The sequence below is a fragment of the Beta vulgaris genome, chromosome 6, assembly GCF_026745355.1.
Source record: "Beta vulgaris subsp. vulgaris cultivar EL10 chromosome 6, EL10.2, whole genome shotgun sequence".
In the NCBI taxonomy this organism is placed as follows: domain Eukaryota; kingdom Viridiplantae; phylum Streptophyta; class Magnoliopsida; order Caryophyllales; family Amaranthaceae; genus Beta; species Beta vulgaris.
This window is the reverse complement of record NC_079207.1, coordinates 1,064,182-1,208,360: the sequence shown is the minus strand read 5'-3', so window position 1 is coordinate 1,208,360 and position 144,179 is coordinate 1,064,182. Positions and strand designations below refer to the sequence as shown.

The window sequence follows — 144,179 nt, the reverse complement described above, 5'->3', positions numbered from 1 at the left end:
CTTAAAGTCACGAGGTGAGTTCCCCACCACCTCCACGATTCAAGCTTGGTTTTTTGACATGTCTATTCTTTTAGATATTTTTTTATAAGGTAAGATGAAGTCTCATCCGAATAAGGGGAGAAATTGGGTTTTCCTTCTTGCCGGGGCGATACTCGATCCCTGTATCACTGGGATTAGAGATGATGCCAACATTACTAGGTTATCACCTGCTACTCTTTTGACATGTCTAATTACATTTAGGTTGCGTTTGGATACCCATATTTCATTTCAAATAGTACAATTCAATTTCGAAATTCCAATTTTTGGAATTCAATTCCAAGTCTAGTGTTTGGGAAACTTAAGAATTTCAAATTTGGAATTTCAAATTCCAATAAGTTGTTTGGGAATTCATAAAATTTCAAATGTTGAATTTCAAATTCAAATACTGTTTGGCAAAATAGGTTAAAGTTTGGAATTGTAATTCGATCCTACAACCAACAAAATAGAACTACTAATCACTTATACATAACAAAATCCAGTCTAATTTTTGCTCCTCCGGTAGATGTTTTAATATATCGAACTCATTCAACTGCCCAATATTTTACCACAAGATAGTTTATATTAAAGCAACAAGTTGTAAAGTTGTTTGGATTGTTTCCACATGCTATTACAAATTAAACTTTCTCTCTCCAAAAATCATGATTATTAACTCCTAATTTTCCTCCAATTATTCTCAATCAAATCGAAAATCAACCTCCAATTTCAACCTCAAAAAGTGCAAAAAAATAGAAAAAAACGAGTTTCATCTTCAATAGTCAGTAAATTTCTGCTGATTTTTTGTTAATTTGAAACTGTTTTGTGACAGATTCGATTCTACTGTTTACAAAACCGAGGAAGTGGAGCTTCACTAATGGCGAAAGCCGCCATTAATTCACACGCACAAGCTCTATACTCATTAGCAGTGATTCAATTCAACGGAAGTGGAGGAACAAAGAGCGACAAAAACCTACGCGCAGGAGTTGCTCTATGAGGGAGACAATGAAAACGAGAAACCGAAGAACCGTGAAACCATATAACTGAGCTCGAAAAATCTCCAATGGAAGAGAGAGAAAATGAGAAAAGAGTTTTGTCGTGATGTTTTGAGGATGAAGAGATGAGGTTTGGATTTCAAATGACAGTAATTTACTATGGATTTCAAATGATATGGGTTGAGGTATATTTAATATGTGTAGGGAATTGGGCCCAAATCCAATTTCAAATACTTTAAATTGCCAAACATGTGAATTGGCCCAATTACAGCATTTCAAATGAAATGTTTGTATCCAAACAGGCCATTAAGATTTTGTGAATGTTACATTATGCACCAAAGTAAATTATATTACAATTTAATTTTTTTTCCTTAAATATCTGAGATCATTTTTCATCCATATGAGCCACTAAGTCGGTCTAAAGTACAAAAAAATAGGAGGAGAACTCAAACCTATAACCTACCGTTCACAAATTACAGCACCTTAATCTTAACTAATAGATCAAAACATTCTTTAAATATTTGAGATCATAACATGCCGATCGTTAATGGGGCTCTTAGAACTTTATTTAAAAAGAGGGTAGGAGCTGAAAATGGGAGAGTGATTTCAACCGTAAAAAATTTACAAATAAGAATTGTACTGTGCAATCTGCAGTCTGCAACCCAACCTGTTTGGGACTTGGGTTGGGGGCTCGCTTTTCCCTGGTGCAACACACCACCTTTCCCTGTTCCCCACTTGCAATCTTTTGGTTACATTTCCAATTTCGCGTGCACAACCAGTCAATCATACCCACTCAATATATTTTTGCACCAAAATTTACGAAATTTATACCAAAGTTTAAAGTTTTAACCACTAGGCTAAGTTGTATTTAGTGTTATCATCATAAAGTATTATATTAATAAATGAAATTTTTCTTACCCGAGATATAGCCCAGGCCTAATAACTAGTTAAAATAATAAAACTTGATGAGTTTCATTGAAGCCTTCTAAAATCCCTCTAATCGTGCATGGATGTTCTGCTTTTGTTTATATAAAACGAGTTACAAACTGAAATGTTCAGCCTTGTTGAGATGATTTTATCTTTAAAGGACAAAGATGTACCTTATCATGAGAAAGGCCTAATGAATAATGACTTATCATTACTCTTAAACGACAATATTCGATATTATATTAGTTTTAGTTTGAATTGAGAATATGTCCCAATAATATTTCTAATAGTTTTTTTTTTTTAAAAAAATGGTCTAATATGGAGCTCGAATTTTGACCTAGAACACAATGAATATATAGCTAAGGGTGTCTTTATCGCTGGTCTTGAGCAAGAGTCTGAGGTACAGACTTTGCCAAGACTCAGAGAGTCTCACGGATAATCTTCAACAAAATCAATGTGAGTCTTGAGATGGGTTTGGATAATCAAGACTCCACCCAAGACTATTGATATGGGACCCATACTTTCTAGGCCACCAAAAATCTGCCATGTGTCTTTTATTTTTTTCTTTGTAAAAATCTGTCATATGTTAAATTTTTGGTAGATAGTATGGATGGAGTCTGAGGGATAATGTATAGAACTGGAATGAGTCTGGAGTAGTCTAAAAAGTAAAAAGTAGGTAAAAATTAGTGGAAAGTTGATGTGGCACAGTCTGAAGTTTGGATTTAAATCTGAGGGATAAACACACCCTAAGGTTTATGTTGACGAATCTCTGGTTACAATAATCCCGATGATATCCTACCTGATTGACCTAGATACCCATCCTACTCAATAATCTAGCGTGAAATCTTCATGAGAGGTGAGAGTTCTACCATTAAATCCTTAAGGCTATAAAATTATCCAATTTTCCAATTAAAAAAAAAAAGTAATACATTAGTATTTTCTCGGATCTTTAATTTATTAGTTTACCTATATTCCTTTTCGGAATGTCCCTTATTTGTTTATCTATTTCTTTTGCTTCTATTTTTAGAATGAGATCGGTAACATATATTTAATTTTAACATAAAATAATAGTTTTTCTTTCTTTCGATGTCTCACAACATTATTTCTCCTAAAATCATGGGAAAAAAAAAACGAGTAAATTAATAAAGACGGAAGGGAGAATATAATAATTTTGGAATCGTAAGGCCATGTTCTTTTGGACTTATTTTCAGCTCAGTTTAATAGTTTTCTCTTATAATTTTCAATCAATTCAGTTTAGTTCAGTTCAATCAGTTTGGTAAAAAAAACAGGGCTAAGTGTATAATTCAAAAATATCTTATCTACTTGCAAATTTATTGATTCTTTGATGAAGGGACATATGAATTAGTATCTGATCATTTCACCTATCATTGTTGATGGGCGGCCAATATCTCATTTTTTTATATGATAAAGTTTGGCGTTAACAAAAGTAACTGATTTTTTGTTATAACAATACACACACAGACACACTACTATATGGTAGTAATATCAAATAGACAAATACGGTAGTTTCCTACATAAGAAAACAAGAAGGATCAGGTCCAAGAAGCATGTAAGTGTCAGAATGAGGTTCGTTCCAAAAGGAAAAGAAAACACAAATCTACCATGCCCAACTCACTAGCTGATATCGATCTAATTTATATCAACTGATATCCCCATGTTCATGGAAATTGGAATCCTGTCCATAATTGCAATTGGATGAATTTGATTCTGGAATCCATCACGTACCTCTCGGCTCTCACTATCTACTCAATCTTTCCAAAGGGTGGCTATGTACAGACTACAGAGTAAACCGTGATCCATGTTCGGACTCGGATATTTTACAAATTTGGTTCGACACTCCGACTTAGGAGCGTTCATAAAAATCCGATCTGGTAGATCCAATCCGATAATTCGAATATTTTATCCGGTTTTTTTTAGTTTCTCGATATTTCAGATCTAATTTTCGAAAACTTTCGGATATCCGATTTGATATATCAAGAATGTTCCATTTTCAAGAATGAATATACGAAATATTCGATACTCCGGTCCGATCCGAACTTATTTTACGAACTTTTCCTTTGAAAAAGTTGATTTGTTATTTTTTGGATATTCCCGGGTCAGAATATTCAAAATAAACACTCCTACTTCGATTTGATTTGATAGGTAAAGGTGTCACATTGAAACCGAATACTTATAGTTGGGATTAACAATACTTGAGCCGAGCTCGATAATTAAATGAGCTTATGGGTTTGAGAACTTAGGAACATTAATTTGATTATTTCAAATAACAAAAGAGTTTCTCAATATAATTAAAATTTTCATTACAATATATTACCTCGATTTTTAAAAAATTGTTGCACTTTTTTTTCGTCGTTTTTATTTAATTGTTAACTCTTTCATTTTTTTTCTTTATATGGTAACCTATAACATCAACTTTTTACACTTTTCTACCTACATAAATCACCTATACCTTACCGCCTAGTCGCCTACCCTATTTTTCTCTTTACTACAATATTTTAATGTTCACAATTTCGAAAATCAAATATTCTTTGGTAGTACTTCATCCTTGCTTTTTGTAAATTTTCATTGCTTCTCCTCCAAAATGAAGTGTAATAATTAAAAAAGGATGGAGTGCATAATACTCCTTCTGTCCCATAACATAGTGCTTGTTTATTTCTTTTAAGGTCAAACATTAAAATCTTTAACCAAATATTCTATATATAAAAAATATACACATGTAGGATCTTGTTAGGTTCACATCGATATGTACTTTCATAATATTAACTTTTTATAACTTTTATTAATACGGAATCGAAAATATTGAAGGTCGGAGGTATACATCGTGGAGATCGTGCAAAAAGGAAACAAGTAGTATACTTCACCCGTTCCATAATTAGTGAAACACTTTTCTAAAAAAGTTCTCACATAAAAGAGAGAAGTGTTTCACTTATTATGGAACGGAAGAAGTACGAACAATGAAACGAAAGAATTAGTTTTTTAATGCCCATCCCCTATCTACAAGTTTCTTTATGTGGAGATGAGTTTGACTTTGAAAAAGTTTGTTTTAAAAATTGTGAAAAACTTACTAAATATCATATATACATTTATTATTTCTGGATAGTGAGTGAAATATATTATTTTAATTAATAATTTTTGGTATATGTTTTATGTATGTACAACTATTATTTTTGGAATAATATAGTTGGACAATATTGTCTTTGAGTACATATGTTATTTAAATCTCTTATGTGGTTGGAAGTTTCACACAGAATAGAAAAATGAAGATTTTAAGGGTGCTTCCCTTGTAACATGACACTTCAAATTCATTTTCACGACCACTATTTATTAACAACTACCAAAACGGTTGTTGACGTATTTCGAGTTCATGATGCACGTGCACATATCATTCTGCACATATCTGATCCCTTTAGTTCCCTCACCTGCATGGCTACATGTAAGATTGTTTTTTTAATAAAGTAAGAAACCTTGATAATTAAGTTTGGAGAGTAAAAGAGATCCCAACTTGTTAAGGGTGAAAATCGATCTCAAAATCCTAACCATTCGAATATCCTTCACTCTTAGGACTAGTGGACTACATGTACAATGCATGCGCCGATAAGCACTATCATTCTCATTTCTCCACAGTCCATATTCATGGGTGCACTTCCTTCTAACAGTTGGTTATATATAGAAACTAAAATCTAGAAATTACTTTAGCGTCCAACCTCCACATGCAAGTATGCAACTAGAGTAGTTATTTCATCATTTGAGGATGCACAAACAAGTTGGCGGTGTATTTGAGTATGACAGTACCCTAGCAAATAGCAACATGACTTGTAATGCTTATTATAAGATTTCAGACTTAAGTTAGGTAGTCGATGATGGAAAATGTTTGAGTAACCCTTAGGGTTGCCAATCCTCTTAGACACATTAGAATAAAATATTGATATATATGTAATAAATGAGGAGAGAAGATATATAAAAATAATGTTTTAATGTATTCCTAACCAATGAAAATTCAATAATAAGAGGGTTGACAACCCTTAGGGTCACTCAATCAATGTCCGTCGATGGCTCGGTGCACCATAATTTTCTCTGCAAAGCAACCCAATTACCCAACCCAAGCTGCAATCTTTTGCAGAGTGTGTGGCAACCGTTTTGGGCAGTTACTAAAAAAATCTATGCTCGTTATAATAATTTTAAATCTTCTGCTGTCTTTTTGGACTAATTTATTTATGTTGGACGATATTCAAGACAATCTACTACGCAAGCCATTTGTGCTATGTGGGCGGTTGCTGCAAAGGTTGTCTGTCTTTACCAGGAATTGACTACATTTCATGTTCACTCCTAAACACTGACTTCAATAAAAGAGGACCAATGAATTTTCTAGATTATCTTCATCACAATGGTTATGATATTCTACAAGATCTGTGTATTAAAAGAATCTAATAAAAGTAGCCAAAGATCCCATCTGTTGCGGTTGCCCTATGGAGGTTTTCAGTGCATAAAACTAAATATGTGATGTTTTGGTCTTCAATTTACTCGGCAACTTCTGTTAAAGGACGTCACTCATTGAGTTATCTTCGTGAGTGAGATGATCTCACTTGAATTTTCTTAAGTTTTTTCCTGATCGGTTTCGTTTTAATTTACTCACTTTACTTTAAGGAAGAAATAAGAAAGAAATACAAAAATATAAGTGAGAAATTGAATTCTTTTTTCAGTCTAGCGTATCGATTCCCTTTGTATACCTGCCTCTCCGTTCAGGCCGGTGTCTACTTTATCACTCACCTCCAGTCTTTGGAGTGAAAGACAAAAATTAGAAGTAGATTAAAATATTAAAATGTGGATAACATGGGTGGAAAAAAAAAGGAAAAAGTAGATTTTGCTAATTGGTCGAGCCGAGTCTGAATGTTGAAACCCATTAAATGCCCACTTGTGAGTGTCCGACATTAATTGGAGAAAGATGAGAGAATAAACCACTTTATAAAATTAGGAGTTACTCCTCCTATCACTAATTGGTTTTAGAATGGAACCTCCTAGCTTGTAAGTGGGCTAAACTCTCATCTTCCTTATTGGGTTACCCAGGCCCATTTTCATATAATTCGAAATTTAACACTAAACTCTAGCTCAACCGAGCTTGTTAAGGTCTTGAGTCGAACTATGACTGAACTTTAATCGAGTCGACCTCGAACGTTCACAAATAGGTTAGACTCATTATCACCCCTAGATGCGACATGTTGTCAATAATAGAAAAGGCAACAATGTGTGGATTAAAAGTAAAAAGACCAAAAAAGAAATTATGTAGATTAAGAAAAAAGGGAAGGAATATAAAATCAGGAGGTATTAATTCTTTTTTATAGTATGGCACACCATAATATACTTCCTCCGTGTTTTTTTTACTTGCAACACATTTTTCTTTCATCAACTCCAATGCAAAATTTGGGTAGGAGAGAGGTAGAGAGAAAAAAAAAAAGAGAGAGAGAAGATAAAAGAAAAGCAAAAGTAGAAAGTGTTGCAAGTAATTAATTATTTCCCTTTTAGGAAAGTATTGCAAGTAAAAAAAAACGAAGGAAGTATAAGAATTATACCATGAAATGTATGTTTAAAAGAACTCTGGTAGAAGTCCCCTCAAAAAAAAAAAAAAAAAAAGAACTCTGGTAGAAGTATTATAATTTGCTTACAGTTTTTTTCAAAATACTCCCTCTGTTTTTTTTTTATCTTTCTCACTTAGAATCTTGACACTATTCATGCATAGAGAGAATCTTCTCAAATGTTCTCAATTTATAAGAAAAAACATAGTCATGTGGGGTCTTGTTTGATTCGTCTCAATTAGTACATTATTAATATTCAATCGTTATAATTTTTACTAATATATAATGAAAGATATTTAAGTTTTAAAACGTGCATTGGCAAACGTGCAAAGTCAAAGTAGGAATGATAAAAAAAAACAGAGGGAGTACATTTAAAGTAATTAACATTCAAAGGAAAAACATTAAATAGTATACTCTTGTAGTTTTAGACAAAGAACGAAGAAAGTATTATACTTTTTTCATTTTGCTTTAATAAAACGGAAGTTACTGGCACGGGGAAGAGAGATATAGAAAAAGATGGACACATTTAATGAGGAGAGTGATAGAGATAAGTGAATACCGAATAATGTAACGTTCCGTTTATTTTTAAAACAACCTAAGATTATAAGTGTTTCTCTATATCTCCTTCTTTGCCATACAAGTAGTGCAAATTATACAAGATTATACTTCTTTCGTAACAGAAAAACTGTTATACTTCGACTTTCACGCTTTTCGATGCAATACTTTGACTATTAATAATTTTGATTGATTATATTTTAGTACAAATTATAAGAAGTTAATATTATGACAGTATATATTACGACGAATTCAACAATATATCATATAGTAATAGTTGATTTTATCTAAAAATTAAAAAATAAATGGTCAAAGTATAATGTTTATTTTGTTATAGGGGAATTATTTAAATAGTTTCTACATATACATAAGAAGCTAATCAAATTGTAAATTGCTTTCAACCATGGGATATTGGGCCATCACATCTCTGGGCTCTGGCATTAGAGCGTCACACTAATGATCGAATTATTTCTCATCCCTCTTTTCGTCTTTCTCATGTTTTTCCGACTTCTCAACATCATTTTGATGATTAGACATATTGGCCTTCTTTGGTAAAAAGAAGTTTGGGTAAAATTAGAGATTTCGACTTATATTATAGGATTTGACTAGTCAATACTCTAATTTTAGTATTTGGTAAAAAGTGGTTTCAATTAGCTTGTTGACCCAAAAAGCTTTTTTTGAAAAAGTTGAGGGGAGGAGCGTTTTGACTTTAGAGATATGGAAATTAATGGACCAATTATATTTATGTCTTAAAGTTGTTAAAAATTACATTAATAAATAATAAAAGGTACAACAATAGATTATGAACATGTCCTAATTGATCATTTTACATAATGATGTAGCAATTAGCTATCAGCTACTTACAAAATACTTTTATACAAACAACTAATAAGATCAACTAGTCAAATTAGCTAATACAATCAACTATCAGCTAACAAATATCCGCTAATTGGCAAACAGAGCCATAATCTTATTAACAAAATTTACTTCATACTCAAAGACGTTGATCATCCCTGTTTACTCTCTTACTTTCCACCATATCTCATCATATTTTGGTTCTATTGTTTTCAACTTATATATGCTTATCCTGAACTTCTCAAAACCCATCTGAACTTAGTAGATCTTATTAGTACTTATTATACCTCATCTTCTGAACTTCTTTATAATGAGTGAAAATAAGTTGAACATGTTCTCTGTCCTATTATTAGTAACATAATATTATATGTATAAGATTTTATAAATTAGGCATGAAAAATCAACAATAATAATGATAGAAGTGATAAATTTCATTACATATGAATATACCTTGTGACTAGTATTAATTATCGAATTTTCCAAGAACAAAATTGAAATTTGATCATCTCACAACCAATTTTCCCGTCCTTAATGGGATTTGTTTTTTTTCTTGCATCATGACTAGGGGTGCTTATCGATCGAACCAAGTCCAAACTCTTGTTAACTTGGCTCGTATTCGTTTAAGTTTATTCGAACTCAAGTCCAACTCGAAACTTGACAAATTGAGCTGTGACCGAGCCAAGGTTTGACCAAGCCTTGATCCAGCTGTCCACAAACAAGTTTAACCTATTATCTTTATCTTACTTCTCTTCTTTATAATTATTTTTTGGATATTTTTGTTTTTTGAGTTTATTTTTTGACAATAAAACTATTAAATTATTATTGTGTTATATATAAAATATAAGTATTTAAATATACCTATATAATACATTATTTTCATGTATAAAAAAGTAATCGAGTCTGCTCACAAGCTTTTCAAGCCGAGCTTATCATAACTCAGCTCGGCTCATTAAGGTCTCGAGCCGAGCCACAACGAGCCAATCTTTGAACAAATTTGACCAAGCCAAGCTCAAACTGTTCACGAGCTGTTCATGCTCATTATCACCTCTAGTGTTGATGACCAAATTGACTGAAATTATTTTTCCCTATAAAACGTTGAGGTGTTATCTAAGCATATATGCATACAAACTCATTGCAACGGAAACTCGTAAACAAAGAGTTTTGGGTACATATATGTGCAGCTCCATAAGTAACAAGTAGACAATCACCAATTCAAACATTGAAAGCCCAACGATTTAGGAAGAACTGCACTCAATCTATAAACTCTGTATTACCAAAGATGGTGTGTATAGAATTGGAGGATGTATGAATACAAATGGTTTACCTAGGGCAAGAAGGTAGATTAACTTGTCAACAATTTTCAAAAAGATGAAAAGAAGATGAAAGGTTGAAAATTTAAAAAATAATAAGAAGAAAGAATTAACCAAATGAGGGATGAAAGCTAAATACACACAACTATGAACCAACCAAATTATAGCAAATCCTCATCTTGAACTTCTGCTTATGTACTAGGGTATATGTTTGGACTGCCTTCCGCTGGATGTCTTTCTCCATGTACTAGGGGGCGGCATATCCCATTAACAAGAATAGGTAATCAATAGAAATTTAACCTTGAAGAAGAAGGTTGTTACTTCTCTCCTTGATTTCTTGAATTATATTGGGTGTCTGCAACTTTCACTTCACGTTTTTTCTTACCGCGCGAACTTCTTTTTTTGGATCGAGTTTTTGGAGGCCGTTTCACAGTATGCTCTTCGACAACATGCTGATCAGAAGCTATCACCTTCTCATTGGATGGGAGTTCCGGAGGAATGTCTGGCCATGGTGTATGCTTGGCAGGAACAGTTATCTCTAAAGGAGTGTCAATTACCCATCTGCATGAGAAAAAGAAAGAACATCATCCATCCAATGTCCCATGAAAATTTCTCGATCCAATCTCGCATAATAGACAATTGACTCTTCACGAGTAGGCTGTTGTTATGCTGCTTGAAAGCTTTATGGACCCCAATGGAAAGTGGAGAGCACAATAAAATCTTGTTTTTTGGGTAATTTTGGCAAAAGTTGGGAGAGGGGAGGGGGGGGGGGGTTCAGCAGAATCCTTAGAACGTCTTGTCATTTTTCTAAAATTACGAAAATATGCCAAAGGAATTTCACATTCTCTTTATGTCACAGTTATAAATCAGGAAGTCCTATAATGTCTGAGTCTATCTTAATATCTGATTGAAACAGCAATGCATGCAGAAAATTCTCTTTGTAATGCAGACACAGATTTCTCAAATAACTATCGTATGGTGCCAAGAGAAGTTTCAACAATTCATTGTGAATACAGGTCAATACAATATCTGAACATAATTAACTTAGATATGCGATTTTTTCAGGAATAACAAAGGAGTTAAAGAAAATTATGTGTTGCCCTCATGCCTGTATGCAGTATACTCTGCCAAAGCTCTAGAACTCTTAATACACACAAGAAAAAGAGATATCAATGTTTAGCTTCTCAGACAGCAAATATTAAGTGATCAGCAGTGATGTAATTGTAGACTAACTAGGGAGTATTAAAAAATTTATGTCTTTGATTTTTACAATACATGGTCAAGATTAAGAATTAATACACAAACTTCCTCTTCAACAGCTTGATATTAGAAAAAATCCCTCATCTGGCCCAATCTGCACCCCTCTAAACCCCAAAGGTATAAAAGACAGAAAATAGGGTCCATGAGTTGCTAAAGGAGGCATTAATGAGCAGCCTAACCGGTTCTATGAGCAGAAGACAACTGCAGAATCCTATGGAGGTGTACAAATCACATGGGGGGTACCTCAAATATTAAAAAGAGCTAGGCATGAAAAAGTCTGATACATATATTTCACTACTCGAGAGATCAGAAAACTAAGTTGCTATCTATCCACAAGGCAAAATTATCTTAGAAGGGTAAAAAATAAACCACTCCTCTTCTCCAAGGCTTAAGGCACCCTTGCACACTTGACAAGATATTATCTGTCAGCCGTAATGAGAGGATGAGAGCCAGCAGACAGCTTCACTCAAACCAAACTAAATTATCAAGCTCAAAAGATAGATTCATAGAGCGACAGAGTAAAGAGTAAAGAAAAAAAGACAAGCCATTGTACTGAAGGTAGCTTTCAGAATAACAATATCACGGTGATAGATACTCATACCACAAAGTGAACATCAAAATTACAATGTAGAATAATGGTATAAAAGCAAGATACTCCCCAAGGGTATGATAATTGATTATGTATCAATTTTAAGGCATCAAGCTATTCTTGGGAAACACATGGCAAATTGAGACAATATGGTAAGGATGGGTTTTTTTTGTTTCAGAGTTTAAAGGCCATCGACAGAGATTTAAGAGAGCATATCAAAACCACAGTATCCAAACGCTACCCATCTAAAGTCCTGAACACTCAAGGCAAGAAACCCTGATCAAGCTAAAATAATACAGGCAGAGAATCTGTGCGGCCAATTCCTTAAAAATGATCTTCAAGGGACCAATTGGCATAAGGATAAAGAATAGTAATCAAAAGTTGAATGCATTAAATTTGGGTAAAGAGAGCAATCAAAGAGTAGGTGTCAGGAAAGAGAAAAATAATGAAATGGGAAGAGTATGAAACAAGTATAGAGTTCTTTTCAGAATATCCCATAATGAAAAGTGTAGCTCATTTTGGGACAGAGAGAGAATTCATGAAGTTCATTCACAAACTCTATAAAATGAACCACAAAAATTCTCAGCAGAAAAGGGAAGGGGCATTAACCTAGTAATCACTGCACACTTTCATAAAGAGTCCGATTCCATGATATGAGAACAATTATCTATTATGTATCAGTATCAAGATCAATTACATCTAGTGAATCTAACCAGTCGAAACACCTTCTCAGTAAAGGAGCGAAAGGTTAGACTGCGTAACACACCTTTTCAGTAAGGTGAGGCACACTGCCGTCTAGCCTCACGAGTATGAATTACCATATGCTAGGTCCAAGTTAAGTCCTTCAACAAATTCTCCGGCGAGAGAGAGAAGAGTGTCCAAGCCCATCCACAAATTTATAATGTTTGAGCTGAATTACTACATATAAGTTGAATCAGATTTGGCATCATCAGGGAGATAATCTTATGGTGCTGTTAAATCTATTATCATATTCTGTCACTAAATTACATATCTTCGCCAAGAGGTGTAGTTGATCCCAATGGAGTTAGAAAGATAGCATTAAAGCACCACAAGGAATTCATGGAGAAAAGCATTTGCACATTTCCTAAATGTGAAAGATTACCAGATTTTAAGTAACTATAGGTGATAGGTCCTTATATATTATTTGATCTACAAAAGAAGTTGTAAGTAGGAAAGTCATTAGAAAAGATCGTAGGTGTCGTGCCTGGATTATGCCGGACTTCGTCACTATGATACGTGTTAGGATAAATTTAGGAGTATTTCTTAAATTTATCTATCTAGAAGTGTTTAACTAGACATATCTATCTACAAGTGTTCAGTTAGAGATAATATTTATTGGTATTATATTTAGTTTAGGATATGTTTTCCTAGTTCTACCTAAGTTAGGTTTTATATGATTTTACTATAAATATTTCCTTTGAGTTAATAATAATTGGAACATTTTCCCTTTCAATCTATTTTATCATGGTATCAAGAGCAAGATCATCTTGGGTGAACTATAAAACCTAACTGAGGTAGAACTAGCAAAACATATCCTAAACTAAATATAATACTAATAGATATTATCTCTAAATAAACACTTGTAGATAGATATGTCTAGGTAAACACTTCTAGATAGATAGATTTAGGAAATACTCCTAAATCTATCCTAACAATACGACTATAACTGACATTATCCCATAAACCTTCAATAAGACCAAACTCATAGGGTTCTGAAGAATCTTCTTTCAATGATCCAAGCCCACGCTTATCTCTCACCATCAACAAATGAGTAAGACCAGCACTCGGTGTTCCATATTTGACATTATTCCTTTCCTCACCCTGCCAGAAGTCATGGATAAACAGGCTCTAGGATGCTTCCTTTAAATAATCTACCTATGACCAGGATTACTTAGCAAAACATGCTCAGGATGTCAATTGTCTTACAAACTATTTGTAACCTATGAACATAATATATGATTAAATACGCACAAATCCTCTTGTTCATTCTCCCAGTGTTTGGGATTTGGACCCATGCTAGATGATAGTATTCTCATCTTTTCAATGGTCAAGAACCAAAATGTTCAAACTTCGTTGGCAGTTCATCCTGCACCCTAGACAACTAAACCCAGAAACTACTCCATAAGACTCCCTCTATTTCTGAAAATTAGTTACACTTCTCTTCTCACAAGAACCAAGGAAATAGGGGAAAACTTAGTGGGAGAAACAGAAAAGGTAGGGTTAAGGAGAGAAACAATTAAAAAGTAAGGAGATATGAGTGATAAAGTAAAAAGTTGTGGTATGGCTCGTGCAAAATAGGAAAAAAAAAAGGAATTGAGTAATTTTTTGTGAAACATACTAAAAAGGAAAGAGTAAATCTTTGTGAAAATTCGGGGAGTACAACATAACATTTATGAAGGTGACGTCTTACCATCAAAGGAACAACTAAGACCACTTCCTCTTGCAACTTTTATATTCCGTTAATGCTTCCCCATAACAAGGTCATACACACAGGTTAGAGTGTTTTGAGCATAAATAGATAAATGAGATATATCTCAAAAAATAATTATACTGGTTTTTCAATAAACTAGGCATTTCATGAGGACTTGTACCAAATGGTGAATCAAAATTTGCTCTTTAATTCCAGCTAGTTCAATGTGTCTAATAAATGGCTACATCTTCAGGAATGATCCATTTTACTACATAGACCTATAGAACGACGGAACTAACTATTCAATTTTCAACCAATCACCTACTTAGGTTATTTAAGTACAGATATACATCCATTGCCAAAGATGCCCCTAACAATCATAGCTACCCAAGAAAATGCATGTATCTCGATGTTTGTCTCTTTCTCTCTATAATTATCAATTACTCCAATTTTTTTATAATTATTCCCGTCTAATTTTCATATTTGTCAATGCGCAACTTTAACCATTAAACTATTTGTATATTAGTAATAAACTATAAAAGTTAGATAAACTATAAAAGTTAGATATTTTTAATTATTCCCCTCTAATTTTCATATTTGTTGATGCGCAACTTTAACCATTAAACTATTTATATATTAGTAATAAACTATAAAAGTTAGATATTTTGAAGATATGCATTAAGACATATCCAATGATATTTCACAAAATAACATTATTTTCAACATCGTATCAGTCTAAAAACAAATTGTCAATGTGAGGGGTGTGAGTAGTGCAAAATCTAAGTGTAACAACTATATAGATAGAGGGAGTATGTGGGAGTGGATATGTGTACTTCGAATAATCCTTGTTTAGCGTCACGTTTCATTAGCAACTGAAGCCCTGTTCTTTTGGGCTAAACTGAAATTGAATTGAACTGAAACAAGTTGAACTGAAATGAATTAAAATTGTGAGAAGAAAGTAACTGAAATGAACTAAAATTGTGTCCAAAAGAAAACGCCTTAAAAGGGTCTTTTCATTATTGATGTTTTGCATCTAACTAATGCTAGTCTAAAACAATCTAATTCTAGACTTTGCCTTAGATTAAAGTTGCCAAGCTTTATTACGACTGCAGAAAACCAAGTAAATCCACATGTCTTACATCCTTAAAAATCACACTTTTTTTCTAAAAGAGAAAATCACAAAAAATGCCTAATTTTTTTCATAGTAATAACTAACTTCTTAGAAGAACTATTGTAACGAAATGGTGTTTTAATTGACCAAGTTGTTTGAACTCTTAAGTCTTAAGTATCTAGGTAACTAATCTAACAACCTTGCTTTCAAAGACATTGTAGAAGAGTGGGTAAGAAGATGAACTTGTCATTTTAAAAGCTTAAATCACCTCCTGATGAAAGATTCCATAAAAAATGAAATTAGATATCAGAGTTCCCTAAGAAAGTATATACAGAAAACTCCCTAGAATGGGGTGAACAACATTCCTACCTTTTATTCCATAAAATATCCACCGTGACCTTTCATCATCGCAAATGCTAAACTTTGAACATCAATATTTAATATTATAATGATATAACATGACCATCTATTTTAGTCATACCTTTTGAAAAATAAATTTTATATAGGTAGGTTTAAATTACTGAGTACACATCAAAATATCTTTAAAAAAATTAATGGCCAAGGTATAACAAACTTTGAACCAGATTATCAAAGTGAAAGCTTTATGGGGAAGATAGAGTTTAAATTTATAGTATAATGCCATTGTTCTATTCAACTCATTTTTGCTTATAAGAACTTATCTGACCTTATTTGAACTTATCTTAACTTACTAGACCTTTATTTTGTGAGAGCGTCAGAGCTTATTTTTGCTGAACTTATCGAAACTTATTAGGCCTTCTTAGACTTTATCTGAACTTATGTTTTCTAGACAAGGATTAAAAACAAGGTGAACAAAGGCCCGATATCATCTAATTGCATGGCAAATAAAACATGGAATCGACAAATTTGGCCACAAATACAACATTTCTAGAGAATTACACCTCAGGTTAAGAAACTTGGATTATCCCAGCAAGAAACCTTAAAATTCAAACTAAAAAGGAAACGCTTCTAAATGACAGAAGAGCAATGAGCAACAATGAAAACTCGGTCTAATTTCAGATAGATAAAAAAACAAAAAGAGGAAAGGATTCGAGTTAATCCATATTACTATATGAAAATTTTAGTGAATTATATAAGCTTATTAATTAAAGGTTAATAATAGAATCTTGTACTTCCTCCATCCCTCTTTTGTTGTTCCTAACTTCCTACAGAGAATGTGGGGCAAAACCATGGAAAACTGGGCTAAAAGAAAGGGCGTGGGTGGATTTCACGGGGCTAGGACCTTATATGCGAGGCATTGAGGGGTAAATGATAAACTGAAAAAAATAAAAAAGGGAAATGAAGATGTAGGCAATTGAAGAAAAGTTTCCCAACAGAAACAACAACAAAGAAAGGAAGAAGAAGAAAAGGGAGCGTAGAGAGTATTATGGAAGTGACATGTTAGTTACTCTAAGACAATTGTGACTTCTTTGTGCTACAAGATGACATAGTACGGCAAACTATATAACATCTTACAATAGCATAGAAGATATCACCGAAGACTTGTTCTAAATACATTAAAAAGTAAAATGAGGGTATCTAACTTTTTCTCTATGAGCTATGATGCAAAAGCAAATTACTTCCTCCATCCCGAATTAAATGCAACAAATTCACTTTTACGCATGCCGAGGCATTATTTTGACCACAAATATCTATAATTACATAAAAATAAAAATTATAAAAATTAAATTTTATGAAAGTACGTCACGAGACGAATCTAACAAGAACCCACTTCACTATGTTTTTCATTATGTACAAGTCACAAATCTTAGTCAAAGTGAAAATTGTGAATAGTGAAAAAAAAAAAGAATTGTTACATTTAATTCGAAATGGAGGAAGTATTGAAGATGACGCGCAAGCGTCAAGTACAAATCAATTATGTGATAGCAGGCAACACTTTTCATTCAATGCTGATATGGTCACAAGTCAATCTATTGTTAACATATACAAGCAAATATGAAGTTAGCTTAATGGCATCATTGGGGACCTGCCAAGCGCCGACCTTTTAAATACTTCCTCCATTTCAACTTAGTTGTGACGCTTTTAAAATCACAGACTCCTAGGTAATTTTTGGAGAGGAGAGAGATAGAGAAAGAAAACAAAATGATCTCATGTGATAGAAGAGAGATAGAGAGAAGTTATCACCTAAAATGAAAGTGTAACATCTAATTTGAAAATTCCTAAAATAGAATGTGTCACTATTAAATTGAAACGGAGGAAGTAATTAAAATGACCACAATATTGCTAGCTGTTCTCCAATTTCTGCTTACCGACATCATTACCTTCTAGGGGTGGTTGAATCTAGAAGTTATACGTCTGAATTATGAATCAAACATCTATAAAGCTTAACAACGTTATTTATACTCATAGTAGCAATATCCATGTAGACCAAAATATCTTTTCGCACCTTCATATGAGTATATGACCCAATCAAATAAACCAGAAAAGAACTTCTCACGGCCAAAAATAATCATTATTTGTCAAAATTTACTCCTACACTGATTTTATCTTTTTAGTACAATGACACTATGCCTCGGCCTTATCTGTAAAATATAAATATCAATTTATAATCTCAACAACATTATCCTAACTCATTGTAGCGACGTCCATGTAGACCAGACCATAAAATCTTTCTAAGACCAAGACCAACAATACTAGAAGAAAGACTCAGAACACATAAAAAGAATCCTCTTCAGTCAGATATCAGTCCTCCACTGTCAGTTTCTGTTACTTTTACATAAGAATATGCCTCAGCACTAAATAAACTGTTCCTTGAATTAGAAAGTGAAGCATGAAAAGAGATTTTAAACTTCCGCTTTTCCCAAAATACACCCCAAGGCTACAGATTAAAACTGATATTATGATAACTGAATCTAAACTCTGTTTCCTCATTGACAATTCTACAGGACAAGCATCAATTTTAGAACGCTTCTGGTCTCTAGATAGGCAAATGACAGAAGCTTCTCCAGATAGGCAAATGACAGAAGTGTCTCCAAATAGGCAAATGGCAGAAGTTTGATTCACGACACATGCGAGGAAAATAAGGTTCGAATTTCCAACCCAGCAAGACTATGAAGAGGTGAGGTCACCCAATCTTTGGCATTGAATGGAAAAATGGTTCTTTGAAGCAAAATAAAATCCAAAACTCAAGCCACCAATACAGAGTGTCATATACTTCCTCCGCTTATAAATAGTTGCACCATTTCTAACTTTTACGCATATCGATGTATGATTTCAACCATTAATATCTTTAATTATCAATAAGTAAAAATTATAAAAAAAATTATATTAAAAAAATTTACATCGAGACAAATTTAACAAGATCCCACATGACTATGTTTTTCCTAAAATATAAATCACCAAAGACAATCTAAATATAAAATGTGAATAGTGCACAAAATGGAAATGGTGCAACTATTTCTAAATGGAGGAAGTACATTCCTGTCCAAAGAGGCTGCTCTAGACCTCCAAGAAATAGGGGAAGTTGAAGGGGATACATCCTTTACTAACAAAAAAGCACAGCAGTTCATGATTGACTCTCTAAAGTCCCATAGAATAAGATGCGTGCAAATGGGCAATTACTATGCCAATATATGGAAAACGGAACAATCAAGAATTGCAAGCTGATCTTAATTATTTTATCGAATCTCTATAGGGTGTCTCCAATATATAAGGCAATAAAACAATTTCAGCTTTTATAATGGTACAACAAACTTTTCTAGATTCTATATTAGCAAACTAGCACAGACTACAGGTAAATAGAGGTGGATGGGAATTCAGATAAAGTCATAATATAAGCAACATCAACTTCAGACATATAATCAAATGATAGCAAGAAATAATAGCGAAGTAGGCAACTAACCCAGAAGGAAATTTGCTGTCTGCGCGAGCTTCTACACGGAGCCACCATAGCAACACCTTGCGTCCACAGCTTCCAAGGGGTTCTACTGCAGAAAAATCATTCAGCAGCGATAGGGGGCTTTCTACGCTCTCATCGACCAAAGTATCCAAATCTTTCATCCATTCTGGCTTATCAACACTATCCTGCCAGAACAACCTTGAATTCAACACAAACCCAGCCCACTCAATCTTCCTTGGTAAAACAGTCCCTATATCTCCAATGTAAATCGCGCTCTTTTCAACATAAGGCCTTGCGTCAAAAGTGTGCCAACCTATCAAGTTCTCCGATGAATTGCACGCTGGACCCTGAATGGGCAACGTACTCTCCTCATTCTCCACCTTCTCTGTTTGCAAAGGCTCGTTAGGATCGCCTGAATGCACAAGAATCCCAACAGAAAGAGCCCCAACTCTGTTCACTTTCTGTACCTCATCAAAGAACTCCATACTGTGCATATTACTATCATCTGCAAAAACCACTATACCATCCAATTTCCGGTCTCTCACCAATCTGCCCCCATAACCAAATTAAGCCAACATCAAAATTCAATCTAGAAATTCTAACATACCTACATAAGCAATGCTCTAACATTCTAGTATTATACCTTTCCATTTCTTCCTTTCCCATAGATACCAATGCAAGATAACACTTAAATTTCCACAAAACATAAACAGATACCACAATCAAAATCTACAGCAACTAAAATTCACACTATATCCATAAATGAATCCTACATTGCAATTCAGATTCATACACATATCAATCAATAACTTCTTTCAAGCAACCAAATTTAAAGTATATTCTACAATATCCCTCAACTTCAACCAAAGTTACATACAAAACATCAAAATTAAACAACTAACCTCAATGCCTGGACCCTCATAAGATCCTCCACCCGGTGCCTCTCCGCCCAAGTAACCGGCATCGACCGACCAAACCCAATGTGGATAGTCCTCAACCTCGATTTCGCAATCAACGTAGCGGTTTCATTCGTCGGTCCACCCGCCTCAACGACGATCCAAACAACCTCATAAGGAACATTCATAAGTGAATGCATAACACCAGTCAAATGAAGAGCCTGAAAAGTTCGAACATAAGTAGGAGTGATCACAATAACAGTACTAGGTTCTTTCACACCATATTGCATTCTCTGCTCCTTTTGAACTCTCTCCAGAATCCGGTGGGCCCGCATCACTTCCTCCGGGTTCGGGTGGGGCCACGGTCGGATCAAGATCCCATGACGACCGACAACAACTTTACTCGCAACCGTCCGATTCTCCGGTACCGGAGGTTGCAAGATCGCCGGAGATGGATTCTCTAGGGTTCGGAAAAACGGCACAGTAATCGAGGAAGAGTTTGAAGGTGTGGAATTTGGGGAAAATAGAAGAAAAAACACTAAACGAGAAAATCGGAAACCTAAAACGAGGCTAATTAAGCAGCATAATCCATGAAGAACTAACCAGAATAATGTTACCGGAGATTTGATTGCGCCGTCAACAGTGGCGTCAACTGACCGGAAACTGTTGCTTCGACGACCAGTAGCTTGTTGTTGAAGCAACGAGAGCTGCTTCATTGTTTTATTGTTTGTTTATGGTGTGAAAGTGTGAGAGATTGAGCTTGAATGCTTGAATTGTTCAACAATGGCGTCTGGTTTTTGAAGTTAAAGATGTAGGGAAAAAAGTTGGTGGGTGGTAAGAATCAATGAAGAAAATTGAGGAAACTTGAGATTTAAGAATGGATTTGAAGGGGAGTTTGATTAATGGTCACTTTCTAATACCTACTGGGTACTGGTTAATTTCTGTTTGATAATTGCTAGTATTGTTGTTGATTGTCTGTGTTGTGTTGGAGAGAGAATTTGGAAAAGGTGAAGTTTTTTCGGACATGGAAATGGAAATCGGACAAAAATGGGATTTTCCGGATTTTATTTAGGGATTAGCCACGTAATACGTTATTTGTAATACTTCAATGAGAAGAGACATAATAATGGGGTATTATTTTAAAGATTTTGCTAATTTCAAAGTTTTTTATGCGAGGGAATTATTTTACTTCCTCTAAGACATAATGTGTATTATTTGTGAGCTATGATAAGGGTGACAATGAGATGAGACAACTCGCAAACTACTCAAGATCGACTCAGTCAAAACTCGACTCGAGATGTTGGTGAGTCGAGTTGAGCAACTCGATACTCGACTCCAAAACTCGTGAGAAGCTCGAATACCTAATTATCAATAGCAAAAAAACTAAATTTAACATTTTTCTACCTTATTGTTGCTTGTAACATGAGACACTTGCAAGCTACTCAAAATCTACTCGGTCAAAACTCGACTCGAGTGAGCTCGACTCAACTCAAACTCGACTTGAAATGCTAACGAGTCGAGTCGAGCTAGCTCAAACTCGAACTCGACTCGCATCATTGCCACCCCTAGCTATGATATTGATATATATGAAGTATATATATATGAAGGTGATATGGAACGAGACGGGTTCGGCTCGGGCCATCCCTAGAAAAAGTCCATTGGTTTGGTCGGGCCGAGCCAAATCATTGAACCAAAGTCTCGTTATTTCAGGCAGAAAAAAAAAATGAGCTTTTCGGACAAAACTCGGATTGTGCCGAAATTTAGAGTAACAAAACATTTCCGTCTTATCCAAAACCCAAAAAAATCAGGTCAAACCAGGCTTGAAACAAGGCCAAAAAAATTTGGGGCAAGGGGAGCTAATTTGATCAGCTTTAGATATTCCTTTGCTGCAGTTATTACGTTACGCAGGAAGTATGTTTTAGATGGACGTTAGTGCCATTTATTAATCATGAGAAAGATTTCATAAGTACATATGATGGGATCTTCAATGGGCAATGACATTTCCCACGTTGCTCAATTCTGAAAGGCACTAACCTAGTTTGGTAATGGGTTATATAATTACCATCCCTACACACATGAGAACAAACAACATAATCGAAATCTTTGCTATGAGTAAGAGCGTCCTCTAAAATGCAATTGAGATCACCTAAGTAGCATCCACCGTTAAAGAGACGAAAAATAAGAATCGAACACTCTGATTAAAGAAAAAATTGGGAGAAACCATGTGTAACACCCGACAAATCTCTATTTTTCAAAATACCTTTTCAATATAAATGAATTATCAAACCATTATCACTCGTGTGATAACGTATCGGCTTATTCATAATTTTGCAGCGGAAATAATAATAAATAAACTTTAGAAATAAAACTTTGTCAACGAAAAAGTCAACTCTAAAAGTCAAAGCAACGTAAAGTTAAAGTCAACCTCAAAAGTAAAAGTCAACCACAATAGTCAAAGTTGACTGTGAGAATTATAAAGCCAATGCAAAAATATAAAGTCAACACAAGCTGATCTCCAAAATCCGAACCCGTAATGAATCATCTTCGAACCTGTAATGGACTATTGATTCCGAAAGACTTCTCACCAAATGGGTCATCACATGATCAATAAGGCATAGCTATGATCAACACACACACAAAGCACGTAATCAACAAAATTGAGTACTACATAGCAAATAAATAAAAAAAAAACTTAACATAATACTAATAAATATTAAACAGGGATAACTAATAGTATAATAACATCGCATACTACTTTTATTGAACTAAACTCCATAACTACTAGATTAATTATTTTAGATGGAATAGTCAATGGAACGAGTTGTCTAAACCAAATCAGTCTCCAATCTCGAAGACGAAGTACGTGCGCGACTTCGTACTCCCCTGACCTACGATATCAAGGAACTTTTAAAATAATAATAGGGCACGGTGATCAATCCGGTCCTAATAAAAGTCATGTGCTACCAATATGTACTACAACTCATATTTGTCCAACACTTCAGAAGTGCACAAGCCTTAAACTATTGCTATCCATGTTTCACTTTACATGATTATAATTTATTCACTTGTTATAACTCACAAGTAGGACAACTAATACAATCATCAAACAATCGTAAACTTTCACTTTTATCTTAGGGTTTGATAAGGTGATCATCAACTTAACAACTCAAGATTAATTCCAACTTTTAAACCATAACTTTTCTTTATTTGTTGAACCAAGTAAATAACCAACCAACCTTTCATGGGTATAATAATCTACTTACAAAATAAGTCCGTCGATCCTCATAAAGTTTATATAATACAAAGGGGAAAACATGATTCAATCATGATTCAAGACAAACATAAATATTAATCCCTCATGTAAATTAATAAATTAAAGTTTCCAAATCACATATGCTTGCATTTCTTCCATACAAACATAATACCAACACCATAGCCAACATGCTTTATACAATGGTATAAAACATGCAAATCCAATTGAATATAAATCACATATGAACTAAAAATATATTACTATATACTAAAAGTGAAAACACTATTCAACTTTTTCCAAAAAAAACATCCTACGTGGCCCTTTCTCCTTCTTCCTTTTCTCGCTTAAATGCACAAACTACGTACACCAATTAACTTGATGTTTTAGCTTTGCTGCTAGAAAATAAGAGATTATAATTTTGAGACAAAACTTTTGTTATTCCCCTTAAAGTATACTTCTATTAGACAAAGGAGTTATTGGCACATCATAAAAAAAATTATTAAGTATTTCCTTAATTCTCAAAAACTATATAATCAAGTTTCAATTTCTTTCATGGTTCAACTTCTATTTTGGTTGCAGAAACATGGGGTGTTAGAGAAGGTATTATAGCATCGGTTTTGTTGGGCATCAATGACATTCATGTTGAAGGAGACAAACTAGTAGCGATTATAGAGAAATTTGGAAAATCGACTCTTTGATTCGTGATGCAGAGGCAGGTTTGAAGCGGTTCTTGAAGGTGCAAATCTCTCATTGCTTTAGGGAGGCTACTCAAGCGGCAGATTTCTTGGTTCATAAGGGTCATTTACGGTCTTCTCTTCACTATTGGTTTGAGGTTTTTGATAGGCGAGCTTCTCACAATCACTAGCAAGGATGTTTTAGGCTGTTCTTATCCTAAAGGCTAGCCTAACTTTTTCTTTCCTTACCAAAAAAATATCATTAATTGATTTATTTGATGTCACCAAAATTATTACTCTTCATTTCACCAAGATTTGACCCACACCACAATACCAACCTTTATCGTCGATAACAATGGCCTCCTCACACACTCTCTTACTACTTGCAGCTTTAATCTCTTGATTCGCCACCCATTCACCTTCATTGATGAAATTAAACCCCATCATCAATTTAGTAGCAGAAGATCTACATAATAATCAATTTTTATTATCTCTATCCTCGACAATATACGCTATGCTTACTCTTTTCCTCGATTCACCCACAAGTTCTTTTGCTCTATCTTCTTCATCAGTTCCTCACATATCTCCTCCCTTTTTAAACACTTGAAGAACCCTAAAAACATCAAAGATTTGAATTCTTTCTACATGTCCGCACCTCCATGGCCCATGATCCTACGATTCAAATAATTCACAATGTAGAGTATACTCTCGAATTCGACTTCTCTCTAATCTGATCTTTGATTAACGGTTTTCCCTTTATCCATCAAAACTGAGCTTCTCGACGACCTTTTGTTGTAAATTGACAAACAATATGAGAACACGCGCCTAATTTCGTCGAGGTGTTGATGAACAACATCGATTTCGAGATGAACAGGAAATATGGAGTTGAATTGGTGAAATTCGCGGAGTTGTTACACCATCACTTATGGTGTTACAGTTACACCCAAGAATTTATGTATCAATATATATTGTTAGAATATGTGTGTGAGAATTATAGCCCGTCACATATTGTTCTTCCTCTCAATACTAGGATGGTGCCATGCATGTCAATATGTCACAAATGATATGACATTTCTTAAAATACTCGTTTGTTATTTATACAATTGTAAAAAATAATGTTTATAAGAGGTCTTGAACCCTTTGACCTTTCACTTTGTAATCCAAAAAATACATTCATTTATGTTTATTGAATTCCCTATGCACCATTCGAGCCCAACAACTAATTTCTTTTTTTAATCAGAACTTAAAAAAATGCAAATGCATTAAACACAGAGAGAACTACTTCATTGGATTATATTTGAATTTTGATTCCAAAATGCTTTCCCAAATTCTCTATATCCTTCTACTAAGTTGCCTGTTGAAACACTACTTAAAACTGAGTTACCAGCTTGAAGCCTTGTATTATTGTAGGAGTGCCATTTAAGTGGCAGTGGCACCAAATAAAAACAACACAAACCTGCAATATGCAGGTTTTATTTGGTTCATAGTATAAGCATCCTAATTTGTACAATTTGTTTGGGCCCCTAGTCTGACCCAATAAACATCAGGAGGCACTTCCTTCAAGGCCTAGGTCTTATATGTCAAAGGAGATTCATCAGCTTTTAGGAAATAAAGCAACTTTACCTTAAAAAGATGGTGGCTCCCCTAGGTATTGGCATGCTCCCCAAAAGGGTTTCATGTTTGTGAAATCCTCAGCACTATAAATATCAACCATCTCATCAATGATCAGGTATTCAATTCTCACCTAACAAAATCAGAGCATCTCTCTCTAAACTTGCTTACTTTCTCTCTCTACCTCTCTACTCCGGACCAGTTTTTCCTTGTTTTGCAGGATTGACAGTTATGAGACTTGGGATTATAACCTAACTCGGGATTTGACTCTCACCATGAACACACTACTCTTTTGACTAGTTTCTAGGCAGAAACACAATTTTTTTTTTTGCTATAAATTTATTCATCCGTCATTTTATTTTTGACGTGATTTGATTTGTACATATTAATATTAATTTTAACGTTGATAAATGATGATTGACTCTCCTAAAAATAAATGGTTCATTGACGATGAGTTGCCTGCTAAAAGAATAAACATTTTCGTACAGAATGCCACACCCCTTCCTTCATAATACACAGGGGGAAACACATAAAGGCTGATACCATATCATGGCCCAGGGGATAGATAACGTGGCCCATTGGCCTGGTAGTTCAAAGAAGTATAGGGTTGTTGAAAGCAATAGCAACTCAACTAATACATAATTAGCATAATACACACTATGCATGTGTGTAATATTAATTTTTTTTCTCAATTAGTTATTCATTAGTAGTACAAAAAAATTGATTCGAAAAAACATTTATAAATTGTAATTTTTCAATATGGTTTTATTAAATCGATGTTTCGTTGATTTTAAAGTGGTTTGTTCAGGAAGTAACATGAGAGGTCAGGATAGGGATGACACTAGAATGAAGAATCCTACTGTAGTCCGTTCCTATCTGAAGGAAAAAATAGTCGAATATGACAAAAAGATATTCCGAATCCGACTCCGTTTAAAAAGTTCAATTCATCCCATAAAAGTGCGATATCCGAATTCAATACCAACTTTAAGACAATTAATTCTTTTTTATTTAGATTAATGTATTATGTATGTATAATCTGACTATCGATTAAAGAAATGATTGTTAAAAATAATAGAAATGTTTAAATTATTTGTACTATATAAATTTCCCTATGATTATTAAAAAAAACTGATAATTAGATTATTAATATTATAGAACATTTTTCTGTTAAAAAAAGTGGGTTGAAAAAAAGTCCAAATGAAAATTGGAAACAGACATTCGAATTTTAAGTCGGATCGGACTTGAATTTTCGAAATCGAATGTCGAAGTCGGACTCCGATATAAAATCCGACGTGTAAAGTCGGAGTCGGTCAAACCCATTCTCATCCCTGGGACAGGGTAAGCTAACTCCATCACGTATTCTTTGTGTGATTTTCTAACCTCGGCGGCATTATAAATAGTTAAATACGACTTGTTTTCATTTGCCTCGTACAGATATTATCCAAAAAAAATGCACGCACTTTGTTTTGAAATTCCCCAAAGCCTTGCTTGTAATTGCTTTGCCGTCGTCGTCTTTGACTTTGGTGTACGTGTCTCATGTCTGATGAGTGATGACCAAAAACAATGAAGGCTAAGCTTTTTGTCATGTTCCTCTAGCATGGATCACGTGGACATAAGTCATATACTCGTACAAATATAGGCTATAGGTCATAGAGAAACTATTGGCACATACCCGATATGGGTTAATAGTATCCATATCGGGGTATATTAGTAATTTTGTCAGAAAAAGACAAAAAAAGTTGACTTAATGACAATTTAGACAACTCTGATCATGTAGGAGAGAAATCAGATCAACTATTATATGAATCAGATCAACTACAATGTGAATCAGATCAACTATAATGTGAACTAGATCATGAATATATGTAAGTAAAACACCAAAAGAAAAATATATTGTTTGTGTTGTACAAATATTCTTTGTGTATATTAAAAATATTGTTCGTGTATATACATATATTGTTTGTGTAGTTTTCCTCTTATTTGTTATATGAAAAATAAATATTTTTATACATACACAAACAATATTTGTTACACGAAAACTTGTGTTAGATATATCTAACTGTTAGAGATTCATCAAAATCTCCATTTCTTGAAGGTTGAGCTAACAATTTTTGCACTTCTTTCTCACATTTGGAGTATTTAATCAGGGACCACCCATCAAGGAAAAATATTAAATCAGGAACTCGAGAGGAAATTTCTTTTAAGGATGAAATTAGGACCTAAGACTTTGTTCTCGTGATTTTATTTTCACTCAATTTAATTAAGTTAAGTTTAAATTAAGTTAAAGATTCGAGCTAATAAATATTATAGGAAAATACATTTCCTTTAGCTGTAATGTTGACTTGTTGTCAAGAAGAATATATATAGACAATCTCAATTCAAAACAAAGACAAAAAAAAGAGCATGTATAAACCCATTTTTACCCAAATGATATTGCACAAGCTAGAGTTAATCAATTGCTGATCGATAATTATGGATCAAAGAGTTAATAAATACGATTTTTTCATTAAATTTCCCCAATCATTCATCAAATTAACCAAATACCTTCAAACATTTGAAAATTCACCAAATACCTTCAATTTCTACACAAATAACACAATATGCTCTATTGAATAACGGAAAGCTAACACTGTTAGTCATTATCCTTTAATTAACTTTTACATTAAATTAAACCTAATTAACTCAAGAATAGTAACTAATTAACCCAAATTCACCTTTCCTCTAGAACCCAAATTCACCTTTACATGTTCTTCCACCAAATTATATCACCACCCCTCCTCCTCCAACTGTTTTCACCAAAACCATCCAAAAACCACCTCATCATCCAACCCAAAATCACTCCATTTTGGTTGGCAAGTGGGGTGGTTATGGAGGAAAAGATAATTAGGGTTATTTAGTTAAACTTTTTGGTTAATTAGGTTTAACTAAAGTTCAAGAGATAATTAAGGGATCAGAAAAATTTGGGAGAATTTGGTGAAAAATCAGTAATAAATACATACCCAATAAAAGTCATAATCAGCCGAGATTTATAAAATATAGAATGACAATATTTTTATTAGTTTGTCTTTTGTGCGACGCGTCACACGATTAAATGGTGTGGATCACGAGTAACCTTGTATATTTCTTCCGTTTGTTCTTGTAAATATTCAATTATGGCACCAGGATATGATTTAGAAGATGATTGAGAGATGAAAAACAATAAACAAGACTCCATGTGATGGTGAAAGAGAAAGATAATATATTGTCAAAATTGTCAATATTGCAAGTAATATGCAACTTTTTAAAATAGAACATCTTACAAGTAAAAAAAATAAAAATGGAGGAAGTTGCGTATTATCACTAACCCCACTTGTGCTTACTGATCTCCCATATATGAATCAACGATAACCATAATACTCCTATTTGTACTGATTGATAAACCAAACCACATCATCAATAATGGTGATCCTCATTGGAATAGTTAATATTTTTTTAAGGATTATACTATATGTAGTCTTAATAAGGGTTGTATATAAGACACAAAACACTACTTTAAATTGAAATAAGTTATGAATTTATGTAATATTTATGCATCAACCTATGTAATAATGATCAATTAATACATTTTTTTTCATTTTTAGCTTCTTATATGCAGCCTTTAGGATCGCATATAGCTTTTTTATATTATTAAATAAATATAATGGAGAAAAATAGTTGAAATCTTGATTAAAAAATTTCAAATTAATGATAATAGAGTTCTCATAGACTTTAGGATATTTAAGATCTTTAATGTTTATGGAAGTTAAAATCAAACGCCTGCTCTCCTTTCTTTTCTCTATTTTCTCTCCTATCTCACAAAATCTTAATTTTCAACCTATGGGCTATCTCCATCCTTTTGGCCGGTGGTAAGCCCCTTTTTCTCCTTTTGTTACCATTTTTTTATGTTTATGTTCCTAATAGTCTCTCTCTAATGGGGAGTTTTTCTAACCATATATTAGATTATATCTACCCATATATTGGGTTTTATCTCTCACTATATGAGAGTTTGTAAACTTTATTTTAGGGTTTTTGTGTAATTCAAGAGGTTGATTTGTTGATCGAAAATTGTGCAGAGATGCAACAGATGTCAAGACTTCGTTTACAATCACTTAAATTGAATCCAGTTCTACTTCAAAACTACAAAAGATCGACATACCCCCTTGTAGAAGGCTACACCAGACAACGATGTGACAGACGAGAGTTTTCATAAGTGTTATATCTACTCAACGATCGTAGTTTTGTCATATTAGAATTGTATTTATTTCATTTTGATATGCATTTGTTTAGTTTTGACTTCTATTGTCGATCTCAGGTCCTCCTAAAATGGGAGGAAAACTCTAACCACCAGGCTAGAGATAACCGGATATGGACACCGGATGTGGCGGAAGCAGGGGCTGCACGCTTTGGGTTGGAAGTGGTGAGGTCCTTGGGTTATGCAAAGGTTGTGCTGGAGTGTGATGCGATAGGTGTGGTTCGAGCTATTATGCATCGCAAGACAGGGGCAGCCCCAATTTTCCTCCTCTTTGATGACATTCTTGATATTAGTTCCTCGTTTTTGAATTTTAAATGTGTCCATGTTAAGCGTTCAGGTAACACCATTGCTCATTCTGTTGCTAGATGAGAAGCTGTAGTTGGTTCTACTTATGTTTGTACGGATTTGTTCCCCCAAAGTATTCAAACTTTGGCTGAGTTGGATCTAATATAATATACCTGAATCGTTTCCCCTCAAAAAAAAAAAAAGGCTAGAGATGACCACTGGTGCGGGCTGGGTGGGTTGGGTTGTGGGCCCTAGTGGATCGGGCTAAGATTTCACGGCTTAGGACCGGACCGTGAAATTCATGGTTTAGGCGGGGTGGTCCATGAGCTGAAATCTTGGCTCACACCGATCTGTTACTGGTTTACATGGTTCGGAAAGCGGTTCTGGCGGTTCGTGGGCCTAGCGAGCTGACAAGTGAATTTATTTTTTCGAAATTATTTAATCATTGAAATAATTTATTATTGTTACATAAAACCTTCAAAATTTATACAATTATTAATATCAATGAATAAATTTATTATTTTTGAATTTAATTGAATTATGATATATGCAATTTGATTAAAATAGATACAATTTAATTAAATATACACAATTTAGTTGAATAATTACTTGGTTTGGGTTGTTCCTGTTCATGGACCGAGCTGGGCAGTTTTAGAAGCGTGCATTGGGCTCAAAACTTATAGCCCATGACCCGTCTACCAATTTCACGGTTCGAGATGGGCTGAACTGATCTTTTTACGGGCTCAGCCTACACGACCCAAAAGATGAACTAGACTAAATAGGCTGAATTGACCCATACTATTAACCATCTCTACACTAAACTATCCCTAATTCTCACTTCCATAATTATATATGAAAAAAGTTGTATGGCCATTTGCCAGTCACCCAAATACTATTTCAAAGAAACCCTCCTGGCCCAGCTAGCTGCCTAGACACCACTGTTTCCCCTCTGGGCACGGGAAAAGCAAAAGTCAACTATGTCATACTACAAGTCTACAATTACTAAAGCCAAATGATTTATGCTCTTATAATTTCCAGTTTTCTATTTTCATCTTTCATAAATTGACGAATTACGTATGAGGTGGGTCTGAGTCCAAGGAGTTGTACAAGAAAAAAACTTCGGCTCAATAAAAATCATTTCCTATACGACTTTACAAATTACAAGTGCCGGGTACGTTCAAGTTTCAACTATTAAACATTTTTTTATATTTACATGTAAACATTAGATAATACTTCCTCCGTTTCTTAATAAGTGCAACATAGAGAAAGTGGGGGAATACCAACAAATGTAGAGAGAGAAAGTTGGGACCACAATAAAGTAGAGTAATTCAAGATTTCAAGTGATGAAACAAAAAAGTTGTGGTCACCTCTTGCTTTTTGGTGGCATATTTGTAATAATATTGAACTTATTTTACCATTTTGAGTTTGGTTGCACTTATTGTGACTATTCCAAATAAGGGAAATGTTGCCCTTATTAAAAAACGGAGGTAGTATTTGTTTTTAACCCTTAGGTTTTTTGAGAACGTAAACCAAAAAAAAAAAAAAAAACAAATACAACGGTTGATTTATTTTCATTATAAATTATATGTGGAATAAAGACTCATTGGCTCATATTAAATGAATAGAGAGAATAACTAAAAAATGGGTTATTTCACCTATTACCAAATAATTTTAGAATAGATTAGTCTTTGTGCTTGTAAATTGTCCAAACTATCTTCCATAAACGATATGGGAACTTATTTTCAAACTGCACCACATTTACTGGTATAACTTGCTATATTTTGTCTACCAAACATTTAATATCCCATTATTAGCTTTTAAAAATTTGATGGTAATATTCATACTAACAATACACATCAATTTCCTAAGGAGTTCATATACTAAGATATTGCACAGTTAAGCGTGTTTTGTTGGGAATTGGAGTAAGTTTGGGATGTGCAATCTCTTAAAAGCTATCGATTCACACATGATTGAGAACAAAATATGTAGGAAAGACTTAATTGATTTATGGGTTTGTTGTCGTCCCTATATATATATTTGGTGACTTCTTGCAGCGCGTTAGAGATCAGGGTATTACAAAACAACTCAAATACTTTTAATTTCTTATATATTTTGCTGGTGCTTGCAATTGGCTATTTGTTGGTTGTTTACTTGGCTAGAGTGGATTGGAAAACAATTTTATTGAATAGTTAACAAAAAAAAGCTACAAAATCTAGTTTTTAGATAAAAAAAAGCCATTTATCAAATCTTTTTTTTTTGACCTTTTGACCACATAAGAAGCCAAAAGTCAATTAAAAACCACAAAAAGTCATTTAACCCTTCAATCATATAAAATACACTCCAACAATTAGAATGAAGCCAATGGTTGAAATTTTGGGAATTTATGAGGAAATAGAGGGAAAAAGATAATAAAAATAAGAGAGAGAGTATAAAGAGGAGGGAGAGACATATGAACAATCCATTCCAAAAAATTGTCAGCCAAACCTATCTTGCAAAACATTATGGTGGACATGTGCAAGAGCAGATTGGGCTAGCTAATTTAGTTTTAACTTTTTGGGGTATGGTATATAGTAGGATAGAGAATTTAATGACCCTGAAAATCAGTCTAACTATCGGAGTAAAAAAAAAGGACTTTCAATAGTTGGACATACGTGAGATGGAAGAAAAAAGAAGTAATAAAATAATTGATGACCCTATGTAGTTACTAGCTTGCTGCCTTGCTTCTTCAACAATCGGTAGAATTTCGGAAACATAAAAATTTAAACACGAGACTATTTCAAATCTTTCTTCCACCAAATTCACCCAACTCAAACATCAACTCACCCAGTTACGAGAGCTTCCACATTCAATTAAACCCGACCCAAGTCCACCCAGGCCCACCTAATTCTGATTTATGGCACCCTCTCACCTAGATAATTCCGTTCCAAATGATTCCGATCCAGCTCGAGTCAACCCAAACCTATCTAGTGATCCAGTTTAACACTTGATAGAGGTCGGAAAAGCGTTTATAATAAAATTATACTCCCTCCGTCCCATAATATAGTGCTTGTTTCTATTTTACACGGTCTTCAAGACGTAACTTTGACCTTTAATATCTTCAATTTCGTATTAATAAAAAATATAAAAAGTTGATATTATGAAACTACACATTGAGACGAATCTAACAAGATCCCACATGAATATTTTTTTTATATATACAAATGAGAATATTCGGTCAAAAATTTTAAAGTTTGACCCACCAAAAATGAAATAGGCACTATATTATGGGACGGAGGGAGTAATAAAATCACTCCACATCCTGATCTATATGAAGCATTCACATTTAACTTGAATAAGATAACTTTTACTATACTAACATCTTAGATGAGATTACTTTTGTGGTCACATAATGACCTAGCAGATTAGGAAAGAAATTAAAACTTAATTTAAGAAGGAATTTCTGGATAATTCATGAAAACATGAAAACGAAAACGATTAATGTTAGTCAACATGCAGTCTCTCATCCCCCACATTTTCATTTGGCACAATGCTTTGTCGTTTGTCTCTACTTTCTTCCTTATTTATTACATCCAATTTAAAATATTCAACTTTAGTGGGTCCCATTGCTGAAAACATTAGTCAAAGATCCGACAAATCGTGTCAGCTGCCAGATTAATTAACAAAACCAACATCAAAACTTCCAGCAATTAACAATTAGCCCACATAAACAAAATTACAGAATAAATTAGTAGGAGTATTAGTGAAAAGTTGACGTAATGCTTTATTTATACGTTGAAGTATTCGATTTTCACACTCTATAATCTAGATACGCTCATACCAGTACCATATAACTCCACCGCAGATAAAAAGAAAAAGTAGAAATTACTTTCTCTTTGTTTCAAATCCAAGCTCTACATCATGAGGAATGATAAACCTCTTTTTGCTAGATGTTTGCAAACATCTAGCAGATAAAGAGGAATAAAACACTATTTATATTTCATGAACACAATTTGTACGTTGCATGAACACTATTTTTAGTCACACGAACACTAGATAGTTTTAGTAGCATGAACACTATTTTTTAGCATCGGAATTTTCGCGACTACTTTTTGGTTTGACTGACACTCTGCAATTTTCGAGATAACTTTTTGGTGATATGGGTCCCATGAAATAGAAGATGAATAAAACACTATTTTATATTTCATGAACACTATTTGTTAGTTGCACGAACACTATTTTTAGTTACACGAACACTAGTTTTAGTAGCATGAACACTATTTTTCAGCATCGGAATCTTCGGGACTACTTTTTGGTTTGACTGACACTTTGCAATTTTCGAGATAACTTTTTTGTTTGACTGACAACTATTTCCTATATATATTGACAGTTTTACCCCTCCTAGATGTTTGCAAACATCTAGCAAAAAGAGGTTTATCAATAGTTATTTAATTACTCCGTTTCTTTTTTATTTACTCACTTTACCCGTAGGATGAACAACAGATTGCGTATAAATATACTCCCATTGTCCTATAATATAGTGCCTACTTCATTTTTGGTGGGTCAAACTTTAAAATCTTTGACCGAATATTCTCATTTGCATATATATAAAAAATATTTATGTGGATCTTGTTAGATTCGTCTCAATGTATAGTTTCATGATATCAACTTTTTATATTTTTTATTAATACGGAATTGAAGATATTAAAGGTCAAAGTTACGTCTTGGAGACCGTGTAAAAAAGAAACAAGCACTATATTATGGAACGGAGGGAGAATGAAAGAGAAAAAGTTAAAAAGAAAAGTACAAAGTGGTTAAAATGTTAAAAAGTGAATGATATGGGTGGAAACAGAGGAGAAAGTAGATAAGATATGTTACAAAAATTGAAAAAACAACGGAGATAAAAAAATGTGCAAATTAAAAAAAAATGGAGAAGTATATATCTATTTCAAGTAAAGAACAATTTCATCTGAATGTAAAACGAGAAGATTTCACTCCATTTACCAACAAAACTTATTTAAGTTGTAAAGGATTGTATCTTATAATAGGGCTACCTTTATTTTAGGAAAAATTGTTAGAAACTACCTATTAAAGACTCTTTTTTTAAAAAAACTACCTTATATCATGTTTATTTTACAAAACTACCTTATAAGTGGAAAAACTTTAAAAAGCACTACCAAATCCAGACTTTACTAACTATGGTTAACTACTCTATCCAATTATCCCTCTAATATAAGATTATGAAAATACCCCCTAAATTCAGTACGTTACAATATGATATCATTACTTTCTTGATCACTTGATGCTCTATCTCTCAAATATACATGTGGCAAGTACAAGCACACCTTCTCTTCCTCAAAAGTCAATCCCAAAAACAAACCAGCAGTAAAAATGTCTAGTAAAGTAAGCTTTGCATCATCATCAACGACATCAATTCATGACCAAAAACCCAATTTGTATCTGCTTTTGTTACTTATGAAATTAATTGGTGAAGCCAAAGGTTAGGAGAAGAAATTACACAAACAATTTAAGGGGTATTCAATAGTTAAACGCTGCTGTGAGGGAGATTAACAAAGAGGGGTTGGGGTAAATTAAGGGGGTATTTTAGTAATCTTATATTAGAGTGATAATTGGAGGAAATAGTTAACCATGGTTAGTAAATTCTGAATTTGGTAGTGCTTTTTAAAGTTTTTTCACTTATAAGGTAGTTTTGTAAAATAAACATGATATAAGGTAGTTTTTTTTTAAAAAGTGTCTTTAATAGGTAGTTTCTAACAATTTTTACTTTATTTTAAGCAAAAGTCCAGCTCAACAGATGATCACTTGACACTTGGTTCTTCGAGAGTTGAGATCGATCATATCTTATTTTGCAACAATTATTACAGAGCATTTTTTAGTCTCCCATTTTCAATTTATACACTTTGACTTGTGTATAGATCAAGTTAGAAGTTTGATGAACAATTCAAAGTAAATTTTTTTCTAAAATATCATGCATTGTGATTACTGAGTTTCTGTTACATTTTTTTTTAAAGAGAAATTTCATTAATTGAAGGCCAAACGGCATCTACAATAGATATTAAAGAAAAACAAGATACAATTAAACAAGATTAAATCAAATTCATCTTCGAAGAAACTATAATGAACCAAATCGAGCAATACAGCGCAGCCCCCTTGTATTTGCTGAATCAAACAGCTATTGATGAGGAAGTCTATCATTCTGACATAGTTTGGGAAGAGCATTCTTGATCGAACCATATTAACCGCATCCGAGATTCCAATACCTTCATGTTGAGTCTCGAACTTCAACCAATAAGAACAATTTCTCATACCTAAAACCAAAAAAACTACACTCACAACTCCCATAGGGGAGAAGGAGATCTCCACAACGGAGACTAAAAACCCCATAACAAGGTTTGAAGAAATCTCATGAAGAGGTACTAATTTATTCAACAAAACAAGAAAATGAAATAAAAACTGAAAATAAAAGCGGAAAAGGGGCTTACCATGGATGAAATCATCCATGGCAGCCCCTAACTGATGAAGAAGGGGTAGAGGAGGCTAGGGTTTTAGAGAGAAAAAAGAGATATGGCTAAGTTTCTGTTACATTTATGTCAATATTTCTTTTCAGATATGAATACTGAAAATTGTAAAATTCAACATGGTTAATAAAAGCAAAATATATCTAACCACAATTTACTCATCCGTATAAAAAAAGTACAAAAGTCAATTTGTCATTTCAAAATGCCTCAAAACATTTGAATCACAACTATAACAATTAATCTATGGGAAAAGCTATATGCAGCCCTAAGGGTTGTATATAAAAAGTTAAAAATGGAAATAAGTTGCATTAATTGATCATTTATTACATCGGTTGATGTAAAATTTTTCCATAAATTCACAACTTATTTCCATTTTAAGTAGTGTATTTATGTCTTATATGCAACCCTAAGGGCTGCATATATCATAACCCTTAATCTATACCTAATTTTTAATCCATATTAGATATATCTATATTTTCATTATATTCTAAATTAATAAATATACTAGCTATAGTACTTCCTCCATTTTAAAATATTTACACACTTAAACTTCACTTTTAGGCATTATTCACATTGCTACTTTGACCATTACTTATGCTTTATACGTAAGAGAAATGTAGTCATGTGAGATCTTATTTGATCCAACTCGATACATTTTTTATATATAATTATCACAAATACATATTTGAGAAGGTATTGTGTCAGACTCGTCTGACACAATAAACTGGTCGGACCACATCAGGTAGTCTTAATTTTTTTTTCCAGTTATTCTTCATTCTTTTTTTCAGTTAGTATTCATTTTTTTCAGTTAGTCCTAAATTTTTTTCAGTTAGTCTTCATTTTTTTCATCAATTAGTCTAAATGAAAGTGAGTTACCTCTAAATGAAAGTAACTTAGGTCTAAATGAAAGTAACTTACCTCCAAATGAAAGTAAGTTACCTCCAAATGAAAGTAAGGTACCTCCAAATGAAAGTAAGTTACCTCCAAATGAAAGTAACTTACCTCCAAATAAAAGTAACTTACCTCTTTCAGTTGGCTCATTATTTGTTTCAGTTGGTCTATTATTTGTTTCAGTTGGTTTATTATTTCTTTCATTTCGTACACATATTACGAAACAAAGTCCAACTGAAACAAAACAATAACTAACTGAAACAAAACAATAACCAACTGAAACAAAAAAAATAACCATCTGAAAATGGAAAATAGGAAAAGAATGAAGATTGAAATTAAGAATTTCATGAAGAAAACTTCGAACCTCATTTTGTTGTGAATGGTGGAAATCTCAAGTAATTTCATGCGATCTTCCCCTTCCTCCTCACAAAGGGGATTTTCATTATTTCTCTCTCCTATGCTTCTGCGGGTCTTCCCACCATTCACATGAAATTAACACATTAATTCTTAATTACTTGAAATCTCAAGAAAGAATTTCCCCTTGTGAAGATGTTCCCCTTCCTCAAGAATTTCTGCTGCTACGCTCTTCCCACCATTCACATGAAATCTCAAGAATTTCTTTCTCTCTCCTGCAGCAAGAATTGAATGAAATACTTAAAAAAAATGTTGGAGTGTTTGTAAGCTATACGCGGGACAATATAAGAACTACAGTGGAGGAAGCGTGATTTTTTTTCATTTGGGTCAGCCCGTCTGACAGTAAGTATTTGGTCAGATAGTCTGACCCAATACTTTCACTACATATTTAGTATTAATATCCAAAATTTTACATCAATTGACAATTGTAAAAAGTCAAGATGTAACTATATTGGATAAGAACATATGACATACATAACTATAGTCATAGACTCATATGACATCTCTTTTGACTGGATCAATGAATATTAAGTACAATTTAGTTCAAACAATTTCAATCCAGTTTATTCAATTCAGATTAAAAGGACATGACCTAAATACTTAAGTGTATGAGAATTCACCTCAATACATTTACAACTTTACCTTATTTACCACTTTATGAGATTACAAATTAGCAAACTAAAATTAAGTGTCAAACAAACAAAACAGTATTGTGTTATAAATATATACTACCTCTATTTTTTTAGTTGACCTGTTTTCCTTTAGCACACATACCAATGCAGTATTTTAAATCTTTATATCTCTAATTATCAACAAGCAAATTTTACAAGAAATTGATATTATGAAAATATATATTGAGACGAATCTAACAAGATCTCACATAATTATATTTTTTTTAAAGTACAAATTATAAAAAATAGTTAAAATTACACATGTAAATAGTGTTAAAAGTCAAAACGTGTAATCTGAAAAAAGAAAAGAAGTACTCCCTCCGTCTTTTTTATTTGCTACAAGCACTTTTTCACAAAGACCAAGGAGGGAGTGGGGACCATTGACATAAATGGAATTAACAAAAAAGCAAATAGGTAAATTGTGGGACCTATGGAAACATTTACAAAATCAAGAAGGGAGTGATGTCAAATTTGTAAATAAAGTGTGGGACCGATGTACTATATATGAAAATATTTGCAAATATAGCAAATAAATTGAAACACCCCTAAATAACAAAATGTAGCAAATAAAAAAAGACGGAGGAAGTATAAAGAATGAATCATAGTGAGTGGTTATTCACTTATTCTTATTTCTTACCTAAGTTTGACAAAACCAAATCAAATTTGGTCTTAAAGTATGAGGTCAGTCATCCAACAGTAGACCCCTCACCCCTCTTTCTCTTTCTTTTTTTTCTTTAGCATAGCCGATGGCATCTAATTTGACCAAAACTCAAGACTAAAATTAGAAATAAATAAATAAAAAAGAAGAGAAGTGAGACAGAGAAAAAAAGAAAAGAAAAAGAGAGAACATTTATACAAGTAGTGAACATTCTCCTCTTCTTTTACCAATCAACAAAGTGAAATAAGTAGTCCAGATTTTTTTTTTAAAAAGAACGTTACTCTTCTCTTCTTTTTTTGTGAATACTATACTACTTACAAAAATTTACACAAAACACTTTTCTTTTTTTTAGCCTAGAAGTTGAACTTAAACTTAAACTTAAACTTAAACTTAAACCACCCCTTTTTTAATGGTCTTCCAAACATGGCAGTAGATCTCATGCTTGGCACTTCTTCTTCTTCTTCTTCTAAACTCTCTCTTTCTCTCTCCTCTTCTCACATGGAGGAAGCCATTGCTCATGAAACTGCTGCTGGTCTTCAAAGTGTTCATAATTTCCTTCAACTTCTCTCTCTTAAACAACAACAACCTCAAAATCATCAAACCTCCGCCACGTCAGCATCTCTTACTACTATTAACAACAATAATAATAGTAATAATATGGAGATTGATTTGAACTGTCAAGTGGTTGCAGACGACGCCGTTTCTCGGTTCAAGAAAGTAATCTCTCTCTTGGGCCGGGCTAGAACGGGCCATGCCAGGTTCCGTCGGGGGCCCGTACTTGAGATTAACCCGCAGCAGAACGGTGTCGTTTTATGTCCTAAGCCTCTTCAACAAGTGCCGCCTATGATGAGAAGAGTAATACTCAATAATAATACTAATCATAATAATAACAACGGCTATGATTATACTGTAGTACCACCGACGGCTACGATCAATTTCTCGTACTCATCTCCCGTTATATCGGCGGGTAATTCCGTGAAGTCAACGTTGACCGGCGAGATGGAGATGAAGCAGGAGAATTTCACGAATCATAATAATAATAATATTAATAATAATAATACAGTAACTCCTAGTCCAGCTACTACAACAACAACTACTACTACAACGACGTCGTTTCAGATGACGAATTATTCCGGGGTTGTTTCGTCGGTGGGTAGACCGCCTCTTTCTCATACGTCGTCGTTTAAGATTAGGAAGTGTTATTCCGAAAATGGCAAGTGTGGTGGGCCATCTGGTCGTTGTCACTGTTCTAAGAAGAGGTACTTTTATATTCCTTGTGTTATTATTTTTATAATCTTAATTTTCTCTAAAATTATATTAATTTAGATTTATTTTTTTTATAATGGAAGTAGAAAAATGAGGGTAAAGAGAATAGTGAGAGTACCAGCAATAAGTTCAAAGATGGCAGATATACCACCAGATGATTACTCCTGGAGAAAGTATGGTCAAAAACCTATTAAAGGTTCTCCACATCCAAGGTATTACTAAATCTCCCATTTCTATTTTTTTTAATAATCAAGTTTATATCTGATTAAAATATGTGTAAAGATGAATCGGTGTTTCCTAATTATCTTACGAAACCGCGACCCAGAAAAGCGAATTGTAGTCGATATTTGCTTATTATTTGCCGATTTTGGGTGAATTGTCAACTAGGGCCTAAGGGTCTGTTCTCCCCATCTTATTTTCAGTTCAGTTCAGCTCTTGACAATACTTTTACTCTCATATATCACTATTCATTTCAGTTTAGTTCAGTTCAGTTCAGTTCAACTATTTTATGACGAAGAGAACAGACCCTAAAAACCAAATTATATTGCCAATTATATTATAGTAAGATAAATATATGATTAAAATATACGTAATTATGAAAAATACTTTGTTTATTATTGTTTTAAGGAGAAACTCTATTTGTCTACATATTATACTTAGATGAAAATGAGTAATGACTTTTATATTGTGTAGTGTATATGTACCTCATTTTGACTTAAAGTTTATGTCAATTTGTTCAATATATATATATCTTAAACAAACAATTCATATTTACATTTATTAGTCCATACTAGAATTTTTTGCACGCGATGCGTGCTTGAATTTTTTTCAAAACAGAAACTCGATTTTCTTCGGCATAAGAGTCAAAATTTGAACATTAGACATATGAAGTATAATTAGTTGCAAAATTTGATTGGTTTAGTTTCTGTCACTTAAGTCTCTCACCATTATTTTTGTCTTTTTTTTTACTTTTCAAAGTTAAATTCTATGAACAAAATAGAAATTTTATTGAATTTATTTATGATTTCTAATATTATAATTTTTTAGTTGATTTTGAATTAAGTACAGTACTAACTTCTAGATTCTAAATACTATAAAAATGTAAATAATTTTTTTCCTTGTCTAACTTCTAAATTCTGATTTCACTACAAATACACCTCTATTTTTACCATGACCCATCATTAATTGTGAATGGTTCTTGAGAATAGTGATTTGTAAGTATATTTTTGTAAATATTTTTGTATGTATTGACGTTCTAGCTTATTAGTTTTAGTTTGTATGTTAATTTTAAGTTTTAATAAAGTTTTTCGATTATTTGAGTGATTTGCGTGATTTTTGTAACGTGATTTTCTCAATTGTATGAGTGATTTGTAAAGTTTCTTCTTTTAAGTGATTTGTGAGTGAGTGTTGTAAATTAATTTTCGGTAGTTTTCTTTGAGTGCGATTTTGATTTGACATTCCTTTTGTAATTTAGAAAGGGAAGGGGGGTAAAATAGACATTTCAAAAGAGGACAACATTGCTCCCCCTTCCCTTATATAATAGAGATAGATTGTAGAGATGAATATGCTCAAAGTTTTATAAAACTTGAAGATTTAAATGGAGGGGTAATAGTCAAATTCATTCTTGGAAGTAAAGTCTTTTAGTCAAACTTAATTATAAACAAAAGTTAGATGGAAGGAGTTAGCTAAAGACATTTTATTACCTTGTGATTGGTATCCAATGTAACTTTTACCTAAAAAGACGTACTTCTTATACTACAATCATATTTCAACCATTTCCTTTTGGCGAATCAAACATGTAAGGTGTAAGTGTAAGACATTATTAAAGGAGGTATACTACTTTTTTTTTTCTCATCGTATTATACGATTTCGGATCCAAAGCAAATAATAGTAATAGATGATCTGCTTTTTTCTTTAACTACAAACGTTAGAAATGCATGTAGCATGTAGGGCAAAAATAAGGATTTTAGAGATTTATTTTTTCTTGTTTAAGTGCCATTATATGACAATAAAAGTTGAAGGAGCAGAAATCAAGAAATGTCCTTTATTCAAATATGGGAAAATTATATTGTTGACACTTTTTGATGCAATATATCTAATAACCCATATCAAATTATACATTTATTAATTGTAGCTCTTTTCATTTTGTTGTAAAATGACACTCATATAGTGCTCTCATATATTGCCAGCATACAACGAAGTTTGTTTCGTGTTACTTGTCACCTCAAAGTCACAAGTTCGAACCCTACTACCTACTTGTGCTTGGAGAGTAGGGATTCTTTTATATCCCACTATTCTCAAGCGTTGACCTGTTTAGTTGGATTGACTAACCAACAAGAGATATTGATCTAATAGGGTCATTCTTCTTATAAAGGAGTTTCCAGCCCCCCCCCCCCCCCCCCCAAAAAAAAAAAAATTGCCAGCATACTCTATTTAACAAGCAATTTGACCTCCGGATTCTGAAGGGATTGACATTTTGAGATTTCTGGGGGGTGTTCAGTTGCAATTAGTTCAGTCCAATTCATTTCAGTCCATTTGTTTTATGCCGAAAAAACAAGCCTTAAAATAACTGAATTGATTGCAACCGAACTGATTGAAATTGAAATGAACAGAACTAAATTAGAACTATTAGCAATGGTAATAAATAAATTAGAAACAGAACCGAACATATTGGAACTAAACTGATTGTAACTAAACCGATTGTAACTGAACTGATTGCAACTGAACTGTAAATAAGTTGAGTTGCATAGATGACATGCGCGAGGTTCTAATCCACTAGATAATACTCTAATACTCTTTGTCTTTTACTAAAACACAAAAATTCAATTATATTGAAAATATTATTAAGTCTAATTTTAATGTGAAATATTATTGAGAAAGTAGGAACATGTGCTTTTATAGTGGTCCATGTATGCTTGTCATTAACGGGAAAAAAGGGATCCCCTTTTACATGGTCCTCCTTTCATCAAACTATGTATGTTAACACATTGTTAAACACAATTTCGAGGTTACATATTACTCCTAGAAGAAAAATATATCTACTTATATTTTTTTTTTATGGAAGAGAGACAAATTTCGATTAAGGTTGCTAAATACAACCTTACTTTATTAGGTATAATTTTACTTTACTAAATACTACCCCTCTAAATATCTAAAATATCCTTATTTTTTCATAAATCCCTTTCTTCCTCTTCATCCTCCATTTTTGGTGCATCTTCATATCCAAAGTAAATCTTTTTACTCGATATTTTCCCATATTCTCTTCAATCTGTATGTAATTGTTGTCAAATTGGTAAATCATTAGATATTTATAGAGTAAATTTCAATTCCATTTTCGAGTGGGAAATCATTAGAATTTTTATGCCTTTTATTCCATGAATAACTTTGCAGATTTTTTTTTATTATTTCGTTCAATTTGCACGAAACAGTATGTATTGTTTCTTAAGTATTGCACGAAAAAGTGTCAACGATTTCATTAATATTGCACGAATTAGTATCTTCTCAAAAAAAAAAAAATTCAAATAACTTGCATTCATATCAATTTCATGTGGGTCAAAACCATTGTCCATTAAAAATGAAATTCAATTAGTCAAATCAATCTCTTAGAATTTATGTTTATTTAAATAAGGTAGGAGGAAAATGTATCTTTTTTAGAGAGAAGTTTTTGTAGAAAACATGAAAATAAAAGTTTAAAGGGTTAAGTTTAGTAAAGTGGGGCTTCATTTAATAACCATTTTCGATAACAAGCAAAACAAGAAAAATACACAAATTGTGAATCTATAGCTAAAACTAGCCAACAAGGCGCAAACTTTTTCTACATATCCCAAATTTTGATAAGTACACTATACTCTACAAAATTGAATAATTTCAAAACTCTTGTTTTTTTTGGTCCTACTACGAGGAGTTTCCCACCGTCTTTGGCGAGTGGACTAATCTCCTGCGGGAGTTTGCATGGGTACCTCAAAGGGCAGCATCCCTCTCAGCTGGGATTTTTTCCATACCCAAGGCTCGAACTCGAGACCTTGGTTAAGGAGCGAGAGGCCCTTAACCACTCACGCCAACCCCAGTTGGTCAAAAACTCAGAGAAATTTATGTCAGCAATTAATGTATTTATACGACAAAGAACATGGACAAGTTTGACTCTTATGAACCCAGAGAAATTGAACGAAGAAACAAGAATATAGAGAGAGAAAGAGATTGATAAACTTTCTAACATTAAAATTTTATAATCAATCTATTTGAACAATCTAGCAAGGACCATCTTCTAGGATACCCTTTTTTCGTTTGTATTAGAAGTCCAATTTGGCTGCGAACGTAATGCTTGGAGAGTTGGGAGTACACACTAAAGTCTGACCAACCACATATACTTTCTCATCTGTAAAATGACAGGTTTGACCCTTTTATTTTCTCAGAAACCCATTGATTTTTTTAACGTTACTGGATTGACTTGTTCACCATGCATGAATCATAATTCAACTCATCTACTAAGTAATGTAACTGGTTAACTGCACTTGAATTAATGAATTATAGTAATTTCTTAACAAGGTTAGTCAAAAAAGTCTGAAACGTTTTAGGCCCCACCTAGTGCAACATGGAATTATAAACCGTCAAACACACATATACTTATCAATTTTTGTCGGATACTTCTAGGGGTGGTTCTTGGTCCATATGATTACGATCATGAAATAGAACACTCAAAATATATTTATTTTTAATTATTTAAAGATTAAATAAAAGAAAACATTTGGATCAGTAGTAAAAGTGTAAGGGAAGGAACAATGAGAACATGAAATTAATCAAAGTTTTGTTGTTTAAACTTCTGAAGATAGTCGTCATTAGTCCGCTGTAAACACGAAACCTATACTTTTATTTTTTTCGAACTACAAATGAAGAGCCTTATTGAGGAAATTGCATATGAACCCTATTATTTTTGTCCATATTTGGCCCGCCCCTGAGTACTTCATCCTTAATAGTTAATACTATGAACGTTCATAAAATGCTGCCAACTAATTATTATATTAACAATTAATATAATGTATTTTAAACCAAGGATGTCTTGACCTAGTAGTTAAGATTGAGGTGTTGTGAACGATAGGTCACATGTTCGAAACCCCCTCCCCTTCTTGACCTAGTAGTTAAGATTGAGGTGTTGTGAACGATAGGTCACAGGTTCGAAACCCCCTCCCCTTCTTGACCTAGTAGTTAAGATTGAGGTGTTGTGAACGATAGATCACAGGTTCGAAACCCCCTCCACTTCTTTGTATTGTACCGCCTTCGTGGCTCATATGGATAAAAAAAAAAATATATAATATATTTTAAAGTGTCGAGAGAAGTGTGTGAAGTATTTTAAAGCCGAAGAAATAATAACCATGTGACTTTTGTGAATTACAGAGGATACTACAAATGCAGTACAGTAAGAGGATGCCCAGCAAGGAAACATGTAGAGAGGGCATTGGATGATCCAAATATGCTAATAGTCACCTATGAAGGCGAGCACAACCACACTCTCTCCGTCGTCGAAACATCCAGTCTCATCCTTGAGTCTTCTTGATTGTATGATTATATCTTGATTAATTAGTTTAGTTTATCATGGAGTTATCATCAATATGCATGGGTACAAAAGGAGAAAAGTTTAAGTACTCACATATACTGCTAATTAACATCTCGAAGGAGGGTTTTTTAGTGGGTTAGGTTAGTGTATTAAGCATGTAATACTCTACTTAATTGATTGATTACTTTTTGTCTTTGTACACATTTGCATGCTCTAGAAAACTTAAGAAAGTATAATATAGAAAATTAAGATGGTGGATTTGGTAGGATATTGTTAATTTGTTATTAAAAAGGTAAACAGATAGGTCTTGGTTTCTTTTGATTTTTCTTACCTTATTTTTTGGATCAGAAACTGTATTTGTTTATGTCTTGACTAAGTGAAAACTTGTAGTCTCTTTTATTTGATTATATTATATTATAAGGGGAAGGTAAAAGTTTGAAAAAGAAACCAACAATGTACTTTCTCCGTTTCATATTAATCTATACACTTTGACATTTTACACTATTCACAAATTACACTTTGACTCTCGTTTGTGATTTATACGTGAATAAAAACATAGTCATGTGGGATCTTGTTAGATTCGTCTTAGTATGTATTTTATTAATACGTACTTTTTATAATTTTTACAAATACAAAACTAAAGATATACTCCCTCTGTTTTTTTTTATCTTTCTCACTTGGAATCTTGACACTATTCATGCATAGAGAGAATCTTCTCAAATGTTCTCAATTTATAAGAAAAAACATAGTCATGTGGGGTCTTGTTTGATTCGTCTCAATTAGTACTTTATTAATACTCAATCGTTATAATTTTTACTAATATATAATAAAAGATATTTAAGTTTTAAAACGTGCATTGGAAGACGCGCACAGAAAAGTGAGAATGATAAAAAAAACAGAGGGAGTATGTCTTCAAAATTTTACATTGACATGCGTGAAAAGTGTAAGTGTGTAGATTAAAATGAAACGGAGGGAGTATTTGACAAGAGACTTTCTTCGTCGGTGTAAATCTTGTATGATGACTAATTTATGCGTGTGTATGAGTAAACATTACTCTAGCTAAGAAAATTTTAGAAAGTCCAATCTGTTTTAGGTAGGATAGCATTGTAAAAGGAATTGAAACATGCTATTTAAATAATCTTTTTGCTTGTTTTATGGATCTTAATTTGAGTTTTCGACATATCATCTGATTAACATGTAAAATATTGAGAAATTTAACGGTAAATTATTAGCAATATAAATTTGCAAATATTGTTAGATGGATTTTATAAAATTCATTTCAATATTAAAATCTAAAATGTCAAATTTTTATAATGTTTACATATATATATATATCAGTACAAATAAATTAAGTTTATAACGAAAAACAATATCAACAATCAAAATAAAAGGAGAATATTGACAGTTTTATATAAGACGTACACACTTTAAGACCATCTTATTAATTGTCTTAAAGGAGCAATAGTATTTTGATTATGCTATTTTTCAAACGAATGCAATAACTTAAACGATAAGGTAAGGCAATATTTTTGTAGACGAACGAAAGGTTTTTCAATTTGTTTTTTAATAATTGAGCGTGGGAGTACTATTACAATTGATGTTTTAGGTTGTACTATCAGTTAACCACGAGTAAAGCAACCAAAACATCTAACACTTCGACTTATTTTTTAAAATCTTAGAATTACATATAATACAGTGATCGATTAGTATTAGCTATCTTGAAAAAATTATATTTGAGAATCATTACAAGAGAAGCAAATTTTAGCCTTTTGAGTTCACAATTTAGAATATTGAACTAGCCAGATGAGTCTCGTTTGATTTTCCTTCCTTTAACTACTCAAATGTTTCAGTTTGATAAGTTTGAAAAGTCCAAATAGTGCAGACTACGGACTACCCACGGAGCTTGGATACGGGTTTTTCGATCGGCGATACATGGATCACATACATACAATATCTCCCTATGAGCCTTTCACCTCTGAAAGTGTCCTTTCTTCTCAATGCCCGGGCATATGCATCCATTCAATGCATTCTTTTTGATATTGTACGAAAATATATGAAGACTAACCCAATCTCGACAAAAAAAGAAAAGCGTTATCGAATTTGAAGCGATGATTTAAGCGTACTTTCTTCTCTTATGATTTTTCAAACGTTCTTTGGTTTAGTGATTGATATCAAAAAGTCTCATAAATCTCCAAATTCTTCGAAACTCTCCCCTATGTTCTTTGCCACCCTCTAGCCGCTACTTACCATCTCAAAAACGAAAAACATTTTTCGCTCCTCTCACACTCGTTTGAGCTCTTTCAATACTCGAGACAGGCGCAAGAAATGGGAGAAATGAAAACGAAAAGGTATCAGATTTCGAGAGGACAACTTACAATGTGAACAATTGTACGCATGTTAAGGGAATTTTTTTTTTTTTTGTTTATTTAGAAAAAAACACATTTTATAATTTTAAGATAATGGTCAAAAGTCATTCATTGATACTAGAATTTGTTAGAAATACACCCCATGAGATATATTTCAACCTCTTTCGTCGCCTCTCGTCTAGTCCAATAAATATTTAAAAAGTACTTAATCACTTCATAAGTAAACATTTTGAGTTACACGAAATAACATCCTTATAGTCACTTTATCTTTTTTCATGAGCTATTTGATTTGTCTCTTTTTATATGTGATCATCAATATCCTTTCCCTTACTTTTACTTTATCCCATTATAAAAAAAGGTATCTAAATATAAAATACAATCTTTTTTTTTTTACACCAACTAAAAAAGCTAGTTTCACCTTTGAAACGTTACAATTTGTTCCATAGATGGTAAAGATGATTATTATATAAGTAAATTTGTGAAGAAAGTATAATTTGCTTGTTCATCCTGCTTCCATTATAATTTATTATCACTTTAGGAGCGATATACTAATATTGATGAATAATGAAAACTTTCTGTAAAAACACACACATTTAGAAATGAAATTTAACTATGACGCGAAATTTTCCTTACAAACATACTATCTATATTTTTTTTATATTCATTAGTACTATTTTATTATATGCTATTAAAAAGCCAAAAAGAAAAAAAAAGATAAAAATGAAGTTGACACCGCACTCAGTACGATAAGGGCCAAAAAACTATTAGATTTCACACAAGGTTACCAATTTGCTATGACTTTAGAACATATCTAGACATAAGTTGTAAGAGTTAAGTTCCCGTTCTTTTGGAATGTGAGAAATTAAAATGAACTGAAATGAGAAAAATTGAATTGTATATTAACTGAATTGAAAATAAGTCCAAAAGAAGATCGCTTAAGACGTGTGAAAAAGTAAGGTGCTACGGTCGTAATCAACAAGCTACTAGCTAGTACTACGGCAAGAATCAAACGGTAAAACAAACCACTATATGAAGAAGTCTGAAATGAGGTAAAGGGTCGATCAAGTCAAAAAAGGAAAGGCTACTGGCTATACATAGTCTTGGGGCCTGATGCTTTTGAAGATTGTGTGTGATCTATCATGTCTTTTTGCTTTTGCTTTAGATAACGTCAAACATGTTGTCAAATGATTGATTACACTTAAACTTCCATTAGCTTCACTTCACTACTTTACTTGAGCTCCGCTTCGTCCAACCATTTAAGTCTTCACAACACTCAACGTATTCACCTCTCTTTAGATACGTAACCATGTCACTTCAAATAAAAAATAACAAATTTCCTATTCATGTCACTTCAATGTGTACCAAATAATATTTAATTTAGTAGTTTGGTTTGTATCTCACAACTTTAAGGTTGTAGTATCAAACCCTATTAAAGACATTGGGGAGGATTTACTCTTACGGTCTTACCATTTCCCTACTCCCAAGGGCTTTGCCTGTAAACCCAGGACGAATTGACCTGTGCGAGATTGCGGTCCGATTAGAACGCATTCTCCTTATCTTTTTTTTATAAAATGTCACTTCAATAGATACCGAAAAAATTAATTTGGTAGTTTGTAGCAATAATTTTAATATCAATTGAAAAGTATAAATTCTCCTTTGCTGTATTCTTTAGTCTAAAATTGCCAAGAATTCAAAAAAAAAAATATATAACACGGTTCAAGCCTACAGTCCCGAGACAGACACAAAATTTGGAAATTTAAGGCCCGTCACTCACGAAATCCGGGCTCAAACCGACCCGCCATTGCCTTAATTCCTTTGTGAACAGGCCCAACCCAACCGATGTCCAGGTCTACATAAAAGTACTATTTTTCAACATTAAATTTTATTGTCATTGTGAATCAATTTTCTCATACTCAAGAGCCTAAAAGTTTGTAAGCTTCTTAGTCTGACTTCAAGTATGTTATTTTCAACATGTATCCAATCCTTATTTCAAAAAATAAAGCTTAGAATAGAATTGATAAAATCTAATACGTCTAAATAAATAAAAATAAGTTTTGACACGATCATAAATAATTATGCAACATCGACATTAACTTAAATAAGTTAAAAGCAAGCAATTTTTTTTTTTATAAGACCTGACCTTTTCATATGGGAAAACTAGTTTTTATAGGCACGCGATGCGTGCGAAAATACATAGAAAATTAATTTTTTTAGGGGATGTAGAAATTTTTTTTTTTTTTAATTATATCTAATAAATTAGGGATATTTGAATTGTTGATGGTTTTCGTTTTGTAATGTTTTTTTATTTTTTAAATTAATTAGGTAGTTTTTTTTTTATTTTTTATTATTTATTAAAGTGGGTAGTTAGAATAGAGATGTAATAAGGATAAAATGGGATTTCGAATATTTTGGTGTACTACCCCTCTTCCCATATAGAATAGAGATGATCAGGGAACTTCGTCCTTATGATTGGGCTTAGTAGTAATTTATAATTATTGGGCTTCCTCTCGAAAAGATGGGCTAATACCACATACTAGTATAGGTCCATTAAAAAAAAGAAAAAGGGAAAAAATAAACAGTTCCGCCTCAAATAAACCAACCGCAGCATATGAGATTCTCTCTCCTCCGCCGCCTCCACCACCACCAACCTCCAAAACTCTCAACCATGGCTACAATCACCACCCAAGTTGCGGCCCCACCACCACCACTAACAACGGCGGTAGAAGAAGAAAACTTCGACGACATACTTTGCTCTTCCGGGCCCACACAATTAGAGGAGAGAGATGAAAAGGTGGAGGATAAGGGGTGCTTATTGGGCCAGCCCAGTGGGTACTTGAGCGGGGAGGCCCGGATAGAGAGGGCTTGGGCTCACTGGAAAAACTTGGGTCGGCCCAAATTGATAGTTGCTCCAATGGTGGATTGTTCTGAGCTTCCATTTAGGATGCTTTGTCGCAAGTATGGAGCACAAGCTGCTTATACTCCAATGTTGCATTCTAGAATCTTCACTGAGACTGAGAAGTATCGCTCTATGGAGTTCACCACATGCCAGGTTTTTTTTCTCTCTCCTAATTTTTGTAGGGTTTTAGGGAATGGTCGAATGTTCCAATTAATTTTAGAAATTGTGAGTATTTTAGTACGATTTCTATTATGCATATATGGTAATCAATGTTATTAATTCTGTTTTGAGTAGAAAATATGAAGAATTGAGGTTTGAAATTAGACGAAACAAATCGGACGATGTTTTGGTTTACACATTAGTAGAAAATTTTGGGTCTGGAATTGTGAAGTTTGACCAATATAATGGAAATGGTGCATTTATTTGTGAACAGAGAAAGTAGGATGTTATACTAATGGAAATGATCTAGTGAAGTGGCTTGCCTATTGTGAAAGCTGATTGAATTTTACTATTGTTGTCCAGATTTATTTGTCTCATTACTAGTTTAAATTACACGTTTAGGCTCTGTTTGGTTGGGTCATCGAAAACAATTTATAATGGAAAACACAATTCTAAAATTAGTTTTTCGTTGTTTGGTTTCATGTAAGAAAAATGATGAAATGAAAGGAAATAAAAGGGAAAGTAAGGAGGTAGTGAGAGCAGTGTGCAAGAGGGATAAGGAAAATGGTTTTTCATTATCGGGAGAGCAATTTTACCACTAGGGAAAATGGTTTTACACTCCTTTGCAGATTAAACAATGTAAATTGAAAATAGATGAAAACAGTTTTCTTGGAAAATGTTTTACGCCCTACCAAACGGAGTCTTAATGTGACAGTTGAGAAGTCAGCGCTCCTGCACTGTTTATTTTGTTAAATTGGCAGCTGATATTTGGGTTCATATGTTGCTGATCTAGGGATATTAGCAGGCAAGATGTAACAAGTAACATATTTTAGATGAAAACAGTTTTCTAGGAAAATGTTTTACACCTTACCAAACGGAGCCTTAATGTGACAGTTGAGAAGTCAGCGCTCCTGCGCTGTGTATTTTGTTAAATTACCAGCTGATATTTGGGTTCATATATTGCTGACTAGGGATATTAGCAGGCAAGATGTAACAAGTAACATATTTTAGGTAAGTGACACATTTAAGTGATCTCCCCTCACCAGCAAGCGAAGTTGGAGCTGCATTGAGTGTCGTAGCTTTATACTTTATATAATTAGGCACTGCTACCATTGTCCATTTCGCATTTGAGGAATTAATATCGTTTCCCCAGTTTGAATCTAATCTCTCACGTGTAAATTTTTGGATCTCATTTAGGGGATGAACACATTCCAATTTTAGCATAGTATGCATGAACTTCTCTGTAGCTGGTGATGTTGCTGTTGGAGGCAGACAAGCTGCTGTTACATTACAATATGTGGAATTTTCGAATTATGTTGTGGTTTATGTAGATCATCCGTTAACCTCTATATATGCAAAACAACTGCGGAATCATAGACATCCTGTAATTCATGATCCAGATTGAGCTGGTATCTTTTCAAAGATCATCTCGATTTCTATGATGAAGTATCTTAGGGAATATAATTGATTAATTGGTATCAAGTTTCAGTTTCTTACTATTCATGATCTACATTTGATACACGCAGGAGGATCGACCATTGTTTGTCCAGTTCTGTGCAAATGATCCAGATGTTTTACTTGAGGCAGCTCGGAGGGTGGAACCATTTTGTGACTATGTTGATATCAATTTGGGGTAAGAGTTGTTGATTGACTGCTGCTTGGATTATGCTATAAAAATGAATGAACGATTATTTGGTATCTTGTACGCTTGTTTGAAAACATACATAAAGCATTTAAAACTAGTTCTTTCATTTTTTTGTTGAAAGTTCTACTTGATCAGCTCACAAGAAAGTGCACCACTTTTTTTTTTCAACTGTTATTTTACCATGGTTTCCGATGCGCATTTTAAGGGCTGTGACCATCAATATCTAAAATGTTGTTTTGGTCAACATTATGTAAAGCTTATATTTTGAAAACACACATTGAAACAGATCGGTTAAGACCATGCATGAGTGCATGACAATGTTTCAAACATCACATTATTAGAAAGTTGTGGTCAACATATTATTGAGGTAGTGTCGCGTACATGAAGCAATTTGTTACTACAAATATTGTGTCATGCGGAAGATAGATGCCCATCATAATCTGGTAGATTTTGCTATTTTGCCATCATAACTTCACCTTTTTTTTCAATTTAACTTCTGTATGGGCCTAATGTGCAGTTGTCCCCAGCGTATTGCTAGACGGGGTAATTATGGAGCCTTTTTGATGGATAAACTCCCTGTAGTGAAGTCTTTAGTGGAAAACTTAGCTCAAAACCTCCAGGTTCCTGTTTCTTGCAAAATCAGAATCTTCCCAAATTTACAGGATACCATAAACTATGCAAAAATGCTGGAGGAAGCTGGCTGCTCTCTTCTAGCTGTTCATGGTCGAACAAGAGATCAGAAAGACCAGAGGAAAATTAGGGCTGACTGGAGTGCAATTAGGGAGGTCAGAAATGCAGTCAGGATTCCAGTCCTTGCCAATGGGAACATTAGACACATAGACGATGTCCATAGCTGTTTGGAGGCAACGGGTGCAGAAGGGGTGCTCTCAGCTGATGCTCTCCTCGAAAACCCGGCTCTCTTTGCAGGTTTTCGTACCCCAGAATGGGTAGAAGAAGGTGAAAAAAATTGTAAAGATGGAAACATAGACCAGGCAGAACTGCTAGTTGAATATCTGAAACTATGTGAAAAGTACCCCGTGCCATGGAGAATAGTCCGAGCCCATGTACACAAGATGCTCGGAGAGTGGTTCCGATTGCAACCACAGGTGCGAGAGGACCTCAATGCACAATCTACGCTTACATTTGAGTTCCTTTATGGCTTGGTGGATAGGATTAGGGAGCTAGGCGTCAAGATTCCACTTTATATGAAAGACAGTAATAGTGATGAGGAAACAAATCCTGCAAATGGTGATATGCCCTCTAATATGTGATGCAAATTCGTTACAAAAGTTCGAGGTATGTATTTTTTTTATGAACACAATTCATCTTTATACGATGTAGCCTAAGATGATTAAAATGAAGAGGCTATTAGAGCAGGGGTAATAGGCCTTTTGTCTTCCCTATATTTGTGTGTAACATTAGTTTATAATCAGGTTTGGGAATACACATACATCAAATTTTCTAATCAAACAATTGATTGTATTCTTAAATGTTCAATCATAGAAGAATTTCTTTCTCAAAGTCCCACTTAATCTAACATTATTGATCTCACATCATTTCTGCATGTCACACTGAACTTTGAGAGATGAGCTTGGTCATGGTCTTGTGAGGTTGACTCTTGGTCAGAATAGGCTGGGTCTTAAGCATGCGATCCCATTCTTGACACTCATGTCAACCAACTTTGGAGCGGACGGGCCTTTCAAACTGAAGACACTGGAATAATGTGCCCAATGTGAGCCCAACTTTCCCCATGGCCATGCCTTATCTAGGGAAAGCTCTTAGGCTATGTTCTATTCACCTGAAAGTCTGAAATAAGGCGGTTCTGGTTTGGTCTGAATTTTTCTGGTCTATATGCTGTGGTGCCTTTTGTGTTCAGTTTTGAGTTAGCGGCAAATTTGATTCGGTTGGGTGATTTGATATCCGATTTCGGGTATAATGTGGCTCTTCATTCTTGGGGTCCTATCGAGTCTTTCGAGTTCGGTCAGTTTTGCTCGGTCTAAATGCTGCCATGCAAATGCAATGGCCAAAATGGAAAGTTTGGAATATGCTTTTCACTATGCCCATGCTGTTATGCATTTGCGCTACCTCTCTCTTCCATACTTCCACTCCTCATGAGTCATGACCCTTTTTTTTTCTCGGTTGTTGGGTATGCAGTATGCTGTTAAAGATTGCCCCATTTCTTGTTAAAGTAGTAATACGGTGAGGTATCTATCATCTCTTTCTGCTTTTCTTTTACCCACCAACATTAAGGACAAAAGAACTTATGTACTCAATATAAGTTATAACCCTTAAAGTAAATGAAGGGAAACAAGACAATGAGTTTAGGGGTGAGATTCACTAGAAAGTTTCATAACATGAGAATGAGACATGTGCAACTTGAAAGTAATAAAGTAGTTTATAGGTCCGGGTTATATTTTTTATTTATCAATATTGTATGCTAGAATGATAATATTAAATCTAATATGGTTTAGTTGTTATGACTCTAACATATAAGTCTGAAAGTCATACGATTAAATTTTTTACAACACATTTTCTTATTTTTTTTTTCCTGTATGCCAATTACTCGAAGTAATATCCTAAGAGAAAGCGTCATGTGACACTGTTCTTTTAGAATGTTTTTTGATATATTAGTTTAGACATGATTTTGTTTTTGTGCGGAAGGTAAATGAAAATTCTAGCATTTATGAAATGAAGTTGTATATGCTGAAAAAAATGCATAAAAAGTTGATCATCTTAGTAAATAAAGTAGTTCTATATGCACAATCAGTTCAAATTATATGAGAAAAAAAAAATCTTTATTGAGAACATTAAATAGTAATCCTTTCTAATTTTTACCCGATAAATAGTTTATTTTGGTTAAATTGTAACCATTTTTCTTTTTGATGGGGCTTATTTTTAAATAGATCACAATTTCAAGAAAAAAGATTACTATAGGATGATAAGATATATTAATACAAGATTATTATTTTACTAAGATGGATCATTATTCCATTGTCATCGCATCGTAATTTAACTCAAATTGTTTTTTTTTTCATATTCTTTTGTCAAGTCCAAATTGAGTCCTTAGTTATTGTTTCATCTAGGAGCTATTAAATTGATGCTTTTTAATTATGAGTTAGTTTGGATGTTACTCTCTCTGTTTCATTTTAATTGTTACACTTTGATATTTTACACTATTCACAAATTTCACTTTGACCATCATTTGTGATTTATACGCGGATGAAAATATAGTCATGTGGGATCTTGTTAGATTCATAATAACATGTATTTTATTAATATGTACTTTTTATAATTTTTACAAATACAAAACTAAAGATATATGTTCTCAAAGTTTTGCATTGACATGCGTAAAAAGTGTAAGTGTGTAGATTAAATGAAACGGATGAAGTAATTGACAAGAAATGAGCTACAAATTTTGATAAAATATCAACCTCAATTAATATATTATTCGGATTTTTGGTCAAATATTTCCCAAGTTTCTTCTTATTCATCAAATATCCTCAATATCTTGAGTAGAGTTACATTTTATATGATTTACCTTATTAAATAATTTGGGGCATCATACTAGTTACTCCCCTATTTCAAAATATAAGGCATTCATGCTTCACGAGAATTTGCTTTAACCACAAGCATCTCTCAAATACGATAACTAAAAATTATAAAAATTATACCGTTGGATTCGTCTTGAAAATTACTATAATAATATTATTTTTTAAATTTTTTTATCAACATAAATTAAGAGTAATTAACACTCAAAGTTCGACTTCAAATATCGTACGTGCCTTATTGTGAAACAGAGGAAGTAATAACTTAATAAAAGTAGGGTTACATTGATTTTTTGACTATCAAACCAGTTGAGTTTCCACCATCTTCAAACTTAAAAGTATTTCTTACTTTAGCAGTAAGATGATCTCCATATACAACTGCCTCAAATTTCTTTTCTCCGCCTGACTTCTCAACGCAAATGTCCAAGGGCTGAATGGTTGAATCGTAATTTGGCTGTTCAATTCATCACATCAAACTTCACTTAATTTTGAAACACATACAATCATACATAATAATATCATTCCCTTATTTTGAACGTACAACAAGAAAATTTTGGACAACCAAGGAAAAACATATAAATGTTCACATAAGAAGAATATATATATTTTTCCCTGTGTATTTATTTGTTTGTTACTACTTATGTTCTAAAGAAACTTTTTCATATATTCAGGACTTGTATAATCTACTGTATTCAAAATTATCTACCGTATGTTCAAAAGAACGTGATGTTGACAAAAAAAAAAAAATCATGCATATCTAAAAGAATATATACTTCATCCGTTTCGTTTTAAATACAACAAATGAATATTTTATATCTCAAAAATGAAACGGAGGAATACCATTACAAATATGTTAAAAGTCGTGCCTAAGGCAGTCTATGTGCCACGTGACACTTTTCTAACACTTTTCTCAAACTTGCAATGCATATACTTTATGTCCATGTGTAGTCTTCAATTAAAAAATATAAATATTGTGTAATTGCAATGTCTCGGACAAGTGACCTTTGAAAAGAAAAGTAAGAGTTTAACCATCAATACACCATAACTCTATGTCTAATGTTTGAAATAAAATATGATAAAGTCTTATAATAAATATACTTGACTAAGACTCTGTTCTTTTGGGCTGAATTTTAAAATGAAAAAAATAAGAGCTTAACCATCAATACACTAAGATTTTATGTCTAATGTTTGAAATAATATACAATAAAGTCTTATAATAAATATACATGATTAAGACTCTGTTCTTTTGTGCTCAATTAATAAAAATTCAATTCAATTCAGACAAATTCAATTCAATTTAGTTTATTTCAGCTCAGTTCAGTTAGTTTCCTCTAACAATTTTCATTCAGTTCATTTTAGTTCGGTTCTAACAAGTTCAATTCAGTTCATTTCAAAAGAACACAACCTGAAATGTATATATCTAACACTCTTATTACGTAACTAACAAGAGACCATTGATGTCATATTCTCTTACCACAATTCCTTTTAACATATTGTTTTCAAACTTAAACCTTTTTGTTTTTTTTACTTATCATGTCACGACGTAATTCCAATTTCTTAATGGACAAAAAATACGAAATATGGCAAAATAAATTATGAAATTTAAGAATAATAATATATTTATTTATTGCAATTGACCCAAGACATCGCCCGAGCCAAAATGCTAGTTATAAGATTAAAATGATGCTTGTTTTTTTTTGGATCCATATGAGCCACGAAGGGCAATACAAAGTACAAAGAAGGGGAGAGGGATGCAAACCTATGACCTATCGTTCACAACACCTCAATCCTAACTACTAGGCCAAGATATCCTTGGTATTAAAATGAGCAACTATGTATATTTCCATTCAAGATCGTGATAGTAGTCGTTAAATTGGTTTTGAAAAGTCTAATTAATAGTTATTGCCCAAAAGTAAGTTAATTGCAAAGATATCTATACTAATTTATTAAGAGGTGTGCCTAATAAATTATACTCCTCATGTGCGATTACCTAGCAAATTATATTAAGAGCTTTCTTCTTCAAATAGAATTTTATCACATGTGCGATTACCTAGCAATAGATCACATCAACAAAAAAAATAAATCCTTTTAAAAAAATAACAAAATAAATCCCTTAAACAAAACTAACAAAATAAATATTGATTAGCTAGATTCAAACCTATGGCATCTTGCTATTCAATATAATGCATTTATCATCTAGCCAACTTCTTTTGATGCTTCAAATGTCAGCATAATTTTATGTGTTAAATGTTGAGTGAATGAGTTCACTCTTCTTCCTACAGCTTTAATAATTGAAGATTTAATTATTATTTTTCTCGTGAGTAGAGAAAAAGACATGAAATGTGAAAAAAAACCTAGTATCATCCATGAACAACCGTCTCAACTCCCGGATCCCAAGCAATACTTTCGGGAAATATTAAGCTTAGCTTGAAGAGGGATGAAAAAAATTAGGTTCATATTTACCATTTACTTTATTATATGCATAACTACGAGCCATGTAAATATGTAATGCTCCTTTCATTTTCATACGTTTTCTTTTAATGGATCGGTTTTGACCAGAAGAAAAATACTGGAAAATTACTAACCTCATAAAAATAGACGACGGAAACACGATAATTCGGAGTCATGTTGGTCACTTGATGTGGAGTAGACTCATATAATCCATTGGACAAAATCTACATATATACTTCATGATTAAACTTCATTATAACTAATAATACAACATGTTATCACCACTACTCCACTAGCTAAAGCTAATAGCTTAAGCCTTAAGGGGTTGGGCAAATACCTTTAGCATATCTCCGATGTTACACATGAATGTGCCAGGAATTGGAGGAGCCCATATCCATTCACCCAAGCGGTTTTTAACCTTGAACAATAGTTGAGGTGAATCAAGAATAGGCAACACCCGAATATGACAAAAACAATTGTGTCTTAAATTGACATGGATGTGCCTAGAGTATAGTACAACCGTTCACAAGTGTATGCATCATATACTTTGAACATGAGCGTACTTGAATTTTTTCGAAACAGAAACTCGATTTTCTTCGGTATAAGAGTCAAAATTTGAATATTAGACATACGAAGTATAATTGTTTTTAGTTGCAAATTTTGATTGGTTTAGTTTCTGTCACTTAAGTCTCTCACCATTCAATTTGTTTTTTTTTTTTTTTTCAAAGTTAAATTTTATGAACAAAATAGAAATTTTATTGAATTTACTTATGATTTCTAATATTATAATTTTTTAGTTGATTTTTGAATTAAGTACAATACTTTATAAATTGTAAAGAAAGTGAACACTTTGATTTCAAGTCAATTTTTTCATAGGTTATAGTTTGTAAGTGAATTTTTAATTTAGAAAGGGAAGGAGGCCAAAAAAAGACATTTCAAAAGAGGACACCATTGCTCCCCCTTCCCTTATATAATAAAAATGTATATGAACATGAGTGTATGAGTGGAAATGTGAGATTGTGTAAATTTAATACTTAGGTGTAGGTTGCATATTGTAGTATTTTTTATGTGAGCTTTTTTTTTTTAAAAAAAAACATATGGAATATTAGATACAACATTTTATTGTCTAGATACTGCTATCAAAAGATTAGAACAAAATAAACAAATAAAATTACCTGCAATGCATTTATATTCTCATCTTGATTAAGTAACGTGAGAATACCTGTTGAGAACATTTGGACATCATTACACACTATCACAACATAAAACCAAAAGTTCATAGCATCTCAAAATGTGAACTTACCGTAATCTGTGTGGATTCCACTAGAGCACGTACAAAATCGAGCATGAAAACACAAGGAGAGCATTAATTTTTTAAAAACTTGAGAAGGTAAGCATTATTATTTAAAACATAAAGGAGCAAAAAAAGAGAGAAATTTCCTCAGATACCCTTAAGGTTTGACGTAATTCCCACATTATCCGTCACATTTGTAGAATTCGTCATATACTTCCAAACTTTGTGTTTGGGCTCAAAATACCCTTATTATACATCGAAATTCAAGTGCATTAATTTCCTAAAGTATCCTTAAAACTTAAACTTTAAACTTCAAAATTCAATAAGGGTATTTTGAAAATTAAGCCAAACCTCAAAGATATCCCAGGAAATTTGCATGCAAGACAACAACAATGGTAAGTTGTCAATAATGCTTGGGCAGCTACCATTTTAGAGTTAATAGTTTGGGATAATTCTCCTAGCATACACAATGGTTGATCCAAAATTTTGGATCATCAACTATTTTAATATTACCTCTCTCTTCCACCTCATTTATGATCTATCATTAGTTTTTATGCTTTTTTTACCTACAATGGATGATCTACAATTTAGGCTTTTTAACCATTGATTTGCTTTTCTTAATGCCATTAAATTGTTGCCAACTCATCATACATGGAGCCTACCAATTATTCTCTTTCATGAGCTTTTACTATGATCCAACAATGATCAGATCATTACAATGATCTAATCATCCTTCTCTCTCCTCTTTTTTTTTTCTCTCTCCTAATTCTTTATAATATTTTTCTACCTCTCTTCTCATGATCTAGCTTGTAGATCATCCAATGGGATTATGACTTATTAGATTGTCCTATCACATGTGGTTATCACTTACCTTCCCACGTGATTTTTTGTTATGTTAAGGGCATTCGCGTTCGAGATTCCAGGGTAGCCATTCATCCGGATGCTCCAAAATGGATCGCCTGCTATATCTCCTTCTAATGAATTAGCCGACCCAGTCAAGGCCAATGCAATACCTCTCATGATAGTTTTGGACAGTTCTGTTATCAACCAAGCAAGATAGTCTTAATAGATGAAACATAGATACTTCATCCGTTTCGTTTTAAATGCAACAAATGGGTATTATTTGTGAGATGAAATATTTATTTGTTGCATTTAAAACGAAACGGAGGAAGTATATTTTTATTTTGGCCTAGCAAGTAAAGCTAAGAGGTAAACATTATACTTGTGCAAAGTCCTATGTATTCCTCCATCACCAATTTGAAGTGTTGAGGATTCGACGGCCTGCAATATTGGGAAAAATTCGTTATTTTACAAAATTCTAACAAACTAATCAAGGGGAAGAAAGAGAGACAATGATTTAACAAACAAACATGAAGAAAGAAAGTTATCTATACGTAGTGAAAAGATTATACTTCCTCCGTTTCTTTTTAGATGTTACACTTTCTATTTTAGTAAGTTTTAAATTAGATGTTACACTTTTATTTTGGGTAATAACTTCTCTCATCTCCAAAAATTACCTAGGAGTCCGTATTTTGAAAAGTGTAACATCTAATAAAAAACGGAGGAAGTAATTCTTTCTTTTCATTTTAGTCCGTTTCATAAAATTCTTCCTTATGTTGATTTATTCCATTTTCGGCAAACTTATCCCCCTCTTTTTCTACCTCTTACCCCCACCACATGGGTCTAATAATTTGGGGTATCGACATATCACGCTGGAAACAGATGCTCTCGGAGTTGCGAGGAAAGTGCAGAGGTATGATCAATGATGGGCGCAGGACCTATGCTGATTTGCTTGTTGTTGGACGTTGGAAATTCGTCCTTGTCTAGTTGCCTTCTCTTCGTCCTTGTCATTGTATTTTAGGAAGATGGGGATTGGGGAATACATCTCGTCTCTTTTTTTCTATTTTTTTTTGGATAAGGAAAAATATTGACAACTGACAAGTTGGTGAAGCAAACGGGATCTCAACTTGGGAAGGGTAAAAATTGATCTCAATTGGGGGAGTATGATGCTCTAATTACTGAACTATTGCTCATTCTCACTATAGCTGGTCTTATGCCTTATGGCTAGAGTGTCCGTTTATATATATATACGTACAATAACAGCGTGTTTGGTTCATTTTTAGTAAAGGAAAGGAAGAGAAGAGAAAGAAAGGGAAGAAAAGAGAAAAAAAACCTTAACTTTCCATGTTTGGCATAAATTTTTTCTTTCCTCTCAAATTCTCCCACTTTTTGGAAGGAAAGGAAAGTGAAATTTTATTAAAGAGTTTTTCCTAGGGATGGCAGTGGGGCGGGTTAAGTAGGAGACCCGTCCCATCCCCGCCCAATTGGGGCGGGGATGGGTCTAGGTTTGGCGGGGATGGGGCGGGGACGGGGATTAAATTGTACCTGCAATGGGTGGTGGAGCGGGTGTGGATTTTATGTTATACCCATCCCATCCCATCCTGCCCTGCCCCACCCTCGCCCACCCCACCCCCGCCCCGCGTATTTATTATTAAAATTCTAATTATATACATATATTACTAATGTATTTGACAACACTTTTGAAATGTAATAAAACATTTGCCTTTGTTAATGTATTTTAACTTTTCTTTTAATATATTATATTGTGATTTTGTAAAGTAGACAACTATAATGGGATTGTGGCAGATTTTTTGGTGGATTTTTTGTGGGGATGAAATGGGTACGACGCGGGTGCGGGGGTGGGTCTAGAATTTCCCCCTGCAATGGGTGGTGGGGCGGAAATGGGGATAGAATCTTCCCCTGCAATGGGTGGTGGGGCGGGGATGGGGATGAGAATTCAATGCGGGTGCGGGTGTGGGGTACCATCCTCCGCACCCGCCCCTCCCAATTGCCATCCCTAGTTTTTCCTTCCAATTCCTCCCATTTTCTTTTACTTATTTTTTTTAATGAACCAAACATTGAAAAGTGACAAATTTCCTTCCATTTTCTTTCTTTTTCTTCCAAATCCTTTCTACCAAACAAGCTATAAATGTATTTTTGTTAATAATTTTTCCCTAAAAACTTTTATCCTTGGCAAAAGTTGATTTAAATTGACAATACACTCTCTTCCCACGTTTTCAACTCCAAAAAGAACAAGTAGTACCCATTTATCTAAAACTTTCTCTCTCATATCCAAAACTCAAAGGTTGAAAATTTGACTTTCTTATCAGAGATAGTGTTTTTGGTACTTTTTACAACACAGATTGGTATATCCCACAAAAAAAATTTAGTGAGGTATATCCCAAAAAAAAAAAAAATAGTAAGGTATATCCCACGAAATGCTCTATTACCTTATTATACTCCCGCAAAAAGCTCTAATTTTCTATTTGTATCATACACCATATCACTCAACTCTTCAAATTTATCGTTTTAAAAATGAAAAGAAGAATAAGACTCAACATATATTTTTTATCCATATGATTCTCAAAGGCATAACAAAAAAAGGAAAAGGGAGATTCGAACCTACGTTCACAACACCTCAATTTTAACCACTAAACCAACATATGCTTAATAAAAATCAACATATATGAGTATATGACACATACCATAAGTTGGAACCTTCCATTTGTTTTCCCATTTTTCCATACATCCCTTGTTTATATTCTCTGTAACACTGGATAGGAAGAAGTAAATAAAATCACAATAATTATATTAGTTAACGGCAAGACTCACACTAAATTGTCAGAATTTAAGAACTAGTGTGATCGACTTACATCAATGGCTTCCTGCATATCACGAACACCGTTGGTAAAATTTTCTCCAACTTCCTGATAACCTCTGCATTTATTCAAGTCACAACTTTTAGTTTAATGGTAATCGGCAGAGTCAGTGCCTTTCAGCGAGTATTGAGTTGGGTTAACACTGGGCTAGCTTGTGAATCGTCAGATGGGGTAGGAGCCCTGGACAATCGAACCAATCGGATCTTATTTGGACCGGATCAATTAAGATTTGATCGTTTTCCGATTAATTATATTTGAATCGGGCCGGACCATTGTACTTTGGGACCGGACCGAGTTTCGGATTATGATTCAAATCATCATCGGATTGAGATGCTTTTTGGACCGAGTGGTTGTAGGATAGTTTCAGACTAGGTTAAACGATCATTAATATTGCGAGCTTTTTTTCTTACTTCGGATTTCATATGTAAATAAATTTATTCTATTTACAATACGTAATTACAATCAATGAATTTATTGTACTTGCGTTGATATAAGATTTATTTATATAGAAATTTAGGCTCATAATAGAAGTACAAGCTAATTAAGTCTAGCTACTAGCAACAAAATTGTGGAACATCTAAGCAATAACATGTACTATCTTTATTCTTAAGTCTTTTATGATAATATTTTCTAAAAAAAGAGTGTACTTCTAATAAAGCATAATTGAAGCTAATAATTTCAAATTGCTTTTAAATGGAATTGAGTTTGGATCAGATTGATTACGGTAGATTGTTTCGAACCGGTTTCAGATCGGACCATATCGTTTCAAATTCAGATCAAATTTCAGACAGTCTGTTTTGGACCCAAGTCACACCACGAATCGAATTTTTCAGATCAGATTTTTGGATCAGGATCAACTTTGTTAGATCTAAGTAGGACAAAATACTCTGATCTAGACCAATAGCACATTGATATCTTAAGAATATACCATCTTCATTACTTTTTGAGTAACTCAGAGACAAAGTGGAGAAAAATCAAGAAGCTTTTTTTTAAAAAAAAACAAAAATCGATTTTGTGCTATGAGTCACTTATTGTGACATTGAATTTCCAGATAAGTAAAATAGGTCATGTAAAAGAAATGATGGAAGTATTATGGAATAATAAAGAATTCAAATATAACTTTAGAGAAAGGTAAATTGATATATTAATTTTTTTGATGGGTAATGAGAAGGACCATGTCTAGACCTCAACCCGCACAGTGCTCTTATGTATTTGCGGGCCAAGCACTTGAGAGTAGAGGGGGAAAGTTAAAGGGATCCTTACCCCCAAGTACTATAGTTTGAAAAGATTCGATTTTGTGACCTTAAGGTTATAAGTAGAATATCCAACCAACTACATCAAGCAAGCTTGATACTGATATACAAATATGAGATAGGTAAAACACCACAAGTAAAAAGTCCTCGTAAGAATTTTGTTGTCATATTTTTAAAATTTTAGAGAATGTACACATGTGAGTTTATAGTGCTTGGTGTCTCATATTGGAGTACTAGGAGGAGGATTAACATTGGAGTAGGTGTCCCACAAGTAAGTCATATAGTCACTTTATCTATTGCTAATTGATTTTTAGATGAAATCTCAAACGAATTTGTATGTAATCATACTCTCTACTAATGAAAAGTTGTGTGGGCAAGTCTATTGAAAATTTGTCATGTGGTATCAAAGTGGAAAATTTTGGCTCACTATTAGTGCCTTTAATTTTTGAAGAATCCAAGATGGACAAAATTTGAAGATGTCTTTGAAACATGAAAATAAACCCAACAGGATTAAGGCTATGTTTAGTTCATTTGAATTTTTTTGATCTGAACTTATCTGAACTTATTTTTTCTAATCTGATCTGAACTGAACTGATCTGATCTGATCTGATTTACAAGATCTTATCTTTTATAAAATATATTATTACTATTATATTATTACTTTGTAATTCATTATTTTTGCAATACATTATAAGATCTTATTTATATTATTACTTTTATTATCATTTTATTTACTATTACAACTTTTACACAACTTTTATTATTATTAATAATTATTATTATTATCATTATTACAATAACAACAACAATAATTATAATCATAACAATAATAATTATTACTAAAAATAATTACATAGTCCAAGTCATTAATTTATAAGAGCGCTTATACAATGTTTCACACTTTGCCTTAAAAAAAATGTTTCACACTTGAGAAGTCGGCATACTTAACTCTTTTTTTTTCTTCCATATAAAATAAGATAAGATATACAAACAACTATGACTTATGCAAGAAAGAAATAAATAGCGTGCAACTTCAAATAGCTAGAGAGATTTGGAGTTCGGTAGGAAGAGGTATACCGAATCTAAATTTATAAGTTGTATCTCGCACTTAGCTTATTTTGAAATGTAATCCGAACTTAGTAGTTCCGTTGTCATGAATTTGAGCTATCATATTTTATATATTTCTTATTTCTGCGTCAATCTTATGTTCTTAACACGTGGTTTTTAATTTTTTATTTTTTAACAACAAAATAACTTAAAATAATAGTAACAATGACATTTATAATGATAACAACAAGATTAATAATAATTACCAATATTAATAATTAATAAGTACAACAACAACAATAATAATCCTTTTGAACAAATGTACTATGTTTCCTAAAGATTTTCCTTGTTACTGTTTCTACACCCTATATCACTTTAACATACACTATATCATTTTAATATACACTATATCATTATAACATACACACTATATCACTTTAACACACCATATATCACTTTAACATATAATATATCACTTTAACATACACTATATCATTGTAACTTATACTATATCATTTTAACACACATTATATCACTTTAACACATCCTATATCACTTTAACATACACTATATCATTGTAACATACACTATATCATTTTAACACACACTATATCACTACTTTAACATACACTATATCATTATAACATAAACTATATCACTTTAACATACACTATATCACTGTAACATACTCCCTCTGTTTTTTTTATCTTTCTCACTTAGAATTTTGACACTATTCATGCATAGAGAGAATCTTCTCAGATGTTCTCAATTTATAAGAAAAAACATAGTCATGTGGGGTCTTGTTTGATTCGTCTCAATTAGTACTTTATTAAAATTCAATCGTTATAATTTTTACTAATATATAATGAAAGATATTTAAGTTTTAAAACGTGCATTGGCAAACGTGCAAAGTCAAAGTAGGGATGATAAAAAAAACAGAGGGAGTACACTATATCATTTTAACATATACTATATCACTGTAACATACACTATATCATTTTAATATACACTATATCATTTTAACATACATTATATCATATCAATATACACTATCATAAACTCACGTGATATGGATCGGGTGCACACTAATTAGTGTGCACCGGGTTCATATTAGTTTTTTTAAATAATAATACTCCCTTTGTATTTTTTTCCTTTCTCACTTAGAATCTTGACACTATTCACAATTAGAGAGAATCGTTTAGATTTTTCTCAATATATAAGAAAAAATATAGTCATGTGGGGTCTTGTTTGATTCGTCTCAATGAGTATTTTATTAATATTCAATTATTATAATTTTTACTAATATGTAATGAAAGATATTTAATAGTAATAATGATGAGTTTCCAAATATAAGCATAATCTAATCTGATTTGGTTTAAACTTATTTTTTCTGATCTAATCTGATATAATTAGATCTGAAATAAGCAAAAATAAAATAAACTGAACATAGCCTAGTTGCCTGAAAAAGCGCTCCTTTGACCTTTTATAAGTTAGAAGGCCAAACGAACATATTGTAAGTTTGTAATTTGAAATGTCTACTAGACTATTGCTAATCTAATTTAGAGTGAAATGTCAAATTGTATGTGGTAACTTATCTATTTAGGATTATGTTGGATTGCAACAGTTTCAGTTTGACTTAAACCTTATACATCTTAGATCATATTAATGAAATGTGGAAGTGAAACTTATAGCCAAAATAAATCCTAAAAGCGAATTAAGAATTGGATAAGTCATACTACCTCTGTTTCCTAAATATCTTCCTTGTTACTGTTACTACATATACCAATGAGGAATTAATTTGTGTGGGGTGGGTAAAGTAGGAGAGAGAAAGAGGTTAAGATAAATAAACAAATAAAAAGAGGTTAAAATAGGAGACATAAAGAGACTAAAATTGAATTAATAATGTAATGGGGGACCATATAATAGGGATATGAGAGGGTAAAAAGGGAAAAAAATTCAAAATAAAGAATAAAGTAAAAGAGGGAAGATCTTTTGAAAACGCACTTAAACGGAAAGAGGGAAGATCTTTAGGGGACGGAGGGAGTATTATTAATACTATATTATTTTTATTTTTCGGAAAACAAATTTGAAATTTTAATCGATAACGACACTTATCGAGTTTCATTGTATATGTATTAATTAAGTTTAATCTTTACCGTATAGGAGATGACCAATAGTAGAGTTTGTCTTGTAAGAGATTGCCTACTTTTAAATTAAAATTAGGCAATACTAAACCCTATATTAAAGCTCAATAGTGACTAGATTAATTTATTTCGATCACTAGTTTAATCCATTTAGTTACTAGGTCTACTTTTATATTAAAATTATACCGTCTCTTTTAATAATTTTTGTTAATAGTAATAACATATCTTTCCACAAAGAAAAAGGTTTATAAAATTTAAGAGTAAGAAAATAACCTATATCCAGTCGCCGCAGAAATTTTTATCTTGAGTTTTTCTTCATGAGGAAGCTCAAAGAACTTGTGCGACATATCTCTGACTTCATTTAAAAGGGGGATAGGGATCCCATGACCTTTCTATAATTAAAAAAAAACAGAGCTTGTATTAATACTAGAAAACAAAAGACCATAAATATAGTACTATGGAAAACAAAAGCAAAAGTTTAATAGGTAAGATTTTTTTGTTAGCTAATTGAACAAGATATTCCCTCCATTTCATATACATATCTCCAGTGCAAAATTTTAATCATTAGTATTTTTATTTTTTACCCACTTAAAACAATTATTATGGAAAATAAAAGTTCAATAAATATATATTGACACTAGCAAAAATACACATATGAACTTACATTTTTGAAACAAGTTACAATAAAATAAAGGAGAAATTCACAAGAGAAGTCCAACTATTACCCATTTTCTTGTATAAGTCCCAACTATAGATTATTTCTTATAGGTCTCAAGTTTATCATCTTGTGATTTTATAAGTCATAAATTACTTATACACAGTTTAAAAAGTAAGATTTTTAAATGTTACCCCATTTTATAGGTCTCCGTCACTTGCTGAAAGTAGAGACGTTAGTGGGTAATGGATCCTACCCGGATCCGTCATCCGTGGATCCAGATCCATTTTTGATTGATCTGGATCCTCAAATTTTGGACCCTATGGATCCGGGTAGAATCTGGATCCTCCTTGAAAAAAAAGATTTGGACCGGGTCTTAAATTATTACCCAGATCTAGATCCGTTTACCCATTTTTACAATATTAGTATAATTTAATAGTATATTTTGATAATATTATAACATTAGTTAGTGCATGTAAAACAGATTTTCGCTTGAATTTCGGATTATTAATTTAATTAATGTGTGATTTTTGTGCGAATTTACAGGATAATTAAGTTCGAAAATTGGGTTGATAACTAATCTACAATTTGATAATTGAATACTTGTAAGTAGTTGCAATAGTTGTTTTTCAAAAATTAAATGTATTTTTTGGTTGATATTAGATAACTTCATCATTTAAAATCTTTAACTATTGTAAAAATTAGGTTGGTTTGAAGACAATAAGCAAGGATCCATTTAGGACCCGGATCCATACGGATCTGGATCTGGATCTGGATCCTCATTTTTATTACCCAGTGGATTCATATAGGATATGGATCCTTGCCTAGAAAACGGATTTGGATCTGAATTCTAGAGAACCCTGTCCAGATCCTACCCATTGTCATCTCTAGGTGAAAGTGTTCGAAGATGGTAAACATTTAAAAATCTTATCTTTTAGACTAGTTAAAATAAATGATTCAAAACCTATAAAAATTACAAGATGATAAACTTGAATAATGTAAGTTAGTAATTCATAATTAAGACTTATAAAACAAAATGAGTAATAGTTGGATCCTCCTGCTGAATTTTTCCTAAATTAACATAAAACTACCCAAGTGACCGGCTAATAACGAACGATCTTATACTTTTGCAATTGCAATGATATTATCATGGAATAGTTTACCACATAAAAAAAGCCGATCTGTCTACAAGCTTTATCCAATTCTCTGACAACTTCGCGCACACCATCATCCCCCGCCATATTTGTATCGTCAGATTTTCGCACCAAAGCGCTAATATCTGCAATATGTCGGACACATGAAAGAACTAAGCAATTCACATTTTGATGACACTTTCACGTAAAATATCTTTTTAAGGCTATGTTTTAATTTGTCTAAAATTATCTGATCTAAACTTATCTGATCTAAATTTATTTTTTCTGATATGCTCTAATCTGATCTGATTTGAACTGATTTGAACTGATCTGATCTGATTACAAGATTTTATCTTTTAGATTTTTTCCAATATATAAGAAAAAAATATAATCATGTGGAGTCTTATTTGATTCGTCTCAGTGACTACTTTATTAATATTCAATTATTATAATTTTTACTAATATATAATAAAAGATATTTAATAGACTAATGATTTTTAGATATAAGCATGATCTGATTTGATCTGAACTTGTTTTTTCTGATCTGATCTGAACTTGTTTTTTCTGATCTGATCTGATTAGATCCGAAACAAGCAAAAATAAGGTGAACTAAACATAACCTAAGTTTTTGATCATATACCACTAAGGCACTACCATGCTATCGAGGTTACCATTAGTTACGACCCGACACTAAAACTACCTTGTCAAACCTTAAATAATTTATTTAGTAAGTAAAATTTACCATATTTCTTCTGTTTATTTTTGTTTTTCCTATTTAAAATCAAAGGAAAAATCAATGAGGCGCTGTTTGTGAAAGTGAATAACTGAGGCTATGTTTAATTCACCTGAAATTTTCTGATCTGAATTTATCTGATCTGATCTAATCTGATCTGAACTGATCTGATTACAAAATCTTATCTTTTAGATTTTTCTCAATATATAAGAAAAAATATAATCATGTGGGGTCTTGTTTGATTCGTCTCAATGAGTACTTTATTAATATTCAATTATTATAATTTTTACTAATATGTAATGAAAGATATAATGATTTTTAAATATAAGCATGAACTGAACTGATCTGATCCGAACTTATTTTTTCTGATCTGATTAGATCTGAAATAAAAAAAATAAGGTAAACTGAACATAACCTGAATATCATTGTATTTGTATACTCCATGTAAAATGTTATGACTACAATTTGCTTTTGATAAGTAAAAGAGCGAAAAGTGTAATAAATTTAGGAAAAATGAAGATTTAATGAGTTACTTTTAAAACAAATAGTAGGAAAAACGGGTAAGCAGTAACTTCGATGAGACAAAAATAGAATAGATCTATAGTAAGAATAACCTTTTGAACTTATCGTAAAAAATGCAAATAGATAAAAAAGAAATACGAGTATAAGATAAACATAACTAAACTACACCCTGATGATGGAATTTATATCAAACATCAAAAAAATATTTGCACTATAAGAATTAAGAACTAAGAAGTGTTATCGAAGCTTGAGATTGAATTAGTAATTAAATACAGTGACTGATCGAGAGAAGATTAATGAGTAAATGTACCTATAACAGGAATATTTCTAAAATCGGTGGCTGATACGTTCATGATAACAGAGAAAAGAAAACAAATCGCAAAATTTATTTTATATTGTTTTGTTTTTGTATGAGAGAGAAGTAGAGAAAACTTGTTCATACTCCATTACGATTTTTGAGCTACTTTTATAGCTCGCATGATCGCATCACATGATGGTTCCTACCGTAGAGAAATAATAAGAGCAAATAATGATGCTTACGTATGAGAAGAAGGGAAAACTTCTTTTAATACGTTAGAATATGTATACAAGTTGCACGCAATTTTTTTTTTATTAGGAAATTACGTTAGCTCAAGAACTAACTCCTACAAGGCTACTAACCTGTAGGAAACACCAATACATTGGCGGGTAAGGCATGCATAACATGTTAAGGAAATACCCCAGCATAATGCTAGGAGTAAGGATCGAACCCCTGACCTCAAGGGCCAAAGGGGAAGCGCTCAACTCACTTCAGCTAACTCCTATCCTTGCTCTTTTACTCTTCATATTTGCGTGCAACGTGTAAGGATAAGAGTTAGCTCAAGTGGGTAGAACGTTCCCCCTTTCCTCCTGAAGTCAGGGGTTTGATCCTTACTCCCAACATTATGTTGGGGTATTTCCTTAGCATACTATACATGCCTTACCAGCTGATGTGTTGATGTTTCCTATAGACTAGTAGCCTTGTAAGGGTTACCTCTTGGGCTGACTTAATTTCTTAATAAAAAAAATGAAGAGTAAAAGAGCACATGCTGTCAATATTATGCTTGCTTAAACCAAATTTATGGAGGTAGCAGGTAGGTGTGACCGTGTGACTTGTGAGGGAGTGAAGAAATATGAAACTCTAAATCAAAGTGAAAATAAAACGCCTAATCTTTTACACATATCCTCAAAAACTAACTCCTCAATCCCCTCCAGCGCTTCCTCCATATGACATGGATTCTCTGTAGCAATTTAGCAAATCACGCAAATCTGATATGATAGCTAATATTTCACCTAATCAATATTTGCAAATCTTTTTTTTTTTTTTTTTTTTTTTTTTTTTTTTTTTTGGACATCGGGAAAACGTACAAGAACAGAAACAAAACAAAGTTAAACAACTACAGGGTGGCCATTGGTATATGTCCTAGGCGTACATGATTGGCCAGATCATGTGCCCTCTGCACCTGTTGCCGATTAGTTTTTATAATCCGACACCATTGGAGTTGTTGTCCCAGGAGTCGAATGTCGTTGAGAGTCCAGGCAATTGAAATAGGTTGGGTGGTTTTATGAAGTAAACTCCGGACCAGGACTTCGGAGTCCGTGTAGATCAAGATTTGACAATAATCACGAGCTTGAGCCCAAAGCAAAGCCTCCAGACAAGCCCGTGCTTCAGCCACCAGGACTGACTCAGCAAATCTTTTTTTTGAAAGGAATATTTGCAAATCTGATTATGTGTAAAATTAGCAAATAGCAATCTAAGTACTTTATATTTTCCCACCTAAGCTTTCTAAAATTAAATCCATCATGGTTCTCGTGATCACAAGTCACACATATTACATGATTATTTATGAATTAATTGAATCGTAATCCACGGACCGTGGAGCATACTTTCAAGAATATATATATTCTACTATCCTAGTGAATCATGATTATCTGAAAATTTCAAACAATCAATCTATTTGTTATCCCCAGCTTCCTTCGCCTCCTTCCAAGATTTCTTAGCATAGCTGCAGGTGGCAGCAGTCATGGCAAACTACGATTATGTTACACATTAGCGACCGGTTTGATAGTTGTTAATAAATTGTGGTAATGTGAATGAATTTTAAGTGTAATTTTATTAGGAAAACACCCTTAAAAGTTAAAATCTCCATGGGGAGACATTTTTTCTCCATAAGCAAGCAATCTCACCTATAAAGTTGTGTTTTTGTCTCCAAGGGGAAGCAATTTTATAAATCTATAATGAATTTTAACTGTTTTACCAAATGGAAAGAAAGCTATAGGTTCTAAATGGTTTATAAAACTAAGCTTAAACCTGATGGAACTATAGAGAGACACAAGGCTAGATTGGTAGCTATTGGATATCAACAAGTAGAGGGTCAAGATTTTACTCAAACATTTTCACCTGTTGCTAAGCTAGCAACTGTCAGAATTGTGATAGCCTTAGCTACTATCCATAATTGGTCATTATGTCAACTGGAGGTAAATAATGCATTCTTGCATGGTTTCTTAGATGAGGAGGTCTATATGTTACCACCAGCAGGTTATACTAAGGCTAAGAAGGGAGAAGTTTGTAGACTTAAGAAGTCATTGTATGGCCTAAAACAAGCTTCTAGGCAGTGGAACAAAGAGCTAACCAGATTCCTTATGTCTATTGATTTTCAACAATCTAAGCAAGATTATTCTCTATTCACAAGAACAAAGAATGGTGAGTTCTTGGTAATTCTGGTGTATGTAGATGACATGATGGTTACAGGGACTTCATTGTCTCAAATTAATGAAGTGAAGAAAGCTCTTGACTAAGCATTCACTATCAAGGATCTTGGTGAATTAAATTATTTTCTTGGGGTTGAAATCACAAGATCTAGTCAAGGTACTTTTATGTCTCAGAAAAAGTATATCAAAGACATTCTCACTGACACTGGTATGGAAGAATGTTTCCCTGTTAATGCTCCTCTCTCTGCTGGATTGAAGTTGAATACTGAAGTTGGAGATATCTTAGAAGAACCTGATGTGTATAGAAGATTAGTTGGGACACTTTTATATCTTGGCATCACAAGACCAGATTTATCCTATGCTGTGCAACATCTAAGCCAATTTATGCACACTCCTCGAGCTCCACACTTAAAGGCAGCTTTACATGTTGTTAAGTATCTAAAGGGGACTTTAGATTTTGGTTTACATTATACTGCAGACAGTAATCTCAATGTACATGCTTATAGTGACTCTGACTGGAGTTCTTGCACATTCAGCAGCAGGTCATTAAGTGCATATGCAGTATTCATTGGTTCCAATCTTGTTTCATGGAAAACTAAAAAGCAAACTTCAGTTAGCAAGTCCTCCACAGAAGCTGAGTATAGGAGTATGTCAAATGCTGCAAGTGAATTGGTTTGGGTTCATGGCTTACTCACAGACTTGCAACTGTCAATCTCTCTACCTATTACTTTGTATTGTGATAATACATCAGCAGAACACTTGGCTCATAATCCAATGTTTCACGAGAAAACCAAGCACTTAAAGAGAGATATGCATTATGTGCGTGAACAAGTTGCTGAAGGTTTTCTTACTACTGCTCATGTTTCAACCAAGCAGCAGCTAGCTGATGTTCTTACAAAGGCTCTTGCATCTCCTCAACATTCTGCTATTTGTTCCAAGCTTGGACTCGTCTCTCAGTCCAGCTTGAAGGGGGTGTAAAAGATATTTATTTTATGTAAAATTAGTTAAGAGTTAGTTAGATTACTTCTCTATAAATAGACAATGTTGTTATGTCTATTACTGACTTTTACATTGTAAGAAATACTCTTCTTCTTCTTTCTCTCTCAATAATAACATTTTTGAGCTGATTAGCTCCTTCAAATTTTCATTACCACTCATTACCACCTACAGGCTACAAGGTGGTATTGGATGGGAATGAAAATTCAAGAAGAAAAGTGGACAATTTAGGATAAATTAGCATTACCATAGGAATGGACAATGATATTTTTCACAAATTTACACACAAATTCATTCTCATTACCACCATTTATAACCAACTATCAAACGGACCATAGAAGTACTATTCATAACAATTGCTACAAGTCACCTAATCTTTGGTACCCTATATGAAGTAATTTAGAGCAAAAATGCTACTGAACGATACATTCTACCTTAAATAAGAAATTATGTAACTGCAACTATTCAAGTCCTAGTCAGCATGAAAGCTTATTACAACCAACCACAATGAAGAAAAAAGTACGAGATTAACAATCAGTAACAATTCTCATACATATCTGGCGAGCAATGATATTCCCATACCGGGTGCCAATACCATGACATTTATGTAATTTTGATGACAAGTAATATTATATAAATTTTTTTTTTTTTTTTTGAGGGGGCTTATTAGTTGAAATCTTATATCATATCTTAACAATATCTTATCATATCAGTTAGTTGTTAAATCATATCTGAGCTACATCTAATCATATCAAGTATCTGGTATGAGAAAAGTTTCCCCATACCGGATATGGGAGTATACTTTCTCCATATCTGGCTTTAACAAACTCATGATTTCTCTTCTAAATGCAGCCGCAGTGTAGCTTTGGTATTGCTCTGTCTTTGCATTGTTCTTCAGGTCTTGATCACCGGAATTAGTGATCTTACTAGTTATTACATATTCAAAGGGTTTTTGTTACCACTTGCTAGTCATTGCATTAAAACTGCGTACAATTTATTCTTACGATACAATCCTAATTACGATATAATCCAAACATAAAGATTCTAATTTATTTTTGTACAAAATAAATTATAAGTATTAATACCGAAAATTAGTCGTCACTTTACTAATCAAATGTTTTCCGTAAACTGCTTGCCCAAATTTCTTTGATCCATCGGTCCTCTGCACACAGACGTCCAAGGGCTCAATTGTGGCATCATAATTTGGCTGCACATTCATCAAAATATCATTCAGTTTCACCGTTTAGATCGAGAATAGCACAAGAGATCATATAAAGAGGCTAACCTCATAGAAGTAAGCAGCAGAAACACGGTATTTGGGTGCCTTATTAACAACCCGATGTAGGGTGGACTCGTACAATCCATTTGACAAAATCTGCATATAATCAAATCTCTTATAACAATTAGTAGATGCTATCGATCAATTATTGAAATTGTAAGGAGGGTTGGTGAAGACCTTCAACATATCACCAATATTGCAGACAAATGTCCCAGGAATCGGAGGAGCCCAAATCCATTCTCCCGAATGGTTCCGAACCTTCAAACACACATTTAAAGTGAATTAAGAATAAGGAACACACAACCAAGTGACCACAAATGAACTAAGATGTGGTATAATCTATTCAACTAATTTTGACTCATGTGAACTAATTGGAACATACTTTTATAATTTATCTAAACTAATCTAAACTGATTGAATAAGTCAAAATAGGTTTGACGAAACACTACCTAATAAAAAGAATACTTGTAAACTAATAATAATGACCAAGCAAGTAAAACGAAGATAATACTTATAGAGTAATAAGAATAAGCAAACACGCAAGTGACGCAACCATGCGACCACAAATAAGCTAAGAGTTAACCAATAAGAAAAAATAACAAAAATATGTAGGATACTTGTATTGCTTAGTCAAAGCTATAGTCTTCTTTAGCTTATGGACTAGCTTTTCTTATTCTTTGCATTATCTTCTTATTCTTATTCTAGATTTGTGTAAATTTCAATCTCTTTGTACCAATATATATTAGTGACCAATTTATGTTATATATAGTGACCAATTTATGTGAATGTAAGTAAGCCCCAAATATTATCACTGGCAAATCAAAATCTAAACTAGATCTGCATGTTTGACAGGTTTGGTCCCTAAGATAAGTAAATATCAAATTTACCTGGAGAGCTGTTATACTCTCATCTTGATTGACAAGCGTCAAAAGACCTGTTGAGGGACATTTTGAAATCAATACCATAACATAGAAGCCAAAATTTTCCATCTTCTCAAACAAAAACTTACCATAATCTGTGTGGGCTCCACTGGGGTATGGCGTAAGTATAAAGAGTGAGCACAACAACAAAATGTAAACCATTAAACAGCAAAAATCAAAGGAGAAAGAGATGCAGTAACAGTAACTTCAAAGTTACCATCCAATGCCATTTTCTGGTTTGTCATGACAATTTTCTTCTGACACCACAGGATAACCGATCAACCGCATAACCCAAAATGGATCACCAGCTATATGACCCTCCATCTCAGTGACCGACCCACTCAAGGCTAGAGCAATGCCTCTCATAATTTTTCTAGAAAGTTCTGTTGTTATGCCAATAGAAAGAAGCATGGTCAACACTCAACAGCCACATTCTGCCTGGAGAAAGCTAAGGGGTAAAAAGCATGCCTGTGCAAAGGTCAATGTATTGCTCCATCACTATTTTATAGTTTTGAGGATTAGATGGCCTGCATTAAGGGAGGGAGATCCATTACCTTACAAAATCTTGAGAGAGTAAGCTCAAAGCTTACAAATTGATCTAGTCATGTGACGATTGTGAATACAAGCTTGAAGTTTTTTACTTTTCCACATTTATCATAGCCAATAAATGAAACAAGGAAAATATAACCAAGATATATGCCACATACCATAAGTTAGGTCCTACCAGTGGTTTCCCCATATCTCCATACATGCCGTGCTTCAATTCTCTGTAACACTGATTGGGGCAGAAGAAAATCATATTCTAGGTAAAGCACTTGACTGCAAAACCTCCCATTAAATAATCTTAATTATCTTTATAAATGATTTGGCTAGACATCTAATTATTTGAAGACACAAGTGCTGCCTCTAGGATATTAGAAAACCTATCCTCGTGATTTGTTTTGAATAGTATTAATTTTCTTTCGGTGTATAGAAAACGTAATAAGGCAGTAACATAAGCAGGATTTGATCTGATGACTTCGCCCATTGGGTACCACCTTCAGAAGAGTCTATCGACTAAGCTAGTTGGCATCAATAGTTTTTCATAGTATTGAATCATTGATCATAGATCATGGGGAAATATCAAAATTGGCGCGCCATCCAATATGGATTCACAAAACAAGATAATGGTTCTTTTACTCTTCAGAATAAAGAATGATGGCAACAAAATAACAGAAAGAGGATCAAGCGAAACATTATATTAAGCATACTCAACTGAGTGTAACCAGTGTTTCCCGTCACAAACAGCATACATAACGATCAGATGGAAGGATAAGTGATCATTGACTTACATCAATAGCTTCATGCATGTCAGGAGCACCCTTGGTTACATTGTCTCCAACTTCTTGATATCCCCTGCATTTGAAGACTGAGTCACATTAATGTTACTCAAACTCGCCAAATCATCACAAGTACTTGTGTTGGATCTTCGACACTTCAACATATGTATAAATATTTGATACTTCATTTTGGACCAATAACATGGAATTAATTCATAACTGAATATGACACTTGGGACTCAGGGATGCATGTCCGATTAGCATATTGTCACAGTCAATAGCAGAGTGGACACCGTTGATGAAATATGCAAGAAAAGGTAAAGCTTGTATCGAAAATGAAAAGAGTTGAGTATACTAGGAAAATTACCTGTATCCAGTGCCAGCAGACAGCTTGATCTTGAGTTTTTCTTCAAGAGGCAGATCAAAAAACGTGCGTGTGGCATCTCTGACTTCTTTCAAGAGGGAGTCTGGGATGCTGTGGCCTTTCTACTCAGCCAAAAAAGAACCATTCAGTACGGGGACAACAAAACTGAGCAGCATATTAGAACCAATAAATTATTCTCCCTTCATTAAACATAACATTACTCATTTCAGCAATCAAAATGCCTACTCCGGATGCGATGATGTTTGATAAAAAGTGCTTATTTCAGATCCATTTAGAGAGTACGGTTAACCAATATATAGTTTGGACCGGATGGGGGTTTTATAGAAGGATTATACATTGTTGTAACTTATTAAAGTAAGGGCAGGGCATTATGTTACTCTATTTAAACTACTCATGCATTTTATTATGGAGTACCATGTAAAAAAATCCCGCTTCTCGACAGGCTTGATCCAATTGTTTGACAACTTCACATACACCAGCATCCTCAGCTATCTTTGCATCATCAGATTTTGCAATCAGAGGACTAACATCTGCATTGTGTCACATGGATTAAATCACTAAACAAAGCAAAAGGTGAGTAAAGCTAAAGTTCACATTTTGGATGACAGAATTAGAATTACATTTCTTTGATAATACCAACACATTGAGCATTATGGTTACAAGTGAAATAGAAATATAGCATAGATTACATATTTATGCTGCAGCTCTTAGTGAACTTTGATTATCATAACATTGATCACCATAACTGTAGCCCTGGGGAGAAATTTGGTCGATAGAGCAATGGGTTACCCTAATGCCCTGATTCTGATTCCAGTTTAATAATTTTTGAGACACAAATTAAAACATATATGTGAATTTTATCGTACTCATATTCCAAAAGCAGAACTCAATCTTGTTTTTTTTTCAGTTTTCATTTTTTCCCCATCCATATAAAGTAGAAGTATAAAATAGGAAGCTGTTATCAAACCAATACTCTCTCCGTTCAATAGGATCTTTATCACTTACCTTTCTAAAATGTCCAAAACAAAGTTTCTCAAGAAAAATAATTTCTCACTTCCTCTTATATCCAAGTCACTTTACCTCCCATTAGAAGAACTGTTATTTTCTGCTTTCAATTCCAGTATTTTCTCTTACTACTTTTTCGCTCTATTCCCATTCTCAATTATTTTCATTCTATCAATAGTATTTTCACCCTTCATTTCCGTGGCACTGAAAGGCAAAAATAATATCATGACAAATACAATGTAAGAAACTAAGTATCACTGTCAACTTCAAGAAGTAATTGCTTCTATACAAGTAGCTTTCCTGTAAGGATGTGAATCTACAATAAAGAGAATCCAGAAGGTATATGCTGATATGCACCACTTTAGCATAGATGATAAAAATAACAACTCAGCATATAGATATGAATTTTAAAAATTAACTAAGTAAGCTAGTGGATACTACTGGTATCAGGTGTATCTAGAGCGAGATTTCGACTTTCATACCCAATTCTAAAGCCTGAAATTTTTATATTTAATACAGGAAACCAAATCACATATCTTGCAAATAAAGGTAAACTAAGGGTGCATTCTTACCTTATTAAAAAATACATAAGGTTCAGGTTCGATAAAGTCAAATCAGGTCCAATAAGATCTAATGAGTTTAAATCTAATTAGTTTAGGTAAAGATAACGCAACCTAAGATTACACATTTGCAGATAAAAGGCTAACGCAATCTTTTTATAGTATAAAATCATTAAGCAACTGCTGACCAAACAAAGAAAATGGGGTTAATAGCCCACTAATGTACTACTAATCAACTCATATTCCTGTTGATCAAGCCTCATCTAAATTGTTTTGTTCCCAAGCAAAGACATTTACTGGGCAGTTCGTCCCATTGATTCGGACATATACGATTGGATTCCCCTTATTTCGAAGGAAATAAGTTTCGATAAGTTTCAATAATTTCTGATAGTTATTGATAAATCAAATCAGTTGAATAAAATACACCACAAATCTACTAATCTACCACACTACCAGACTACCAGTACTAACATACTAAGAACAATTGACTTAGTCAACCTTGTTAATTGACCTCCCAATAAGAACAAGGAAAAATTCACATGAATAATCCCAACATTTACCCGTCTTTCTCAAAATAATCCCAACTTTAGATTATTCCAAAATAATCCCAACTTTTGAGAGGACCTTTTCAAAATAAGCCAAACTATATTTTTCCTTGCTCGCACTAATCTATTTTTGGTCTATAATACGATTGAAAATTAATAATTCGAATTATTTTGAGAATGTAAACCCTAAAGTTGGGATTATTCTGAAATAATTCAAAGTTGGGATTATTTTGAGAAGACCGATAAAAGTTGAGATTATTCATGTCAATTTAAAAAACCAAAAAGAACAATAACTGACCCTAAAAATGAGAGGGAGAGGTGATAGATCGGTGGAAAATCACCCCGAATTTCAGGGCATTGCTTAGGGATCGAATCCTCATCGAATTATTGGGGCATTTACTTCTGGGTTGTTAGCCTTATATCCAGCCTTTTCGAATCAATTATCTTTCCTCCTAGAAAAATGACCCTAAAAACGAGGAAACAAATTATCTACCCACAACTTGAAACACTAATTAAACACCCAATTCTTTCATGGCAAGTAACAAAATAACAAATACGAGCATATTGTCTTATTGTATATACTCTCCATCAAAATACTTTTGTAACCCAAAAAATAAATTATAAAACTAAATTGAACAACTTCAACTCATGATTTTATGATTTTATCTAAGAAGAATAGAAATTGAACTTAAAAAGAAAAAAATTACAGTAGCAGAAAGAATCGTAAATAAATTACCTATAATAGGAATTGATTTGAAGTTGGTGGCCATTGAATTAAGCTCGAAGATGATCACTTTCTCTTTCTATTCCTCGATCCAGTTTATTCGTCTTCTTTTTTCAGTTCGTTTTCTATGAGCAGCTCTGCAGCTGACTATAACTGGGAGTTTCCCGGACTAATAACTCCCTTTGACTTTGGTCATCTTTATTTTGGACTTCTTTTTGGTCAAGTAAAAAGATATTAGGAACTCTCGTGGTGAGGGAAACTCCTAATTTATCGAATACAAGAATAGAGGATAAAAAAAATGATTACAGATATAAATAGAAAAAGAATTTGTTATTAAATATAATCCCCAACATAAGCAATCCAATCGGCAGTGCGGTTTGCTTCTCTGAAAATATGGTTGATGTCCAAGTGCTCGAATTAATTGAAAACTAAAGAAGAAAAAAAAACATTAATCAAAGGAAGGAAGCAAAGTATGTTTTGGATATAAAAAAAGTGCCAACTTGATGTAGGTTGGGAGCCGAACATTGCACCTAATGCACACACTATATTCCAAGTTCGTTACCACTACATACGCCCCCGTTCATTTTATTTATTAAACTGCAGTTTTTTATTTTAAATTCAATTTTACCAACTGTCTGGGGCCAGGTCCTCCCCCCTATTATAATTTGTCGCATAATGTATTTAACTGAAGTTCTATTCTATTCACCTTATCTTTACTTATTAAATTTTGCTCATCGTGGTCCGTGGATACTAAATTTTGCTGATCGTGGATGTTAATTACAAGTTACTTTATATGCTTCCATAATCTATCTCGTGTCTTTGCTTTTTGCATAGGACTATAGGAGAGGCTTCTATTGCGGCATAATTACAAGTTTGACTCTATATGACAAATCTTACATTAGATTTCGTCATGCACAAGAATTTAAGGTTAATCACTCACTTTTTGTGAAGTATGATGGATTAACACGAGGATCATCGAGAATAATAAGGCAATGATACTTTATTTCACGTCATTATATAGTGGAGCAAGTCTAAACTTTCAAGACGATAAGCTAGAAAGTTGAGCAGTAGCAATAACTTTGGTCAAAATCGCAACTTTTGCTTTTCATATTGCCCAAGTACTCATAAAAATGTGCTTTGTTGAAAACAATCGCACAAAGACGAGAAAAGAGAGTACATGCTACTAATTTCATGGTATTATTAGTGGATCAGAGTAAGAACTAAAGCATGCCACTTTGCATCAGCTTTTTTTCTTTATGAAAGAAATGTGTGCCCTTCGTTTGGGCTCGTTGTTTCGAGGGGGTGATAGATCCACACAAATATCACATATAGGCGGGTATAGCCATATAAGGGATCCAATTTTAAGGGCATTTTAGGGACGAGTTTTATCTTTTAAATATAATTTGTGAGAAGTATATAAATTTATGGGTAATGCTAAATGCAGCCCTTAGGGTTGCATATAAGCATTAAATACCTTTCCTAAACTAGTATAAAGTTGGTTATTTATGACAAAAAGCATGCATTTATCAAGGTCATTAATGCTTGTTTTACAAAATAGTTTCCATTTATAGGTTCTTATATGCAGCCCTAAGGGCTGCATTTAGCTTTTCCCTAAATTTATTCATATATTTTATAGTGAAAGTATTGGGTCAAACCGTCTTATAAATACTTACTGTCAGACGGGCTGACCTAAATAAAAAAAATATATATTAATAAACCCTAACTTCTTTCATTCAGCCGTGAGATTTTATTTACTCCAAAGAGTTTTCTCTCTCTCTTTTCTCTTTCACGTCATCTTCTTTCTCCAGCCTTTTGGTTCTTTCCTCTATTTCTCTCTCCGACACTACTCTCCTTACGTCGGCTGGAGTTCATCGCCCTTCCTTTCACGTCGCCGGAGGTTCGCGCTGTTGCCGGAGGTCGAGCGGGACTGCTGCTGCTCGATAACCAAATCTTCATGAAATTCTTAATCTCAGTCTCCATTCTTTTCCTATTTTTCATTTTCTGTTGGTTATTTTTATGTTTCAATTGGTTATTGTTTTGTTTCAGTTAGTTATTGTTTTGTTTCAGTTGGACTCTGTTTCGTAATATGTGTACCAACTGAAAGAAATAATGGACCAACTAAAACAAATAATGGACCAACTGAAAGAAATAATGGGCCAACTGAAAGAAATAATGGACCAACTGAAAAAATTTGAAATCAACTGAACAAAAAATGAAACCAACTGAAAAAAATTGAAACCAACTGAAGAAAAATTTGAAACCAACAGAAAAAAAATTGAAACCAACTGGAAGTCGTCCGACCAAATATTATGGTCGGACACGTCTGACCCAATACCTTCTCTATTCTAAATTGGGTCTTGATAATGATGTTTGTGTCATTTTTGTTAAAAGGTTGTAGTTATGCTAACACGATAGATAAATAAGACGGTGTGACGTAATCTATAAACATGCCTATATTTTAAAAACATAAATATATAATACTACATGGAATTGTAACTTGCAAAGGTTGTTTCCTTTCTTAAATTGTTGCAAAATAATACTAACAAATCCTACTTCATTAGTTCAATTGTAAAGGAAAGCTAAACTACATCCAAGAAAACCCAAAAATCGTGAATCTTATTTCAAGATCCACATCACAAGCCCTCTTCATGAGTAGAGACTTATTTGTTAAAGCAACTGATCGTAAACCTATACCTCCCAATAGTCCCAAACCTTTGGTTAAAAAGAGGGTAGAGCATTTAATCTAATGGGTTCCTGAAGATATTTGAATGATTGTTAATTAAGGTGAATGAGTCTCATTGACAGCATTTGGTGAGTTTTTTTTTAAAAAAAAGAAATACAAAAAAAATTTTAAAAGGTTGAAGAGTATTTGGTGAAAAAAAATAATTATTCAAAAGTATTTTGAGGAACAATACGTTTAAATAACTACTCTTCGCGTGTTAGAAGAAAACTTCACTCAACAGATGAACAATAATTCATTCCATCTCCCTCCAAAATTACATGAATAAACGAATACTACCTCCGTTTTTGAACAAGTGAAACACTTTTCTTAATTGGAATAGTTAAAATAAGTACAGTCAAGCTTAAAATGGTAAAAAAAAGTTTAAAATTATTATAGATCTGCCACCAAAAAGCAGGAGTGACCACAACTTTTTTATTTCACTGTTTGAATTATCCTACCTTATTACATGCCCAACTTTCTCTCTTTACATTCCATAATATTCCTCCACTTTTCTATATTATATTTCACCTATTGAGAAATAGAGGAAGTACTACTGGCTAGTAAACGATAGAAGTTACTCCCTCCGTTTTTTTGTAATTGCTACTTTCTCCTTTTTTCCATTTGCATAATAATTTAGGCAATGTCACTTTGAAAATTTTTAAATACTACTTTTTGACCAATTTAGGTTATGTTCAGTTCACCTTATTTTTGCTTATTTCAGATCTAATCAGATCAGATCAGATCAGAAAATAAGTTCAGATCAGATCAGAAAAATAAGTTAAGATCAGATCGGATCATAAAAAATTATTATAGATTTGCCACCAAAAAGCAGGAGTGACCACAACTTTTTTATTTCACTATTTGAATTACCCTGTCTAATCAGATCAGATCAGATCAGGAGTGACCACAACTTTTTTATTTCACTGATCTGATATGATTATTACTGAAATAAAAAAGTTGTGGTCAGATCATGCTTATATTTAAAAACTCATTATTACTATTAAATATCTTTCATTACATATTAGTAAAAATTATAATAATTGAATATTAATAAAATACTCATTGAGACGAATCAAACAAGACCCCACATGACGATATTTTTTCTTATATATATATTGAGAAAAATCTAAAAGATTCTCTCTAGTTGTGAATAGCGTCAAGATTCTAAGTTAGAAAGATAAAAAAAATACAAAGGGAGTATTATTATTTACTAGTACATTTGTTCAAAAGGATTATTATTGTTGTTGTTAAACTTATTAATTATTAATATTGGTAATTATTATTAATCTTGTTGTTACCATTATGAATGTCATTGTTATCATTATATTAAGTTATTTTGTTGTTATTAAATAATAGAAAATTAAAAGCTATGTGTTAAGAACATAGAATTGACACAAAAATAAGAAAATATATATAATATGATAGCTCAAATCCATGACAACGAAACTACTAAGTTCATATTACATTTCAAAATAAGCTAAATGTGAGATACAAATTATAAATTTAGATTCGGTACACCTCTTCCTACCGAATTCCAAATCTCTCTAGCTATTTGAAGTTGCACGCTATTTTTTTCTTTTATGCGCAAGTCATAGTTGTTTGTATATCTTATTTTATTTTATATGAAATAAAAGAGTTGAGTCTGTCGACTTCTCAAGTGTGAAATATTTTTTTAAAGGGAAAGTGTGAAACATTGTATAAGTGCTTTTATAAATTAATGACTTGAGTTATATAATTATTTTTAGTAATTATTATTATTATGATTATAATTATTATTGTTGTTCTTATAATAATGATAATAATAATTATTATTATTAATAATAAAAGTTGTGTAAAAGTTGTAATAGAAATAAAATGATAATAATAGTAATACTATAAAGAAGATCTTATAATATATTGCATAATAATGAATTACAAAGTAATAATATATTTTATAAAATATAAGATATTGTAAATCAGATCAGTTCAGATCAGATCAGATCAGAAAAAATAAGTTCACATCAGATAAGTTCATATCAGAAAATTTCAGGTGAACTAAACATAACCTTAATGTAAAATGATAGGGAAAATTGAAAAAGTATTACTTTTAGATAAAAAAAAATAAAATAAATATGATAATATTACTATATGGTGGACCAAATATCCAAATAATAAAAATATAGCAACTAATATACTACTCCCTCTGTCCCAAAATATAGTTCCTATTTCTATTTTGTGAGTCAAATTGTAAAAACTTTGACCAAATATTCTTACTAATGTATACAAAAAAAAAATATTTATGAGGGGTCTTGTTAGATTCTTCTCAATGTATAAATTCGTAATATCAACTTTTTATATTTTTTACTAATAAGAAATAGGAAATATCATAGGTTAAAGGTACGTCTTGGAGACTGTGCAAAATGAAATGAGAACTATATTTTGGGACGGAGGGAGTAATAAAAAAAACGAATCAAGTATATCCCCAACTCCCAAACTCCCAAGTCCCAAACACCCTCCTCTCAAACCCTGTTCGACTTCTGTGTTTGAAGTTTGAACCCACGTGAATCCTAAGAATTTCAATCTCATCTCAGTCCCTTCCAAAAATCTGTTAAATCCAGCTGCTTCCCACAATTACTTAGACTTTTCCCCCATTTGGCCATTTCCCACTCCGAACAGCAACCAACCATCCCCGATTCCTCTCCCTCATTCGTTGTCATCTGTCAATATACTGTCTCATTTTCATATTAGTACCACTGTACCACCATCTCTTCTTCCATTTTGTATCATCGACCTCTTTTTTTTTTTTTAATAGTATACTATATTATGGTACTAAAATGATAAGTATTACTTCCTCTGTTTCTAAATAAGTACAATATTTCTTATTTTCTCGTTTGCCAATGCATTATTTTAACCATTAATATCTTCAATTATCAATAAGTACAAATTATAAAAAGTTGATATTAAAAAAATTCACATTCAGACGATTCTAACAAGATCCCACATGACTGTGTTTTTCCTAAAATGTAAATCACCAAAGCTAATTAAAGTTTAAACTGTGAATAGTAAACACTATGCAAATGTTGCCACTTATTTAGAAACGGATGAAGTATTTGAAAGAAGTTTATGCACTGATAAAATTTTATTTTTACAATTCCTTCACTCTTGAATTCATGCAACACTTTAGGAAAGATTATTTTTCTTATCAATTGAAGTATTAGAACAAAACCAATGCAAACAAATACTCCTTTCGTTTTTTTAGTGCTATTTTTTGTTTTGCACAAAATTTTAGACAATATGACTTTTAATTTTTTTTGAAGGGTATTTTTTGACCTATTTAACTTAAAATAAGGGGAAAAAAAAAGTGAACAAAGAGTATTTTTTGGTGAAAAAAATAATTATAAAATTCTTATTATTTTTTTGGTGGTCAAGTACTCCAAATAATAGACGTTGAAATAATCAAACAATTAGAAAAAAAAATCATTTAATAATAATAAAAAAACGGAGGGATTAGTATCTTTAGTGCATTGTTGTTAACATATTGATCATGATCTTACGACCCTATGATTCTACAATCCGGAAGGATCTCACCGATCCTGATCCTACGTAGGATTTTAACCACAAAAAATCACATGGTAGGATATTAATACAATTTTACGATCTTATCATTTTATGACCCGATTCTATCGTAAAAAAATCATAAAGTAATTTCACATATTATATTTCTCCTATTAATTTTAGTTGCATGTTACTTTAATTTTATGGTATTGAAAAACTATCACTATTTGTTAATGAAATAAGTCATCATTAATTTGTTAAATTTTTTAACATGAATTTCTCATTATATTCAACATAATTATCTCTATTTTACGAAATTGTTGGATTTTACGATCCTACGTTCTGATCCCATCAATTCAATCATACCAATTACTACGACCCAAAGTAGGATCCGATTTCGATAACATTGCTTCAGTATTTGATAATCAAAACATTTACAGAGACAGAAGTAATAGCTCAAAGAGTACTACATCACCTTTAAGCTAGTGTGTTTGGATACTCCCTCCGTTTCCTAAAGATCTTCCCTTTTTCCATTTAAGTGCGTTTTCAAAATATCTTCCCTCTTTTATTTTATTCTTTATTTGAAATTTGTTTTCCCTTTTTATACCCTCTCATGTTTCTATCACATGATCCACCATTACATTATTAATTCAATTTTACTCCCTCCTTCTCTCATACTTTAACCCCTTTTTATTTGTTTATTTATCTTAACCCCTTTTTCTCTCATACTTTACCCACCCGACACCGCCACACAAGTGGATCATCCTTGATATATGTAGTAATAATAACAAGAAAGATCTTTACGAAACAGATGGAGTATATACTAGTAGCCTAGTAGGAATCGATAAAAAAACAAGCCTCTACACGACTTTCTCCCTCAGTCCCTCCTTCCCACCATTACAAAATTCCCACCTCATTCACCCTGACTCACTCCCCCACCACACTCTCTCTCTCTCTCTCTCACTCTCCTTCATCCTCATTCCTTTCATGGCATTCCCACTGCAAATCTCTCCTAACTAAACCCCACCTCCTTCTCTCCAATGTACTCCCCTCTCTCTCTCCTCTTCCTTCTCCTCCTTTCTCTCTCCTCCAAATCCCATTCTCAACCCCAACAACCCCCAAACGACGCAGCCTCCCTTCTATCCTTCAAATCAAAAGCCGACCTCGACAACAAACTCCTCTTCACTCTCAACGAACACTTCGATTATTGTCACTGGCAAGGCGTCAAATGTCAACAAGCTCGCGTTGTTCGTTTCTCTCTCCCTAACTTCTCTCTTCGCGGTACTTTCCCACCCAACTCTTTAACTTCTCTTACTCAACTTCGTGTTCTCGTCCTCAACAATAACTCCTTATCTGGTCCACTCCCACTTCATCTCAACTCTCTTACAAATCTTCGTTCTCTACTTATCCATAACAATCTCTTCTCTTACTCTCTCCCTCCTTCTCTTTTCTCTCTTTACAAACTCCGTGTTCTTAACCTTGCTTTTAATAACTTCTCTGGTATTCTATCTCCTGATTTCATTCTTCTTGACCGTCTTACTTCTTTAAACCTTCAGTTTAACAGCTTTCATGGCGGTATTCCTCGGTTTAATCAATCTGGGCTTAGATTCTTTAATGTGTCTGGTAATAACTTCTCTGGTAAGATTTCGGATACTGTTACTTTATCTCGGTTTTCTCCGTCTTCTTTTGTTTTGAACCCTGGTTTATGCGGTGAGATTGTTAATAAACCTTGTGATTCTCTATCTCCTTTCTTCGATTCTTCATCAACAACCACCGGAAAACCGTCGTCTTCTTCGTCTAATGAGTCCGGCTCTCTTCTCTCTCCTCCATTGACGAAATCACACCGCCGGAAAACGAAGGTGATTGTTCTAGGTTTTTCATTAGGAGGTGTGTTGTTAATCTTATCTCTTCTCTTCATGATTTTCGCGGTCAAGAAGAAAACGACGTCGTCGTCGAGGAGGAGAGAGAATGTGAGCGATGTTGCTTCATCTGGTAATTCACACACGACTGAACAAGGTGAAATTAGGGTTAGGTTAAATTCACATAGCCATGAATTAAAGGAGAAATGCAAACAAGTGGTTGAAGAAGGAGGTGGTGGTAAAGTGAGGAGAGAGAAAAGTGGAAATCTAGTGTTTTGTGGTGGAGAAGTTAATCTCTATACATTAGAACATTTGATGAGAGGTTCAGCTGAGATGTTAGGAAGAGGAACCATGGGAACTACTTATAAAGCTAAGTTGGATAATCAATTAATTGTGACTGTTAAAAGGCTTGATGCGATGAAGATGAGTGGAGTTAATGGTGAGATATTTGAACGGATTATGGAAATTGTTGGAGGTATGAGACACCCTAATTTAGTTCCTGTAAGAGCTTATTTTCAAGCTAAAGAAGAAAGGTTAATTATCTTTGATTATCAACCTAATGGAAGTGTTTTCAACCTCATTCACGGTAAACTTTTAATTTTTTCTTTTCATTTGCTACATTTCTTTTGCGCTTTATTTTTGTTTTCTTCCTGCCTATATATAAATACTTTTGTTTACCGTTTCAATTTTGTTGCGAAACTCTTAAAATCACGGACTTTTAGGCAATTTTTGGAGAGGAGAGAGATCGAGAAAGAAAACAAAAGGGTCCTATGTGAGTGGAAAGAGATAGAGAGAAGTTGTTACCCAAAATGAAAGTGTAACTCTACCGTTTTATTCAATGGTTGATATTGCTCAAACTCTACCTTGTAAAATTTCACTAAAACTTTAGAGGATCCGAACTCGAAACTTCCTAAAATAAAAAGTGTCACAACTAAATTGGAACGGAGGAAGTACAATAATGTAGCAAGTAAATAAAATCGAGAAAATAGTACTGTCTTCGTTTCTTTTCAATTTACTCACTTTACTTTAGGGGCACCCAGAAAAAAGTACAAAAATATGGGAGAGAAGCTGAAAAGGTGGAGAGATAGACTGAAAAGTGAGAGAGAAACAAAGGAGTGGTTAAATTAGTATTAAAAAGTAAATGACATAGGTGGAAAAAAAAAGTAGAAAGTAGATGTGATATGTTATCAAAAATAGAAAAAATAACAGTTTGTAAATTAAAAAAGAAAACGAACTAAAAGGGAAAGTGTGTAGATTAAAAAGAGACGGAGAGAGTATTATTTAGTGAGTTTAGAGATTTTCACTTGAGGGCAATAAAAGCTGCCTAACTTCAATGTATAATTAGGATTTTTTGTCCCAAACTACCTTTAACATTGAAGTTTTTGCGAGAAACTACCTTATAAAAAAATTATTGTCCTAAACTACCTTACTTTACAATTTTGTTGTTGACAGCTACCTTATGCCGGTTCCCGGTATTGACTTTTGTTTTTTCAGTTCAAAATTGTGAGAAAAACAAAATTACCCTTGTGGGAATTGAGGAGGGTGATTGTTTCAATTTTAGTTTAAGTAGAAGAGGAATTTAATGGTGGATTGGTGGTACAACGCAGAAAATTAAAAAAAGGGTTTGAAGAGGTCAAGTGATATAACGTGACATTAAAAAAACGGAAAAAACAAAAGTCAATGTCGGAAAACAGCCTAAGGTAGTTGTCAACAACAAAATGGTAAAAGTAAGGTAGTTTGGGACAACATTTATTTTAATAAGGTAGTTTCTCGCAAAAACATGAAAGTTAAAGGTAGTTTGGGACAAAAAACCCTTATAATTATGATAGTTTAGGTATATTAATTTGAGTACTAATGAGTTTTGATAAGTTAAGTACATGTTAGATAAGTTGACATAAGGGGGAATTCAGATAAAGAGAATCCTTAAAGAAAAAAAAGAAGTTCAAATTAGATATACTTCTTCTATTGCACAATTAATAATGTTGGAGAACGTTCAATTTTCTCATATGATGTTGGGTTACGGTTACACTAGTATGGGGGTGATTGATTGTGATATCTCGTGAATAGGGGATTGATAAAGTTAAATTGTAGGGGTGGTAAACTAGGAGAGTGACTGACACTAGTGTTTCTGTCGTTTTTGATTAGAAACTCGTGAATATCACTGCCAAATGCCGTTGATTACGCTATTCTTCTTGACTTGGTTAGGCTATTGGATACCAAGTGTTAAATATGAAAACAGAGTTCTTTTTGCTAAATGCATGTAGGACTACCTTTTTTTTTATTGGGTACAATCAATGAATGAAGTATATCTTTCAATTTTTTTTTGGTACAAAACGTTACTTCATTTTAGAACTACATAATGAAAAGTTTGACATTATTTGTCAACGTTCCTTTACATATTTGATATTTGAATAGCGCCTAGTGCTTATGGTTGTGTAAGAAGTTCCTGGACGGCATTACGGCCCCTGATTTCAAAATTATGCGATTAAACTCTAATCGCGACTTTTGAGAGGTGACAGGTAGCATCTTTGTTTAGAAAAAGTAGAAAATGCATTAGATAAGATTCGATCCCATGACTACAAACATATATATTAATTTCTTAACAAGTCAACTGAGTGATATTTGATATCATTATTTTAAAGTAAAATATTAATAAATAATATGATTATCCGGGGCATAGCCCGGGCTTAAAAACTAGTTTACGAGGGAAAAGATATTGTAGACAAGTGTTATCGCGTAAGTATTAGTTGCTCTCCAGAGATGTCTTCATTACGCGATATTTTTCACAACAACAAGAATTATCGTGTCGTTACCCTTGAACAAGAATTCTCTAATACGCACATGGAGGATTTTCCTGATACTTCTGCCTATTGTCAACATCTTAAGACCCTTGCGGATCAACTCAAGAATATAGGTGCTCCGGTCTCTAATAATCGCCATGTGTTACAAATGGTTTCCGGTCTTACGGAATCCTACAAATTACAATAAAGTTGCTACACTCATTCACCAAAGTGACCCGCTTCCCCTGTTTTACCAAGCCCGCTCCATGCTCACTCTTGAGGAAACGATGCTTGCCAAGAAAACCTACCCCGGTGCCGCCGTGGTGGCACATGACACTGAAGATTCCTCCTCGTAATTTTCTCACTTCTATATGAGTCCTTCACTTCTATATGAATATAGGGTTCTAGATAATGAGGTGTTGGGATAAACTTGAAGTGTTGGGTAAGATTTTGTACTTAGTGTCCGACATCCGTACAGAAGCGAAAACGAAGCTCTAGAAGTTACATAACTTCATGCAAATGCAATTGATTCATTGGTTATGAAAAGTGGTAAAAGATTATAATACTAGTTGATGCATGTGGAACATCTTACAAGCAGTCGCTAAAAAGAATAAACTGAGTGGGTTTATCTCTATAACCTTGATGGAAGTGACATGGAACAAGGTAGATTTCCTCAAGCATCACTGAGAACTATTGGCCTCTTCATGGACACTCCCCCCTCCCCCTCTTCCACCCCCTACATAATAACTAAACAGCACACAATCTGTTAACCAAATTGTCCAATGTTATTGCTTGGTGACTTGGCTCCTGAAAAGCAAATTTTATCTTCAAGATGGACTGTATGGTCATTGTTGAGGGTAAAAATGTAAGTGAATCGTAAAGGTCTCAGAAATACTTCTGACAATCCTAAAGATCACACAACTACTTGATGAGAATTTGAAAGGTCACCGAACTACTGTAGTTAGCTGGTTAATAATGTGTTCTATTCTGAAAATTGTGTGGAAAAGGTTCTCTAAGGGGGCAGAATATGCGCAGTACTTTGTTCATCCCATAAACTGTTTTTCTTACTAAATATTTAGCTATACTGATTGAACCTCAATGCAGAGAACATGTTTCCTTTGGAACTGTGGAGTGTGGATACTTGTATTGTTGCACTAAGACGGGTGAAAGTGTGTCAAGTTCTGACCACTAACCAGATCTCTCTGGTTATGCTAGAAGTGGGAACTGTGTCTGCATTATCCTTGTCTTAGAGAATTTGAATCCCTGGTATCACATACAGCTCAGTCAGCTAAGGATGTGTCAGTTTATATGGGATGAATCTGAGTATTGAACCCTTTCCCCTTCTGCAGTTCTGCTATTGCTGTTATCATTCAGCTATTTGGGGAATCTTATTGAATATATGGGACATGGGGGAAACTTAATTGACTATGTGATTGCAGTAAAGTATACTTGCTCTCAGTTGCTTGGATTTGATCATAACCATGTAGAACCTGTAAATATTAGGTTCTGATAAACTTCAAAAAAACATGGAATTTCAAGCTTAAATTTTCAACTAGAATAGGGAGTGTGAAGGTGGGTGACTGGAACTACGAGGTATTGCACCTGGACACACACTCTTAGCTTACTGGGCTATTGGAGCCAAGTTCAATTGGTAGCATTTGTTTCTTTTGGTGTGGTTATCGCCAACTTGACTCCTGACTAGAGCAACTGCAGTGGGCGTGATTATTTCCAGATTTCAGTTTGCAAATGCTGATAAAAGGGACCTATGTGCTTGGTTGGGAGATTATAAGATGAATTAGTTGGTTCTGCCTGAGTATGAAGACCACCTTCCCCCAAAACCCATATGGCCACCAACTACTACTGCAAATGAATGTGAGTACAGGAGAATTTTGAATTCTTTCTTTGATTTTCTTTCTGAGTAGATGAAATGAAAGAAAATTAAAAGGTAGTTGCAGTAGATGATCAGATGAGATGGTTGTGCCTGAGTATTTAGCCTAAATGGAAACTTTCCTGATAGCCACAGTAAAAGATCCTGCAACTCTTATAAGGATTAATATTGAAATTTCCACTTGTGCCACATCTTCCTTTCAGCTTTTCCTGGCATGCTTCTGGTTGGTTGTAGGTGGCCTCAGCTGTAGTGTTGTTGATTGTGTCTTCAGTTGTATTAAGGAACTCCTTGATTACTCCCTCCGTCTTTTTTTACTTCTACGTCTTCCATAGATGAATGTCTCCTTTTACTAGCTACATTTCTTTATATGGTAACCATGACCCACTTAAAGGAACCAATATTCCCTTGTATCTTGTCATCCTTTCTAAACCTACAACTTTCAAATATTTGTCATTTTCCCATGAAGTTATGGTCCCCACCACACCTTTTCTCATCTCCTAAATAGGTCTGCCCACAACAATGTAGAAATTAATTAGAGATAGAGGAAGCCTATCTTAGCCAACATTCCTAGAAGCAACTGGGTTATAGGAGATTGATCAATATTCTTGAAGACACTTTTTAATAGTGAACTTTAAACCTTGAATTGTTGTAATGTTGGAAAATTTATGGCATTTGTAGAGGGATGATTAGATTTTTGAGTATTGTCGTGTCGATAAATCTTGAGTACTTGAACTACACCAGAAATGAATGGGAGTATGGAAATTTTTTTAAAATCTGAAGATATCGATAGCGGCAATAATTTGGGTTAGGTGACAAATTTCCAAGGACAAACTTAACACATCCTTGCAGAGGACAGTTGATAAATGGGGATTATTACTGCAGATTAAATTTCATGACTAGAGGTGTCTCATTGTTTTTATTTGTATATAGTCATTCTACATATGCAATTTTGGCCATATGGGTTGCTGATATGCCTGAAGTCCTCAACTTGATATTTGGCCATATGGGTTGCTCTTAAAAAATCTTTTGTACCTGTTTTGGTCTTCTTGAGATCTGCTTCAGATATCTCTGTTGTTTCTTTGGTACTTCATTGATTGTTATTAATCGTAAATGGAAATTGTCCAGGATCAAGATCAACACGGGCAAAACCTCTCCACTGGACATCCTGTTTAAAGATAGCCGAGGATGTAGCTCAAGGGCTTGCTTACATCCACCAAGCATCTAAACTCATCCACGGCAACCTCAAAGCATCAAATGTCCTTCTAGGCACAGACTTCGAGGCTTGCATAACAGATTACTGTATTGCTGCACTATCAACATCATCTTATGACACCGAAGATCCCGATTCTGCAAGATATGTAGGTCCGGAGGCTCGAAATTCATCCCGAATGGCAACTCCTAAAACAGATGTCTATGCTTTTGGTGTTCTCTTGCTTGAACTTCTTTCAGGTAAACCTCCTTCTCAACACCCATTTCTTGCACCTCATGATATGCTCAAATGGGTAAAGACAATGAGAGGAGATGGCGACAGCTTTGAAGACAACCACCTTGCAATGCTCGTTGAGGTAGCTACTTTATGTAGTTTGACATCTCCAGAACAAAGGCCGCCAATGTGGCAAGTGTTAAAGATGATACAGAAAATAAAGGCCAGTGTTGGCTCTGATAATGATGCTATTAATCCCACAACAGGATATTCATAGTGTTGAAAAAGTGTATTTAGCTGAAGTTAGATGCAAGCGAAGTTTTGGTTGAGCCAAGCAGAAAAGTCCATTTGTTAATTGACAGATCGGACCGATCAGTCGATCACATTTGAGATCTTGGTATATGTGGGACATTATAGGTTATGATTGGGATCACTGCAGAAGGTAGCATGAAAGTGACTTCCATTTTGTAGGTATTCTATGCAACGACAAGGTCCTTTAACTTGGAGGATATTAGGACTCTTGGTGAGTAAAGGAGAGATGTGATCAGTACCAGAAGTGAAATGAACTTTTGAGTAGCATGTAATGGTAGAAAATAGAAAAAAGAAGAGGATATGTAATGCATGAAAATTTTGATCTAGGGGAGGTTTATACGACAAAAAACTGTCATGTATGTTCGCTACTTTGTACCTTGAATCCAAAATCACGTTTTCTGGAAGTTTAATTTTCCCTTTTTGGAAATAATGTATCTTCACTCTAAGCACGGATTTCGTATAATTTGATAGATATCCGATGGTGAATGGCACGGATTTTAGTTTATTTTATTTTTGCTTATTTCAGATCTAATCAGATCAGATCAGATCAGAAAAAATAAGTTCAGTTCAGATCAGTTCAGATGATGCTTATATTTAAAAATCATTATATCTTTCATTACATATTAATAAAAATTATAATAATTGAATATTAATAAAATACTCATTGAGACGAATCAAACAAGACCCCACATGACTATATTTTTTCTTATATATTGAGAAAAATCTAAAAGATAAGATCTTGTAATCAGAAAAAATAAGTTCAGATCAGATCAGATCAGAAAATTTCAGGTGAACTAAACATAGCCTAAGCAAATAAGAAGTATTTCTTAGCACAATTTGTTGATTAAACTTAAATACTATATTATTTTGGATACATGATATTCAATCTAGGAGAGGCTCAGCATTAGCTTTTCGAAAAGCTTCTAATCAAATTACCGCTAACTGTTAGTACATTTTTGCGGGAAAAGTTTTTAATGTTTGATAAGGTAGGGGTAAAAAAAATATAAATAGTTTTTGAATTGTCAAGGTGCTCATTTGATGAAAATTGTTAGATGCGTTTCTTCACTGAAATTCTCTATAACTTATCTAACCTGTAAGCTAAATAATTGAAGTGGTTGTTTGTATAGATGGGAATCTGATTCCCATAGGAAGATCTAGTTCCTAGGAAGTCATTTTCCTTATGTACTTTCTATAAATGGTTAATGTGTTTGGTTGATATCAAAGAATTTGTACTTTTCATAAATTAATGTGAGAATTTTGAATGATTAAGGGGAAGGGGTGAATACATTCCCGCGTTTTATGAGAATTTCAATTTCCTAGAAATTTCCATTGCTCTCTTTTTATCCACTTTATGTCAACCAAACCGTTGCCGAAATTAGGAAATCATTGAAATTTTTATTGCCTAATAATTTCTTATATAGCAAACAATTACTTATTTGAACTTTTTAAAATTTATTTTATAAGAACAAATTCGAATCTAAGTTAACTGATCTGAGCTCATTAGACGTGAAACTTTTCTTTTCTAATATGAAGAGAATGCACCATGAATTTATAATTTCTCGATTATTGAAAACACTCAAAGTCTACAAAATTAAACAATAAAGTTTTGGGAGATAAAAAAGGAATATAATACTATGTTCTTACTTCTCCCCAACTTATTTTCAGTTTGGTTCAGTTCAGTTCTAGACAATACTTTTCTCTCACATATCACTATTCATTTCAGTTTAATTCAATTCAGTTGTTTTATGTCGAAGATAACAAGCCTAAATCTTGTTTTGTTTTGAAGGAGCATTAAGAAGTAAAGAGAACTAGCTCGTTTATCATGTGAATTCGTTGTAGCGTAACTTCTAAGCGAATGGGTCACCCAAGTCCACTATAGCCAATGAAATGAATATAGAGAGAATATTAATGGGCCAACATTGACTTGTAGTGCCCAAATGCAATTTAGAAAAAAAAAAAAAAAAACTTGCACAAATAACAAAGATAAAGTTCGATTTCACTTACAAAAAATGTATTTAAATTTGAAATTGAAAAAAATGATAGGGTTTTACTAAGGGTCTGTTCTCTTCGGCATAAAACAGTTGAACTGAACTGAACTGAATTGAACTGAACTGAATTGAACTGAACTGAACTAAACTGAATTGAACTGAACTGAACTGATCTGAACTGAATTGAACTGAACTGAAATGAATAGTGATATGTAAGAGTAAAAGTATTGTCAAGAGTTGAACTGAACTGAACTGAACTGGTCTGATCTGAACCGAACTGAATTGAACTGAACTGATCTGAACTGAACTCAAATCAAATCAAATCTATATCTATATATATATATAAAACAAGGTTCAATTGGCTTATGTGTCATTCAGTAAAAGAATCTGTCCACATGTCATTTGCAAAAGCCCCCTCACTACCTTCTGCCACGTGTAATTCTGACTAATGGAATGCATCAATTACAATCTTTGTAACTTTAGTAAGTTTATATACTTATGTTGATTATTTTCTAATTGTTTTCCTATTTAATATATATTAGAAATTTTTTTGGCATTTTTCTCTCCAATCTCCACATCAAACAAAAAAATTCATTATATCATACACGAAAGTAGATACATACTGTCAACCACCTTATTTTTAATTCTCGGTAAAAAAAAGTACTTTTTAAAAAAATTGTTAAAAATTAAAGCTTAAATCATCAACTCAAAAATTCAATGACCACCTACTTATTAGGATTTAGTGGGGTTAAAGCAAAGAGAAATGGTACGACTTTTAATTAAACAAAAACATTAAGTGCATATTCACAGATTTGAAGTATAAACAAAAAATGATGCAGTGTGATATAAAAAAAAAACTACCACGTTAGAAAGTTGACAATCTATGATTCCACTCTCACAATCTCACTTAGATTTGCACTGGATTAAGAGGAAACAAGCGACATTGATAGAGTTTTTTCAAAATAGGAGTTTGGTTTATATAATTGAAATTAAATGGAATGACAAAAACAACCATATTATTATACAGTCAGACTATGGATGACGAAGATTGAAAAAATTAGTGTAAAATAAATTACCTTATGTAAATATTAATATATTATACAAGAACCATATTATTATAAATAATTGAAGATTTGATATACCATTGTCAATTACCATCACAAACAAATTAGTGATTTCGAAGTGTAGGAGCTCATTAATGGATATATCTAATAGTAAGATAATCAACGATAAAAGAATAACAAAGAATCTTGAAAAGGGGAAAATAATTTTATACTACAAATAATCTTCAAAAATATAATTAAGAAAAAAAATCAAATGGGTGATTTCACAAGTTAAAAGAGGTATCTTTTAAGCAAAGTGTAACTTTTAATTTTAAATGGGTCACTTCTAGATTAATAAAATTGACGTATTTAAGGCAAAAAGTTACCCCTGTCCCACATTAATTTATTGCATATTTGTATATCTGTGTTACTAAAGAATTTGTATAAATAAAATAATCATCAATATTTTTCAGTATATCTAATCAACAAAAAATCTCCCGTGTATTTTGTCATGACATTAGCTACATCAGTCATTGAACGCACAGGCCATAAGTCGACTTTAAAATATATTTTTTAATTACACGATATGATTATAAAAACTTTAAATCACGAGCTAATATTCAAACCATGATTTTAGGATAAACATCCTAAAATCCTAAATTTACAAAACAAAATATTCCCGCACACTTTAATGTGTATTTTGTTTCATCCATGTATTTATATATGTATATATTACGATTACAAGATTTTTAAAGTTTAAAAATGTTGTAACAAAGATTTTTATATATCATGAAATATAATTTTACATGTTACATTATTTCCATCTTAAAGGCACGAATTCTAATAATAATTATTGATTCAATAAATTTGAAACAAAAACAACTACTTAATTAATAAAAGAATTCTCATGCATTATGCATGGGTCCAAATCATATCTATATAAATCCTCCTGTGCACGGTTGCAAGTGGGTTTACTGGGGCCGATCGTAATGCGTGGGTGCAGCCATAAATACTCAATTAATTTTCTCCAAGAAAATACACTTGCTAACGAAATAACATATATACATGAGTTATATTGATGACACCATGCACCATTGGCATAATATCCATAGACTTTTCACACCGAGGTCCTTTTTTGCAATTTTTAATTTATAGTTTAACACAAACTTAATATATCAAAATCGAACATAGGTACTACAACTTATAAAATTCACGAGAACAAGTTTATTGGAACATAATAACAAAAACCTATAACTTCTATGTTGCTCATGTTGCTCTATTCATTAATTTAATATAAATTATGAAGTTTTTGTTTCTTTAAGCAAACTACATGTTTTACAATTATGAAAGTCACTGAGTTGATGCTCAAATTCTTGATCTCAATTTTGTAAGAAGCAGTCAATGTGAGATATAAAAAATGAAATATATTGTTTATGCATGTAATAAGTCAAACTTATTTTTTTACTAAATTGAATTGAAAAATGTCTTTTCACTTTAATTTTTGTTAATTTATATTTAGTACATAGGATAAATTACAATGTCACGCCTTTTAGGTCATCAATATCTTACTAAATATTTAATTATTTACACAAGATTTCAAGGAACATATTGTAAAATAATAAAAAAAAAAGCTAAAATTTGAGGTAAAATATTAATCAACTTTTCGATTCGATTGAACACAAGTAACCATCACAACATGTATATAAATGATATAAATAATATCTAATCTCAAATATCAAACAAGCTAAAATAAAATTGATAAAATTAAGTATTTTTTTAGGTGCAAAAAATCGAAATATCATTTGTCATAAAATAGATCAACAAATTTAAGGTTGTAATTTTTGGCAATTTCGGTACGAAAAAAATTGAATTCTGGCAATTTCGAAGGGAAAGATAGAGAATGAAGGAAGAGGAAGAGGACCAAGGAACAAGGGTGTATAACGAAGTGGTCGATGATAGAGTGTTAGGATTAGTAGATTTTATATTCAATTACTGTTATGTGTATTAGGAGTATAATAAGTTTATGTCAGATTATTTCACTTTTGGTCAAAACAAGTCGCTTTCAAGTCCAAATGGGTTACTTTTTAATTCAGAATGGGTCACTTTTAATGTTAAACAAGCCAGCTTTATATAAGTAATTCACCCATTTAGGGAAGAAAGTTACCCATTTTCTTAAAAGTTGGGTTATGTATTTAACCACAGACAATTATATGTTACTATTTCAAGAGTTACAAGCAAAAAGGATATGAAAATCTTAATATGTGATAAAGATTGTGGCAACTCATCTGTTTCAACCAATGTGGTTTATGAGGAAGTTTCTCAAAATGTTTAAATCGTGTATGAGTTGTAATTGACCCAATTTTTTATGTATCAATTTAGATAGTGTAATTGTTTTTTTTAATCATAATGTGTTGTCAATTCAGTTTGATTTCAATCAATCTCACTAAACAAAAATGTTGCTGACATTAATAACATGTCTCTTTTTGTCTGATAAATAATTTATAATATCACATATAAATATGACCTCCCGTGCATTTTTGCACGGGTGAAAAGCTAGTAATACTATAAAGCAATAAAAATTTACTTATGTATCAAGAGTAAATTAAATTGCTGATGTGTTATCATTTGTAAAATCTTTTACAATTTTTTGCCATGTGTATTTGTCTCTAAATATTTCTGTTATGCATTACTTTTTTTAGGTATATAATTGGAAAGTTATTTAAGAAATTTCTCTGTTACGAAATGTAAATCAACTAAATTTTAGGAATCAATTGCTATTAATTAGTAATTACTTATGCATCATAAAACTGCCAAAAAAATATATCTCCTAAATCCGATATTTTAGGCACTAATTAAAAATATCATATCCCCTAAATATGGTATTTTAAGAACTAATTAAAAATTCATATCCCCTAAATTCGATATTTTAGGTACTAATCATATATTTTGGCACTAATTAAGAAATAAATTTATATCAAGAAGTTGCACTACTTAAGGTATTACAACTATTTAAATGAACATGTTGTACTCTCTTCTTAAACCCAAATACAAAAGTCTTAACAGATTATAATATTAAACGTAAAGTTTATCAGTGGACGTATTAATTATAAAATAAGTTGTATTATAAGTTTTTTTATAAAGTTCAAATTATAAGATCATTGACCACATACCCATACCATCAAAATTATAAGTTCATTGCAAACTATAAGATCGTGGACCGTCATATTACAAAGATTATGGTGTATCCATAAAACGATGATAATTATTAGTGAGTTACATATTTACAATGTGATTAGAAATAGAAAACGTGATCCACGATAAAATCAATAATAATTGATATTAGCACCTCATGTGTAACACAAAAAATAAACATCTTATGCATTAGCACTTAGCTTGCATAAAAGAATAAACATCTTATGTACTAGCACTTTAGCTTGCACAAAAGAATAAATTAAACATCTTATGTACTAACAAAAGTCTAAACATCTTATGTACTAACACATAATATTAAACTATCAACTAAAAAACGGATTAGCCAATATACAAATAGACAAGTAAAGATAACAAAGTCTCAATAAAAGTTAACTTTTACTTGGCTCATGAGGTTTGTAAAACTTAAAGGTGGGTAGCCTAACTGTAACAACAAGCATGAGATGTCTTAAAGTTTAGTATAATAACAATGAGACCCCTTTCGTTGTACAATATACCACATCACAATATTTAAACACTACAAGAAAATAGGTTTTGGGCGACGGATTTGAAAATCAAGGACGACAAAATTGTATTTTGTAGCCCATAGTTGAGATTAAGGGCAACGAGTTGAATTTGTCGCCCATAGTTAAATTATGGGCGACTAAATTTATTGTTGTTGCCCCAAATTCATATTTGGGCGACGAGATAAGTTTGGTTGCCCATTACTTTAATTAGGCAACAAAACATTATATTTTGTTGCCCTTATATAATAAATGGGTTTGTTCAAATCATGTATCGTTGCCCATAATCAAAAGAAAATAGCGGGGAAAACCCCGCTCTAAATTTTTCACACAAAACCACATATTTCACTTCTACAATACTTCAACTGCTCATGTCCTTCTCAACTCACACCCTCTTCCACTCCACCTCATCTTTCTCTTTTTCCGGTGAATCGTTATTCTTCCGACGAGTTCTTCGACTTTTGTCAGTTGATGAGTTTAATTATGATGGAAAATTGAGTTTCTCACGAATCAGACTTCGACGGTTAGCGTTTCTCAGGTTTCTCGACGTTTTCAACCACCCCACGTTTCTCAGGTGACTTTTCTTAGGATCTTGATTTTTCTCAGGTGACGTTTCTCGAGTGATGAGTTTAATTATGATGGAAAATTTCGGTTGATGGTTAATTTTTACCTTATCCTGTTCTGCCCTAACTTTTTTCTAATTATGGCAGGTGATGGAGGCCGGAGTTCAGTGGTGAGGTTAGCGCGAGTTCGGCGGCAAGGTTGGTATCTTTTATTATTTGGCCTAACTCACGAATCAAACTTCTTTCTTGTGTTTACCTAAGAATTATTGGTATGAATTTGTCAATGTTTTCTTGAATGGAAGGATTTCTTGTTTTTATTTCTTGCCAAATAAAATTGCTTTGTGGTAGTAAGTTTGAAGACTACTCTAGGAATATGATTTCACTTAGATGCGAAAATATAGGTGCTAATGTTTATGTTGATTATGGGATTGGTATAAATGAGCATAAGTTTTCTCCAATCCCTGTTTGAGATTACTGATTAATTGTGTATACTTTTCTACAATTAATCACTTCTTCTATGATATTAAGGTCATTGATGAAACACTTAGGTGGGTAACTTTCTCATTCGTCGTCTTCCGAGAGGCAATATTAGATGTCAATATTAATGGTCAGTAAACAGATGAAGCTATCTCATTATTTTTCAGAAAAGATTAGAAGCATATGCATTTGTTTTCCTCTAATCTTCTCCTTTTCTGCTTTATTACGTTTAATTGATATTATTACAGGTTACACAATTCCTAAAGGGTGGAAAGTGTTGACATGGTTTAGGACTTGTTATTTAGATCCTGAAGTCTGGCATGAACCTATGAAGTTCAATCCTTCTAGATGGAAAGTAAGTTCAATACCGTGGTTATATTTCATCTCTTCAACAAGTTTAGTAATGATCGTGACAGTCCCATTCATCCATTTTTTCTTAATACTAAATTTCCGCGATTTTTTTATGGAAAAGATTTTATTGATTAACAATGGACCCTTTTTTTTTGTTTAAAGAACCTTGTATATTAGTCATAAAAGTTATAATTGTGCATAGATGATAAAACAACACTTACTGGTAAGTGCTGTGAGTAAATTTTTTCTCACAGCATCGTATGTTCTTGAAGACTAATTTGATGCATAGCTGAGTCTAGGTTTGCACTTGATCTGTGCGAAATTTTGATGCCATAAGCAATGGCTGAAAGTCTGTCTGAGGTAGCTCTGTGTGGTGCATATCTTTACTGAGGTTGTTGAGGCTGCCATTTCTCTAAATGGTTTCTGATTGAGAAAGTTCTATTTGTTTTTGTGCATGAGCACTATTGTTTGATATCTGTTCCCTAAGCTAGATTTTTTCCTGCAACAAAGTTTAGGGAAAGGATTGAACCAAACAAAGATTAGACAGGTAGTTTAATAATGCTTTTATAATACCACTTTGTATGCTTTATCCGTCTCAGCTTGTGTATCCTTTAACTTTAAATTTGTACTTTACTAATGTCACCGGCTTGTTATTCTAAGGGTGAGTTAGTTAGTACAAGAATTATCTAGTGTGTTAGTTATAAAAATAACACTTTTCCACTAATTGTTGTTTCTCTTCTGATTTTGTTCTGATTCGCTGAGGGCCCCGACAATGACCGTGGCAGCCAGTCATAGCTACTATCTGCAGATTGTAGAGCCGCATCAACGTATGCCAGTGTTTATATGAGCTACTTGCTGCACTGCCTGCTATAATTTTTATGTTTAATGACCTGCCTTTATGTTCATAAATTTCTAACCCCTTTCAGTTCTTTTTCTGTTTGCAAGATTGCAATTCCCACATGATTTACAGGGTAGGAGATTAGAGTATATGATTAAAATTTAGTTTACTATTATGTTTGCTATTCGATTAATTATGATGTTCTGTGAAAGGAATTTGCTCTATCCATTATTATGTCTTAATGCAACGACTTGGGGGCTTGAGAATGCAATAGTAAGTAATGTAGAAAATTCTAGATATTGAACCTTGTGCTACTGTTCTGAACTTATGATGCATAAGAGAACATTGAAATATTTGCAAACTTTTCAGGATTGATTTCTTGTGCTACTGTTCTGAACTTATGATGCATAAGAGAACATTGAAATATTTGCAAACTTTTCAGGATTGATTTGTCGTAAGTTGTGGGTTGTCTATAGGGGTGAAAGTTCGGTGTGCGGTTTGGATTAGGGCCTAATCCAATCCGATCCGAACAAAATTTGGATTTCAATTTTTCAATCCGAATCCAAACCAATTAGGGTTTGAATCCGATCCAATCCAATCCGAATTTTCATACTCTAAATTGGATCCGATCCGAAAATCCGATTTTTTTAAAACTCTAGTTTTTCGATGAAATGAATTAAGCACAACAACAACTTAGCAGATTTAGTAAATGAGGAATTAAGTGTACTTAGTGTTTTAGGGGAAGGGTTGAAGTGCTATGTATATATGGAGTAGTTTTTTTATAAAAAAGATAAGCACTTAAGCCCAATCCAGATACATAATACAAGGCATATTACTATTTGGTTATATTGGATTTTTGGATCCGATTACCCTCAATCCAATCCGATCCGAAAATCCAAATTTTCAAGAAATCTCAATCCGAATCCAATCCGAACACAGTTCAAATCCGATCCGAATTACTAATTTGGATTGGATTGGATTGGATTTTGGATTTTATCCGAATAACTTTCACCCCTAGTTGTCTATTTACAGACTCCACAACTGTCCATTAGATAAGAAAGAAAATCTTCACTTTTAGCAAAAGTCGTACTTATGAACATGGAGCATTTTGTTATCAAATATTATGGATAAAATTCCTTTAGAATATGAGCCAAATTATAGTTCTCGATTTGACGAACTCCAAACTTTAATTTCATATTATCATTACTAATAATATTTTTTGTCTTTTCTTTTCTAAGTGATTAGTTGTTTTTAGGTTTGTTGAGTGTATCAACTATGATCTGCCTTGTACTTACCTTGGTCCGCCTTTAAAATTTAATCCTAGTGGAGTAGTTTGTTGGACCGGGTTGTATTTTCTTCTCCCCTTTAAGCTCATGATGGATGCAGATAGAAGATCGGATAGATCTATGAGGGTTATTGTGGTCTTGTAGAGGAGGAGGAGAGGGATTAATTTATGAGATGGGATCATGTGTATTGATCGAGGGTAGAAATTGCTGGTCTGATGTTGTTGTCTTTGGAAAGAAGGATTACCATAAGTCGTACTATGAAACTCATTGTTGATATCATTGTTGTCGTTTTGAATGATATAGTGATTGTATTGTTTTGAATGATTTAGTGATGGTTGCATCTGGACATATTGCTTTTTTTGGGGCGGAAGAGTAAAAAGATCATTTTCCTCCTCCCCTCCCCCCCAATTTTTTTTATCACATGAGTGCCTAATTTTAACGATTTCGCTTTTATCAGGAACAGTGGGTCGTGACTATTTTCTCAAATTAGTAAAGGAAAGCTATATGAAGTATGACAAGGGTTGGATTATGTGAATTTCTTTGCAGATTATGGGTAGTGCTAATTAGTTTTTTCTAGATTTATTTTGAATTTTGTAAGATATTCAAGTTACGTCGGATGTTGAATTTGAAGATTATTTTGTACTCCACCGATTGTCTACAATTTATATTCCATGAATACTTCTTTTATTATATCATACTTTTATTTTTAATAAGTTTATATACTTATATATGAATATTTGGGCAACTAATTAGGTATTACACATTGTTATTTGAATAAAGCATGAGATTTAAAATTATATAAAACAATTTGTAGCCCAAAGTACTTTGGGCAACGAAATTATTGTTGCCCAAAATAACATTCTGGTAAGGTTATAACACACAATGAGCGACGAAAAATAGTGATTGTTGCACAAAGTTTCGTAATATGGGCACCAAAAGTTAAGTTGTTGTTGCCAAAACTATGTCAAGTTTAGGCAACGATAAAGAAAAATCGTAGCACAAAATAGCATTATGAGCAACGAAAGCATTTCGATGCCCAAACTATAGTTTGTGCAACAAACTTGATATTCGACGCCTAAAATGGAAAGGGCGTCGAGCTTTAGACGACGAAATTGGCGCGCAAAAATCTCGTTGCACAAACCTTTGTGCAACGAAATTGTCCCATTGGGCGACGAATATTTTTGTTGCCCAAAACCTAATTCCTTGTAGTGAAAGTCCGCTATGAATATGCTATCTTAACTGTTAAATGTATGGCATATCTCTATGTAAGGTTAAAGATTAAAATTACATATAGAACTTATGTGAAATTTATTATCCATAAGTTTGTAGTTGTATCTTTGTGAAATTTTTAAGTCATATATATTGTTCAATTTATTGACAACAACCAAATCACAACTAAAATAATAATATTATCATACATATGAAATTTGAGAGCTCATAATTTCTAGGTGTGCATCTCAAAGAAAAGATAAAATGTCATATAATATATTTTCACATATAAATTGATTTTTATTTCTATATATTACTGTTCATTTGGAATAAGTATTATTGACCTGGGTCAGTGAGCTAATCACAAATAACTCTCAATAAAAATGAAAAAAAGGGTGAATTGTGCATGTAACAAATAATTGGAAATACAATTTATTCTATATTAAACTTTTCAAAATAAATAAAAAAATGGGTCAAATAGTATGAAACTTACAAGCTTCAAATTCTAAGAGAGGTGAGTAGAACTTACTTCTATCTAGAAGCCGAATATAATCTTAATAAAATCTAAGTTTGCTAATAAAGTTCCAAAATGTAACAAACCCTTGCTTAGAACTCTCAGTCTTCACTGTCATAAAAATTCTGTCTTTTTCCATCTCAATTTGAACATCTAGAAAGTGAATCATCATCTTCATATAATAAACTCATGTAGATAACATTTGAATCTCACACATCCAACGTTAATGGATAAAAAAACACAATCAAATTATTTTTTTTTCTCCATTTTCGAAAACATAAAGTGTGTTCGATGAATCTGTGGTCAAACTTTTTGGATAACTTTTTTCTAATAAATCTGTGATCAAGTGTGTTCGATCGAATGTAGCAATTTTTTTAATGAATCTCCATTTTATTTAAATGTGATATTGCCCAAATTGAGAAAAGTTCAATTAAATATAACAATTCTAGCTATGTTTAAATCTCCATTTTTGATTTGTAATTTGCACGGGTTCGGTTAGCCATATCAAGAGTTACCAGCATTAGGGTTTGAAATTTTAATTTTTTATGAGGATCACGGGATCTCAAGACAACAAAAGAGTGGGGGTGAGAGGGACTGTGGAAAGTAGGGACTGCAGAAAGTGAGAGAAGAAGTGGTTGCATGATTAAATCCCAATAATGGAGTAAATTGTGAGTTTATTGGATCCTCAAAGTGAAGCAATGGATAGAGCAAAGACTTTTTCAGTCAACATCGCACCATAATATTAACTATATCAATCATTGAACGCAAAGGTTATAAGTCAGTTTTAAAATATTCCTAATAAACGATATGATTATAAAAAGTTTAAATCACGATCTAATATTCACACCATGATTTTGGGAGAAACATCATAAAATCATAAAATTTATAAATAAATAAAAAATTCGTGCAGTTGCACGGGTCAAAAACCTAATAGAAATTATAAAACAATATAGGTCATCTTGTATTTTCTTTCCGAAAAACATGATTCAAAAAATTATAAGGCAATGATATTTATTCTTTAAACCCACCCTAGATTTTGGAAAAACACTATGCAAAATTATCTATGGCATGAAAGCTCTTCTTCTTTCTAAAATATGGTTATTTTAGAAAATTATATAAAGTAGACTTTTACAATTGATAGGTTTCCTACATATTTATATCATAACTAGTTTTTTGACTCGTGCAAATTACGAAAAGTATTGTGTTTTATAAATTTAAACACTTTTCTGTATAAATTATAATTTTATTTAGAAGATTTTGTCCTCATGAATATGCGATTCTCGATTTAAAGTTTAATCTTTACAACAGTGTATGGTGAATCGACTTACTATTACCATTGAACATTTAAAAACGACATATTTGCATGAGTGTTGTGTTCTTGTGAGTTTAATTTAGTAATATATAACATTTATGGAATTGAGAATCTTTAAATCGATATAAATATATAATATAAGAAAAGAATGAGTTTATAAAAACTTTAAGTTCAACTAATGAGTTTATGAAAATAACATTTAAATAGTAGAATTTCAACTTTTGGGTATCGATTTTGTTCCCTTTCTATATATCAAACTAGAATTTTTTGCAAGAGATGCGTGCTTGAATTTTTTTGAAACAGAAACTCGATTTTCTTCGACGTAAGAGTCAAAATTTGAACATTAGACATACGAAGTATAATTGTTTTTAGTTGCAAAATTTGATTGGTTTAGTTTATGTCACTTAAGTCTCTCACCATTTTTTTTTTTTTACTTTTCAAAGTTAAATTCTATGAACAAAATAGAAATTTTATTGAATTTATTTATGATTTCTAATATTATAATTTTTTAGTTGATTTTTGAATTAACTACAGTACTTCATAAATTGTAAAGAAAGTGGACACTTTGATTTCAAGTCAAATTTTTTCATAGGTTGTAGTTTGTAAGTGAATTTTTAAGTTTTTGTAAAGTTTCCTTATTTTAGTGATTTGCATAACGTAAATTATGCAATTTTATGATTTTAGTTGACTTGTGAGTAATGTTATAATTATATTTTTGGTATTTTTGTTTGAAGCCCCCTTTGATTTGTAAGTGAATTTGTAATTTAGAATGGGAAGGGGGCAACATAGTCTCTTCATTCGGGGACACTATAGCTCCCCTTCTCCTTATATAATAGAGATATGTTGTACTTTAATTCTTGAATGATATTTTACATAAATATTTTTACCTTGATAATTAATCGCTATTATATAATAGCAAAAGATAGGTCCAAATATATGTAAAAGTTTCATTATATATAGGAAACACTGTAAAAAGTAAATAATTTTTTTCCTTGTCTAACTTCTAAATTTTGATTTCACTACAAATACACCTCTATTTTTATCATGACCCACCATTAACTGGTGAATGGTTCTTGAGAATAGTGATTTGTAAGTAAATTTTTGTAAATGTTTTTGTATGTATTGACGTTCTAGATTATTAGTTTTAGTTTGTATGTTAATTTTAAGTTTTAATAAAGTTTTCTGATTATTTGAGTGATTTGCATGATTTTTATAACGTGATTTTCTCAATTGTATGAGTGATTTGTAAAGTTTCTTCTTTTAATTGATTTGCGAGCGAGTGTTGTAAATTAATTTTCGGTAGTTTTCTTTGAGTGTCAATTTTGATTTTGACATTTCTTTTGTAATTTAGAAAGGAAAGGGGGCAAAATAGGCATTTTAAAAGAGGACACCATTGCTCCCCCTTCCCTTATGGCTTATATAATAGAGATAGTTTAGATTTGAATCAATTAAGATATAAAAAAGACTTAGGATATCAACAACAATCAATACACACCCTAGAATCTTACTTATGAGAAGTTGATATATAGTCGAAATATAAACCAGTTAAAAGTATTGACATCATATTCATCGACACTCTCTTCATTTTGTTATGGATCTTGTGAAATCCTTATTGCTTTATAGTATTATATAGATAAGTTAACTTTTATGTAACATGGTGACTATAGTTGTTGCAAACAATCGTTGTATAAGTAGTAGTTCAAGTTTTGCCTGGGAATAAGAATTATAAGAAAGCTAACACGAACTTATTGATGATATGTTATTATGTACCCACAATATTGATTACCACGTATGATAAAAAATGACTTTTAATTATTTATTGAAGTATCAGGTGGTTGACAAATCAACAATGTTATGTACTTCTTCCGTTTTATATTACTCGCTACATTTTTCAATTCACAAACTCCTAGGCAATTTTTTGAGAAGAGAGAGGTAGAGAGTAAAAAGAGAAGGGACTCATGTGAGAGGAGAGAGATAGAGAGAGTTTATTACCCAAAAAGAAAGTGTAGCAAGTAATGTAAAACTTCCTACAATGAAAAGTGTAGCGAGTATTATGAAATGGAGGAAGAGCCTGTTCTCTCCAGCTTATTTTCAATTCAATTCAGTCCAATTCAATTCAATTCAATTCAATTCAGTTCAGTTCACCTTTGGACAATACTTTTACTCTCACATATCACTATTTATTTTAGTTCAATTCAATTCAATCCAGTTCAGTTCAGTTAAATTCAGTTTAGTTTAAGGCCTGTTCTCCCCAGCTTATTTTCAGTTCAGTTCAGTTCAATTCAGTTCAGTTCAGTTCAATTCAGTTCAGTTCAGACCAGTTCAGTTCAGTTCAGCTCTTGACAATATTTTTACTCTCACATATCACTATTCATTTCAGTTCAGTTCAATTCAGATCAGTTCAGTTCAGTTCAATTCAGTTCAGTTCAGTTCAACTGTTTTATGCCGAAGAGAACAGGCCCTTAGTTTAGTTTAATTCAGTTGTTTTATGACGAAAAGAACAGGCTCGAAGTATCACTTTTTACTTCATTTGACAGTCTTTTGTAAAATTAGAAATGTTGATAAATGAGAAAACTTAAACACATGGCTTAACATAAATGTATATATCACATTCACAAATTCCACTTCAAATTGTTGTGTTTCTTTATCTTATTTTATTCAATTTGCTTATTCGAAAAATGAACTATCCTAGAAATTATGTGAAATTTTGCAAGAAAAAGGATACAACCTATATAATGTGGAAAATACAAGAGTCCACCATTGAACAACCTTTTTTCTTCCTACCACTTTGCCAATCTATATTTTTTTTTAATATCTTCAGATCACCAAATACCATTTTAAATTTTATTCTTATTCTATTTTTTTGGCAATCTTTTTGACTTTTCTGATAAGTCATGGAACTTGACAAAAGTTGATGCAAACAAATCTGAACCGTACAAAAATACAGAGATCATTTATTAAAGAAAGAAAAAAATAGGGTCTACCTTCCAAAATACGCCCCTTTTTTCTCATTCATCTTCCCCAAAATCGAAGAGAGAGAAAGCGAGCAATTTTTACAGTAGTGAGAGAAACACTATGTCTGGCGGCATTGCTCGTGGTCGTCTCGCTGAAGAGAGAAAACAATGGCGGAAAAATCATCCCCATGTTTGTGTCCTTATTTATTTTTAATTTTTAAATTATATATTTCTCTATTTTTTTTACTGATTTCTTTTTTTTATTTTTAAATTTTTTGAAATTGTGGCTAGGGTTTTGTGGCGAAACCAGATACACAAGCAGATGGTTCGATGAATTTGTTAGTGTGGCAATGCATCATTCCTGGCAAAGCTGGGGTAAAAACTCTTCATCTTCCTGTGTTTAAGTTTCCCTTTATTTTGAATACTTTTGATTTTGTTTGTTTGTCTTGTTTTAGATTGATTGATGTTCTAATTTTCTTTTGGTCAAATTTTAATTTAGTTTGATAGTATGTGTTGTTTTCATACTTAGATTCTGATATTCAAGAAATATTTGTGATTGTTTACTTGTTTTTCTGATCATTACTTGGATGGTTTTAAGGAGGTTTTATTGATTACAGAAATTTCTGCGATTTTTCACTGATCTCTTGGAAATTGAAGTTTATTTAACAAGGATACCAGTAAATTTTGCATGTTTGAACCTTATGGAACTTCTTATGCGTTTAAGGTAGTGAATTTGACAAAAAAAAAGTTTCTCCCATAGTTAAGCAGTTTATGTGAGTTTGACATACTGTTGTATGTGATACTTAGTGTAGGAGTTTATACTTGTTGGTACTATATGTTCTTACTTGTGTTAAGGAGTAAAAGTTGCCTGGTTGCGCGTTAATTACACAGGAGGAATAAAAAAGAATAATCGCTGGAGGATTCTTTAAGCATCGGGCTGGTTTTTGATGTCGGAAGATTAGGCTTTATGAACGTGTCACTATGTTTGTAGAAATTCTAAATTTAGATACTGAATGCAATCTTGAGGAATGATATGTTAAGCCACGCATTTAACCGCCCCAACCAACGACGTACTCGGCACCCGACTACCCCAATCACTATAACACTTTAACCAACATTTATTTAGAATAGCTTTCTGGAACTTTTCTCCAAGTGGAATTTCCAGGTAAGAGGGAGATAAAGGGCATAGGTCAATCCTAAAGTGAGAAAAAGTTTTCTTCCAGGATTTGCTGGTGTATATCATATCTGATGTCCTGCACTGCTACCGATTTTCGAAAACTGACCTTTGGATGTTGTGGATGAAAGCAGTCAAATCTTAAAGCATGGGTAACAGGTCTTTGAAGAGTAGAATTTTGAAAGGAAAGGAGGAGATGTTTTTAGATTGGTTTCCTACAAGAAAAAATAGCAGGTATGGTGATGCATCTTGTGCTTGTCGGGGAAGAAAGGGAAATAGCTAATAGGTGAAAGAGAAAGATGTATGGTCACTGGTTGTGGAGGGGAAGGACTTGAGGTCTGAGGAGTTGGATTTCACCCTTTTGAATTGAATTTTCATTAAGCAATATTGAATCCCTTCCTCAATCTAAGAGATTAATAAGGAGGCTCTCTCGTCTCTCGATCTTCTATGTTTGGTTGCTTCTGCCATACTCTTAAGTTTCATGTTTGTAGTTGCTGCTTATTACTGCCTTGTTGAATATTATCATGCAACATCATTTTTTGGATATGAGTGCTGGCTGCATTAGAGTATCTGAAAGTAGAAAGTTCAACTAGTTTGGGATTGTTCTTGTTACATTTGTAATATTCTTATGTTTTAAATAAGATTTTATTGGCTTGATCTAGGGAGTCTTAGGAGCACTTTTTTGGGCTTAGAATTTTCTTATGATGATGAAGCTAAGGTGAAAGAGGTTGAAAAATCTTTTCTTCCAAAGGGATGTAACAATGAATAGTTCCTCTGAGAGGGCATTTTTTTCGTGAGCTGCTGTAGAAACTATGAAATCGCTAGGTGATATCTGTGAGCTCACAACTTTTTCCTGCCTTTCTCGGAGCATTGTCAAGTTGAAGCACGCAAGTCATTGGTTTATATACACCTATTAATAGCCCAATCGCCATGGTTGCTGTAATCATCTAAGTTCTAGCTTTGATTTTTGCACCGGTTCCTTTATTTGTTGCTGTATTCCCTATCTACTGTTGAATCATGTGGACATATTTCCAATATCACCAGAAGTACCCTACACCTGTCAATCCCTTCCATAGCCAGACAACAACAAATACCATGGGCAGTTTAGGAGCTTGTATAATTTCTCTACCAGACCCATGATTTGCCTTTAGAAGGGATCAGAGTGCATTCTCGTCACCTTAAAAATTTGTTTAAGGCCTGATCACGTCCAATCAGGTTTAAACATCGGTGAAATCAAGGATGATCGGATCCAATCGGGTCTAATAAGTTGAGATGAAGAAAATACATTTTTAGTTTGCAACAAACTCAGAATTTTCTTGTTCATTCTTTCAATAAATTTGTTACGTTTTAGTAAAATGTATGCCTTCAATTGAGATATGGTCTTTTTTTATCTCTAAAGCATAAATGCTGAACCTGCCATAAACTCGAGAGTCTTGATCAATTTGAAAGATCCTGGGCCTCTTCTTCCCATCCCTGTTGAGATCAAAAGCATCAACCCTTTCATCAACCCTTCTTTATTCTCTGAAGTCAGGTTTCAAGGAAGCTGCTTCCATGAACAATCTATTCTTTTATTGTCTGTAAATGGTCATATGCTTTCAGTTGTATTATGGAGTGTGGTTTTCAAATTATGTATATGTCATGTGTAAATTTTGCATTGTGTCATTGGCAATTAGTGCGTTCATTGGCTGTCTTTTAGCTATAGAAAAGGAATTAATGGTTACATTGAGATACGCCATGTTTGCTATATTTTTCATCAACTGCTTTGTACTCATCAGAGTTTCCATTATAACAGACTGATTGGGAAGGTGGATACTATCCATTAACTATGTATTTCTCAGAAGAGTACCCCAGCAAGCCACCTAAATGCAAGTTTCCTGCAGGTTTCTTCCACCCGAATGTTTACCCATCTGGGACGGTTTGCCTGTCCATTCTGAATGAGGATTGTGTGAGTATTGGTATTCTTGATTCTTGGTAGCTGATTGTATGATGTTTATTATGTGTGTCGGTTTTATAATGTGCATTTTCTCCTTTAGGACTGGAGACCTGCAATCACTGTGAAGCAGATTCTTGTTGGCATTCAGGACTTGTTGGACCAGCCTAATGCTGCTGATCCTGCACAGACAGAAGGATATCACCTTTTCATTCAGGTGCGTCTTCAACCTTTATTGTGTGATCTGGTATTGGACTTTATGAAGTTTACATTGTTGGCTTGGATCATTTCATTTGTGGTGGTTGCTAGAATTTACCAGGTGTATGATTTTGCTGTGTACGTAGTTGTTTCAATCTGCAATATTATTCATCTTTTTACCGGGCCAAAGCAGCATCAGATCGGCCTTGCAAGGATTGATTGCAATGTGAAACTTTTATGTGCCTGCCGCACTGACATCGATTTTTGTTAATATAACAGAATAGCCTGTATCTCTAGTGATTAATTTATTGTCCATAGAAGATTTATGGTCAAAGTTATGCTAATTATGACTGATATCAAGTTGAACAAGAGCTTTTTATAATGCAGGATACAACAGAGTACAAAAGAAGGGTTCGCCAGCAGGCTAAACAGTACCCGGCAACCATCTAATGGCAATTCTCATATTGGTAGAGGATAGTCGGAACTGGGTACTCGTGTCAGAAGGAGTGGTAATTGCAACTTAAGAGCTATCCTTTCTCTAAGCCTTATGTATAAAGTCTGACTTCTGTCCATATTTAGTAACCCATGGTAGCCTTTATTTATGGAGGTTGTTTTGAACATTTTGGTTTCATCTTGTTTAGGTCAAATCCTCAAACCTTTTACTACTGTGGCTGATTGTTTGTGTGTGGGTCGCCTATTTGGATATGAGGATATTGTAATATCCTTAAATTTAGTTGTCATGGTGAATTTGTCACTGTTATTTGAACGTGAAAGCTTTTCACTCTAAATTTTTTTTATTGTTTTTATCTTGTTCTTTCTCGCCTCTAGGTTTGTTTGGAATCAAATTCTTTCTTCTTCTTAGTGCACCAGAGCAGGACGAATCCAGAAGTGTGGATGTGAAATGCTTTCATTGCAGTATTTTGAGGATAGATTCTATGCTTGTGGTTGTGTCATTCGATTCTGCATGAGTTCTCTCTTATCTACTCCATACATTTTTTCACATAAATGTTCTAGTTAGACTTTTGCACTAATTAGATTCCTCACTTAAGATTAGTAAGATATAAATTCTATTGTGTAAAATGTTATTGGTACATCTCAAGATATGTTTTCAAAGGATAGTTTCAGTATGTAAAATATTGTAGATAATATAATCTTTCGATCAAGATTGTTCATTTATTAGTGTAAAAGATTAAAATCCACTATTTAGGGTTGTTTAGCAAGTGCTTGAAGCAGGTTATGTATGTGAAATATTGTTTTGGAAAAGGTATCATATTAGTTTTTGGGATAGAGGTAACCTTTGGACTAGTTTCTGGTAATTCACTATAGTTTATTTAGTTATTTTTAAACTAACAAAATAATAGTTGAACTCTATAGCTAATATGTAACAGCTAACCACTAGTATAACAATAGATAACTACTTATTACTATAACTCACAACTATTACAACTATTTTGCCGCACATATAAAATAAATATAATTCTTTCTGCTGTTATATATTAATAAATATAAAAAAATAGGAGTTAGCTCAAGTGGGTAGAGCGCTCCCCTTGGCTCTTGAGGTCAGGGGTTCGATCTTTACCCCAGCATTATGTTGGGGTATTTCCTTAGCATGCTATGCATGCTTTACCAGCCAATGTGTTGGTGTTTTCTACAGGCTAGTAGCTTGTAAGGGTTATTCCTTGCCTCCTTGGGTTGACTTAATTTCCTAATCAGAAAATATATATATATATATATTAATAAATATAATACTTTCTGTTGTTAGTAATAATCCCTCCATCCCAAAATATAGTCCCCATTTCTATTTTGGGAGTAAAAATTTAAAAACGCTGACCAAATATTCTTACTAATGTATTAAAAAAAATATATTCATGAGGGGTTTTGTTAGATTCGTCTCAATGTATAAATTCGTAATATCAACTTTTTATATTTTTTACTAATAAGAAATAGAAGATATCGTAAGTCAAAGGTACGTCTTGGGGACTGTGTAAAATGAAATGAGAACCATATTTTGGGACAGAGGGAGTAATTAATAAGTTATGTACCAAACATGTATGTTTTATAATCATATACCAAGCAAGGCTCGGCCTAGTGGTAAAGATTTGGTCTCATGACTTCAAGGTCATGGGATCAAATCCCCTCTCTCCAAGGAGTCTGATTTGCAAATCTAATTGGGTGTACCTGTGCGAGGTGCCAGTTCAGCAGGATTATTCATCTTACCAGTTTTTTAAAAAAATGTTCTATAATCATATTGTTATTTGCATGTTATTATTATTTGGGTCTTGAATTAAGAATATAATATCATATAATTAATTACCTCTGCCTCCTTTTCTTCTGAGAGATGCGTTATGGGCAGAATTTTGCATATTTTGTTTGAAAATTATAGTTTCATTTTTACCAAAAAAATTGGAAATTATAGTCTCATAAATTACTTGTTCAAAAATATAAATTTTCACATCTTCCGACACATATATTAGTTTGTTTGGCTTCCGATGATGCATTAGTACTTCATCTGTTTCCTCTTACTTAGAACCGTTTGACTTTCACGCTTGCTAACACATAAATTCAATCATTAATAACTTAAATTACTGATAATTATAAAAAGAGAACGTATTGTGTCGGACTCGTCCGACCATAATCTTGGTCGGACGACTTTCAGGTGGTTCCAATTTTTTTTCAGGTAGTCTTCATTTTTTTTCAGGTGGTTCCAATTTTTTTTCAGGTAGTCTTCATTTTGTTTTCAGTTAGTCTTCTTTGTTTTTCAGTGGGTTTTTGTGCTTCAGTTAGACTTACTTGGGTTTCAGTTGGTCTTTATTCTCTTTCAGGTAGTCTACATTTTTCTTCAGGTAGTCTTCATTTTGTTTCAGTTAGTCCATTATTTCTTTCAGTTGGCCCATTATTTCTTTCAGTTGGTCCAACTGAAAGAAAAGAAAGTCTAACTGAAAGAAAAGGAAGTCTAACTGAAAGAAAAGAAAGTCTAACTGAAAGAAAAGAAAGTCCAACTGAAAAAAAACAAAGTCCAACTGAAAAGAAAACAAAATACTAACCTCTACTTTCTCTCACTTTCTCCTTCTTCTTCACATTCTCCTTCTTCACAAAGCGTCAAAGTAATGAAAGTATTTGGTGCTCAAATATACCCTATAAAAGATACCATTTGCTGATACTTAAAACAACTTTTCAAGTTTTTGTTTCCTTTCTCTCTCTATCATCCCCTTTCTTTCTATCATCCTACGTACTGTACTTAAGTTTGTCCTCTCTAACTAATCTTTTTTATCCTGAAATTATAAGTTGATAATATGACATTAGATAATAATGTCAACATTGATGATTGGTTGCCTGTTACTTCCAATCGGAACGCAAAATGGTGGTATTCAACGTTCCATAATGTCACTGCTATGGTTGGTACTGGTGTTCTTAGCCTTCCTTTTGCTATGTCGGAGCACATACAGTGTCGCGTTTTAGGAATTTTTATTAATTCATTCCTTAACCGGAGGAACTAAGCTATGAACAGAGGGAGAAAGAGAGAGAAAAGGAACGAGAGAGGGAGAGGAGGGAAAGAGAGAGAAAAGGAACGAGAGAGGGAGAGAGAAAAAGAGCGTGAGAGGTTCATTTGGTTCAGCCCGTCTGACAGTAAGTATTTGGTCAGACGGTCTGACCCAATACTTTCACTTATAAAAAGTAGATATTTACAAAATATTTTTTGAGACAAATCTAACAAGATTCCGTATGAATATATTTTTCCTTAACTATAAGTTATCAAAGATAAATTAAATAGAGTTGGTGAATAGTGTAAAAGTCAAACCGTTGTTAGTAAAAAGAAAGAAAGGAAGTATTAAATAATGGCTTATACACCCACTTCTTCTCGTTCCTTATATTCTCCAAATTTTTTGAAAGATTGTGAGAATCGTGACACTGACTCTTTTCGAAGATACATTATGACTTTTGCATTAGATACCATATTTTAAAATTAATATACTTACCTTTTTTATTTATTAGTTACAACTAAACGCAAATTCTTGGAAAAGATGGTCTCACGTTAGTCTAATCCAAGAGATATATGTTTTTCAAAAACGGGTTGCATCTCACAAATTCATGATAATATTTTTGGCGAATTAGTTAATATTTTTTGGTGAATTAGTTAAATAAATTAGCGCAATAGGTTAGAGCTGATAATATATATTTAGACTTACATTATTTTTTAATTAACATATCCAGTATATTAGTTAGTGTTGTTCTATAATTAGTTAAGATCGTTTGAGCATTATTTAGTTTCCAATATTAGCAAAGAAATAAGATCTTTATAAATCTAAAATGTCAAATACAAAAGACAACCTTAAAAAAGAACTTGAAACAACCTAATATTAGGAGTAATTGTACAAATTTTAATTTGGTTCTTGGAATTTGTTTTCTAGTCTTGTTAAAATTACTTTTCTTCCTTATTACACTTTTTCCCTTTAATTTGTTTTTGCATGATCTGAGTATAAAATACTCAATGTAGTTGTACTTGATGAGCATTGTTCTTCTATAATTGGTTTTGTATTAAGACTTTGGTTTATATTTGCAGCAATATTTTTGTAGACTTCTTGCAGTACCTTTCTTGGATCTTTATTATCTTGATTTTTGAGAATGAGATTGTAGAACTTTCTTGCGGTTTCGTATCGCTATGGGGTTACGTTGTTTGTAAGTGCTCAAAGATTTCTATATTCATTTCTCTTTTCCACACTTCGCTGTTTGCATATCTAGTCCACCTTTTGAACATGTACTTATATTACGTGGTATTATTATGATTATACAAATAAAATGCGTTATAATTTGGTTTTTATGGTATAATTAATATACTTTAGCGCTTAACTAATATACTTCACCCTTTAACTAATATACTTCAACACTTAACCAATTCATCCAAAAATAATTTAAGGCTAGTATAACTAATATGTCCAAGCGCTTAACTAATTCCGGTGCTGGTCTAATGCACGTGCGTGATATCAGCATGACATCAACTGGAGACCGTCTCTTCAAAAACAGACTTACAACTAAATTGTTTGCCACACATACAGCTTTAGAAGCATATGATAAACAAGGTAAATAAACAAGTTAAATTTTCCAATCACTCCTTTTAGGCTCTGTTTTTTTTTTGCTTAATTGATAAAAATTCAATTCAATTCAATTCAGTTTGTTTCAGTTCAGTACAGTTAATCTCCTCTCATAGTTTTCGTTCATTTCAGTTCAGTTCAGACCAAAAAAATAGAGCCTTACTGTTGCATTCATTATATGAATGATGGACTATTAGCTTTTTATAATTTTTAATAATGAATTGTTAGACAGGTAAGTGGCAAGAAGTTATACTTTGGCAAATATAAAAGTCAAATTATTGCAATTTTTAAAAAATAGGGAACTTATACAGATAACTTTCAAACAACAAGCTGACTAATTTTAACACAAATAGAGGAGTTGCATTCGTTTTCTACTAGTTTTATATGCACACGATCTGTGCGAAAATACGTAGAATTTTTTTTAGGGGATGTAGAAAACTAAATTAATTGTTAAGTATATATAATAAAGAGAACGTATTGTGTCGGACTCGTCTGACCATAATCTTTGGTCGGACGACTTTCAGGTGGTTCCAATTTTTTTTCAGTTAGTCTTAATTTTTTTCAGGTAGTCTTCATTTTGTTTTCAGTTAGTCTTTTTTTTTTCAGTTGGTTTTTGTAGTTAGACTTACTTTGGGTTTCAGTTGGTCTTTATTCTTTTTCAGGTAGTCTTCATTTTTTTTCAGGTAGTATTCATTTTTTTCAGGTAGTCTTCATTTTGTTTTCAGTTAGTCTTCTTTTTTTTTCAGTTGGTTTTTGTACTTCAGTTAGACTTACTTTGGGTTTCAGTTGGTCTTTATTCTTTTTCAGGTAGTCTTCATTTTTTTCCAGGTAGTCTTCATTTTTTTTCAGGTAGTCCAACTGGAAAAAAAAACAAAGTCCAACTGAAACAAAACAAAGTCCAACTGAAAGAAAACAAAGTCCAACTGAAACAAAACACTAACCTCTGCTTTCTCTCACTTTCTCCTTCTTCTTCATTCTTCTTAGCTGATTTTTTTTCTTCTTTGTTAGATCAATAAAGAATGGAGACTGAGATTAAGAATTTCATGAAAAATAGGATTTATGAAAGAACTTAAGAATTTCATGAAAATCTTCCAAGTCTTATCTTCATTAAGAATTTCATGAAGAATTTCATGAAGATGATGAGTCGAATATACTCATCACAGGGAAGAACAAGTTTCTCAAGTAAGTAGTACTATTTGAAGTTTCTAAAAAGGGTAATAGATAGCTATTATGATTTCTGCCATTGAAGGATGGTTGTACTACAAAATAAATTCCACAAATACAGAGAAAAAAAAGGTTGTAGAAGTTGAAGAAGGAGAAAAACAGAAGAAGAAAGAAACTACAAATTGGGATTATAAAAGGAGATTATGAAATTATTGCAGCTCAAGAATCGAAACTGGGTGGATTATATGAAAATCCAGAGAAGAAGGAGAAGAAAGAGGAGAGAGAATGTGACCTAAAAAGTGAAGCAGAGAGAAGATGTGTTGGGCTCAGCCCGTCTGACAGTAAACAATACGTCAGACGGTCTGACCCAATACTTTCACTATAATAAATTAGGGATTTTTAAATTGTTGACAGTATTCTTTTTGTAATGCTTTTTTTTTTTAAAAAAAATCCTTTTTACTTTTTTAATTAATTAGCAGGTAGTTTCTTTATTTTTCAATTAAAGTAAGTAGCTACTTTTTTACTTTTTTTTGGTGTGTTATCCCTCTTGACATATAGAATACAGATATGCTTAAAAACCACAAGGATATAATTTGGGGTTGGCAAACATCAACCATTATAAGACATAATCTTATATGAATTATGACAAACAAAACAAGAAAAGTAATGGAACAAGCAAGTCAAAGAAGTAAACAAATTATTACATTTTACACAACCTTTGAACGAGTTTTTGTTCTCAACTCATCCAAGAAGGCTACTAAGTTACTCTGAGATGAACCACCACTTTGAACAGATCTTCTAGCACCCTCACTGAGCTCCTTCGCCCTCCGTTTCATCTCCGCCGCGCTTTCGCCATCATCCATTAACAATCTAACAGCAAGCTCTACTTTCTCTCTGCTTATAATCTCTTTTCCAGCTTCATCTACATTGCACCATAAACTCACTCCTACAGCAACTCCAATCTTAAGCACATCCACAACCAACCTCTCATTGTAAAACTGTTCGGCAAACAATGGCCATGTTATTAGTGGTATTCCACCAATACTAACAGCTTCTAGTATCGTATTCCACCCACAATGTGTTACCATTCCTCCTATAGCTTGGTGCTCTAAGATCGACAATTGTGGTGCCCAATCTTCTATTATCAACCCTTTGTTACTTTTCTCAACTTTTTTCCTGAATTCTTCAATTGAAAAATATCCTTCATTATCTTCCTCCATTGTTTCATCTTCTTTCTTTTTCCTTACAACCCAAATGAAGTCATGACCTGATGCTTCTAACCCGGCTGCAATCTCTCGGAGCTGATCATCTGGGAATCGAGTCAAGCTACCAAAGCTAACATACAACACTGAGTTGTGTTTCTTTTGATCTAACCATTTAAGGCAATCCATCCAAAAAGAAGACTCTACCTTCTCTTCTTTGCGGTTAACCCTAAGACAATAAGGGCCAATGTTCCAAATCTTAAGCCCTGTTAATTTGTAGTAATACTCTTCATACTCCTTTTCCTCATCACAAAAGGTGTTAGACAACACACCATAGCACTTGAGCTCGGCCTCTCGAACCGCTTCAATTAAACGAGTATACTGGCTTGGAACACGAACCCATTGAGGGAGTTGTGATTTCTTCATCTCTATTTTATGAGGTAAAGAAGGGATTAGCACTGTATCATCATCTTTTTCTACTAACTCATGTGGTGCATAATGGAGTGTAACACTGTATGCGCAACATTTGTTAAAGATGCTAGAGTGATGAATTACCCTTGGGACTTGGATTTCAAGGGCTAAATCTGAAGTCCAAGGAAAAAACATGTCGGAAATAATGCAATCTAGAGGTAATAATTCTTTTATCAAATCTTCAGTTGGTTTACGAAGCATAGAAATGGCGTGATATAGATTGGCTCTCATGTCATTAGAGGTTGCAGAGCGGAAGTTTTCGACGCCGGCATCAGGGCCTACAGATGGCCTTTGTAAGTTGAGGGTATGGACTGTCATAGGTGGGTTGTTGCCGGAGGTTTCAAATATATGTGCGTTTCCTGGGGTGGTGATAATGTGGCATTCAACACCATGAGAAGCTAAAGTTATGGCAAGGTCTGCCATATAAAGCATGTGGCCTGGTGTTGGAAATGGGAGGAAGATGAATTTCAATGGACTTTCACTTTCTGACTCCATCTTTTTTTTGTGTGTGTGTTTTTTCTTGTTGAGTTTATGTTTTCAGGTCAGTTTTAGTCGAGATTTATATGCAGGGTTTTAGTGGACAACTCACAGAGTATAGATCTATTCCTGGAGCCTCAACCATTAGCTTAAGCTTTTGGTTGAGTTGGTCCTTTGACATGGTATCAGAGCCAGCGTGACAAAAAGGTCACGGGTTCGAATCTCATTTACCCCTCCTTTCTTAGTGGAATATTTCGCGCCAGGTATGAGGGAGGCCTGTACTGCATCCACACTTCAAGTCCAAAGGGCTCTTGCGTGAGGGGGCGTGATAGAGTATAGATCTATTCCTGGGGCCTCAACCATCAGCTTAAGTTTTTGGTTGAGTTGGTCCTTTGACATGACATTGTTCTTCTTTAGTGGAAAGTTTTAGTGTACAACGTGGGAAGTTAAGGAAACGTACTGGAAGTATTTTATAAACAATAGGGTCCCGTGAACGAGAATCACGAGGAGCAGTGGTTGAAAAGATGCTGGAATATATGAAAAATGACATGTGAGTAATGTGGTCCTTGATTACGCCTCCAATTACATTATAGGAGGCTTTGGGGTTTCAACAATAGCACAAGCGCCAAGCGGATTAGGATCAAGCTATTTCTTTTTTCAGTTTGTTTGGAACTTGGAGAGTTTGGCAAATGTCTATTTAGTGACTTTTTGGTTCATCAAGATAATGAATTATTATTAATTTAGTATTGGAATATGCACAAGTAATTAAGTAATAACGATTAAATAATTAATTTGAGAATTTCATTGTCTTAATCAAACAATAGTTGAATTTTGACGGATTTGAATATTTTAGTTAAGAGCAAGAATATCTTTATGAGAATAAGTAGATTGGATTACTAGTAGTTTAATTGTGATGTTATGCTTAATGTGTCTTTACATGAATCCATGGAATAGGTATGAATGCATGTTTAGGGAAGTCAGATACTTGGGAGAGGTTTATGTTACTTTGAGCTAGAGATGACCTACAGTGCGGGCCAATCCAGCCCAACTCGCCTCTTAGACCCCGTGGGTTCAGCCCGCAAAAATCCCGATCTAATCCAGCTCGAACTGTGAAATTGGTGTGTGGGCCGTGGGCTAGATTTTCTGAGTTTAACCCACGAAAGCCCACTACTAAAACCGTCTAACACCCGTCCATGAATTCGGTCCATCCCGACCCATGAACCGGACCAACACAACTCAATCCAATAATTATTCAACCAAATTGTGTATATTTTAATCAAATTGTTGATATTTTAATTAAATTGCATATATTATAATTCAATCAAATTTAAAAATAATGAAATTATTCTTTGATATTAATAATTGTATATATTTAAATTAATTTTAAATGTTTTACATAACAATAGTAAATTATTGCAATGATTAAATAATTAATTTTGAAAATAAAAAAATTCTCATGCCGGCCTGCCAGCCCACTGCCCACGAATTGCCAGAAACGCTTCCCAAAATGTAAAAAATCGGTAGCAGACCGGTGTAGGCCAAGATATTTCGGCCCGTGGACCAGCCCGTCCAAACCGTGAATTTCACGGTTTGGTCCTGAGTCGTGAAATCTCAGTTTGGTCCACTAGGCCCAGGCCACAAACCAGTCCACCCAACCCACACCAGTGGCTATCTCTACTTTGAGCGCGCATTGCTCGTGAATATTAGTCTAATTTGATTCGGGGTAGGATTTATTATTGTATTGCTTCATAATAGTGAAAATACTTTACTAGAGCTTTTATTTATTATATTGTTTTAGAGCCCGTCTTGGGTGTAACAAAGACTCACACGTGCGAATAAAAAGGACAAAAACATGTGCTTCATTTAGTACCGAATAAAAAGCACGGAATTTCACATATCACTCTATAACTCGAAAAACCTAAAACTAAGCTCAATAATGGCCATGTTTGGTAAATGACTTTTTCATTGTCTTTTGGCTTTTGGTTTTTCAATTTGGTCAAACAGCCAAAAAAAGTGTTTGATTATTGATTTTTTGGTTGGCTGAAAAGTTGACTTTTAAGCCAATATAAAAAAGTTGTCTGTAGTATCTTTTTAGATTGACATGTTACGTTGGCCCACAAACTCTCTAATAAACCACCAAAAACCACAACTAATTTTACAAAACACTTCTGCAAAGAGCTGGCTTGACCAACCAACTCAAAAAGTCAATATATACAACCAATGATTCCATGCTTTCTAGCCAGTCAAACAAGCCAACTAAAACAGTCAACAACCAACAACCAATTGCCAAACAACCCCACAAGCTGAATCTACATCAAATCTGAGATGAATATGATTTTCAGCAGACGTTCACTTTGTGACTCCATTCTTTTTTTATATGTTTTGTTGGTGATTTAACGTTCTAAAGTAAGTTTTATTGAGATTCTATACACGGTTTTAATGTACAACGTGGGAAGTTACGGAAAATTTTCAAACTCTAAAGGGTCCCGTATTTGAGAGCTAGGAATAGCAATTGTTAAAAAGATGCTGGAAAGATGAGCATATGTTTTGAGTTTTCTTTTACCAACTAGTTATTAGGCCCGGGCTATGCCCCGGGTAAGAAAAAAATCATTTATTAATATAATACTTTATGATAATAACACTAAATACAACTTAGCCTAATGGTTAAGACATTGGTATATGTACTTGAGGTCTCAGGATCAAACCCTATGTTACGCAATTTCTAACTTTTTTTTATTGACATGGATTACATGAACTAAAACTCCTTAGGGAGAGCGCAACGTGGCACAGTTTCTTGTTTATGCACGCCTTTTAATATATTAGTATAGATATACTTCATTTGGCTCTGAAAGTAGATTAATACTCCCTCCGTCCCATAATATAGTGCCTACTTCATTTTTGGTGGGTCAAACTTTAAAATCTTTGACCCAATATTCTCATTTGCATATATAGAAAAACATATTTATGCGGGATCTTGTTAAATTTGTCTCAATGTGTAGTTTCATAATATCAAATTTTTATATTTTTTGTTAATACGAAATTGAAGATATTAAAGGTCAAAGTTACGTCTTGGAGAACGTGTAAAAAAGAAACAAGCACTATATTATGGGACGAAGGGAGTAGTTAGTTTGTAGAAGTATCAATGTAGCTTAGTGGTATTACACTATTAGTACTTGTTAAACTATTTGGTCCTTAATCACGTCTCCATGTGCATTGATAGGATGCTTTCGCGGCTCGACTTCAGTGGTATACTGGTATCATATTTCGAAATCGTTGTTGACTATTTCGAAATACGATACCACAAGCCCCAAATGGATAAAGATCAACCTTTCTTTCCTCGGTTTGTTGTGTGATATTAGAGTTTGGCCAATGTCTTTTGGGTGGCTTTTTGGTTAAGGGGGCGTTTGGTTCATATAATGGTATGAGTTTGGAATAAGGAATGAAACTAAGGTGTTATGGGTTTGAAACTTGATACTTGTTGGAGTTAAGGCTTGAAAAAGCCTTGGCTCATTTTCTTGTTTGTCCCACATTGCTTGTGGGAGGGAATTTCTTCATGTTTATATACTTCCTCCCTCCTTCCATCTATTGAGTTGTGACTAGAGATGCTTTTGTGGTTGGATGATATGTTTGGTTTGGGCTTGCTATCACACATGCGCGCTGCCCGCTCGGACCGGGCTTGGGGCTTGGGGCTTGGTTTTGGACCCGGGAGCTATGCGTGTGTGGCTGTTGGAATTCTGTAACGTTTTGACCGTTACATTATTCATGGCACTCCCTAATTATCCGCCCAATTAATTCTGTCTTGATTGTCATTTGTTACACACTTCTAGTACATTTTTAGAGCTTGTTGGTTAACATTCAAATGTATTGGAAAGTGCTTCGCAATAATGAAGGGTTGCGCTTTTTGACCGCAACCCTTCACAAAGAAGGTTGCGGTTTAGGCTCAAAATCGCAACCTTTTATCAATTAAGGGTTGCAGTTTTAACCATTAAACACTGCCCTTAAGTGATAAAGGATTGTGGTTAATGGTCAAAACCACAATCCTTCATGACCTTTTTTTTCGCATTTCTCGAGTCCTAAATATAACAAAAAAACAACTACTTATATATATATATGATGTTTTCGATTTGAGCATACCAAAATGAATTAGAAATTTCGAACATTTACTCCAAACATACCAGAGGAGATGAAAATTCCACAAAATCAACAACATACAATAGAGTACAGTCCCTCTAAACAAAATATCCAATTAATTCTACAAAATAAAATGAACAAAACCTAAAATACGAAGAAAAGACAAAAAACCGAATAAATTTCAAATATATCTCAAATTAATCTCGAACCATCTCAAATTATTACTACAGAAAAACCTAAAATTGACAAAAAAAAAATCACAACCAACAAATAAATACAATATTTTTAAAAAAATGACAACAAAATCTAGATCTGGTCGAAGGCGACGACAAGAGGAGAGTTGTTGTGCGCGACGAGAGGCGAGGAGTGTGAGCGCAAATGTCGGCGAGGGGGTATGGTGGTGTGAGCGAAGGAGATCCGAGAGCATAATGAAATCTAGCGAGAGAAACTAGAGACGATAGACGTTACCCCATCGAAGGAGGAAAGACGAGAGACGAAGGGAAAAAATTTGGCGAGAGAAACAACTAAACCGGCTGGTTTTGTATTCGGTGTTTTGCGTCCGCGTCCGACGAAGTATAACCGGAACCCTAAAAGACTTGTGGAATCCGGCGAAGTCGGTGTTTCGCGTCTGGAATTCGGTGAAGTCAGATGGAAAAATCTCCGACGAAAGATTAGTGAGAGAAGACAAAAGATTTGTGAAGATTTGAGAGAGAAAGATGAGAGTGTGAAGATTTGTGAGAGAAAGACGAGACGAATGAGAGAGCGGGAGAGGTTAGAGTGAGGGGAGAGAAAGATGAGAGAAACGACGCTCATTTTTGTGCGAGGTTTCATTTATGCGCCCAATATATGCCCATCAACCCGATAATTAATTATAAAGGGTTACGGGTTGGCCAAAAACCGCAACCCTTTATTAATTAAGGGTTGTGGTTTTCGGCTAACTCATCCCTTCACTTAAAAGGTTGCGGTTTTGCATTGACAGCATCCCTTCGTATACGTTTATTGTTTTGTCGAAATTTAATTCTCTAATGCCCTTATTTACAATATTACCATTAATGTCAATGTTCATTGTTCCGTCGAAAGAAGAATTAAAATTTCCTCCTTCCCACTATAATTTTTTATTTTGTCTTGTAAGAGACCGACTATTTTTAAATTAAAATTAGGCAACGGTAGACTCAATATTAATAAGAGAATTAGCCCAATGGTGACTAGTTTAATTTCTTTTGGTGACTAGTTTAATCCATTTAGTAACTAGGTCTACTTTTATATTAAAATTAGATCGTCTCTATTAATAATTTTTGATAATTTTTTATTTCATCAATATTTTCATCTCGAGCAATTTCTTGATTGATCTTAACCACATGGTATGCAGATTTTCAGATCGAATTAGATTAGGACCGGGTAAACTAAAATTAGGTTGACTTCTAGTCAAGCCAATACTTGAGTTAAAAATATAACTAAATAAATAATACTCCATATAAACAAGTTATTCAAGTCAATAATTACAAATCATAAACATGAGTTACCAATTTTAATTCGTTATATAATGGAAAATTATATTTGACGGTATAGTTCAAGTAGAGTTAGGGCCTGTTCTCCCCAACTTATTTTTAGGGCCTGTTCTCCCCAGCTTATTTTCAGTTAGTTCAATTCAATTCAGTTCAGTTCAATTCAGTTCAATTCAGTTCAGTTCAATTCAGTTCAGTTCAAATCAGTTCAATTCAGTTCAGTTCAGTTCAACTCTTAACAATACTTTTACTCTCACATATCACTATTCATTTCAGTTCAGTTCAGCTGTTTTATGCCGAAGAGAACAGACCCTCAGTTCAGTTCAGTTTAGTTCAGATTAGTTTAGTTAGATCAGTTCAGTTCAGATCAGTTCATTTCAGTTCAGTTCAGCTCTTGACAATACTTTTACTCTCACATATCACTATTTATTTCAGTTCAGTTCAATTCAGTTTAGTTCAGTTTAGTTCAGTTCAATTCAGTTCAGCTCAGTTCAGCTGTTTTATGCCGAAGAGAACATGCCCTTAGTTCGGTCCGATTATATTCGAATCTGTCTAATTCAGGTCGGATTTTAGGTTGTCATGTTCGGATCTCACTCGGGTAGAGTCGGACCATTTTCACCAAGGGAAGTGGAGAAAACGGTAGTCCATCACACGGTTTCTCATTAGTAGTTACTAACTATCTCCTCTATCCGTGAATTTCTCCACCTATCAACCATCATTGATGGAGGATATTACTGCGTACTACGGCGCACCACCTCCACCACCACAATCCGATATTCCTTCCTTCTATAATACTCACTATCATCACCCTCCTCCGCCGCCTCATTCACCGCACTTGCAGTCTCCCGACGAAGTTCGCACGCTTTTTGTCGCCGGACTTCCCGAAGATGTCAAACCTCGCGAAGTTTACAACCTCTTTCGCGATTTTCCTGGCTACCTTTCCTCCAATCTTCGCTCTCCTTCTAAAAGTTCTCAGGTTCTTTGATTTCCTCATTTTCTGATTGTATTTTACCACTTTTTGTTGGAGTTTATGATGCTGTTTACGTTAATTTGAATGAAACTTACTTTTGCAATTTCACTTAGGCTTTTGAATAGTATTGTTAATATTGCGGTCAAGAAATTTTCCAATTCTAGTATATTGGAGAACAAAGAATAATTCATGGACCTCAAATCAGTATTCATTTTAGGACAATTTTTGCTATTGGTTTGTAAATTATAAAATTGGTTTAGCTGCATTATAATAAAATTTAATTGAAGTAATTTTCAATTTAGTATATTGAGGACCTCAAATTAGTATAAATTTCAGCAACAGTTTTACTTATGATTTGTGAATTTTAAGGTTGAATGAGCAGCATTGTAGTAAAACTTAATTTGAGCTCTAACATTTACTTATTATTTGGTGGCAGCCATTTGCTTTCGCAGAGTTTTTAGATCAGCACTCAGCGATCACGGCAATGCACGCGTTAAATGTAAGATTGTTGCTTTTAGCTTTGTTGTCATTGCTGAGTGCTGTGCACAGATATATACGTTCTTATCTTCTTGAGGGATTTCATTAAAATATCTGTTGATTGTGAATTGTGATAAGTAGAGTCTTTCACATGGAAAGATTAGTGATTTAGCGTAACTGCTGCAGGTCTAAAGTGTTAGGAACATAAGGCACCTGCTTGAATAATGAAAAGAAACAAAGACTCAGTCTTGGATTTTAATCTGGAAAATTTCTTCCAGTTTCTTGTATTGATAAAGAAAATTATGAACAAGCTCTCTGCCTCTCTCACGGCTATGCAAAATAGCTGCACTATATATACAAGAGCAAAAGCACTAAAACCTAGACCTATGGTGTGATCTGTACATCAGACAAAAAGGAATAAAGACAAAAAAACGGTTGTCAAGAGCTTATCAGCTAGAATACTAGGAACAAAATTCTAAGAAAAATATCTTTTCATTCTCTACATAGGGAACATGGTAATCCATTGTTCCATAGCAAATAAATCATATTCCAATTCACTCTCCTCAAGTTGGACATGTGGAGAACAATCCTAACTTGAAGCTTAAGTGTTTGTGTTGTTGCTCATTGCGGCATTTTGTCATGATGTGTGCTAACTGTAGAAAATATGTGACATGTAGAACATTCAGGAACCCTTTTGCGAGGTGTTCTCTTACATAGTGACAATCCACCTTAAGGTGTTTAGTTCTTTCATGAAAAATGGGGTTATGAGCAAGGTATATGGCAGACTTGTTATCACAGAGAAGATCAATAGGAGCAGGTATAGAAATGCCCAAGTATGAGAGTAATCCTTCAAGCCAAACCAACTCACTGGTGGTTTGTGACATACACCTGTGTTCAGCTTCTGTTGAAGACTTAGAAACAGTCTTCTGCTTCTTTGTCTTCCATGATATTAGAGATTTGACCAAGAAAACACAATAGCCTGTCAATGATCTGGCACTGAAAGCACAATTGCTCCAACCTGAGTCACATAACCCAATAAGCTTGAGTTCAGAATTGGCTGGATTATACAACCCTTGATTGATTGTTCCTGATAGATAACTTGAATTGCTGCTTGAAAATGAGGTTTGTTTTCTTGTCTCTGTCATGAATTGACTTTGAACTGAGTAAGAAATGTTTGGCCTAGTCAGGTTGAGATAAAGAAGTCTTCCTATTATGCTTCTCTGATTAAACATGATTTCTTTTGTGTTTCTGGCAACTTCTATGCCAAGGAAATACTTCATCTCACCAAGATCTTTGATGGTGAAAGTCCTATTGAGATCATCTTTCATTTGGTGTATTTCACTTTCATGATCCCCTTTGATGAGTAAATCATCAACATATACAAGCACAAAAGTAACACCTTCTGTATTTTGTGAACAAAGAGTAATCTTGCTTAGACGGAATATATCCATGTTGAATCAGAAATTTTGTAAGCTCAAGGTTCCATTGTCTGGAAGCTTATTTTAAACCATACAAGCTCCTTTTCAGTTTGCACACTTCGTCAGGCTTACCCCTGAGATAACCTGTGGGCTGCTTCATGTATACTCCCTCTTCTAGAATCCATGCAAAAAAGCATTGTTGATATCTAGATGATTGAGTTTCCATCCTTTGATGCTGGCCAAAGCTCAGTTCTCACAGAGGTAAATTTTGCCACAGATGAGAATGTGTGTTTGTAACATTTTCCTTCTTTTTGCTTGTCTCCTCTTGCCACAAGCTTTCAACCTTTGTGTCTCACCATCAGGCTTGAACTTTATCTTGTAAACCCACTTGCTATCAATAGCAACATTGCTTTTAGGTAAGCTAGTGAGATCCCAAGTATCATTTTCTTCTAGTGCATTGAGCTCCTCTTGCATAGCTTGCACCCAACCTTCATTTCTTGGTGCTTCAGTGTAATGTAGTGGCTCTCTAACTCTTAAAACATTGTTAATGTTGCTCACATATTCCCCACTGAAGTATCCTCCTTCCTTTATGGCTGCAACATTAGCATAACTTGTATCTGTGCCTTCTGCTGCATTCCTCTTCCCAGGGATGTCATAGACATAATCCTTCAGGTTGGATGGAATGTCTCTATCCCTGGATGATCTTCTTGGTAAATGTTGATCTGTATCTTGTGCATCTTGAATCTCCTGTCCATCATCATTATCATTTTGGACCTGTTCACCTTCATTTACTGCTTCTTCTTGATTTGCCTCATTCAGAATGTTAGTAAGCTCATCATTGTCTAAAATAGCATTATCATAATCATCAGTACATGGTGTATATTGCGAGATAACTTCAGCACTCTTTCTTTTATGCAATAAATATGGAAAATGTTTTCTTTAAAAACCACATCTCTACTAACAAAAATTTTCTTTGTGGTTTAGTCCATAACCTTGTATCCCTTTTAGTTGTAAGGATAGCCTAACATCACACACCTGATAGCTCTTGCCTCAAACTTATCTCGTGGCTTCTGGTGGGGGCTTGCATAACACAAACATCCTTAAATAATCAGTCTGGTTCTTTCTTTGTGAGCCTAGTGTAAGGTGTTTCCCACTGTATCACAACACTTGGTAAAAGATTGATGAAGTGTGTTGCTGCAAGGATACATTCACTCCACATATATTTAGGCAAACCTGCATGTATTCTTGATGCCCTTGTTGTCTCAAGCAAATACCTGTGTTTTCTTTCAACCCTAGCATTTTGCTGGGATACACCTGCCACACTCGTTTGATGAATGATCCCTCTCTTTGCAAACATATGCTTGCATTCATTTTGAAATATCCCAGTTCCATTATCACTTCTAAGGATTTTAACCTTAGTGTGAAAATGGTTCTCAACATGAATAAAGAAATTCAAAAGAATTCCTTTTACCTGCTCTTTGTTAGACAACATTTGAGTCCATGTTGCTCTACTGTGGTCATCAACAATAGTAAGAAACTAAGAAAGTATTGTGCTCATGTCAAGGACTTAGTCCTATAAGGACCCCATAGATCCACATGGATCAGATCAAAAAGAGTAGCAGCAATAGACTTACTAAGATTAAAAGGCAACTTGTGATGCTTTGCAAGAGAACAAGTGTCACAAAAAGAATCCTTAAGGTTTTTACATTTGCAAAAAGCTATATGTTGCATCTTAGATGAAGAAAGATGCGCAAATTTAGCATGAATAAGTTTCAAATTAACTACATTATCACAGCTCACTACTTTGCCATCTGTTCTTGTACTCAAAGGAACTTCATCATCAATTTTGTCATCATTACAGCCCTCACCAGCTTATATAGGTCATTCTCCTTCCTTCCAAAAAGAATATCCTCCTTAATGGAAAGGTCCTGTAACATACATCCATGTTTATTAAACAAGAGTTGTATATTCTTGTCTTTTAAAAGCTTGGCAACAAAAAGTAAGTTATGGTTAAAATTATCAATGTATAAAACATTATCAAGAGTTATATCAGGACTTAGGACTACATCTCCTATTTCACTAACATATTTCACATTACCATCAGGTAACCCCACTTTTATCTTACCTTTTAGGATTTTCTTGTTACTCAAAAGCTCCCTGCTGTCATATGGTCGCTGGCTCCTGAATCAATGAGCCAGCAACTTGTTTTCTTAACATTGCTATTTATAAGTGCATTTGATATACTAATCTTACCTGCAAAGTTGGCTTGCACACTGCTTGGTCCTGCTTGCTTTTCTGTCATTGCCTGAATGACATCTTGAACAATGTTGTTCATAAAATCTTGCTATGCTCCAGCTCCTTCAGCACTTTGATTTGCATTATCGAGAGGGTTGTCCTGCATTTGCTCCCTACCATCTTTGAACACATTTCCAGCGTGCTTGAATTGTTCCTGAGGCTCTACTATCTTAAAGCATTCCTCCTTAGAGTGACCTTTCTTCCCACAATGCTCACACATTCTTCCCATCTTCTCCATTTTCATGTGTTTATAGTAATCCTTCTTTTGAAAATTTTCAAGATTCCCAAACTTCTGCTTGGATTTGGTCTGTTTACTGCCAGTGCAGTAGCCTCAAGAGCAGTCATCTCACCAGTTATCTGATCCCGTCTTTCTACTTGAAGCACCAAATTATATGCTTTGTTAACAGATACCAGAGAAGATACGTTTTCATTTGGTCTTAACCTGTGTTCAAAGCCATCACAAATTTTTTCAACCTCTCAGTTCCTTGTAAATCTTGGACCTTCTTTGCAATGTTGCAACTGCATTTCAGCATAGCACCACAATAGCATTCTGGCATCCCTTCCAGGTCTGCAATTTGATCCCAAATGCTCTTGAGCCTACAGTAGTAGTCACTTACACTTAGATTGTTCTGTTGCAACTCCCAGAGGTCCTTTTTGAGTTGGAACAACTGAGGTGCATTGGTTTGAGCATATCTTTCTAGTATTTCTTCCCACAGCTGACTTGTTGATTGCATACTTACCAGGCTTTGCAGCTACATCTGGTTTCATGCTTGCAAGAAGCCATGACTTCACCATGAAGTCACATCTTTCCCACTTCTGTATTTCTTCATCTCCTGTTGTAGGTTTAGGGTGCTTTCCCTCTAGAAACCCAAGTTTGTTCTTGCCTCCTAAGGCAATCATAATACTCTTGCTCCAATTCAGGAAGTTGTTTCCATCAAAACTTATATTCCCTAAAGTATTTGATCCATTCTCATTCACAGAAATGAAGAGAGGAGAGCTTTGTACGGATTCGTTGAAGAACTCTTATCTTCTTTTCCTTTATCTCCTGCCATGATTAAAGATTGAGCCTTTGAAACTTTAAGTCTAGGATTTAAAACCCTGCAGATACCATGAAAAGAAACAAAGACTCAGTTTTGGATTTTAATCTGGAAAATTTCTTCCAGTTTCTTGTAGTGATAGAGAGAATTATGAACAAGCTCTCTGTCTCTCTCACGGCTATGCAAAATAGCTGCACTATATATACAAGAGCAAAAGCACTAAAACCTAGACCTATGGTGTGATCTGTACATCAGATAAAAAGGAATAAAGACAAGAAAATGGTTGTCACAATAGTGAGCTTAGCAGCCAGAATACTAGGAACAGAATTCTAAATAACAAATATATTTTCATTCTCTACATAGGGAACATGGTAATCCATTGTACCATAGAAAATAAACCATATTCCAATAAATAATAGAAGAACAGGAAACTAGAGAGTTTTTAAAATGAAGTAATTAGTAAAACCCCCGATGCCGTTAATAGGTAGAAGCTTTGAATTACGTCCTCTCATAGTTTAGTTTGTACAATTATGTTGTATGTTCCTAAGGTGCCTGTCAAAAAATTTAACGATGTTCCTAAGGTGCCTAAGGTGTAAGGCATTTAAATTCTGTAAGTCTAGAAATCATTGTTTAGTCAAAAATTGTTTCAAGTCCTCTTCCATTTGTGTAGTTGTAAGTTTAGTAAGTGCTCATCTCGCTTCTAACGTAGATTTAGAGATTCTTTGAAGTTTGAAACAAATGTGTCTTGTCGGGTTTGGAGCCTTTGAGCTTCAGTGCGCCTGCGCCTTTAAAAATTAAGCTTGACCCCAGATTTTTTGGATTTTCCATATTGAAGGCTCCTAGGTTATCTATATTGTGGGAATCCTATAATACTTAAGTGCAGTAAGGTTTGTCTTGAATGCCGTGAACTGTTCAATTTCTAATAAAAGATGCCCAATGCAGCGAAAACTTTAGAGAGGTAAAACAACAATTTGACTTGTTTACCCTCAAAAATAGATGGCATCTCTTTAGACTGTATGTCTGAACTCTCAAGTAAAGTGTTAATATACAGTTGACTAGTTTGTATGAATTACCGCTACTGAGAGCTCTTGTCTCTTGCTTGTGTTAGGGCATGATTTTTGATCTAGAAAAAGGATCGACCTTATACATTGACCTCGCTAAATCTAATTCACGATCTAAGCGTCAGAGGGCAGGTATGTAGTGACTATAACCCCTTTATCTTGGCTTCAGACTTTTGGTAATTGAAATCCTGCAGCTATTGAATTGGTTTAGGAAAAATCTTAACTGTTTGGTTTGGTGACCAGATGACTCAGGACCTGTTTCAGATAAGAAGCATAAGGGATCTCCTGCTTTTGCAAGAGGCAGTGTCGAGTTGGGTAAGACAGTTATATAGATAGTTTTGGGTCAATATTTCTTTTATTTGCACAATGCTCTATAAGTTAGTGGATGCACCCCATTATTTTGGACATATTGCACTGCCACACTACAGTAAGAAGGAATATAAAATGTAAATAATGAGTTCCGTGTCTTTCCATATTTTTGTTTCACAATTTTTGTTTCTCTTTACACAAGCAAATTAGTCACAAGAGAGCACTCTCATCTTCAATCTCACTTTGCACATGTTTTTTCACGCTTGGGCACTAGCAGGTATTGGCAGCTTTCACATTCCTGGAATGGGTAATTCTGCTTACAACACGATTGGTTATCCTTCTGCACAAAGGTCATTTGCACTACTGCACATCTTATTACTTGGATCCAATATGTGCTGACTAAGAACATTTCCGTTGCTTGCCTTTGTAATTTATCTTTTAAGTTTTGGGACTCAACTTACTTGCTTAATGAAATTAATGTGTCCTGAAGTTGAAGTATCTCTCACTCTCTCTCTCTCTCTCTCTTTTTAACGGGGAAGTTAAAGTATCTTGATTCTTGCTTTTGGGTCTGTTTCTGACCCTCATTTTTATCTTTCTGACCTTTGTTCGTGTAGTCATTGGAGCTATACCAGCAGAGGCACCAGTGAAGCAAATGCGCCCAAATCTGTAAGACATGTGCTTGGACTTTTTGCTTGCTGTTGAATTGCTTCTTCTGTGCTTTTGTTATGGTTTTGTTATTGCTCCGTGAAGGTCTTTGTCATTTAAACTCTGATCTGCCAGGAAGGATCCCCTATTTACCCTTTTTTTTTTGGCGAAGTCACTTGAAAATTTGTGGTTCACTAAAATTATTTTGTCATCTGCCTTCGGATACTAGAAGCATTGCAGTTATAAAGAAAGATGATTTGTTTATTCATTTCTAATGCATTAACATGACTAATCTGTGCAATTTTGCTGCTTTGGCTCTCTTGATGATGAAACCATTTATGAATATTGGATGGCTATTTTTTTTCCTGGGATATGGAATTATAACATGACTAATCGAAGCTATATGTGCAATTTGTGGTTCTATGCTTTTAAACCATTGCGATTAGACTGCTTTCTTGGTTTCTCAATCTAGTGCTTTTTGAAGATTAGTTGTTTATAGTCTAAAAAGCAGGCTGCAGCCTTCTTAGAGGGACTTTATATGTCGGAAACACAATGTTTAAGTGCATATGATGATTTTTCAATTCTCATGCTTGGTATCCTCAAGACAACTTCCTTCACCTCTATTTTTTGCTGAGCCTCTTTATAATTGTCCTCAGGTTTATTAAGTAGACCAACTAAGAAATAAGAATCCCCCATAATAAGAAGAATGGACCAACTAGGAATGCTACCTACTATTTTGGTTATTACTTTCTTTTTTAAAATTTAAGATCATAGTTTCTTGAAATAGAATAGATGAAGGGAATTGATGTCCTTGCTTAGTAGACACCAATAAATGATGACAAGGGTCTAAGACATTACATTCTGACTTGTGCACTTCTCCAGTTTTACCTCACTAGCTAACACTGAACTTACCCACCAAAGGCTCCAATACCATTCGCCTATGAGAGGTGTTACGAGAAGGGTAATTTGAAAGATGCCTCTTGATATGGTTAGCCAGGACTTGACATGGAATGAGTTTGTTAGGAGTGAGCAATAATCATCTAGTGACACTATAAATTACAGAGATGAGGGAAGAGAGAGTCATTCAGAAAATGATTTTCTCTTTTGTTTTGGGTGTGATCCAGGTACTCAAAAGGTGTGGATGTTACAATTTCTGGGTCATCATCATCAATATAATCAAATTATATTCAATTTCCCATCATCTTCTTTTGTAATTGATCTCCATGGACCTGATGACAGTTCATTGCATAAGACTATGCCTATGCTTGAGAAAATTTGCAGTTTGCGGTTTGCATAAGACTAGTATTGTGTAACCTCAAGTTTAATTTCCTCTTCTGTTCCAAGTTGACATTGTCTCCTTTCTTTATGCAGAGCCACAGTTCAGCTTCTCATGTACCGCAAGATAACCCTCCATGTCCAACAATTTTTGTGGCCAACTTAAGCCCCAAGTGTTCAGAGCAAGAGCTGATTCAAGTTTTTTCAAGGTCTATTGCAGTCACTGGCTATACTATTGTATTATTTGCCACTTAAGTTCTCTTCTTCCTTCCCTCTCCTCCTTTGGGTTATTACTATTATTTTGGTGCTGGGTTGTGAGTATGTGCTTGCAACTTCTCTACAGATATCGAGGATTCTTAAAGCTAAAGATCCAGAGCACATATGGAGCTCCTGTTGCCTTTGTCGACTTTCAGGTACTTCTAATAATAATGCCTGTTTCCTTTGTACTATGTCTCATGTATTTTTGTTGATGTTGATATATCTGGTGGTGGTTGAGTGCTGGCTGGCAATGGCTAGTTTATAGATCAAGTTATTTTAGCTTCGATTTTAGTCAGTTTCTGGTCCATAAATATATGAACCAGTTGATATTTAAGTCAAGCATATGATTCTCGGTATGGAGCATGACTGTAATAGGCCTTGGCTAGAGGATCGATATATTGTATTCCAGGGGTCTCAAAGGTTTCTTATGCTTAATATTTTGTTGCTAAAGAGCGTGATATATTTTGCCTGAAGTTTTTGTCCTCGGTGTCTCATTGTTGAAAAATTGAAGTATTCGTCAATATCTGAAATTCCTATTTAACTGGGCTAAGTTCGTTTTGGTGCAGGATACTGCCTGTTCAACTGAGGCTTTGGGTCAACTGCAAGGCACAGTTCTTTTCTCGGATCCAGCTGGCGACGGCATGCGTTTGGAGTATCCTTTTCTTCCAGTTTTTCTCTTTGCTGTTTCTTGTGATTGCTTAATAATTTCTCCAGTCATTGTATGTTTTGCTTAACAAAATTCAGATATGCAAAATCAAGGATGGGAAAGCGAAGAAAGACGAAGTAGGTTGAATTTTAAATAAACCATCTAGAGTGGAGATTCTGAAGAAAATGCTTGTATCATATAACTAATGCTTTTAAGGATAGGACGTGTATTTAATCTTGAAACTTTGGTAGTCCATGAGCATTATTTTGCTGATTCTCCTCGTGGTTTTAATTTAACCACCCTAGTTTTGCGTGCATTTAAGCCTTCTATATTGTCATCTAATCTAAATGTGGGCCTTATAATAGCGGAGATCCAACATGACCGATCCATTTCTGAATCCAATGTGTAGAAAAAAATAATTTTGAAAAAAAATATCTCATGTGGGCTCGTCAGCCCAGTAGGCCCAAAAACCGCCAAATCGTTTCACGAAGCTGTGAAAACTGGTAACAGATCGATGTGGGCCAAGATTTTTCAACCCATGCACCAGCCCGTCCAAACCATGAATTTCACAGTATGGTCCTATATCGTGAAATCTCAGCCCGACCTACTAGGGTCCGTGGACCAACCGACCTAGCCTGCACCAATGGCCATATCTAGTTTTAGATTGCAAATATTATTGAGCTGGAAACTTTCCACAAAGACATGCTTTTTTAGACATTTGTAAGTCAAAGAACTTGACCCAATAGGACGCATACTAAAGTTATACTCTCTCTGTCCCAAAATATAGTTCTCAATTCTTTTTTTTTTACAGTAATTTATGCAAGTAGAATTTAAGAGGGATAATAAAGATTTTTTTGTTTATTTACATAAATATTGTATTGGAAAAGATGATTTTAGGAGAGAGAATGGAGAATAATTGGTGAAATAGCATTAACTATAAGATTTTGGTTGAATAAACAAAGGAAAAACAAAATTCAAGAAGCAGATAAATGATCGGACGTAATTTTTCTAGACAAATCACGACGAGCTTGTACAATAAGCTCATAGCTTCATTACCATCTTCTGTAGTCTGTAATCGACGCTCAAAGAGCGAGCCAACATAATCCTTGAAAGGGCTTTTCCTCTTTTGGAAAAGGTAACCTTTGATTGGGATCACAGTGTAGCCTAGGCTTTTAGCATACTTTAATTCCTCAGTATAGTAGACACCTATCCATTCCCCGGTTGGGAAGAGAAGAGTAGGGTCTTTAACCTTATGATAGGGAAGGAAGGGTCTGACAATAGCTTCAGGACATTCCACGTAAGCCTCAATAAAGCCATAGAGGCTATCTAAGTCCATATCATCCAAATTAGAAGCCCACACTGGCTTACCACTAGGCATTGGATATTCCTTCATGATAAAAGGATAGAGAGAGTTCACATCGTAGTAGTACAGGTTTGTCCCTTTTGGGATATAAGCATCGGCATGACCACCGTAGTAGCCCCTTCGAATGAAGGTATCTTCATTCCGATTTGGGATATGAATATGGAAATCCATATCGTTGAAGAAATTCATACGAAAGATACCAAGCGCCTGTGAGGCTACAGTGATCCAATCCACGAGGTCTACCTCGAAGAGATTCCAATATATATCTTGGGCTTTTTGGGAAAAATGTGGTATTAAAAATGGAAATAGGAACTATATTTTGAGACACTCAAAATGAAAATGAGAACTATATTTTGGGACGAAGAGAGTAATAGGTTATATGAAAGTATAACCATATCTTAGAACAAACTTATGATGGCCGCTAGAGTTATTATAGGGTTGAACATGCATGAAATATACAAAACAAGTTGTGAAAGTCTTTTGTTAAGACAATGTCTTAGGCACCAACTAAGTGAGAGTCATTACAAGACGTCTCAATTCCCTGAGGAAGGTTTTCGAGAAACAAAAATATTGGCGAGCTTAGAATAGTCTAGATAAAGCCTCTAAAAAGCCAAATTTGAAGGTTTTTATACACGCTTTTGGATACAAATACACCTGAGTTCCAAGTACCAAATCCTATGAGATGCATCTAGGGTGAGTTCATAGGAGATCATCTAAAAGCATATCCATGTATTTTAACGAACTTCGAGTGATTTTCAAAGCTATTTAGGGTTGAACATAAGAATACAAAATAAGTCGTGAATGACATTTTACATATATATAAAGGGGGCCAAAACCCCAAAAGTCATTTCAAGGTTTCTAAAGCCGCCAGAAAGCTCCCAGATATTATATTACATAAATATAAAGGGGGCCAAAAACCCAAAAGTCATTTCAAGGTTTCTAAAGCCGCCATAAAGCTCCCACATATATTATATAATATCGTAAGGCCTGAACAAGTTCATAAATGACCCAAAAATAGCCAAATTTGACTGTTATAATACATGTTTGCGGGTATTTCAAAGGCTCTGGAAACTTACCCTATGAGAATCACCTGAGGTCCATAAAAGACCATTTGAAAGCATATCCACGTCTAAGAACGAGCACGTGGCACCTTTCAGAGCTATTTCAAGGTCGAATTGGAAAAAAATTGCAAGTTAATTTGTGAATGACATTTAAGATAATGTAGAGGATCTCAACCACTCGTGAGTCACCTAAGGCCACTCGAAACCCTCGAGACGGTCCTAGATAAGAAAAAAACCGAGCTCGAAGGAGTCATATTCGGTCAAGAAAGAGGGAAGATTTTTCATATAGTGAATTTCGATACTCATCGTTTGTGGATTTTTTTTCTTGATTTTTTCCACGTAAAATAATGTGTATTCACTTTTTATTACTTTCTTGTCATATTTTAAATCTATTTATTTTGCTCAATTTCTGCATATTAATTTGTTTTCGCTATGCACTCACATTCCTAATAAGTGGTATCCGAGCTAAGGCTGGTTAAATGGTTTCCCATTAAATTAAAGATATTTCTGGTTACGAAGTTCGAGATTGAGAAATTTGATGACAAGATTAGTTTCAGAAACTGGAGAGTCCATTTGAAGGTCGTTCTAACCCAAAGCGGATTAGAACGGGAACTTGATGTCAGTAGTTGGATGAGAAAGCATTATCAATTTATCAATGATTCAACTCTGTCTAACCAATGATGTACTATGAGAGGTAGTACACGAGGAGACTGCTTCAGAGTTGTGGTTGAAGCTCGAGTCCCTCAACAGGACCAAAAGTCTA

General features: G+C 33.4%; 9 protein-coding genes and 1 long non-coding RNA gene across 17 annotated transcripts; 6 read left to right on the top strand and 4 right to left on the bottom strand.

Annotated features, from left to right (window-relative positions):
• Nucleotides 1-10,169: 10,169 nt before the first annotated feature.
• Nucleotides 10,170-21,485, bottom strand: LOC104894876 (beta-1,4-xylosyltransferase IRX14). The gene is made up of 3 exons (XM_010681228.4): nt 20,416-21,485; nt 19,517-20,062; nt 10,170-10,806 (listed from the first exon to the last, which is right to left on the bottom strand). The coding sequence occupies exons 1-3, from the start codon at nt 21,123-21,125 to the stop codon at nt 10,563-10,565; spliced, it is 1,500 nt and encodes a 499-aa protein (XP_010679530.1). The 5' UTR covers nt 21,126-21,485; the 3' UTR covers nt 10,170-10,562.
• Nucleotides 21,486-39,808: 18,323 nt separating this feature from the next.
• On the top strand, nt 39,809-46,784 carry LOC104894875 (probable WRKY transcription factor 15). 2 transcript variants are annotated; one of them, XM_010681225.4, is made up of 3 exons: nt 39,809-40,910; nt 41,001-41,129; nt 46,309-46,784. In XM_010681225.4, the coding sequence occupies exons 1-3, from the start codon at nt 40,075-40,077 to the stop codon at nt 46,466-46,468; spliced, it is 1,125 nt and encodes a 374-aa protein (XP_010679527.1). In that variant the 5' UTR covers nt 39,809-40,074; the 3' UTR covers nt 46,469-46,784. The 2 variants fall into 2 exon arrangements, with proteins under 2 accessions (XP_010679527.1, XP_010679528.1); XM_010681226.4 differs by having other exon boundaries at nt 39,818-40,910; nt 41,004-41,129.
• Nucleotides 46,785-51,287: 4,503 nt separating this feature from the next.
• LOC104894874 (uncharacterized) lies at nt 51,288-55,055 on the top strand. Its single transcript, XM_010681223.3, has 3 exons — nt 51,288-51,883; nt 53,416-53,522; nt 54,052-55,055. Exons 1-3 carry the CDS (start codon nt 51,443-51,445, stop codon nt 54,803-54,805), a joined length of 1,302 nt encoding a protein of 433 aa, XP_010679525.1. The 5' UTR covers nt 51,288-51,442; the 3' UTR covers nt 54,806-55,055.
• Nucleotides 55,056-57,212: 2,157 nt separating this feature from the next.
• LOC104894873 (probable 2-oxoglutarate-dependent dioxygenase At3g50210) lies at nt 57,213-72,528 on the bottom strand. 2 transcript variants are annotated; one of them, XM_010681222.4, is made up of 12 exons: nt 72,341-72,525; nt 70,806-70,921; nt 69,261-69,379; nt 64,538-64,601; nt 64,370-64,437; nt 62,047-62,105; nt 61,696-61,861; nt 60,834-60,853; nt 60,706-60,752; nt 59,868-59,948; nt 59,665-59,754; nt 57,213-57,533 (listed from the first exon to the last, which is right to left on the bottom strand). In XM_010681222.4, the coding sequence occupies exons 1-12, from the start codon at nt 72,468-72,470 to the stop codon at nt 57,360-57,362; spliced, it is 1,134 nt and encodes a 377-aa protein (XP_010679524.2). In that variant the 5' UTR covers nt 72,471-72,525; the 3' UTR covers nt 57,213-57,359. The 2 variants fall into 2 exon arrangements, with proteins under 2 accessions (XP_010679524.2, XP_048502233.1); XM_048646276.2 differs by lacking the exons at nt 64,370-64,437; nt 64,538-64,601 and having other exon boundaries at nt 72,341-72,528.
• Nucleotides 72,529-76,616: 4,088 nt separating this feature from the next.
• On the bottom strand, nt 76,617-82,699 carry LOC104894872 (probable 2-oxoglutarate-dependent dioxygenase At3g50210). 2 transcript variants are annotated; one of them, XM_010681221.4, is made up of 12 exons: nt 82,506-82,697; nt 80,074-80,189; nt 79,642-79,760; nt 79,287-79,350; nt 78,663-78,730; nt 78,424-78,482; nt 78,173-78,338; nt 78,045-78,064; nt 77,923-77,969; nt 77,213-77,293; nt 77,042-77,131; nt 76,617-76,963 (listed from the first exon to the last, which is right to left on the bottom strand). In XM_010681221.4, the coding sequence occupies exons 1-12, from the start codon at nt 82,537-82,539 to the stop codon at nt 76,835-76,837; spliced, it is 993 nt and encodes a 330-aa protein (XP_010679523.2). In that variant the 5' UTR covers nt 82,540-82,697; the 3' UTR covers nt 76,617-76,834. The 2 variants fall into 2 exon arrangements, with proteins under 2 accessions (XP_010679523.2, XP_048502234.1); XM_048646277.2 differs by lacking the exon at nt 77,213-77,293 and having other exon boundaries at nt 82,506-82,699.
• A 6,928-nt stretch (nt 82,700-89,627) lies between these two features.
• Nucleotides 89,628-97,474, top strand: LOC104894871 (probable inactive receptor kinase At5g67200). Its single transcript, XM_010681220.4, has 2 exons — nt 89,628-91,194; nt 96,402-97,474. The coding sequence occupies exons 1-2, from the start codon at nt 89,790-89,792 to the stop codon at nt 96,974-96,976; spliced, it is 1,980 nt and encodes a 659-aa protein (XP_010679522.1). The 5' UTR covers nt 89,628-89,789; the 3' UTR covers nt 96,977-97,474.
• Nucleotides 97,475-103,846: 6,372 nt separating this feature from the next.
• LOC125498283 (uncharacterized) lies at nt 103,847-107,965 on the top strand. 3 transcript variants are annotated; one of them, XR_007275164.2, is made up of 3 exons: nt 104,018-104,329; nt 104,466-104,925; nt 105,044-107,965. It is a non-coding gene; the product is annotated as an uncharacterized LOC125498283 (long non-coding RNA). The 3 variants fall into 3 exon arrangements; XR_007275163.2 differs by having other exon boundaries at nt 104,019-104,329; nt 104,466-105,973; nt 107,728-107,965; XR_008969962.1 differs by having other exon boundaries at nt 103,847-104,329; nt 104,466-107,965.
• Nucleotides 107,966-113,282: 5,317 nt separating this feature from the next.
• On the top strand, nt 113,283-117,367 carry LOC104894870 (SUMO-conjugating enzyme SCE1). Its single transcript, XM_010681219.4, has 5 exons — nt 113,283-113,449; nt 113,551-113,634; nt 116,226-116,378; nt 116,467-116,580; nt 116,949-117,367. The coding sequence occupies exons 1-5, from the start codon at nt 113,381-113,383 to the stop codon at nt 117,009-117,011; spliced, it is 483 nt and encodes a 160-aa protein (XP_010679521.1). The 5' UTR covers nt 113,283-113,380; the 3' UTR covers nt 117,012-117,367.
• Nucleotides 117,368-123,431: 6,064 nt separating this feature from the next.
• On the bottom strand, nt 123,432-125,102 carry LOC104894869 (soyasapogenol B glucuronide galactosyltransferase). Its single transcript, XM_010681218.4, has one exon. The coding sequence runs from the start codon at nt 124,981-124,983 to the stop codon at nt 123,523-123,525; it is 1,461 nt and encodes a 486-aa protein (XP_010679520.1). The 5' UTR covers nt 124,984-125,102; the 3' UTR covers nt 123,432-123,522.
• Nucleotides 125,103-131,185: 6,083 nt separating this feature from the next.
• Nucleotides 131,186-141,308, top strand: LOC104894868 (uncharacterized). 3 transcript variants are annotated; one of them, XM_010681217.2, is made up of 10 exons: nt 131,186-131,577; nt 132,008-132,070; nt 137,907-137,991; nt 138,103-138,174; nt 138,446-138,518; nt 138,783-138,834; nt 140,185-140,297; nt 140,432-140,501; nt 140,913-140,998; nt 141,091-141,308. In XM_010681217.2, exons 1-10 carry the CDS (start codon nt 131,323-131,325, stop codon nt 141,131-141,133), a joined length of 912 nt encoding a protein of 303 aa, XP_010679519.1. In that variant the 5' UTR covers nt 131,186-131,322; the 3' UTR covers nt 141,134-141,308. The 3 variants fall into 3 exon arrangements, with proteins under 3 accessions (XP_010679519.1, XP_010679518.1, XP_048502238.1); XM_010681216.2 differs by having other exon boundaries at nt 138,443-138,518; XM_048646281.1 differs by lacking the exon at nt 132,008-132,070 and having other exon boundaries at nt 138,443-138,518.
• The last annotated feature ends 2,871 nt before the right edge of the window (nt 141,309-144,179 follow it).

Bases quoted from the DNA above. Each gene is read 5' to 3' on its own strand.
- LOC104894876 (XM_010681228.4), bottom strand. From the start codon at position 21,125: ATGAAGCAGCTCTCGTTGCTTCAACAACAAGCTACTGGTCGTCGAAGC. The intron at 20,063-20,415 runs GTTAGTTGTTTA...TTATGGGGGCAG, and splicing joins ATGAGGGTCCAGGCATTGAG to ATTGGTGAGAGACCGGAAAT. The intron at 10,807-19,516 runs GTTAGTTGCCTA...TTTCTCATGCAG, and splicing joins GACAGCAAATTTCCTTCTGG to ATGGGTAATTGACACTCCTT.
- LOC104894875 (XM_010681225.4), top strand. From the start codon at position 40,075: ATGGCAGTAGATCTCATGCTTGGCACTTCTTCTTCTTCTTCTTCTAAA. The intron at 40,911-41,000 runs GTACTTTTATAT...TTATAATGGAAG, and splicing joins TGTCACTGTTCTAAGAAGAG to TAGAAAAATGAGGGTAAAGA. The intron at 41,130-46,308 runs GTATTACTAAAT...TGTGAATTACAG, and splicing joins AAAGGTTCTCCACATCCAAG to AGGATACTACAAATGCAGTA.
- LOC104894874 (XM_010681223.3), top strand. From the start codon at position 51,443: ATGAGATTCTCTCTCCTCCGCCGCCTCCACCACCACCAACCTCCAAAA. The intron at 51,884-53,415 runs GTTTTTTTTCTC...TGATACACGCAG, and splicing joins TGGAGTTCACCACATGCCAG to GAGGATCGACCATTGTTTGT. The intron at 53,523-54,051 runs GTAAGAGTTGTT...CCTAATGTGCAG, and splicing joins TATGTTGATATCAATTTGGG to TTGTCCCCAGCGTATTGCTA.
- LOC104894873 (XM_010681222.4), bottom strand. From the start codon at position 72,470: ATGAACAAGTTTTCTCTACTTCTCTCTCATACAAAAACAAAACAATAT. The intron at 62,106-64,369 runs GTATGTGTCATA...CCAATATTGCAG, and splicing joins ATGGAAGGTTCCAACTTATG to GCCGTCGAATCCTCAACACT. The intron at 59,949-60,705 runs GTAATTTTATTT...CTATTGTTCAAG, and splicing joins AGAATATAAATGCATTGCAG to GTTAAAAACCGCTTGGGTGA.
- LOC104894872 (XM_010681221.4), bottom strand. From the start codon at position 82,539: ATGGCCACCAACTTCAAATCAATTCCTATTATAG. The intron at 80,190-82,505 runs GTAATTTATTTA...GACACAATGCAG, and splicing joins CAAATCAATTCCTATTATAG to ATGTTAGTCCTCTGATTGCA. The intron at 77,132-77,212 runs GTCTTCACCAAC...GATTATATGCAG, and splicing joins ATATTGGTGATATGTTGAAG to ATTTTGTCAAATGGATTGTA.
- LOC104894871 (XM_010681220.4), top strand. From the start codon at position 89,790: ATGTACTCCCCTCTCTCTCTCCTCTTCCTTCTCCTCCTTTCTCTCTCC. The intron at 91,195-96,401 runs GTAAACTTTTAA...GAAATTGTCCAG, and splicing joins TGTTTTCAACCTCATTCACG to GATCAAGATCAACACGGGCA.
- LOC104894870 (XM_010681219.4), top strand. From the start codon at position 113,381: ATGTCTGGCGGCATTGCTCGTGGTCGTCTCGCTGAAGAGAGAAAACAA. The intron at 113,450-113,550 runs GTTTGTGTCCTT...AATTGTGGCTAG, and splicing joins GGCGGAAAAATCATCCCCAT to GGTTTTGTGGCGAAACCAGA. The intron at 113,635-116,225 runs GTAAAAACTCTT...CCATTATAACAG, and splicing joins TCATTCCTGGCAAAGCTGGG to ACTGATTGGGAAGGTGGATA.
- LOC104894869 (XM_010681218.4), bottom strand. From the start codon at position 124,983: ATGGAGTCAGAAAGTGAAAGTCCATTGAAATTCATCTTCCTCCCATTT.
- LOC104894868 (XM_010681216.2), top strand. From the start codon at position 131,323: ATGGAGGATATTACTGCGTACTACGGCGCACCACCTCCACCACCACAA. The intron at 131,578-132,007 runs GTTCTTTGATTT...ATTTGGTGGCAG, and splicing joins CTCCTTCTAAAAGTTCTCAG to CCATTTGCTTTCGCAGAGTT. The intron at 140,502-140,912 runs GTACTTCTAATA...GTTTTGGTGCAG, and splicing joins TTGCCTTTGTCGACTTTCAG to GATACTGCCTGTTCAACTGA.